Source organism: Homarus americanus, unplaced genomic scaffold (assembly GCF_018991925.1).
Source record: "Homarus americanus isolate GMGI-L3 unplaced genomic scaffold, GMGI_Hamer_2.0 scaffold30535, whole genome shotgun sequence".
Classification (NCBI taxonomy): domain Eukaryota; kingdom Metazoa; phylum Arthropoda; class Malacostraca; order Decapoda; family Nephropidae; genus Homarus; species Homarus americanus.
The window spans coordinates 4,935,245-5,079,423 of NW_024732440.1; the positions used below are offsets into that span (position 1 = coordinate 4,935,245).

At 39.5% G+C, this 144,179-nt stretch overlaps 3 protein-coding genes across 13 annotated transcripts in view; 1 reads left to right on the forward strand and 2 right to left on the reverse strand.

Moving 5' to 3' along the window:
* Positions 1–7,590: 7,590 nt before the first annotated feature.
* Positions 7,591–96,295, reverse strand: LOC121868777 (bis(5'-adenosyl)-triphosphatase ENPP4-like). 9 transcript variants are annotated; one of them, XM_042369677.1, is made up of 9 exons: positions 95,914–96,294; positions 93,132–93,331; positions 73,674–73,804; positions 68,658–68,918; positions 55,324–55,522; positions 51,310–51,519; positions 23,693–23,944; positions 13,311–13,410; positions 7,591–7,942 (listed from the first exon to the last, which is right to left on the reverse strand). In XM_042369677.1, exons 2-9 carry the CDS (start codon positions 93,175–93,177, stop codon positions 7,855–7,857), a joined length of 1,287 nt encoding a protein of 428 aa, XP_042225611.1. In that variant the 5' UTR covers positions 93,178–93,331; positions 95,914–96,294; the 3' UTR covers positions 7,591–7,854. The 9 variants fall into 9 exon arrangements, 8 of the variants coding, with proteins under 8 accessions (XP_042225611.1, XP_042225606.1, XP_042225612.1 ...); XR_006089447.1 differs by lacking the exon at positions 93,132–93,331 and adding an exon at positions 17,767–17,807 and having other exon boundaries at positions 7,896–7,942; positions 73,674–73,845; positions 95,914–96,293; XM_042369672.1 differs by lacking the exons at positions 13,311–13,410; positions 93,132–93,331 and adding an exon at positions 17,767–17,807 and having other exon boundaries at positions 73,674–73,845.
* Positions 96,296–105,811: 9,516 nt separating this feature from the next.
* Positions 105,812–122,985, forward strand: LOC121868778 (RWD domain-containing protein 2A-like). Its single transcript, XM_042369680.1, has 7 exons — positions 105,812–106,060; positions 110,648–110,770; positions 113,345–113,479; positions 115,570–115,691; positions 117,741–117,927; positions 120,194–120,319; positions 121,873–122,985. Exons 2-7 carry the CDS (start codon positions 110,663–110,665, stop codon positions 122,116–122,118), a joined length of 924 nt encoding a protein of 307 aa, XP_042225614.1. The 5' UTR covers positions 105,812–106,060; positions 110,648–110,662; the 3' UTR covers positions 122,119–122,985.
* An 11,165-nt stretch (positions 122,986–134,150) lies between these two features.
* Positions 134,151–144,179, reverse strand: part of LOC121868779 (chitinase domain-containing protein 1-like) — a 55,814-nt gene continuing 45,785 nt past the window's right edge. Inside the window, exon 9 of one of the 3 annotated variants that reach the window (XM_042369683.1) lies at positions 134,151–134,651. In XM_042369683.1, coding sequence (XP_042225617.1) covers positions 134,645–134,651 — 7 coding nt within the window. In that variant the 3' untranslated portion in view covers positions 134,151–134,644. Of the gene's footprint in view, positions 134,652–142,528; positions 143,032–143,146; positions 143,518–144,179 lie in introns of those variants that run through there. The other 2 variants (XM_042369681.1, XM_042369682.1) reach the window with 2 other exon arrangements.

The window sequence follows — 144,179 nt, forward strand, 5'->3', positions numbered from 1 at the left end:
CGATTTTAAAGATTTTCAATGGATTGGTAAGGAGTAGTGGGCGGGGGTTCCGGGGTGGGGGGGAGGAGGCAAGGTTAGGTTAGGTTAGGTTGGGTTAGGTTGGTTAGGTTAGGTTAGGTTGGGTTAGGTTTGGTTAGGTTGGGTTAGGTTAGGTTAGGTTAGGTTGGGTTGGGTTGGGTTAGGTTAGGTTAGGTTTGCTATTTTCAATTTTTTCCGTTTTTCAATTTTTCCGAATTTTGGCTTTGCCTAACAACTATACTAACCTAACTAACCTACTTCTTCTTTAACCTAACCTAACCTTGCCTCTCCCCACCCAGAACCCCTGCCCCTACTCCTAACAATCCATCGGAAAAATCTTTAAAAAATCGGTAAAATCGAAAAAACGGAAAAATTGAAAAATAGCAAACCTAACTAACCTAACCCAACCTAACCTAACCTCTCAACTAACCTAACAAAGCCTAACCTCCTTAAACTAACCTAACCTAACCCAACCTAGCCTAACCTAACCTAACCTAGCAACCTAACCCTAACCTAACCTAACCTAACCTTGCCTCCCCCTCCCCCCCACCCGGAACCTGCTTCTCCTTACCAATCCATTGGAAAAATCTTTAAATCGGAAAAATTCGAAAAAATTCGAAAAAAACGGAAAAATTGAAAAAATAGCAAAACTACAACCTGCAACCTAACCTAACCTAACCCAACCTCACAACCTAACCTAATGTCAACCTAAACCTAACCTAACTAACCTAACCTAACCTAACCTTGCCTCCCCTCCTCCCAGGAACCCCTGCCCCTACTCCTTACCAATCCATTGGAAAATCTTTAAAAATCGGAAAAAATCGAAAAAATCGAAAAAACGAAAAATTGAAAAAAATAGGAAAAGCAACCCAACCTAACCTAACCTAACCTAACCTAACTATTCTAACCTAACCCAACCTAACCCAACCTAACCTAACCTAACCTAACCTAACCTAACCTAACCTAAACCAACTAACCTAACCTAACCCTAACCTAGCCTAACCCAACCTAACCTAACCTAACCTTGCCTCCCCCTACCCCCCACCCCGAAACTCCCTTTTCTCCTACCAATCCATCGGAAAATCTATAAAAATCGGTAAAAAATCGAAAAAATCGAAAAAAACAGAAAAATTGAAAAAATAGCAAAACCTAACCTAACCTAACAACCTAACCTAACTAACCTAACCCTAACCCCAACCTCACCCAACCTAACCTAACCTAACCCAACCTAACTAACTTCCTAACCTAACTAGCAGCCAACCCAACTAACCCTAACCCTAACCTAACCTACAACCTAACCCTAACTAACCTAACCCAACCCTAACCTAACCTAACCCTAACCTAACCCAACCTAACTAACCTAACTAACCTAACCTTGCCTCCCCTCCCCCACGGAACCCTGCCCCCTACTCCTTACCAATCCATTGGAAAAATCTTTAAAAATCGGAAAAAATTCGAAAAAATTCGAAAAAAACGGAAAAAATTGAAAAAATAGCAAAACCTAACCTAACCCAACCTAACCTAACCTAACCTAACCTAACCCAACCTCACCCAACCTAACCTAATGTAACCCAACCTAACCTAACCTAACCTAACCTAACCTAACCTTGCCTCCCCCTCCTCCCAGGAACCCCCTGCCCCCTACTCCTTACCAATCCATTGGAAAAATCTTTAAAAAATCGGAAAAAAATCGAAAAAAATCGAAAAAAACGGAAAAAATTGAAAAAATAGGAAAACTTAACCCAACCTAACCTAACCTAACCTAACCTAACCTATTCTAACCTAACCCAACCTAACCCAACCTAACCTAACCTAACCTAACCTAACCTAACCTAACCTAACCCAACCTAACCTAACCTAACCCACCTAACCCAACCAATCCCAGCCTAACCCAACCTAACCTAACCTAACCTTGCTTCCCCTGCCCCCCACCCCTGAAACTCCCTGCCCCCTACCTGCCTAAATCCACTGAAAAATCTTAAAAAATCTTTAAAAAATCGAAAAATCGAAAAACGGAAAAATTTTAAAAAAATAGTAAAACCCAACCCAACCTAACCCAACCCAACCTAACCTAACCTAACCTAACCTAACCCAACCTCACCCAACCCAACCTAACCTAACCCAACCCAACTCAACTCTAACCCAACCTAACCTAACGAACTCAACCTAACCTAACCTAACCTAACCCAACCCAACCCAACCTAACCTAACCTAACCTAACCTAACCTAACCTAACCTAACCTAACCTAACCCAACCCAACCCCGTCGCCAGTGTAGTATCTTGCGTTATGTAATGGGAGAATGACAAGTCACATGGTCGGTCTAGCTGGGGTGTTTATTCTCTATTGTTCGTTACAACGTGCCTAACATGTTTCGTGTTTACACAAGCCTAACACTTTCTGACTTTGGTAAGAAGTAACATAATATATAATGTATATATAATCAATAAAGGCAGCATATAAACATACATATATATAACAGGCAGGAACACTTGGTTGTTTACATTTGGGGTAGGATCAAGATTGCATTATGAGGTACTATATGCACTCAAGTCATGTTTGCCACAAGTATTTTTGGCTTTGTAGTAGAATTGAAAGTGTTTAACTAGCCAAATGTGTGAAAAACATAGGATTATTAACAGTTGATAATTGTTTTTGTTTTAATAGCCTAATCAGAGTTTACAGTTCCCCACTCCAACAACAGTTGAATTTTCTCATCACTGATGTTATACTAGAACTAGAACAAATACAGTTAAAGACAATTAAGAAATAAAAACAGTGTTGAATTTTTTCAACATTTGATAATTATAAAATCACTTAAATTAGACAGTTTTGATTTAACCTTATTCATTATAACAACTAGGCCTAGAGTTACTGCTCTTAATTTAGTAACACAATATATTTATATAGTTAAAATATCTACTTCTTTATTTTGTAAATATAAAGTAATTTAATTAATGAGAAATTCAGTAACTTACTTGTTACTTCACACAATCCACATCAAACCACACGTTAAAATAGTCACATTTCGTTGATACTGCAAGAGCCTGAGTGAGGGCTGAGAGGCGAGGGAATGAACCTAGACAATTTCGGACGTTCAGGAACGTTCTTAAATGTGTATAAATAAAGCCGTTTTCCATTGGTTTTCTTGGCTTAAAACCCTTACAAAACATAGTTAACAAACAAAATGGGATAAATATTTCTAACCAAATTTATGCGGTGGTTTTACACTAGCCCATTAGGTCTTATCGCAAATATGATCTGGTCACTACAAGGCATAATACCTTCAGAAGAATAACCTGTGGTGCCCCCTTCTTTTGGTGCCCTAAGCACGTGCTTATTTTGCTTAATGGTTAATCCAGCCCTGAGTATAATGCTGTAAATTATAAGTACAATACAGTATATAATATGGTGCACCAGCTGTCATTTTTCCTTGCCAACCTTATCCTACTCTGGCCAATCAATCAAGAAGAATGGGCTTCATTTGGACCTACATGGTGAAATATTCCTTTCTTTATAAATAGAAAATGAATACAATCATATAGATATATGTATTAGGGTGTGTCATAGGAGGGAAGATCAGCTAAAACTAATGGCCCATCACTTTTTTGGTAGATTTTAGTGTATATAAACAGAAAATAATTTCAGTTTCAATATTTTGCAACCTTTTGCTAGGTAAATTTTAGCGTGAAATTTATCGAAAATCTAACGTACAGCTGCATTAGTGCATTACAATTAAATAGTGAACATTGCTTTCTGACTTCATCTTTTAACAACCTAACTAACAATATTTTTCTGTTTCAGGATTTTTGATACATTTATAAGTTGATAATATTTGCGATGGCTGCTTGTGTCAGGACGAGGAACCAAAAATCCAGCCATCTCAGTCACTATCTTGGGTCTGGGAGAGAGCTCCTGAAGTCGGAGTTGCCTACATTGAGAGATGCTTTGAGATACGGTGTTTTAATCAGGCAAATCAGTGAAAAGAACCAAAGAACTTACACAAACAGAGACATTGCCAGTGATATGACCAAAGCTGTCTTGGCACAGTACACTCGGCTAACGCTCAGTTCAAGCCTCCAGTCATAACAAGTCAGAAGAAGATTAGCAGAGACTGGGCTAGCCAGTTGGGAAAGGCAAGAGATATCTCTTGGGAGAGGAAAACTTGCAAAGTTATGACAGCTTGCTGCCAACTGACCCTGAAGCATTTGACATAATTACTTGCAAGTGCCCACAATTGTTCTGTCCTGAGCTCATTTTTTATCGCGACTGTAAATCCGAGGCCCACATCTCCTGTATTTGCAAGCGAACTGAAGATTCTTGGTGATCGAACTGCATTTGTCAAAGCACAGAGAGAAGACTGGCAGTATAGGGGCTCTCATGATTTCTAGCCAAGATATTCCGGAGTCCAAGAGACAGGAGGCTGCCACAGAGAGACAGAAGAGGAGAAGAGACTTGAGAAGGCCCAGGGTGAGGTAAAAAAGGCCGATGATTGGAGTCAAGCTGATTCAGAGTTTAATGATTTCCCCATGGCTGATCCGAGTGCTGACCAGGAGAATGGTAACTTTGTCCCTAACCCAGAAAATAATGATCCCAAACCTTCCAGGCATAAGATTCGAAATAGGAAAGATATCCCGAGCATAGCTCTGGCCAGCATGCGACACCACACTGGTCTCAGAGAAACTGCAGAGATAGCAACAGCTGCCTGGATTGACGGTGGTTTGATAACACCTGATGATGTCTACCTGGTGATAGATCATAACAAAGTAAGGAGAGCTCAGGAGAAACTTGTCAGTAACCTAGAAGAGTGAGTTTGATAAGGATAAGAGAAAAATGGAATCAATTGTTTGTTCTTGATGGGAGAAGGGATGACACCAGCGTTCATGAAAGTTGGAGATTCTGACAAGTTGTTCCCTGCCATGGTGAAGGAGGAACACTACTCCTGCTGCAGTGAACCAGGAGGGAAGTATTTGTGGCATTTCACTCCAGAGAAAGATGACATCAGGAAACCAGCTGAGATAGTGGCAGATAACATTGTGAACTGGCTCAGAGAGAGGACCGTAGACCAGACCCTGCAGGCCATTGGAGGGGACAGCACCAACACAAACACAGGGTGGCAAGGGGGGGTCATACAGTGGATAGAGCTGAAGATTGGGAGGAAGCTGGTCTGGATTGTTTGTGACCTCCACACCAATGAGTTGCCACTCAGACATCTGATCCAGGAGCTGGATAGCAAGACTCTTTCAAACAACAGATGGTCTGGTCCTCTTGGCAAGATGCTGGACTCTGCCACTGAGTTAGAAATAAATCCGAGCTTTGAAAAAATCACAGTTGGCCCTCCACTCGTTGAGCTTGCACATACTGTCATTGACGACCTGAGTACTGACCAGTACTATGGTTACATGATTTGCAGTGCCATCAAAACTGGGGTCATGCCTGATAGACTTGCTTACCTGCAGATAGGTCCAGTCTCACATTCTAGGTGGCTCACAACGCTCTCAGGTTCTGCAGAATTTGGGTCGCTCATCATAAACTGAAAGGAACCAGCTTCACATCCTGAGACTTATTGTCCAATTCATCGTGAGTGTCTACTTGCCAAATTGGTTCAACACCAAGGTCAAGTCATCGTTCTCCGAAGGTCCGAGGCATGTTCTCTTCTAGCTTGAGCTCCTGAGGAGTCAGCCAAGGAAGGTTGTTCAGATTGTGGAGCAGACTGTGAGGAGATCTTCCTGGTATGCTCATCCCGAGGCAGTTCTGCAGACAATGCTCTGCAGTAAGGATGAGGAGAGAAGAGTGGCAGTCAAAAAGATCTTGGATATGAGACTTATGAGAGGATCTGGGCATGACGAATCAGTTGGTGACGATTCCTTCAGGGTCAGGAAGACTCCTGAAGTCAATCTAGGTGCCAAGACCCTCACTGATCTCATAGATCTGGATAACATCCAGGCTGGCAGTGAGCCCCCCTCTTACCTGCAGCCTCACCAATGTTCAAGTCAGAGCTTTCCTGGACAACCCCATGCATGTCCCTGCCTGGCCCTCGCACACCCAGAGTATAGAGCGTTGTGTACAGCAAGTGAGCGAGGCCAGCAGTCACGTGTACAGCCAGGAGAGGAGGGAAGGCTACATCCGAGCTCAGGTGGTCAGCAGGGAGGTGATGAGTAGAAACAGAAGCAAGAAAGACATGTTCTCTATGGTGTGCAGCAACACCGGGTCGTAGTAGTAAAACCGGTTTTTGTATTTGATGATTTTGTTTTCTAAAGGAATATTAAATTTAATAAATGTGTCAAGATCATTCGTTTCACTATTCTGGATCATTTTCATCCTAATAAATTAACCTGATACATTTGCTTTACTTTAAATAAGCTAATTAGTGGTGTTGGTAAAAGGGTGGGAATACTGAATTTTCATAAGATTTCAAGTTAAAATTTACCTAGCAAAAAATGAAAACTTTTCAAATCTGAAGATATCACATGATTCTGCACATAGAACTACATCATTAATACCATGGGCTGATTTTTCAAAAAAAAAAAAAAAATTCGCCTCCGTATGACACACCCTAATATGTATACATACAGTATAAGGAGCCATAGCTATCAGAGGTCTCCACTGCATTTTTCCAGGTCTGTCGGCAAGTTTTATTCGTTGTCTGTACTAATATCCTCAAATTGCTTATGCAGTTTAAAAAAATTAATTCCTATACTGTACATGATGAAATCAGTGCACATCAAAGGATTACATAAAATTCTTGCATTTTCTCATTTTTGTTTGTATACTTCCATAGGAAACTTGAAAGTCAACAATTCTCTTCAAGCTTGATACAGCAAACAATGCTTGTTCTCAATAAATCAATAGTAACCTACTGAATCTATCTTACACTTCCATCAATCCATTAGTTCTGATGCTTTCTTGAATCAGATCTAATGAATACTTTTTTTTCATGTTCTAAGGCATAAAGATAAAGTTAATATATAATGTAATCTTGAAAGTTGTTGTCACAGTGATGGGTAAAATTTACACATACAGTATAAGTCCAAAAATCCGGACTGCTTGGGGATTGGGTCGGTCCGGATTTTCGGATTTTCCGGATTCTCAGGCAGTACTTTTAAAATTCAAATTTCAGGAGAAATAAAGAAGAGATGAACAGGTACATTTTGATAGTTTATTCATTAGCAAATATAGCATACTTCATTTATCAAAACGAGCAGTTTTAAAGAAAAAGCTGTGAATTCTAAAATTTTATTCTTTGCCTTTTTTATATCATAAATTGCAGACTTTCCAATGTTATATGTTTCCATTAGAACAGTATTGCTCACACCACGTTCTAGTTTCTTAATTATTTCAAGTTTGTCACCCAATTTCAATGTGTTCTTCTTTCTCTTCACACAACGAAGTTTATCTACTTTAGGAGCCATTATTATGGGCTTGTACAGTACTCTGTAAATGGAATGAGTAGGATTCAAAATTACATACGTTGTCACAGTTTGATTGCTCGTTTTAAAGTGGCGACCGCGTGGTCGCTGTGCAGCTGTGGCGCTCACGCATGCACACAAAAGCCAGCTAAAAAAAAAAAAAAAGTTAAGTTTGAGTTTTCGAAAAGTCCGGATTCTCAGGTGGTACAGATTTCTGGCATCCGGATTTTTGGACTTTTACTGTACATTACTCTTATATACACAATAACAATGAAATTTTTTTCTTAAGATTAGACACACAGTTATAAGGCATTACCTATACAGTACCTGCATGTGTCAATGACTAGAATATAATGATTGAATTTTAGTTCTTTTGGTTTCATTGAACATAAGTGCAAAAAGAGTTAAAATATCAGTCAAAATCAGTGTTATACTTCATCAACAACTTCAGCATCTAATAAACATTCTTCTTCACTTATGTCTTGTAATGGCTCCTTGCCTCCACGCTTTGCTTTCCTGAAAATACACAATTAATTAAAGTATACCTTTTCATTATAAGTTGTGCATGTAAAGTATACAGTTACTGGAATTGAGATAATCAACTTTATAGCATGATATTAAAATACTGTAGTTATAACTAAAATTAGTAGTATAATACAGGTATCCCTCGCTATCCAAATATTATATTACATGTACACCTTTTTTTTCACTATCTGAAAATTATTTTTGCTTATTCCAAAAAGTGGTCCAATCAAAAAATCAAATCATGTGTGCCTGGGTAGCAATCTTGACGAGTTATGCAGAAATGTATTTGTTCCTCACTGAGCACAACAATCCCTACCCCCTCCCCCAAAGTCAGTGTCTTCCCTCCTGCCATTTTCAGTGTGTGTTTGTGTATATATGTATGTGTGTTCCGTGCTTTCTCTTTATCCTTGTGTATTCATGTCGACCATCTTCATATCATGGCATCTAAGTGATCTGCTGATTCCTGATTCCTTGGCTATCCCCACCACCGCTAAGAGATTGCGTAAGACTGTAACACTTGAAACCAAGCTGAAGATAATCAAGCGTCATGTGTAGGGGTTCTGGGTACTCAGTTCTAACTACAGGAGCGAACACAAACACCTGTAGAGCTTTTGTAGGTTCTATTTGACGGAAGTACAGAGGTGCGCAATCCCAGCACCGGTAGTCCCTACACTCTCTATGGGTCAACTGACCTCTCAGGCGACATGTGGCAAGTAGTATATTAGCAGCTTCCATATGTCGCCAGGCACATTATCTAAGCGTGTGGTGACATGAAAAAGGGGCATTGCCACACGCTACTGACTAGATAAGTAATGTATTTAAATGGAGTACATACATAGTATACATACAACATACATAATATACATACATCATGCATGGGGCAAAAGCCCAACCAAGATCAGGCGAGTCCTAGGCCTGCCTGCTTCTACTGTGGGCATGATCTTCAAGCAAGCAGCTGAGAATGTCACACAGATGGATGCAAGCAGGCTAACACAATCCTGTGACTTTTTATAGACAACCTGGAGTGTCTTTTCCAGCTGTGGATAGAAGACCAGACCTCATGTGGCACCCCCGGTTCAATCTCATTATCAAGGGGAAGGCTTTGTCATTGCAGGAAGACTGCAAGAAGGACCCTGCTAGCAAACCTATGTGCGACTTTAAGGCAAGTTCAGGGTGGCTTTTAACAGATTAAGCATCATGCTAATTTTCACAACCTGAAGCTGACCAGGGAAGCTGCAAAGTGCCATAGCTAATGCTGCACAAGCCTTCCCAGAACTCCTGAAGAAGATTTGGGGAGGTGGTTATTTGACCAGACAAGTCATTAACATCGACAAGACTGGGCTTTTTTGGACAAGGACCTACATTGCCCAGGAGGAGAAAACAGTACCTAGTTTTAAAGCTGCCAAAGACAGGCTCACCCTTCTGCTTGGTGGTAATGCTGAAAATGACCTTGAGCTGAAGTCCATGCTCATCTACCATTCTCAAACCTCAGGGCTCTGAAGGGTTTCCTTATGGATCACCTTCCCATAATTTGGCAAACCAATCAGAAGATGTGGGTAATGACAATGTTGATCCAGAACTACATCATTCAGTACCTCTTCAACATGTGCAAAGAATGTCTTGGCTAATAAATTCCTCCTGATCCTTGACAAAGCTCCTGCACACCAACTCCCCATGGAAGAGTGGGCAGACATCAATGTGATGCTTCTTGCACTTAACATCTTCAAGGCCTACTACAGAGGTAGGCCTCACAAATTTGTGACAAATTTCCAAAAGGCACGGATTAGAGGAATAAGCATTAAAAACAGGATAATTTGCTAATCCTTTGCTAAAACCTCAATCTAATGTAATTGTACAACAAATCTAATATTTTTTCAAACTTACACAATGCCATATTTATTGAACAGTTCTTTAACACTTATTCCAATCTATAAAAACAATGTGGTTCAGAGTTAAATGATTTATTGAGCAAAGGGTTAGCCTAATTTGAACAATTTTCAAACTGCATACATCAAAAATGGAAAAAAAACTATCAAACAATGAAATACAATAGCACATATTTTATGTACAAAAATATCCTTCCCCACTCAAACCATCCTCTGGGCAATGTCACAGTTCAACCAGGTAGTCTTCCACCTGACTCGGAGACATGTGGCTCGCTGCCGCGCTGTATTGTGTACAGTATATCCCATGACATCACATTGGGGAGAGGGAGCACAGCTGGGCTCGTGATACAGTTATAGTCCACTGCCTCTACACGTACATTTACTTCCCACACATGGGTGTATACCCATGCTCTTCATTTTTCTTATTTTATAGTTTTATATTTTCTTTATTTCTAAGCAGGGCTGTGGAGTCGGAGTCGAGGAGTCGGAGGAAATTTCGGCTTGTGGAGTCGGAGTCGGTAAAATTGTCCAGACTCCGACTCCGACTGAAGCTATTCTGTTCCTAAGAACAAATATATGAACTCAGGCATATTCATTGCAGTGATTCCACTGATCCCACTAATTTTCTTAAATTATTAAAAGAATTTATTTCCATTTTATAAGCATTATTATGAATTTATTGTAGCAGGCACAGTATAGCACTATAATTTTGGACGATAGTCTCTTCTTTACCATTTGAAATTTTGAATTATATCAAATTTTGTTTCGTTGAAAACTGCACAGAGGCTCTCAGCTACAAAACAATTAGCTACAACCTGTTTTTGGTGAGATTAAGGCAAATTTAATTTAATAACTTAATCATGTAAGGTTTATCCATTTTCCTTAATAAGGTATTCATTTCTTTAATGTACATAAATATATAACTTTACTTTAAAAGGAATTGTAGGATCATCATTTAGATCCACATCAGATTATGAGCTTAAACAAAATTCATATGCTGAGATCGAACTTTTAGATATACATGTAAATGGTGTTTTCTAGTTAATATCTTGAATTCTTAATAAATTTATTTTTCTTTTGATTGAAACTTTGAAAGTCAAGCCTATCATCTTTTTGTAGTTCTTAAATATCGTCCAGATCATTAATAAAGCTGTAGCAGTATAGCCACGGTGTTTTACTTTTTACCTATGCAGGTTACAACATACAAATTACAATTAGGATGGTAGAAATAGTTGTTACAAATAGGCCAAGGAGTCGGAGTCGGAAGCATAAAAATTTGAGGAGTCGGAGTCGAAGGTTTTGTCTTCGACTCCACAGCCCTGTTTCTAAGTCACATCGTTTATATAGAATGGAATAAGTGTTAAAGAGGTCTGCTTTTCTGCAAATCCAGGATTTTGATGAGCATTTAAATTTCAAAACAATTTCTTTTCTTTTTTCAAATGAGCACAATAACTGGAGAATGCTCATACATATGCATGGATTTGCAGAAAAAGAAACTTCTGTGACACGAATTTGCTAGGTCAGTCTGTACCTCCAGAGAACAATGCAGGAACTTGCACACCAGATAGAAGACAACCGAACCAGTATCAAGGAGTTTGTCACTATGAATGGCGTGGTGCAAGATTTGGACTAAGTGCATGCACAAAAATTTTTGGATTTGCTGATGTGGCAAGAGTGCAGCAGGCCATTGTTAACCTTGCTCAGGAGGCTGGTTTTGAGGAACTGGACAGGAAATTGCTCCAGTCCCACAGCTAGGACCTCACCAATGAATAATTCAAGCAACTTCAGCAGGAGAGGGGAGGTGACAATGACAAACAGCAATAGGAAGAACCTGAGAGGTGGCTCAATCTCAGGGTTCTGACTAAGGGCATTGACCTCATTGAGAGGGGCTTGAGTTTTTCTGAGCCAAAGACCTTCCCATGGAAAGGAGTGGTGTAGTTGCCTCTTGTGTACAATATCATCTTTCTTCAATACTGACACTGTCTTCAGACCTGCATTTTCAACTCCCGCTCCCTCCACCAGCAGAATTTCTTTCACTCCTACTACTGCTGGCATGACTGTGTCCACAGTAAACAGCAGTGATGAGGTGGATACCCCTCCTCATCTCATCCCCTGTGGCAAGCCCTGAGCATTCTGTGATAAGGCAGTGTAAAAATTTGTACAGTACAAGCAGTCCCTGGGTTACGAACGAGTTATGTTCCTATGGACATTCTTAAATCAAAACACATACCCTAGGAGCATTCCGTACTTACAGAACAACATTTAAAATCCCACTATATCATAACCTAAGCCCTTATTTACATCAACATCACTGAATTTAAGAGAAAAGAAGAAATAGAACAACAAAATACAGTAAATGAAAGCAAATAATAAGTTATCAGGTAAATAAAATACTGAAAATTTAAAGTTTAACACTCTTTGAAACCTGGGGCTGGCTTGCATGTAGAGATGGGCATTTATAGGAGGGGTGAGAAAGGCTTAATTGGAATGAAACCGAAGATGATGGTGATGATGTACATCTGAGTTTCTCAACCCTTTTTGAGCCTCATTTACTGCTATGGCCCCCCTCATAGGTTAAATGGAAAAATATGGTACTTTTCTCTATGCAGCCCCCTAGGGGGTCAGTGGTCTACGGTAAGTTGAGAAACCCTGGTTGATGGGATTGGTTCTGGAGAATCTGCTGAGGTAGAGGGAACTGGTTCTGGAGTTGTTCTAGGAATGCTGCAGAGGTTGATGGGACTGGTTTTGGCTGCCTTTTGACCTAAAAATTTTTTTCAAGGAATGGTTGAATTGAAACTTTCTTCAAGACCGAATGAAGCCCAGCACTTTATCAATGACTAACAGTGTTTCACCTCTTTCAGAATATTTAATTACATAAACTTTCAGTTCCGTTGTAATTGTTTTCCTTTTCTTGGATGCACTACTATCACTTGCATCAGATTGCATCTAGGAGTCACAATGATAGCATAAAAAAGTTAATAAGCAATAAAACAACAGTTTGCACCTGATCACAAACATTGCTGGAGCAAGCGTGAAGTGTACTGACGCTACCGCAAACCGCGTGGTTCGGTGACGCTAGACTCCCCACCCGTTGTCCGGTACTCAAACTAGTTCTCGTGTGTTAGTACTACGAACCGGTTGTACCTATATCAGATTCCTAAAATAATAATTTTTGAGACCTCATTCGTATTGGCGGATGTTTGTAAGTTGGACATACATAACCCGGGGACCTCCTGTATATCTTTATTAACTTTAGCTTTTACAGTACCGTAGTTAGGTAGGTTTTTTGTTCCTGAATTATTTTTTTTTAAGGTATTATATTAGGGATTTCTTGTCGCTAGGAAATGAACCCCATTTTTCCCATTAAAATCGGATTCGCAAATCGAAAATTATATATCCAAATGATTTTCAAGGAACCTAACCCATTTGGATAGTGAAGAATACCTGTATGTCATATCTGACTTATAACTTACCTGTGCACATATCCACTGATGAGAGCCTCAGCTGAAACAGGTTTACGTTTGCTTCTGGTAATCAGAAAACCAATCAGTCCTACGAGTACAACTAAGCACCCTTGTAGAAGAAAAATTTATTCAATATTCATAATTCAGTGTAAAACTGACAATCTATATATAATGTAATACTCTTCATATATATATATATATATATATATATATATATATATATATATATATATATATATATATATATATATATATATATATATATATATATATATATATATACGTATATATATGTATACTATATATACATATACACTTTTACTCTTAAATCACTACTGTAATGTGATACAGGAGATTAATTTTTATCTCTTGTGCAAAATACATGGCATTTATATTAAAATTATTCACCGTTTTACAAGGATTCCAGCAACGCTGGGTAGATGGGGAGGGAGGGAGGGAGGGAGGGAGGGAGGGAGGGAGGGGTTTGACAGTTGGCACAGGCCCAGGTCTAACGCGTGTATATTTATCAGTTCTTAAGTGACTAAGCTTCTCTCTTATAAAAAGCCAGTGAAATGACCTGGGTGAATATAATTTACATTGCTGGGATTCTTGTAAGATACTAATTAATTTGAATATAAACATGCTGTAATTTGCACTAGACATAACAATTTTAGTACAATAATCAAATTAGTACATGTGCACTCCATCTTTGCACTAAGGTCATTTATTTCTTTTACTTTTCTTTTAGTATGGTGTGTGCATGTAAATGGATGAAAATAAATGAAGAAATTTATGTAAATCTACCCAAAAATACAGTTGAAAAACTTTATATTTTAAAATGTACTACAGTACTGTACACTAATGTACTACAATTTTTATCTCTTGAGCAAAATATATGATGTTTATATTCAAATTATAGGCTGTCTTGCAAGGATTCCAGCAATGCAAATTATAATCTCCTAACTGTTCACATTTTTACATATCTTCTGCTTTTCTTCCTTTGAAACTAATCCTTGCTGCAAATTCAGCAAATCAATATCTGTGGTAAAAATGCATCAATGTTTAAGAAAAGAAGAGAATTAGTTACACTATGTCAGTATACAAAATCATATAAATAATCATTTGAAGAATAGCAATGAAAACCACATAAATGTTGCTTAAAGCAACATAACAGCAGTGTCAATCATTTACTCATCAATTGCTTAAGTATTATTTAAACAAATTAAAACTTTAAAATCAAACAAAACCAAATTTCTAAAGTCTGTAGTCAGTTTGCATGTAAGATGTGAGCATACAAGCAATGACTTCATCAACATACTTCTTGAGTAATGGTTGAAATTAGTAAGCAAAATCAAGCTAGTGTACACTGTCTTCTTTTTTGTGGTGATAACATACCCATTTTATCTTTTCATGCATATACAGTGGAGTATGCTATAACGAACGGATTCTACTACGAATATTCCTATAACGAACGGTTTTACCTATAAAATTGAGAATGCTATAACGAACGCACGCAACTCCTACAACGAACGCGGATGAATATGGGACTATTTCGTCTGGCGCATGAATATTGTTGTACCGCGGTCCACAACAAGAGTGTCAGGTGCCATCTTTGACTCATTGTGTAGCCAGTGCACCACTGAACTTGTTGAAATTTCGTCTTTTGATGTGGAAATTCGTGTTATTTTTATAACTATTTTGTTATACAAGTGTACAATTACAATAATGAATCGTCAAAAGCGAGTGAGAAACCTAATAACCCTTGAAACTATGAAAGATTTATAAATAAACAGACACAGTGCCTGTAAGACAGTCACCAAAGAGGGCTAGGAAGGATGACTCCTCTCCTTCCACCTCTTCTCCATAATTCTCTCCTCCCCCCTCCTCCTCTGCCTCCTGTCCTGCATGCTAACAACACTAAGGTAAGATAACGTACCGTATTTTTTACAATTTCCACAGAAATTTTTCATTGTTAAGTGGTTGTATTTGGGGGCCTGGAACGGATTAATCCTATAACGAACGAGGTTCTAGAACCAATTACATTCGTTATAGCATACCCCACTGCATACAAATTTTCTTGCTATGATGCAGAATGTCTAAACAGGTGTTGCTCCCGTTTCAGTCACAATCATCAAGTGCATTTAATAGTGTACAGCATGTAATTTTTTGCCGCGGGAGCAAGGAAGAAACCTAATCCTCCACTCCTGCCAAAAATTGAACTTGGGGCTCTTTTAAGACAAATGCTCTAACACTAAATTACAAAGCCACACACAGTACTGTACAGAATTATACTATTCAAATTGTACCTACTGTATATATTTCCCATTTTTTACTACAAAAAGATATCCACAGCTGACCAATCTGTCATTTGGCCAACAATCCTATCTAAATGTATTGATAATCTTAGAGAATACAGCAAGAATGAGAATAAAAAAACAACATTATTGAGAATCACAAAATCAGTATTGAGTAAAAGATTCTCTTAATTTTGTTAATTTTAAATAGTTGGTGAAAATGATCAGTAACATTTCTCTACCACTCTTTGGTAGGTCATTTAATCAATCACTCTCTACTGACAACTTAAATTTCCTCAAGATATCTACCACTCCAAAGATAATCTCCCTGACCCAGTATCATGTGGTAGTGTTTAATTACTGAAAGCATTGGGCTGGGAGAATTTGTGGTTTTTACCAGTGAAGATAAATACAGTATGCTTTCTTCAGTAATTAGAACTGTATAAAGAATCAGGATAAAGCTGAGTCGTGCACAGATATACAACAGAGTGCAGCCACAGACAGTAATCCTGTTTTCATTCTACTTCTTAGGGAGCAGCTCGTCCAATAATGGCTTTCTTGTTGGAACAAAATGATGGCTTATAGTCAAAGCATTTATATTAAGGAAATATTATCATTCTTAAAATTATAAATGAATAAAAAGTCATTCCCTCAACTATATTTCTTAAAAATTATGTTGAATCTAGCTAGTTCACATAACTTCTTGCTGTAACTTCCTTTGATGGTTATGGAAAAAATTTTAAATCTAAATTTAATAAGAAACTCTGTGGAATTTATTTAAACTTTTGGAAAACTAACTACAGTATGAATATGAATGTAAATTCAATTCATATACTGAGTAAAACTTCCCACTTTCACTAAGAGACTAATTTGGAAGCTTTATAAAAATGCTCCATGCAAATAAATACCCGTACAGTGGGGTATGCTATAACGAATGGATTCTACTACGAATATTCCTATAACGAACGGTTTTACCTATAAAATTGAGAATGCTATAACGAACGAAACTCCTACAACGAACATTATTTTTTGTTTTTTTGTTTTTTGTTTTTTTTACTAATTTATTGTTTTTTATTACAAGTATTAATGATATTCTTTATTTCAGGGGTTTAGATGCATATTTATGCACTTTTTTACAATTTTTTACAATTCTATATTATATTTTTCAGTGTTAAGTGGTTGTATTTTTTTTTACGGGGATTAGCCCACCCGGGCACAGGTCACTGACCCACATCAGGGCCCGGGAGGCGAAAATTTAATAATAATAATAATAATAATTCATAGTAAATAAAATTTATAATAAAAAGCAAAACAAAATATTAATGGTAATAATAATAATAATAACAACACTGTGATGATAATACATACAAAGAAATGCAAGAATGAAAAAAAATCAACATTGAAAACCGCTATATATGTATGTTGTTTTGTCATGTAATAGAAACAATTGAGACCCTACAATTGTGTGTAAATGAGGCAGAAAGTCAGATCAGCAACCTGGGACTTGGTCATAATTTTAGTGATGCCATATGGCAGCAGGGTCTACCATTAGACAACACATTATGCTGCCAATATCTTCCCAGGCGGTAGTACCTCCCTGTTCGGTAGCTGCCTGGAACAGATTAATCCTATAACGAACGAATGCTATAACGAACAAGGTTCTACAACCAATTAGATTCGTTATAGCATACCCCACTGTACATCAAACCTGATCACACATAATTCATTACATGCAAGTAACTGTACATTTATTAAGATCAATAATTTGATCAGAAATGAATGGTTGTTAGTCTGCACATGCAAAAGAAATTTTACAAGTTTACATATCTAGGAATTAGTGAGGATAAGTAGGAAGACAACTGAGGCAATGACATTACTGCATAATTATCAACTATTTAGTTCATGCAAGGGCAGAATATAATGCATGTTCTTTCTACACTGTGTAGGTAATCCATTACTCTGTCAATTTTATCCCAGATGGATGTAACATACACAAAACAACCGGGTTCTAAGAAACCCACTTTATAGATCACAGCAGGCTGTATATGCTATGTTGATGTTTGTGTTTGAACTCAGGCTTTAACTTATGACAATGCGAGGTAACTAGCAGGTTAATTTTTACATAAGAAAACAAACAAAGAAGAACAAATCAGATGACAACTATAAAATACCTGGTTATAATGAAGCACCAAGAAGTATACCGAAGATAACCCTGATCACAAAAGAAAAAGGTTATTTTACAGTATATTGACACAGTTTACTCCTACATTCATGAATAAGGACTTAATTAACATTAATGAAACTGCAATCAGTGAAAGTTAAAAATTAATTACAGTGGACCCTCAATTAACGAGCACAATTGGTTCCACAGAGTCGATTGTTAACCAAAATTTTTTTTAATGAATCTGAATCTATTATTTCAGTTGGATATTGGGTAATTGGTTCCAACTCACAGAAAAAGTATACATACAAAGTACTGTACTGTATACTGGTAATAGAATTAACAAAACATTAAATATAAACTAAATACAGTACTGTATTTTAACTTACTTTGAGGTGTGTATGTTATATTCCTGGCAGCTTTGTTTACATATCAAACAGCTGATTGTAGAGGCAGTCGATGATGACATGCCATATTCTTTACAGAGTGCATTGGTTCTAATGCCTTCTTCGTGTTTCATAATAATTTCTGCACTGTATATTATCAATATGTTAACTAAATTTCAGAATGACCAATAATTTTAATATAAAAATGCAAAAATATTCAAGAGCACAACTTTCTCGATATTTACTCCACTAGAAACGAATGTAAACATAGAACCAATTACTGTATTGGCGGACTAGCCGATCAGCTGATGCGCACAACAAAGCGTGTTTCTCCTAAGGCTGTCATTAATCAAAGTTTTGTTCGTTAATGGAACTGAAAATCCTTTTGGGAGCTAATTCGTAAACGGAAATTTTGTTAATTGAACCGTTCGTTAATCAAGGGACTACTGTATATGTTAATATAAATAAACACAGCTATACAAATTCATTTAACATTTTTTCAAAAGTCATATGAGAGAATACTTATGGCTATTGCCAATTAATGTACTGTACAGACTACAGTACAAGTACAGTATGTTTATGAAAATATTATACTTTACATCGATGTTAACTTAATAAAAAGATAGAAACTAAAAACACTTGGAAATTTTTAGCATGACCTTGTAGTCTAGTGTGGTCCATAAAATATATACAGGTACTGTATACCTATACTGTATATTTTTTAATTTAATTGGGTCATCGACAGATATTGTGAACATAATAACACATGCAAATTTTGGACAAGATTGGATGATATGTAGAGATTGCTACCATAGTTTAAATTTTGGACATACAGTGGTCCCTCGGTTAACGAGCACAATCCGCTCCAGAAGGTTGCTCGTTAACCGAAAACTCGTTAACCGAAACCATTGTTTCAATGGGTTTTTGGGTAATTGGTTCCCGCTCACCGAAAATTGCCTAAATTCAACAAAAAAGGTAGAAAAGTACACTTACTTTGAGGTGTGTATGTAGAAGGCTCCTGGATGATGACGATGATTATGATGGGAATGAGAATAGGGGTGGAGGAGAAGGGAGAAGAGAAGGCATTGAGATGGAAGAGAAGTCACCACATGGTGCCATTTCACCCATAAAACTTTAGTTCTCTTGATGTAATTCAAGATTATTTTCTTTAAATCAACACTGCACTGTATTATATATTGTCAATATGTAAAATAAATTTCAAAATTACCAATAATTTGCTTGGAAACACAGAAAAAGCATTTAGTTGAAGAGAGTCTCAAGCAAGATGTTACCTCCACTGAAAAGACAGAGAGACTAATGCCTGTTTGGTGTGTTGACAGGCTGGATGGCACGCATAAAACTAGTTTCCTTACCTTCAATTATGTTCAATAACTGTTAAAATGACTAAAAAATTTAATATTAAACTTTTAAAACTATTGAATAATATAAACTTCTTGATATTTACTAAAATAGTAAGGAATTTAAGCCCTTGAACCGATTACTTTATTGGCGGTCTAATACTACAGCTGGTGGACCACCAAATGTAAGTGAAAACATGTTGAGGTTGGCTCGTAAGAAACTCGTTAATCGAGGGATTGCTCGTTAACCGAAGTTAAGAATCTTATGGAAGGTAACTCGTTAACCGAGGGACCACTGTACTGTACAATATTTTCATTTTCATGCTCATAAGTTTAGAAATATATTACGATTTAGATAATTTCCCTTAAAAAACAGAGTTTTGCCTCATTTTTATTGAAAGACAAGATTGTCCAAAAATTAGTTGGTAATATCCCTCAATTTTCAATCATAAAGCTTGCTCTTCTTACAATCAGGTTACAGTATTGCCGTAGATGATCTGACACTACAGTACTTACAATAGGTACTGTACTGTATTGCTTTTGGTCTTTATTGTAGGTATGTAGTTGTTTGTATTAATTTATCAGTGCTACTCCTCATTCTGCATTGTCACTGATGACTTTAAATTGCTTCACGGGGATATTTTGAGTCCCCTTCCAATTACAGTACAGTACAGTACAGCATTTGAATCTTTAGTGAGAAATTCAGTTGATATTCCAGTGATTTTGAAAAAAGTGGTTGGTGTTAGAAGACTCAAAATCTTTAATATTTTTGCTTTGGATTACAGCAGGATTCACATTTACTCTCTTATTGGGATCTTCTTCTGAGATCGGGGACCTGACCATCTTTCACTTTCAGGTCCATGGACAAAGTTTGATCAAAGAGTGCCAGAGCAATTAGCTCCTCGCCTACATACCAGAGATGTCCCAAGAATTTCTTCAGTGCAACTCTTGAGATTTCTTCATTATATTTCTAGTATGCATCTAACTGCTTCGAGAAATCCAAATCTTGTACTGGAGCAGTGGTGGCTGAAGAAGCTAGAAACCCAGTCTTTACATAATCCCAAACTACAAACTAACAGATTTTCCTTAATCCAACCTCTTCTTTGTATCTGATCTTAAATTGGTGTCAATACTTCCATACTTTCAGTGAGTAATATCCCTGTTAGCCAGAGCATTTGGTGTACAGTTCTTCTGGGGATAAGATATTTACGGGTAATGAGACGAATCTCTCAAACCCGGAAAAAATCCTGCATCCCCAGAATTTTTCTGGGTACTGTACAGTACTGGGAAAAGTTTCCTAGAGTCTAAACTATGCATCTCTCATGGATAATCACCATTGCACATCCCCGTAATGTTTCTGAGTGCTGGGGAAAGTTTTCCAAGAATCTAAACTACCGTACACAACTCTTCTCAACTCTAAACTATGTACCTCATCTCATCTCATCTCCCAGGGACAAACACTATCCCATTACAATTAGACCGTGGGCACCAGCGAAATTATCTACTGGTAGCAAAAAAGCGTAGAATCTTTTATTCACAGCATCTGTTCTAATACATAGTATTAGAGTGATGAATTTGATACAATAATGATCCTGGATAAATTCTTCACCAGACTGTTCAAATAAAAGCTCCTTAAACAAATACTTCAGTATGCTATAATGATGGGGGCCTCGATTGTTTTATGAAAAAACGTAAATGATGATACCAGAGTCCATAAAATCAGTTCTAATGAAATTAGAAACACCATTTTTTACCTAAATAAATCCTGACTAGTTTAACTAAAAGTCTGGTTAAATAAATCTCTTAAAAAAATTATTAAACAATCTATATACGGGCATGGGAGTTGTGACTGGAGCTGTGTCACAGCCAAGAGAGTGGAATTTTCCATCCTGCATTGGGGAAAGTTTTCCCCTAGTCTAAACAATGCACCACGCATGGACAGACACAAGAGCCATATTTATTTATGCAAACAACTCTGTGCACGTATAATATATTGTAAATAAACAGATTAATGTATACTAATACTGTCCACTCTGCTGAATGAAATATGTAACTGTAATAAATTTTTATGTCTTACCACTTGCAATGAAGGAGGAGTAGGGGAATAGTGGGTCTTATGTTATTAACCTGACCTGATGCAATGACAAGTCACCCATTGTACTGTATATAAACTCTTCTCTCATTTGCGGTGGAAGTGGGTTGGGGGTTTAGTGGTCTCATATTACTGACCTTCAGAGGCATTGTAAAAACACCCATTATCGGAGTGGGGAATTAGAGGGTCTCATAACCAGAAGAATGATGTCCTGAATAGAGACAAAAGCTAAGGTGCTCCAGTGTTTCACACTTAATGAATGTACAGTACAGTTTACATAACTGTAATCACTGTTTTAACACTGTATTCTTGGCTGACTGTGTCTTGGTACAGTAATGTACAACACAAATTATACACGAAAACAGCAGCTAGCAAGGGAACAACCTACTACAATAGCAGCAGAATATGAACGAAGCTATCCAAGCAGCTATATCACCCATGTGCATGGCACGTGGGGGTCCATTGGAGCATGATGCAATCATTCAGAACTCCAGGAAAAAAATTCAAGCCACAGAATGGAGAGGTTTGAAGAGATTTACTTGGAACCTTCTCAGAATTTTTCCAGAAAATGTATTTGATTTTCACCCTTGGAAATTTGTTGACACACCTGGAATGGAGAGAGTTTTCCTGGAAAATTTCCAAGCCGATTTCAGTTCCGGCTATTGGAGAGTTCTGGGGATCGGGGATTCTGGCTAACAGGGAGATTACTTATACACAAACAACACCAGCATCATGGATTCACTCACCAGTTGGATATGAGAAGGGTGCTATCCAATATTGTACTGATCCCATTACTACATATTATCCACATGATATGATGAATCATATTAGTGTACACTCAATAGTCCATAAAATATGTATGAATTTTTTCTTGAGTCACCCCTAAGAAAAAACACCTGTTCTCCCTTCCCCAATCAAGCAATGACTTGTATTTAATTTAAGATGAGAAGTATTAGCAGGAAGCAGAATGTTGCTCGAGCACTTCTCATAATTTTTGCTCTATTATCACATACTGTACCCACTGTAGACATAGCAAACCACATGTTTTTGTAATTTGGTAAAGTTTTACCCAAGCAACAAATCACTAGTATAACAATTCCAGTTTTACATCCAAGGTAAAGGCTGTTTGAGCTCTTTTGGGAATAATTCTACTACCACTTGCACTTAATGAATTGTTTCCAGACATCTTGATCAAGGATTGATTGATTGATTGATTGACTGTGGTAATTATATCCCTGGCGACGCAATAGCTTAGGTTCTATGTCGCTGAATTAAAATAAAGGCTTAAATGACTAAAATCAAATAGTGCAAGATAAAAAACATAAGTGATAAATAACGAAGAATTTTTGTAAAAACCATTTTAACATTAATAGACAAAACTCAAAGCTTGTGTAGAAGTCTGGCTTCCTCCAACAAGGAGAGAATGTCCCCTCCCATGCTAACCCCCCACCCCACCCCCAAGGCAACAAAGAGAGACGGCAAGACCTGTCTCTCCCCCGGCACCGGGATAGGTGCTTACAACGAAGATCTCTGAGACTGGGGCACTCCATCAGGAGATGTCGAACAGTCAAAGGGACCAAGCAGGTATCACAATGGGGAGGGGGTGCCCTCTCCATTAAAAAACCATGAGTCTGCCGTATGTGGCCAATGTGGAGACAGGCCAAAGCAGGCTTCCGGCAGCACGTCAGTCCTTGATATCCCAAGGCACCCAATGTAGGGTGGATGTCGATGACACTGCACAATTTGGAATAAAATAAGTTTGAAAACCTATTGAGCATACTGTACTCAAAACAAGCCAAGTCATCAGACAGGGTGATACTGGGATGCAATGCTCCAGCAAATCCAGAATCAAATGTGTATTAAGACAAATCCTATCATAGCTATATGATTTCCATAGGGTCAAATATCTTTGTTTTATCCCTAATTCAGTACTGTAGTTATAATTTACAAATTCTGTATGGGTAAAATTCTACAACCTGAATATTTTTAACAAGGATGATTGTAAACTACTTATCATTTTCAGTAAAAATGCTACACACACACAAGAGAGATTGTTAGTTGGTTAGTAAGTTTAAATATGTAGAATTTATTAAGCCTTACCTAAACTAATTGTCACAGGAAGAATGAGCATTGATGACACTGGCTCCATTAAAATAGAGTTGATGTGGTCAAAAGTCCCATTATGAGGTCCAGGAGGGAGATACAACATATGACACAACAGGAGGTACACATCTATGTTGCTGAACTCCAGAGCCTCAAATCCTTGCTTGAATGATGGTCCCACAGCTACAAATATTGGCTCCATGCTAGGCACATCAACAGGGTATCCATGGTCACCATGTGTGTCTGTCACTGTTGGATATTAACATATTAACAGCATTCAATGAAAGTTACGAACTTTCAAAGATACAAACAAATCTGTCCATATGTCCAATTGCCTGTTTAAAAACCGCGCCGGGTCGTAAGTTCAACCATCGCGCAATAGATGGCGTTGCCTGTTCAGCGTCACCCTGTATCCCCAGCGCCACTGTTGTTGTTGTATTCCTCTGCTGCCTTACGGTGTTATTTGTGGGTTTGACAAATATTATTGACCCCAACATGTTTCAGAAGAGTAAGAGTGATGCCAGTGGTGATGGTGGTAGAAAGAAGCGTCGCACTATTTCGTTGAAAACTAAGGTGAACATTTTAAAGCACTGTAAAAGGGGTGAGAAAATGATAAGCGTAGCAAATGCTCTTGGGATGAAACGTTCGACTGTTGGGACAATTTTGAAGGACAAAAAGTGCATTATGTAACATGTGAAAGGTTCTGTGCATTTCACGATCGTTAGTAAGAAAAGAGGCTCAGTGATCGCAGAGATGGAAAAACTTTTGAGTGTTTGACTGGAAGACCAGCATCAGCACCGCATGCCTATAAGCCGTAACTTATTTCAGCGGAAGGCCATAAGTCTCTTTGAAAACGTAAAGGCTAAACATGGTGCGAGTGTTCATTTATTTTTACTATACATACTATTCATACATTAAAATACCATTTAAGGCTGGAAAGAAATACTGTCGAGTATTATTGGGGAATAGCTGTCTTTACAACCTTTTTTTCACAATGAACCTTTTTTTTTACAATGATGTATACAGTATTCAGTATTGACAAGAGTAATGCTGGACTTACGAACAGACCTCAGGAACCTAACCAATATATATATATATATATATATATATATATATATATATATATATATATATATATATATATATATATATATATATATATATATATATATATATATATATATATATATATATATATATATATATATATATATATATATATATACACACACACACACACACACACACACACAGTCGGCCCTTAATAATGAGGGGTTACGAACGGAGATAGCCGTGGATGTTAAAATCCGCGATATGTGCTGCCCTCCCACCTCCGAAAAACCCTGGCCCCAATGTCCTTATTTACCGTATATACCTGTGTGTAGTTCGAGTTTTTAGGACCAAAATATTTGGCAAAAAATTGGGGGTCGACCTCTAAAAGGGTAATAGTTTCGTTAGGTTGAAAAATATTTACCAGTAACTACCAGTAAACAATGGAAACGATGCACCAACACACCACCAGCTGTGAGTGTCGGTACAGTTGCCAGGGCAGATCTCTTGCGTCATCATAGCAAGCCCAAAGTAGCCAAATCCATGGTATGGTAGCACAGGGCGATGTAAAACATAAAGTATTCATTTATTAAAGTTTATTTATAGATACTGGACATAAATTTTTGTTCATTACATTTGAAACATCAATCTTTGTTAATTAAATTTGAAACAAAAGAAAACTACGATACCGTATTTTCATTAAAATATTACATCACAAGTATATTTTACCTTAACTGTGACTGAATGAATATACGTATTCTCAGAAATAAATATGGAAATGTAATATTTTTGCTGGAATGACGAACATATTACAGTGGAAAGTGAGATAAAATCATGACGAAAACAATGACCTTCGCTTTCTTTCGTTATTCAAAAGATGTTACCGTAATCGCTTTTCGAATGGTTTTCAGTTAAAAAACTGTTGTACTCATACTGTATTACAATAATATTCTATCCTATCATTAGCCTTATAATCCCACAACTGAAAACCATTCGAAAAACAATTACGGTAACATCTTTTGAACGAAAGAAAGAGAAAGTCATTGCTTTCGTCACAATTTTATCCCACTTTCCACTGTAATACGTACATCATTTCAGCAAAAATATTACATTTCCATGTTCTCAGAATTAAATGGTAGTTTTGTTGAAACGTAATGTACAGCATTTAATATTAAAATGCAAAAATAGCTATAAAACAATTAATACACTCGTAATGTACTGGCTGGCATCTCCACTCGGCCCTGCTCCCGCGTCCAAGGTCACCACTTCTCCCAACTCGCTCCCTCCGCTCCCTCCTCTGCCTCCTCCACCTCCTCACCGTCACTACTGCCGACAACAAACACAAATGTTTTGTGAATAACTGCACCTCCACTTCCTATGTACAGTACTGAACTGTACTGTGCTGTGCATTTTTACAAACAATAAACATGGCAAGAAACGGTATTAAAAAAAAAAAGAGATAAAAATTTCACTTTACTGTACAGTTCCTATCCTCGGCGACAGGACGGGGGTCATCAGGCTCATCGTCACTCAATTCCATAACAGGTGGTGAAGTGGGGGCGACGGTGGATTCAGCTGCTTCCTTTCTGTCACCAGTGATTGATGATGTTAAATCTCTCCTTCGGTGATCAAAGAACATGGTGATGGGGAGTTGTAGTCTCTTTCATTCATTTCTTCCATGATGTTTTTGTATGGAGCGAAAACGTCATCCATCCCTCGCATGAATTTCAGGGCACGCACCATGGAGGGGTCCATACTATAGGCCAGGTTTTTCAGTGCCTCAATATTCCTGGTCATCTCCCCCAACTTCTCCAACGTTATTTCTTGGTGCTCTTCCTCATCCTCTTTCCCTTTCGCTTCCTCTTCCTCTTCCTTGCCTGAGTCTACTAACTCCTGTAGATCCTCCTCGGTCAGCTCAGTGTCGTGCTCTTCAATTAGCTCCCTAATCTCGTCATCTGCCATGTCCTGGAAGCCTTCAGCAGCCACTTTCCTTGACAGTGCCAGGGTCTTTCTGAATATTTTCATTAAAATCCATCAAAACAGGGAGGTACTACCGCCTGGGAAGATATTGGAAGCATAATGTGTTGTCTATGGTAGACCCTGCTGCTATATGGCATCACGAAAATTGTGACCAAGTCCCAGGTTGCTGATCTGACTTTTTGCCTCATTTACACACAATTTCAGGATCTCAATTGTTTCTCTTACTATTGACAACTCAACATATATACTGTATATTGTTTCTCACTAAATTTTTTTTCAATTTGTACATCATCATCATCACAAGCGAGACCTTAAAGCCGTGCCAACTGTCAAACGTACTACCTCCCCTCCCCCCACGCCCCCTCGCTCGCTCCCCTCTCTCTCCCCCATCTGCCCGGCGTTGCTGGAATCCTTGTAAAACAGTGAATAATTTTAATATAAACGTCATGTATTTTGCACAAGAGATAAAAATTAATCACCTGTATCACATTACAGTAGTGAGTGTTATACGTATATAGTATTCCACATACACGTAAGTATAAATACAAAGTTTATGTGATGATCGGACAACATCCATTTCGGTTAATGTCACGTTTCCAAGAACGTGTCTAGGACATTAACCGGCGCATGACTGTATGTACAGTCGGCCCTTAACATACGCGGGTTTATAATACATGGATTTGCAAATACGCGGATTGCCCCGCCGGAGGAATATTCTTTACATTGAAGTAATTGAAGTACATTCAAATCGAGCGCCATTCAACTCGCAAGCGGCACCGAACACGGGACACCGCCCGCTCCCGCAACCTCACACACACACGCATAGCTCTCCCTCACTCAGTCAGTCTCGCTGTAACCACGCTTGTGTTGACATCAGCATTGTAGTTGCAAAAATATTACATTTCCGTGAATGTATTATATCAAGCACAGTATGAATAGAATATCACTAATATAAGAGTATTTTAACCGAAAACTACTAAAAAAACGAGTAACATCTCTTGAACATCGGAAGGTTAGGTAAAGTCTTTTGTTTTCATGTAGTTTATCCTAATTTACATTGAAATGCATTACGTTTCAGCAAAACTACTATTTATTTCTGAGAATATGGAAATGTAATATTTTGCTGAAATGACGTACGTATTACAGTGGAAAGTGACGAAAGCAATGACTCGCTTTCTTTCATTCAAAAGATGTTACCGTAATTGCTTTTCGAATGGTTTTCAGTTAAAAAACTGTTGTATTACAATAATATTCTATCCTAATTCACTTGTGATGCAACAGTTTTTTTAACTGAAAACCATTCGAAAAGCGATTACGGTAACATCTTTTGAACGAAAGAAAGCGAAAGTCATTGTTTTCGTCACGATTTTATCCCACTTTCCACTAATACGTACGTCATTTCAGCAAAAATATTACATTTCCGTGAATGTAGTATATCAAGCACAGTATGAATATAATATCATTGTAATATAACAGTATTTTAACCGAAAACTATTAAAAAAACGAGTAACATCTCTTGAACATTGGAAGGTTAGGTAAAGTCTTTTGTTTTCGTCATGTATTTTATCCTATTTTACATTGAAATACATCACGTTTCAGCAAAACTACTATTTATTTCTGAGAATATATTCATTCAGGCACAGTTTAGGTAAAATATACATGTGCTGCAACTGGGAGGAGCTTGTTTTTTTTTTAGCGAGAATTAGCCACCGGGCACAGGTCAAACGACCCACAACGGAGCCTGGGGGGCAAAAAAAAAAAGAACGGAAAGAAATTGAAAATATAGGAAAAAAGGTTATACTGTATTAATCTACACCACGAAGATGCCGAAGAACCAGCTTTTTAAAGTGAGACAGATTGTAAGAGCATGGAAACACAGAAGGCAGAGCATTCCACAGTTTGGCTGTGTGAGGAAAGAAGGAGGTACTATAACGGGTTATTCTCGTTTGACCGACATCCACAGAGAAATGGTGGGCACCGCGCGCAAGACGTGTGTTACGAACCAACGGCCTTGCCGGCGGTACACAGGATGCCAAATCCACTGAACATTGCCCGTTAAAGTACCTGTAAAAGAGAGAGAGTGAAGCAACATTGCGGCGAAGAGAAACGGGAGAGAGATTATCGACTAAAGGAGGAAAGTTAATAAGACAAAATGCCTTTGGTCCACCCTATCTAATAGTTGGACAGAAGAAGAGCCACCCCAGATATGAGAGCAGTACTCCAAGTTAAGACGAATATACTTGGAGCAACTGCTCAGGAGTGAAGTAGCTGCGGCATCTGTACAGCATTCCCAACTTTCGGGAGGCAGCTTTAGTTATACTAAGGATGCGTGATTTCCAGGACATATTGGAGGAAATGGTGAGGCCTAACATATTTATTTCAGAATTTGGGAGGATGATAGCGTCCTGAAATGTAATTGGTGGGAGATCGTCTACTTTACAAAGTGTAATTGGTAAATATTGAGTTTTGTTACTATTGAACTTAACCAAGTTTGTATCTCCCCAATCAGAGATGATGCACAGATCTGCATTGATAGAAGTAATGATATCAGTTCTAGAAACAGATCTAGTTTGAGAGTTAGGAGGAAGGGGAAAATGTGAGGAAGAGTGAAGTGTAGAATCATCGGCGTAAGAATGGATAGAATTAGTTGTAGTGTGAAGTAAATCATTGATAAAAAGAAGAAAGAGAGTTGGTGAAATAACAGAACCCTGTGGGACGCCACTATAGGTAGAGAAAGAGCGAGAAATCGATCCCTCGACAACAACTGCCATGGATCGATTCTCAAGGAAACTAGAGATGAGAGAACAAAGTTGGGGAGAGAAACCAAAAGAGGGAAGTTTAGATAGCAAAGACTTGTGCCATACCCTGTCAAATGCTTTGGAGATGTCGAGGGCCACGACAAAAGTTTCCCCATAATCCCTAAGAGAGGATGACCAAAGATGTGTGCAATAGGAGAGTAGATCACCAGTAGATCTCGCCTGGCGAAAGCCATACTGGTGATCCAACAAAAGAGAAAGGCGTTCAAGGTGACGGAGAAAATGGGAGTTCAAGATAGTTTCGAAAATCTTAGAGAGGGATGAAGTTAGGGCAATGGGGCGATAGTTAGAGGGATTAGAATGGTCACCCTTCTTCGGGATGGGCTGAACCAGGGCATGCTTCCAAGAAGAAGGAAAAGGTTTGGTTTTGAGGCAAAGGCGAAAGAGGCGAGCAAGCACAGGGGCCAGGGCTTCAGCACACTCCCTCAGAACACGAGGGGGTGTTCCGTCCGGTCCATGCGCCTTACTCACATCCAACCTGGATAACACACTGGCAACCCTGCGAGTGGAGATTATAGGAAAGTGCATAGGTTCAGTAGGAGATGCAGGGGTAGGAGGGGTAGAGTGGGAATCGTCTAAGGTGGAATTAGAGGAGAATAAGGTGCCAAAGAGGTTGGCTTTCTCAGGGGGAGAGTTGGCTATAGAGTTATTGGGACGGAAGAAGGGAGGAAAAGAAGGCGTGCAGAAGTTGTTACAGATGTTTTTAGCTAAGGACCAGAAGGATTTACTAGAGGAAGAATTAGTCAGGACAGCAGTCTTTCTTTTAACAAAATTCCGCTTTGCCCTATGAAGAATAGCCTTACAACGATTCCTAGAAGTAATGAAAGAGGTGTGGGTAATAGGAGGAGATAGTTTCATAGCTCGATATGCCCTATCTCTCACCCTGCAAGCAAGAGAGCAGGAGCGATCAAACCATAATTGTAATGTGAAAGTTTTGGTAGAAGATGGGATAAATGCACTCATACCGCCCTGTATAACCCCAGCAATGCTGTCAGCACATACTGAGGCATCCCGAGTGGAAAAGCAACATTCATCCCAAGGAAAGTCGGTGAAGAATTCTCGCAAGGATTGCCAGCTTGCCCTCCGATAGTGCCATAGTTGACGTTTAGAGGGGGGTGGGGGAGGTGGTCGTGCCCAGTTTGATTTAATAGAAATAAGGTTGTGATCAGAAGACCCTAAGGGGGCAAAAATTGAGTATGAATAGTGTGAGGGGTTAGAGGTAAAACAAAGATCAAGAATGTTAGCAAGTTGATCGTGTCGATCAGGAACGCGTGTAGGGTGTTTGATTATTTGTTCCAAATCATTAAGTAAGGAAAAAGAGAGTGCCTCAGCTCCACCTGGGTCATCCCTTGCAGAGCCAAGCCACTCTCTGTGATGTACATTGAAATCCCCTAGGTAGAGGATCTCGGTGTTGGGGTGTGTGGATAGCAACGACTCATGACAAGAAGTGAGATAGTCAAAGAGTTCGAAATAGTTGGTAGAGTTGGGAGAACAGTATAGGAAACAGAGAAAGATAGTCACAGTAGGTAGAGATATTTTGAGCCAGATGACATCATAAAGGGGAGATTCAAGATCCGTGAGTCGGGCTATTGGTGTACGTGTATTGCAGTAGGCGCATACACCTCCCTTAGAATGGAAGTAGGCATAAAGGTTGTAGTTAGAGACTTGAAAAGGTTTGGGTGAAGCTGTTTTGGTCAGTTGAAGTTTGGAGAGTAGTAAGAGATCGGGGGAAGAGGTTAATAGATGGTGCTCCACAGAAGAAAAATTGGATCTCAGTCCGCGAATGTTGGAAAAATGAAGTGTGAAAAAAGCCGATCCTCCAGCAACCGTAGTGGCGTCAGTTGAGGCCCCAGTAGCTTGATGATGATCAGGTCGGCCCTGGGGTCCACAACCTTCCCGACCAGTAGGACCCATCCGAGAAGGCCCCGCTTCAGTATTAATATCAACTGACATAGGAGAATAAAATAAAATGAATAAAACAGATCAAGAATGAGTAAGGTTTTAGTTGTGGTGTTGTCAATAGTAAGAGAGACAGTTGAGACCCTGCAATTGTGTGTAAATGAGGCAGAAAGATAGATCAGCAACCTGGGACTTGGTCACAATTTTCGTGATGCCATATAGCAGCAGGGTCTACTATTAGACAACACATTATGCTTCCAATATCTTCCCAGGCGGTAGTACCTCCCTGTTTTGATGGATTTTAATGAAAATATTCAGAAAGACCCTGGCACTGTCAAGGAAAGTGGCTGCTGAAGGCTTCCAGGACATGGCAGAGGACGAGATTAGGGAGCTAATTGAAGAGCACAACACTGAGCTGACCGAGGAGGATCTACAGGAGTTAGTAGACTCAGGCAAGGAAGAGGAAGGGAAAGAGGATGAGGAAGAGGAAGAGCACCAAGAAATAACGTTGGAGAAGTTGGGGGAGATGACCAGGAATATTGAGGCACTGAAAAACCTGGCCTATAGTATGGACCCCTCCATGTTGCTGCCCTGAAATTCATGCGAGGGATGGATGACGTTTTTGCTCCTTACAAAAACATCATGGAAGAAATGAAAAGAAAGAGACGACAACTCCCCATCACCATGTTCTTTGATCACCAAAGGAGAGATTTAACACTATCAATCACTGGCAGCAGTGAGGAAGCAGCTGAATCCACCATCGCCCCCACTTCACCACACGTTATGGAATTGAGTGACGATGAGCCCGATGACCCCCGTCCTGTCGTCGAAGATAGGTACTGTACAGTACAGTGAAATTTTTATCTCTTTTTTTTAATACCTTTTCTTGCCATGTTTATTGTTTGTAAAAATGCACAGCACAGTACAGTTCAGTACTGTACATAGGAAGTGGAGGTGCAGTTATTCACAAAACATTTGTGTTTGTTGTCGGCAGTAGTGACGGTGAGGAGGTGGAGGAGGCAGAGGAGGGAGCGGAGGGAGCGAGTTGGGGGAAGTGGTGACCTTGGACGCGGGAGCAGGGACGAGTGGAGATGCCAGCCAGTACATTACGGGTGTATTAATTGTTTTATAGCTATTTTTGCATTTTAATATTAAATACTGTACATTACGTTTCAACAAAACTACCATTTAATTCTGAGGACATGGAAATGTAATATTTTTGCTGAAATGATGTACAGTACTCCCTCTTTATCGACGGGGGTTACGTTCTGTAGACGGCCGTCGCTAAAGAAACCGTCGATACCGTGATGGTTACGTAATTTTTCTAACTATTATTAGCATATGTTGAATAAATGTACCTTTAAGCATTAATGCGTTTCCTTTACACATAACCTTAAATAATAGTGTATAAATAATAATATAATAAGTGGACAAAAATACTAGCAAACTTACGATTTCATTTATTGAAGTGAACATCGGCCCTTACAGTAAACAATACAGTGTACAGTATATACAAGTGTGATGATTGAGGCTTATTAAAAGCCTGACCAGTCCGTCTAAATAATCCGTCGATAATCGAAACCGTCGATAAAAAATCCGTCGATAAAGAGGGAGTACTGTACGTATTACAGTGGAAAGTGGGATAAAATTGTGACGAAAGCAATGACTTTCTCTTTCTTTCGTTCAAAAGATGTTACCGTAATTGCTTTTCGAATGGTTTTCAGTTGTGGGATTATAAGGCTAAGGATAGGATAGAATATTATTGTAATACAGTACGAGTACAACAGTTTTTTAACTGAAAACCATTCGAAAAGCGATTACGGTAAAATCTTTTGAATAACAAAAGAAAGTGAGTCATTGTTTTCGTCATGATTTTATCCCACTTTCTACTGTAATATGTACGTCATTCCAGCAAAAATATTATATTTCCATATTTATTTCTGAGAATACGTATATTCATTCAGTCACAGTTAAGGTAAAATATACTTGTGATGTAATATTTTAATGAAAATACGGTATCGTAGTTTTCTTTTGTTTCAAATTTTTAGGTAGTAGGTAGTAGGCAGCTACCAAACAGGGAGGTACTAACGCCTGGGAAGATATTGGAAGCATAATGTGTTGTCTAATGGTAGACCCTGCTGCTATATGGCATCACGAAAATTGTGACCAAGTCCCAGGTTGCTGATCTACCTTTCTGCCTCATTTACACACAATTGCAGGGTCTCAACTGTCTCTCTTACTATTGACAACACCACAACTAAAACCATACTCATTCTTGATCTGTTTTATTCATTCTATTTTATTCTCCTATGTCAGTTGATATTAATACTGAGGTGGGGCCTTCTCGGATGGGTCCCACTGGTCGGGAAGGTTGTGGACCCCAGGGCCGACCTGATCATCATCAAGCTACTGGGGCCTCAACTGACGCCACCACAGTTGCTGGAGGATCGGCTTTTTTCACACTTCATTTTTCCAACATTTGCGGACTGAGATCCAATTTTTCTTCTGTGGAGCACCATCTATTAACCTCTTCCCCCGATCTCTTACTACTCTCCGAACTTCAACTGACCAAAACAGCTTCACCCAAACCTTTTCAAGTCTCTAACTACAACCTTTATGCCTACTTCTGTTCTAAGGGAGGTGTATGCGCCTACTGCAATACACGTACAGTGGGGTATGCTATAACGGACGGATCCTACTGCGAATATTCGTATAACTAACGGTTTTACCTATAAAATTGAGAATGCTATAACGAACGAAACTCCTACAACGAACATTATTTAATTTTTTTTTTTTTTTCTAATTTATTGTTTTTTTATTACAAATATTAATGATATTCTTTATTTCAGGGGTTTAGATGCATATTTATGCACTTTTTTACAATTTTTACAATTTTTACAATTTTATATTATATTTTTCAGTGTTAAGTGGTTGTATTTGGGGGCCTGGAATGGATTAATCCTATAACGAACGAATGCTATAACGAACAAGGTTCTAGAACCAATTAGATTCGTTATAGCATACCCCACTGTACACCTATAGCCCGACTCACGGATCTTGAATCTCCCCTTTATGATGTCATCTGGCTCAAAATATCTTTACCTACTGTGACTATTTTTCTTTGTTTCCTACTGTTCTCCCAACTCTACCACCTATTTCAAACTCTTTGACTATCTCACTTCTTGTCATGAGTCGTTGCTATCCACACACCCCAACACCGAGATCCTCTACCTAGGGGATTTCAATGTACATCACAGAGAGTGGCTTGGCTCTGCAAGGGATGACCCAGGTGGAGCTGAGGCACTCTCTTTTTCCTTACTTAATGATTTGGAACAAATAATCAAACACCCCACACGCGTTCCTGATCAACACGATCAACTTCCTAACATTCTTGATCTTTGTATTACCTCTAACCCCTCACACTATTCATACTCAATTTTTGCCCCCTTAGGGTCTTCTCATCAGAACCTTATTTCTATTAAATCAAACTGGGCACGACCACCTCCCCCACCCCCCTCTAAACGTCAACTATGGCACTATCGGAGGGCAAGCTGGCAATCCTTGCGAGAATTCTTCACCGACTTTCCTTGGGATGAATGTTGCTTTTCCACTCGGGATGCCTCAGTATGTGCTGACAGCATTGCTGGGGTTATACAGGGCAGTATGAGTGCATTTATCCCATCTTCTACCAAAACTTTCACAATACAATCATGGTTTGATCACTCCGGCTCTCTTGCTTGCAGGGTGAGAGATAGGGCATATCGAGCAATGAAACTATCTCCTCCTCCTATTACCCACCCTTCTTTCATTACATCTTGAAATCGTTGTAAGGCTATTCTTCGTAGGGCCAAGCGGAATTTTATAAAAAGGTGACAGCTGACCTGACTAACTCTTCTTCTAGTAAATCCTTCTGGTCCTGAACCAAAAACATCTGTAATAACTTCTGCACTCCTTCTTTTCCTCCTCTTTTCCAACCTGATAACTCTATAGCCAACTCTCCCCCTGATAAAGCCAATCTCTTTGGCACCTTATTCTCCTCTAATTCCACCTTAGACGATTCCAACTCTAACCCTCCGACCCCTCCTACTGAACCTATGCACTTTCCTATAATCTCCACTCGCAGGGTTGCCAGTGTGTTATCCAGGCTGGATGTGAGTAAGGCGCATGGACCGGACGGAATACCCCCTCGTGTTCTGAGGGAGTGTGCTGAAGCCCTGGCCCCTGTGCCTGCTCGCCTCTTTTGCCTTTGCCTCAAAACCAAAACTTTTCCTTCTTCTTGGAAGCATGCCTTGGTTCAGCCCATCCCAAAGAAGGGTGACCATTCTAATCCCTCTAACTATCGCCCCATTGCCCTAACTTCATCCCTCTCTAAGATTTTCGAAGCTATCTTGAACTCTCATTTTCTCCGCCACCTTGAACGCCTTTCTCTTTTGTCGGATCACCAGTATGGCTTTCGCCAGGCGAGATCTGCTGGTGATCTGCTCTCCTATTGCACCCATCTTTGGTCATCCTCTCTTAGGGATTATGGGGAAACTTTTGTCGTGGCCCTCGACATCTCCAAAGCATTTGACAGGGTATGGCACAAGTCTTTGCTATCTAAACTTCCCTCTTTTGGTTTCTCTCCCCCACTTTGTTCTCTCATCTCTAGCTTCCTTGAGAATCGATCCATGGCAGTTGTTGTCGAGGGATCGATTTCTCGCTCTTTCTCTACCTATAGTGGCGTCCCACAGGGTTCTGTTCTTTCACCAACTCTCTTTCTTCTTTTTATCAATGATTTATTTCACACTTCAACTAATTCTATACATTCTTACGCCGATGATTCTACTCTTCACTCTTCCTCACATTTTCCCCTTCCTCCTAACTTTCAAACTAGATCTGTTTCTAGAACTGATATCATTACTTCTATCAACGCAGATCTGTGCAGCATCTCTGAATGGGGAGATACAAACTTGGTTAAGTTCAATAGTAACAAAACTCAATATTTACCAATTACACTTTGTAAAGTAGACGATCCCCCACCAATTACATTTCAGGACGCTATCATCCTCCCAAATTCTGAAATAAATATGTTAGGCCTCACCATTTCCTCCAATATGTCCTGGAAATCACGCATCCTTAGTATAACTAAAGCTGCCTCCCGAAAGTTGGGAATGCTGTACAGATGGCGCAGCTACTTCACTCCTGAGCAGTTGCTCCAAGTATATAAGGGATTCATTCGTCCTAACTTGGAGTACTGCTCTCATATCTGGGGTGGCTCTTCTTCTGTCCAACTATTAAATAGGGTGGATTCAAAAGTATTTCGTCTTATTAACTCTCCTCCTTTAGTCGACAATCTATCTCCCCTTTCTCTTCGCCGCAATGTTGCCTCACTCTCTCTCTTTTACAGGTACTTTAACGGGCAATGTTCAGTGGATTTGGCATCCTGTGTACCGCCGGCAAGGCCGTGGGTTCGTAACACAAGTCTTTCCCGCGGTGCCCACCATTTCTCTGTGGATATCGGTCACCCGAGAATAACCCGTTATAGTACCTCCTTCTTTCCTCACACAGCCAAACTGTGGAATGCTCTGCCTTCTTCTGTGTTTCCATGCTCTTACAATCTGTCTCACTTTAAAAAGCTGGATTTCCGGCATCTTCGTGGTGTAGATTAATACAGTACAGTAGTAACCCGATTTACGCATTCAATTGAACCCACAGGGTACCGCGGAAAGTGAAAACCACATAAAGTGAACAACAGAACATATGGGATTAATTCCAATAGAGACTGGCCCGACCCCCAAACTCCACTTTTTGACGACACAAAACTACATTGTAGTAAAAATATTATCTTAACTTTATGATGGTATGCACACACACACATAATATAAAAGAGAAATATCAATAATAGAATAATATATTGTACCAGGTAAAAGAACAATCAAGGTTTAACACTTACGTCAGGATATGTTAGGTTAGAAAAAGTCAAAGTTTAACACTTAACAAAGGTTAGGTATAAGAAAAATCAAGGTTTAACATTTACGTAAGGTTAGGTTAGGAAAAATCAAGGTTTAACACTTACGTAAGGTTAGGTTAGGTTAAGAAAAATAAAATTTAGATGAGGAAAAATAAAGGTTAGGTTTAACACTTACGTTAGTAGAAGAGATGGGTCGGCATACGAGGATGGAGGCTGGTTCCAAAAAGTGGGCAGACTACTGGCCCTCAGGTGGATCACCATCACTATCCACCAGAGTTGTCAGGGCCTCCCTGACAAATCCCTCAGTTACTGTCACTATCACTGGCTCGGGCTGGCTGTGGAGGGTTGCGGGAGAACTCGGTAATGTCTTTTTGACGGCTAGTGTTGATGTTGTCTCGATACACCTTGATGTACGGCTCCATAGCCTGCACCAGCAGGGTATGGAAGACTTCATAGCGGTCATCGTCATGGTCGTTGGAGAGGAAGAGCTTCAGTTTCACTGCGTTAACTTGTGTTCTTCTGGGGTTGACGCACCACCTGCTTCTTGACTGACGTGATCATCTTCCAACATCTCGTCGGCAGTCATTTCAGAATCTCTGATCACCTCCAGGATGTCTTCGTTGGTGGTCTCGGAGAAGCCTTCAGCTGTAATACTGTGCGCAGCTTCTCTTGCAAGGTCCAATGCCACTGTAACAGACTGAACCTCACCAGTCACAGGTTGACTCCGCCTCCCACCTGGGATACCATGCAACACATGCCTCCATGCGTGACGAATCGTAGCGACAGACAGCTGATCCCATGCCTCCACCAAGAAGTCCACAGCTTGTTTGACGTTAAATTTTTTCCAAAACTGTTTGATGAGAACTTCTTGATTCACCACCTGTTGTTCCTCGTCCTCATCGATTTTGCTCTTGCTATCAGTGTCACCCAGCTTACGCAACTTATCCTTGGTGTTCGTACAGTCGTTCAGGAGCTTAAACTTCTTTGCAGAGTATACAGCTTTCACATTGCATATCAACTCCTGGTCCATGGGCTGGATTAATGACATAAGTGTTAGGAGGAAGGAAGACCACTTTTACGTTGGGGTGATGATCCATAACTAGTGGCGAGTGTTCTGGTGCGTTTTGATATCCTAGTTCTATACTGAAGTGACGTGTAGGTGCACCCAGTTGAAAGATATATGAGCATTGACTCTAGACGAGTCTCTGCAGATACACTCTCCCTCATATTGGTATCCTGTTTTTTATTTTTTTATATGGTTCCATTTTCCCTAGAAGTTGTCAAAGGTGTTGGGTCCATTCTCATGTAATTGGTGAAGTCTTGCTCATGTCCATCTTGTCCATCTTGCAGTTCACGTAAAATTGTGGCATTACTTCACAATACTTTTCTTCGATCTAACCACTCTTTGCACCATTCCCTTTTCTGCATTTGGTTCTTCTTTTTGCACATAGCAGCAAGTATTATAGTACACAACGCTATGCTCTTCACTTTAACTGTCCGGCGATTATTCCTGCGACACACCATGGTGATCGTACCGCACCAGCCACTGCCAACCACCTACTAGCGCCAGACTATGACTGCCGCCAACCACCACCATGTGTACACGATCGACGGGCACTGCTCGATCGTGTGGACGGGGCTTAAAGGTAGCAGAGTTCAAGAGTCTAGTGAGGAAGTTTGGAACTCCAAAGAGAGATCTCTTTGCCTCACAATAAAATCACAAGATGCCACTTTATGCATCTCTGGAATGATCGAATCTTTTAGGAAATGCTCTACAGTGGGGTATGCTATAACGAATCTAATTGGTTCTAGAACCTTGTTCGTTATAGCATTCGTTTGTTATAGGATTAATCCGTTCCAGGCCCCCAAATACAACCACTTAACACTGAAAAATATAATATAAAATTGTAAAAATTGTAAAAAAGTGCATAAATATGCATCTAAACCCCTGAAATAAAGAATATCATTAATACTTGTAATAAAAGACAATAAATTATTAAAAAAAAAAAAAATTTTAAATAATGTTCGTTGTAGGAGTTTCGTTCGTCATAGCATTCTCAATCTTATAGGTAAAACCGTTCGTTATAGGAATATTAGTAGTAGGATCCGTTTGTTATAGCATACCCCACTGTACTTATATACTGGAACTGTTGGAATTCAATCTGTTCCCACCTGTGAAAATGTTGCCCAAAGTGGTTCACAAACTCAGATCCTTCCAAGGCAAGGTCCACTTAATTGCACCATATTGGATCCTACAACCTTGGTGCCTGGATCTGTTGGACTGGTGCCCACATCCACTACAATTTATTTTATTTTATTATTTTTTTTTTTACGTGGCCTCCAGCCTCCCCCAATAGCCACACCTTCGCCGTTATTTTATTACCTAAATATTAAATATCCTAACACATAAGTAGCTATCCTATCTGTGTTGAATTAGTTGAGCCGCATGTCTATGCGGCATTCAGTGACTGTAGCCTCATAGTCAATATCTGCAGCTGTTGTAGGCTTTGGGGCAGAAGCCCTCGTTCCCGAGGCAGAGCAAAGCCGGCCGAAGGAGAGAGAAAGACAGTCGACATCTCATCCAGGCTGTAACATAGCTTCTGGGCTGCTGCTTCTGTTCGGAGATCACCTCCGCGAGTCTGGCCTAGAAACATCTTGCACTTGGTCCCATCCCCCCAGAGGTTGTGAACACTAGGGGAGTGAAGCTGCCTTGTTCAACGTTCTGAATTCTCTCCCCATATGCCCTTATCTTGTCGTTCTTGCTCCTCCAGTGTGCCACACCGAGAGCTAAGTTACGGTAACATGCGGCCATGGGATAAAAAATCCTGATGTCGAAGAAGGCTTGATGTCCCTGCGTCCAGAATCCTCGAGCACTGACATCCACACGGGCTTCGTTGGATGTGTTTGAAGTCCTATGATGGAAAATCTCACTGTCCAATGGAAGAAGGGTCGATTCTACCATAACATCACGGCATATTTCCTTCAACATATTTGCTGTGAGATCCCTTACTTCGTCATGCCTCATGCAGATGAAGCCACCTTTCTTGCACACCATGGCATGATCCACGTCAGAGGTAGAGCCACACACGCATTGGGAGGGCAAACCTTCTACTGGCCAACCATACTTTAGAGCAGTGGCATCTGTAAATTCTTGTTTATTGAGACTTAAACCATTTGCCCTTATCGGTAACGTAGTTAACCAGTTCGAAGCGCCCACCTCCCGAGCTGTAGCTACCTTTTTTTCAAGTTTTCTGGTACCTGCAGCAACAGTTGCTGCAGCTTATCATTTTGGCAGTGCTGTCGTTCTGTCGTAATGAACCTACGAATCTTGTTTACCTCACTGGTATCCACCTCCCTTGTTGCGTTCTGGGCTATTATGTGGTCCGTCAGGGCTGCCGTGAGCTTAACTGAATTTTGATGTTCGGTGGCAGCAATCTACTCTGGATTGGTTAGTCCCATACCTCCAAGTCTTGATGGAAGTCCAAGAAGTGATCTTTCTGCTGGGGTTAAGAGGGGGTGTTTCACTAATTTGGGAATGAAATTGACAGATAGCTTCTTCCAGAGGGTGGAGGAGGGGTCCGATATCAGGGATAGTACGATCAGGTAGTTCCAACGATGCTTGACTCTATAGGTGAATGCAGCAAAAGCCGCATGTGGCTCTGTGTTAGCAATCTCAGACGGAGATGTCTAGACCAGGTACTGCATTCTCAGTTCGAGATATTCTTGGCACTTCACGCTTGGAGTTTCTCAAAAGAAGTATAAATAGATTGTTGGGTAATTCCAATATAGTTAATCAAGTAATAGCAGGTCATAGACCCCAAACTTCTATGCAATATGAGAAAGTTGGAAACTTTTTCAACAATTTATCAAGTTAACGACTCCAGACACATTGTCGGAACAGTGGCGTTAGAATTTTTAGAATTTCTGTTCAGAGTTAAAGACCTTCAAGGATCGACAATTGCATCTTATAAATCGGCATTGGTTGACCCTTTGGCATGGGGTTTTAATATTACTTTGAACCCAAGGATTTATCAAATGCTCAGATCGTCCTTTTTAATTTAGAGACCCCCCTCGGCCTAAGAGAATCCCACCTTGATCTCTAGAAAAAGTTACTAAATTTCTTATGGGGCCTAATTACAATATAAATTTGAACCAGGACAGATTGCTCCAGAAGGCAGCCTTCCTTCTAGCAATAGCAACAGGTATGAGAATCAGTGAACTGATTTCAATTTCCAATAATACATCATTATTGGTATTTTCTGAGGAAGATGTCACCCTTTTTCTTACGGAGATCCTAAGAAAAAATGAGAGAGAGGATTTTCAAGCTCAACCTATTAGAATAAAATGACTAATGGATGAGACAAGGGTTCCTCATATATTGTGCCCAGTTAAAAATCTTCAGAAATGGTTAACCAGATCCCTAATTGAGGCCCCTATGTATTCTCATCACAGGATGGTAAGAAATTGTCTCCTAGTCAAATGACAAAATATTTATCTCAGTTAGTGAATCAAGCAAACCCTGGCAAGAAATTTTTGGCACATGACACCAGGAAATATGCAGGGTTTGTGCCTGTCTGCGGCATATGAGCCTCAGTCAGATCAAAGAAGTGGGCTTTTGGAGATCTTCAAAAATTTTTAAAAACAACTATCTTCATCTATCTCTGAAAGATGCTTCACATGTGGTGGTACTGAGGTCCCCTTCCCCACCTAGTCAATCTCCAGAACCAGGACCTTCTTCCTCATCAGAATAAAGTGAGTATCCTCATTGAGATATGTAAATTAAAATTTTACCTTCCAGTAAATGTTCCTAATATTTGAAAATATTCCAAACGGTTTATAATCATATTCTGGACCTAAGCTAGTGGAGCCTTGTATGCAACAACACCTCCCTCTCCACTTCCTGCTCGGGTATTCAAAGAGAGGCGTCGCATTCTGGATTGAAGAAAAATAATTTTTTTTTTCTAAAAAACAGTTTTTGTGATATACAGTGATCCCTCGGTTAACGAGCGCCTCGGTTAATGAAATTTCAGTTAACGAATTACCTTCCATAAGATTCTTTACTTCGGTTAACGAGCAATCCCTCGATTAACAAATTCCTTAGAGCGCCCCTCAACATGTTTTCGCTTGCTCACTAGCTGTTGTATTAGTCCGCCAATGCAGCAATCGGTTCTAGAGCTTAAATTCCTTACTATTTTAGTAAATATCAAGAAGTTTGTACTATTCAATAATTTTAAAAGTCTTATATTAAAAATTTTAGTCATTTTAACAATTATTTAACATAAGTGAAGTACAGGGAAACTAGTTTTTAGCACGCCAAACAGCCACTCAACACACCATACAGGCGTCAGTCTCTGTGTCTTTTCAGTGGAGGTAACATCTTGCTTCAGACTCTCCAACATAAACTATTTTTTCCATTTTTACAATGAAATTATTGGTCATTTTGAAATTTATTTTACATATTGATGATATATAATGCAGTGCAGTGTTGATTTAAAGAAAATATTCTTTATTTACAGCAATTAAACTCAAAATTTTAGTGTTGATATTGTTTTTGAATCCAACATGGGTCCCAAGAAATCAAGATAAGCGATTTCAATCCAGGTGAAACAGAAAATTATTAGGAAACATGAAGAAGGCATCAGAACAAATGTGTTTAGCAAAGAATATGGCATGTCGACATCAACTGTGTCGACAATTCTTTCACAGAAAGACAAATTCAAGGAAATGAAAGTGAGAGACAAATCTACCAGAGTGTTTAAAGGTAGATCCATAATATCAGAAACAGAGGTTACTTCTCATTTGGATTAGGGAAAAACAAATGAAAGGTGATTCAGTTTCGACCAAATTTATTTGTGAAAGAGCCAGGGAGATTTACGAACATTTAAAGGCAGATCAACCTGGTTCTTCAGGCACAGAGTTTGAAGAGTTTAGAGCCAGCAAGGGCTGATTCAAAAAATTTAAGAAAAGAAGTGACATTTTTAGTGTTATTAGGCATAGTGAGGCTGCCAGTGCTGATAAGGAAGGAGCAGCAAAATTTTTAGTGGACTTTAAAGAACTGGTGGATGAAGAAAATTATCTTCCACAGCAAGTGTTCAATGTGGACGAAACGGGGCTGTTCTGGAAAAAATGCCCAAAAGGACATTCATCACCAGAGATGAAGCCTCTTTGCCTGGGCATAAACCCACGAAAAACCGTCTCACTCTATTGCTTGGTGCCAATGCTTCAGGGGATTTCAGACTGAAGCCCATGCTTGTCTACCACTCAGAAAACCCCAGGGTGTTCAAGCAACAAAATGTGGTAAGAGGACGGCTTGGAGTTTATTGGAAGTCCAACCGTAAGGCATGGGTGACAAGACAGCTCTTTAATGAATGGGCAGTTGAGGTGTTTTGCCCTTCTGTGAAGAGCTTCCTAACCACCAATAAACTTCCTTTAAAGGCTCTTCTCCTTATGGATAATGCCCCTGGTCATGACCCTCAACTTGCCAACACTTTGACTTTGTCAAAGTGTTGTTTTGCCTCCCAACACTACATCAATCATACAGCCAATGGACCAGAATGTGATCAGCAAATTTAAGAAGCTGTACATGAAGAAAATGTTCAGGTGTCATCAGGCAACTTCCACTGATCCTGAACTAACACTGGCACAGTTCTGGAAGACAATTTAACATCATGGAGGCTGTAAAATTGATTGTGTCCTCATGGCAAGAAGTCTCCACTAGATCCCTCAATTCTGCATGGAAAGCACTGTGGCCATCAGTAGTGCATGATTTTGAGGGATTTGAGGAAGAAGTAGAGTTGGACAAGGAGATTGTGTCCATTGGTCAGTCACTGGGCCTTGAAGTGGAGGAAGATGATGTAGAAGAGCTTGTGATGTCTCATGAGCAGGAACTTACTCCTGAAGACTTGCAGCAACTGGACGAGATATTAGAGGCTGACAGTGGTGAGGAGGTAAAGGAAAGTGATGACCATATGTCTACTTCAGATTTGAAAGATGTTGTTCACTACTGGGAGAAGTTCAGGAAACTGGCTTCAAGGCACCCTAATATGGAAAAAGCAGAACTTGCTTTGTATAATGTTGAGGATACAATGGTCTCCTTCTTCAAACATCAGTTAATGATGAGGAGGAGAGATGCCCCACAAACAAATATTGACAGTTTCTTCAGTAAAAGGCAGTGGGAAAAAGATGCTAAACTCAGCCTTCCACTTCAAGAAGGAGAGAGGATGTTCCTGCTGGAAAATCTGTCAGTCCAGAGGTTCCTGACATTTTCATGGAAGGTGACTCACCTTCCAAGAAGCAGTAAAATGCTTCTCCTCCACCTCCACCTCCACTTCCTTCTTTTCTCCCTTCTCCTCCTCCACCTCCCACTTCAAATTCACATCAGCATCATCATCCAGGCGCCTTCTACATAACACCTCAAAGTAAGTGTACTTTATTTCCTTTTTTGTTGACTTTATGCAATTTTCGGTAAGCTGGAACCAATTACCCAAAAACCCATTGAAACAATGGTTTCGGTTAACGAATTTTTCGGTTAACGAGCAACCTTCTGGAACAAATTGGGCTTGTTAACCGAGGGACCACTATAGTCCAGAATGCGGCGCCGATAACCCACCCATCTCCACCCCTCAAGAGTTGACATTTGTTTACTGCTCGCTCTCGGGCAAGAGATGACGGTGGCAGTGTGTGTGGTGGAAGATGCGGGAGTGGGTTTTGAGAATTGCTATGAAATGCCAGGTAGTGACGTGTCCTCCTAATATTATGTTTTAAGTTATTATTAGATGTTTTAATTGCCAGTATGATGGCCTGGCGAATTATTGCTAGGCATAAACATACCTAGATATAAGCTAGGCATCGCATTCTGGACTACAGTAATACCCCGCTTTACGTGGTTCTCGTTTACGAGTTTCCACATTTACGCGGTACCCCGCCAGAACCGGAATTCCCACTTTACGCGATGCATCTACTCATATACGCGGAGAGCTGCTGGCGGTCCTGCTGTGCCGCCATTTTTGGATTCAAACCTCCAGCCATCTCCCGCCATCCCGCCATGTTGAGCACGCTGCGCGAGTAGGTTGCGCAGTGGATGCCTCTGTTGAGTTATTGCTGACGTCATATGACGTATCGGACTGTGATTGGGCCAAGCATCCTTACCTCCCTCCGCCGCTAGCTGTGATTGGTTTAATAATAATAATAATAATAATAAACGGTTTATTAATAGAGTTGCAGCCGGTGGATGAAAATATACACTTACATTTAATTTAGACATAATGATATAATATGCATTGAATACATTTACAGGGCTGTGCAGTACATAAATCAGGAGTTGTGTATTATTTTAACAATAGATGGGATGGTGCTGTTCTTATATTTATCGGTGCGTGTTCTTATGGGCTGAATTTTGTTGTAGTGGCGGACTGCGCGAGTTGGGTGGGGTGCTGCAGGTGGCAGGAGGTGGCGATGACGAGGGTGGTGCAGTAGTCCACTGCCAAACCTATCCAGTGCTTGGTGGTGGAGGTCACTGAGGGATGGCATTTCCAGGGTGGAGAGAGCGTTGATGTAGCCGGAGTATTGTGCATCGAGCATGATTCTGCATGCCTTTTTCTGTACCTTCTCTAGCTGACGTTGTTGGGTGGAGTTGAGAGAAGACGACCAGGCTGGTGACGCATACGTTAGTTTGGGGAGAATAAAGGTGTTGTAGATGGTCCTCAGCTCTGGCGTGGGTGTCCCAAGTGGCCTAAGTCTTCGTAGCATGTAGAGACGGTACGAGGCTGCCTTGACTGTGTTACTTACATGGGCCTTCCAGTCAAGTTTGTTGTCTATAGTTACACCCAGGAGTTTGGCAGACTGCACCAGCTGGAGAGGATGGGCACCCACTGTGACTGCTGGGGCTTGCACTGGGGTGGTGGCGGTATTGATGTGCATGACTACGGTTTTGGTGTGGTTGATGGTGACCTTGTTCTCCGTAGTCCATGCCTGTAGCCTGTCCAGGGTGCCTTGGAGCGATAAGTAGTCTGGTGCGGTGTTGTCCACTAAAACCCCCACAGTGCAGTCATCCACGTACTTCCACTTGTGAGGAGTGTCCGATAGAGCGTCTTTAATCAGGATGAGTAAGCACAGTGGTCCCATCTTGGTCCCCTGGGGAACACCGCAGGTGAGGTGTTGGAATGTAGAGACCAAGCCCTGATACGTCACTGCTTGGCGACGTCCACTCAAGAAATCAGTGAGCCATGAGACCAGGTTGGTGGGCAGCCCAAGTGCAATAGCCTTGTTGATAACAGTGCAGTGATCAACAAGGTCACTGGCAACGGCCAGTGTAATGTAATATGACGTGCCCTGCAGCGGAAGGGATGAAGCCGCTTGACCTAGCCGTGTCAGTTTCACCCCTCCCGGCCACACCATGTATACCGGTATCTATTGTTCCATATGAATGGCTGCCACCAGACCACCACCACCACAGAAAAACCTTGCATTACCTGGACCCAGCCGCCCTAAGCCAAAGAAAATACGACGTGCCCAAAGCTACGATGTGTACAAGATTATGCAAGAGTTGGAGAAAGGAACAAGACAAGTTGATTTGGCGCGCCAGCATGGGGTGTACGAATCTACGATCCAGACGATAAAGAAGGATGCAGCCAAGATAAAAGAACACATGAACATCACAAAGTCTTCAGGTGCTTCAATGATCAAGTATTGCCAGAACAAGGTGCTTCTCAAGGCGGAGAATTTACTTATGAGCTACTTAATTCGTCAGGCAAGACAGAACATGGCGGTCGACACGCGGTCAGTTCAGGAGTACGCACGTGAACTGTACGCAGCAGTGTCACCTAAGATGGGAATTGCAGAGCCCAAACCCTTCAATGCTTTCTCTGGGTGGCTGCACAGGTTTAAGAAGAGGAACAAGATCACCAACATTAACATTGGTGGTGAAGAAGCGAGTGCTGAAAGTGTTGCGGTTAGGGATTTTCCTCCGTACTTACGTGAGATTATGGAGGAAGGACAGTACACCAACGACCAGGTGTTCAACATGGACGAATCCGGTCTGTTTTGGAAAAAGCTACCTTCCAAGACCTTCGGTGTCCAGTCTGCCAGCAAGTGTCGGGGCCAGAAGTTACAGAAGGAGCGCATCACCGTCCTCTTTACCACCAATGCCTCCGGTTCCTGTAAACTCAAGTTATCGGTGATCCACACAGCCCGCAAGCCACACGCCTACAAGAACATGGACATGACCACGCTAAATGTCCACTGGCTGACCGCACATATGGCGTAGATGTTCTCTGCTCTGTCCCTCTCCTGGTTTGATGACTGTTTCGTTCCCGAGGTGAAGAAATTCTGTGATCAACAGAATGTTCCATTCAAGATTTTGTTGCTCCTTGACAACGCACCAGGACACTCAACCCTACTGTTGGATCGTCACCCCAACGTAAAAGTGGTCTTCCTTCCTCCCAACACTACGTCATTAATCCAGCCCATGGACCAGGAGTTGATATGCAACGTCAAGGCTGCATTCTCTGCAAAGAAGTTTAAGCTCCTGAACGACTGTACCAACACCAAGGATGAGTTGCGTAACCTGGGTGACACCGATAGCAAGAGCAACGAAGATGAGGAACAACAGTTGGCAGAGCAAGAAGTTCTCGTCAAACACTTTTGGAGGAAATTTAACGTCAAGAAAGCTGTGGATTTCTTGGTGGAGGCATGGGATCACCTATCTGTAGCAACGGTTCATCACGCACGGAGACATGTGTTGCAAGGTATCCCAGGTGGGAGGCAGAGTCAACCTGTGACTGGTGAGGTTCAGACTGTTGCAGTAGCAGTGGACCTGGCCAGAGAAGCTGCACAGAGTGTTCCAGCTGCAGGCTTCTCTGAGACCACCAACGAAGACATCCTGAAGGTGATCAGGGATCCTGAGGTGACTGCCGACGAGATGTTAGAAGACGATCACGTCAGTGAAGAGGCAGGTGGTGCGTCATCCCGAGAAGAACACAATTTAACGCATGGTAATGTAAGGGGTGCCATCGAGTGTGCAGAGAAACTGAAGCTCCTCCTTTCCAACGACCCTAACGATAGCTGGTATGAAGTCTTCACTACCCAGCTGTTGCAGACTATGGAGCCATACATCAAGGTGTATCACAACAACATCAACACTAGCCGTCAACAAAGCATTACCAAGCTCTTTGCCCGCAACCCACCACAGCCAGCCCAATCCAGTGATAGTGACAGAGAAAGAGACAGTGATGGTGACTTTGAAGGATTTGTCAGGGAGGCCCTGACAAATGTGGATGACAGTGATGGTGACTCGCCTGTGGGCCAGTAGTCTGCCCTCTGCCTCGGAACCAGCCGCCATTCCCATACGCCGACCCACCTCTTCTACTAACGTTAGTGTTAAACCTAACCTTGATTTTTCCTAACATAACCTAACCTTAAGTAAGTGTTAAACCTTGATTTTTCCTAACATAACCTAACCTTAGGTAAGTGTTAAACCTTGATTTTTCTTTTACCTGGTACAGTATATTATTCTCTTATTGATATTTCTCTTCTATATTATGTGTGTGTGCATACCATCATAAAGCCAAGATGTTATCTTTACTAAAACGTACGTATTGTGTCGGGAAAAAGTGCAGTTTGGGGGTCGGCCCAGTCTCTATATCAATTAATCCCATATGTTCTGTTGTTCCGTTTACGTGTTGCCCGTTTTAAGCGGGCCTCCACAGGTTCACTTGACCTCATAAAGCGGGGTATTACTGTACAGTAAAACCTCGATTAACCGACTTTCAGATTAACCGTCAATCCCGAACCCCTAAAAAAAAAAAATAATAATTTTTACGGGGATTAGCCCACCCGGGCACAGGTCACTGACCCACATCGGGGCCTGGGGGGCGATAATGTAATAATATTAATAATGATAATGCTAATAATAATAATAATAGTAATAAAGAACCATAAAGAAATGCAAAAATGAAAAAAAAAATCAAGAGTGAGAAACAATGTATCTGTATGTATGTTGTGTTGTCAATAGTAAGAGAAACATTTGAGACCCTGCAATTGTGTGTAAATGAGGCAGAAAGTCAGATTAGCAACCTGGGACTTGGTCACAATTTTCGTGATGACATATGTTCTTTGACTTTTTCATTTTTTATTCACGGTTTCTGTGCTGGTTCATATTTATTTACTAAAGTGGTTAATGTTTTAAAGCAAATTCTATTAAAATATGAATGGCAAATGAACAAAAATGAAGAGGGACTTAATTGAGGTAGGTTAGGGAAAGGTATTTTGAAAATGTATGTTTTATTTCCGTAGACTGTATGTACTATTAACCGACCTTTTCGATTATCCGTCAGCCCCTTCCCCCCCCATATGTGGTCGGTTAATCGAGGTTTTACTGTATATCACAAAAACTGGTTTTTAGAAAAGTTGATTTTCTTTTCACAATTTAACCCCGCACGCCGGGGGGGGGGGGGGTTTACTGCCAGCAGCGCCCTAACCCGGGGCTTAAGGGTTAACTAACGGTTCGGTTAACGAATTATCTTTCATAATAATCTTCAATTCGGTTACCCGGTAATGAACAAAAATTTGATTAACGAAATCCTTATGAACATCACGTCTTGTTGTGAGCATCAGCTGATCAGCTGATGGGCTAGTCTGCCAATTCAGTAATCTGTTCTATGTTTACATTCGTTTCCAGTGGAGTAAATATCAATAAAGTTGTGCTCTTTAATATTTTTGCATTTTTTATATTAAAATTATTAGTCATTTTAACATTTATTTAACATATTGATAATATATGCAATACAGGGAACTTGTTTTTTGTGTGCCCATCAGCAGCTTGAGTCAGCCACAAGGCATCAGTTGGGCTCTGTTGACAATAGAGTGAGCATCTATTTTATTGGTGTCTTGAAAATTTTTGCATTTTTCATTAAAATTATTGGTAATTCTGAAATTTAGTTTACATATTGATAATATATAGAGCAGTGGTGCAGTGTTGATTTAAATAAAATAATCTTGAATTACACCTAGTGAACTTAAAATTTTATTGGTGAAATGACGGCATCAAGCATGGGTCCCCTGAGAGGTGATTTCTCCTCCATCCCCACTTCCTTCTCTTCTCCCTTCTCCTCCACCCCCACTTCTAATTCCCATCATCATCATCAACCAGGAACCTTCTACATATACACCTCAAAGTAAGTGTACTTAACTGCATTTTTTTTTACTTTGTATGTACTTTTTGGTGAGCTGGAACCAATTACCCAATATCCCATTGAAACAATGGATTCGGTTAACGAAATTTTCGGTTAACGAACGACCCTCTGGAACGAATTGTGTTCGTTAACCAAGGGACCACTGTATAGGACTCCCCTACTTACAAAATAGTTAGGTTCCTGAGGTCTGCTTGTAAGTCCATTTGTTCGTAAGTCCAACATTACTCTTGTCAATACTGAATACTGTATACAGCATTGTAAAAAATGGTTGTTGAGACAGCTATACCCCAATAATACTCGACAGTATTTCTTACCAGCCTTAAACGGTATTTTGATGCCTTCACTAAGAAGGCTTTGTATATAAATCTGAACTAAAAGCTACGGTAAGACATTGTTTTCATTAGTAAAGCTAGTTGTATGGTGATAATTATTGTAAAATTGTGAGTCTGTGGGTCCACATTGGTTCATGTTCAGCATGTCACTTGAATCTGCTAACCTTTGGCTGCCTTTGTACATTCTAATGTATTCCCACACTAGTGTTTTTTACAGTAAAGAAAGTGTCAAGATCTTATTCAGAAGGTCTGCTTCAGAATGCCATAAGAGGTTTCTTTAAATTCCCATTGATCACCTGGAAAGACCAAAAAGTGAAGAAATTGACTTGTTGAGAGTGAATCCCCCAGCATATTTGCATCTCAAGAAAACAGACTGAGAGATGGAAACAGTACTTACAATCTGAGAGTCCACTGTTCTTAATTCCTTCAATATACTTCTTAAAATCTTGAAAGACATAGCCCTCTTCAGCAAGTAGAGTAATTTCACTGATGCGTGTGTTGTTTGTGAAATGCCAAGACTTTAGCTTATCATCACTGTTTAAGTATACCATGTACTTCTCTGTTTTTATTCTCTTCATCAAATGTGAATATACCACCTTGAAATTTTCTGTAAAAATAAGAAATATTCTTGAGTCATAAAATACTGCTGATAAAGCAGAAAATTTACACGCACATCAGATATGTAGTGACTTTGTAATGAGAAATCATGATCAGCAATTGAGAAGTACTTATTTACCATACTGTATTTCTTTATTTTCTGTATGAACAAAATTTATTATGGAAACAGCCTTATTCTATTCACTTACGGGATTAGCTCCGAGTGTAGATTGAGCGAGAACATTACTTATTCACTCAAACATATTGTTGTATTTCCACTGTTTATACAATTTACAACATACCACAGAATAATCAGTATTTCTTTAGGGTGTGGTAATCTATATAACTGGGCGAGGACAAACATCTTGACTCCATCGTGACCAAGATATGACTGTGTTATCAGCGGCATGAGTGGGAGGGTCACCCAGTGTAAACATCCCAAACTTGACCTTGCAACATGTGACATTTTTTGTGCACTGCATTCCAAATGCTCTGAATTCCAGAATGTATGTCACACTCCTCCACTTATCATTCAAGAATGTATGTTGCAGTTATCAAGTTAACATGTTGAACTCATGATTAAAGTTGTGGTCTACCTCTCACCCTCATGTTCACTACTATAAACATTCATCACCAAACTATCATTCACTATACATTCCACATGTCTAGACCAACTCAATATAAATGCATCTATGAATCTCTAGTGATATCCCCGTTAGCCGGAACAATTGGTTCAGAGCACTTCCGGGGATGAGAGATTTCTGACTTACCAGACGACTTTCTCAAATCCAGAAAAATTCCTTATCCCCGGAATCTTTTCCGGTTACTGTGAAAAGTTTCCGAGTGTCTAAACTAGACATCTTTCACAGACGGACACTTGCCCACTTCTCCAGAACGTTTCTGGGAGCTGTGGATGTTTTCCTCGAGTCTAAACTACCAGAATCCGTGAATGCAGTTCTAATTTAAATTAGAAAATCCATTTCTTTACTATAATAATCCAGAATAGTTTATCTAAAAGTATGGTTACAACAAAGACTGGTACTTTCCACTCCCATGGAGCTGTGGGGGATTAGTGGTCTCATATTGCTGACCTTCTGATGGAATGTCAGGTCACCCTTTCTTGGGTGGGGGATTAGTGGGTTCATGACCTGAAGATGTCTTGAATAAACATGAAACCTAAAATATTTTTAGGGAGATTGTGATAAGTTTAAGTATAAATGAGCAAAGTTGTATCCCTTCAACATTACATTACATAACAATTTAAAATATGGAGTGAGAAAGCAGAAAGTTATGGCCCAGTCATGTTAATATTGTTATTATTATCCACTTTGTATCTGTGTTCTTCTGGCTAAATAAACTGTTTCAATATCAAAGTAAGTGGTGGTGGTGGTATGAGGAGGGGGTGACCTGGGGAAGAGACCTTGGGGAGGGAAGAGACCTTGGGGGGACCTGGAGAAGAGACCTTGGGGAGGGAAGAGACCTTGGGGGGACTGACTGACTGAACACCCCCCAAAAAGGTTCATCTCTAACACGCCCACTCTCCCACCCCTGCCATTCCTACTGTAACTCAAATTTTACTCTCTTGTTTTTAATAGCTTATAAAGATATGTTACTGTAATAATCTGTGCTTATTAATACCTGTATCCTTCATATACAGTACCATACTTATTTTTACAATGTACCAGTACTGTAATGATTAAATAAAAAAGTGAGGATTTTGGAAATGGCTAAGCCTATCCGCCACCCACTCTCCTTCCTGTGGAGGGGTCTGGGTGAAACAATTGCCGTATTATTCAGCTTGTCATGTAATTTTGATGTCATTGGTGAAAAGGGCAGTCTGCCATCCAGCCTCCCTCTTTCCCTGCCTGCCTCCCCCCTCCCTGCCTGCCCCCTGGCTCCCTCCAACTCACAGCGTCTCACACAAAAGACTTTAACTCTAGATACAGTGAGTTCTGCTATAACGCGTGTTTTGATAACGCGAATTTGCTCTAACGCGATTTATGAATTCGGAACAATATTTGTATAACGCGAACGCTTGTTTGCTATAACGCGATTTTTGCTTACTATTTCTCCAATTTTGTGGTATTAACTGTGATTATGGTAAAGAAGAATATCTCCAAAAAGCGTTCTGATGATAGAATTCCCGGTGATTATCGTAAAAGAAAGGATATAACACTTGAAGAGAAGCTCGATGTTATCAACCTCAAAATCACCCTTCTCCCCCATCAAGTTACATTCATATTTTTTCAAGGTAAAGTGTTACATTTACTGTATGATTTCATTATTAGATATGAATGTAACATTTATTTAGACTGTGCTATCCTTTGTGTTAGGCTAACTACTAAATTTTTTCGATTTCGAGTAATCTGCACCTAACCCTATTTTCTCCATAAGCCCTGTTATTTCTATTACGCGATTTTCTATAACACGATATTTTACAAGAACACAATTATCGCGTTATAGCAGAACTACCTGTACATATATATTTATGTGTGTGTGTTATGTTGTGGTGTTTGGGTATTAATTAATGAATAACAACTCTGCTTTGAAAGCATTTGAGGTGGATGTGGGATAGATCATTAGTGGGTCTCATGTTTTTGACCTGACCTGTGGTTATGTCACCCATTTTTTTTATAAGCTCTTCTTTTGTTTGCGGTAGAGGTGGTGTGTGGATTAGTGAATCCACACTCATTGTATATAAGCCTCTCTCAGTCCTTGTAAATTCAGTTGCCTCTGAAGATGTCTTGAATAAAGACAAAAGCTAAGGTGCTCCAGTATAGTTAGTTGACCAATAGGTAGTAATGAACAACATACACAGTGGCGGCAGGACACAGACTGTGCGGATGTAAACAAACCCGATGTGCCAATTGACGCTTGGCTCAGAATCTAAAGGAATCATACTCGATTTAGTGAAATAGTTTGATAAATCGAGCGACCATAACAGAAAGCTCGATTTAACAGAAATTTTTATTTAACGAACAGGAGTGTCTCGAATTAGTTCGTTAAATCGAGAAAATACAGTATATTACCCTATTTATTATCAAAATACATACGTACTGTATTGTTTTTAATGGGGATACTGTACAGTGATCTAATCAGATTTGATATAGGCCTAACGAGAGCTAATAGGTATGAGAGATGAGACTTGATAAGGGGATTGGCCATTGCATGATCACAAGTTTTTATTTATTCATTATATAGTACAGTATTTTCGTATGATCAGCCTATTATGGTGTATGTCTCATCATAAATAATATAACACAGTACACTATTAAATAATAGAGAAAATACAATATATAATTTGTATAATGATAAGAACATCTGTTGAAAAATGAACCAAATTGAACATCTGGTGGTAGCAGTTTCCTCACAAATTACCAATGAATGATTTACAGGAATAGAATAAGAACTACATTAAGATACAGTACAAAACAATGTTTGGGTACATAGCAGTGGAGAGGAGGTGGTGGCAAGTGGTGGTGGTGAAGGAGAGAACAACTCGCCACCTCCCGCTCGGCAGCCCACGATCCCTTTAAGAAGTCTACTTAAACAGCAGGATGTGTGACTGAAAACTGAAGGATGGTTGAGACTGGATCCCTATGGTCTAGTTAGATTACACAGAGCATGTAAAGAAGCATGGCAGCAATAGACTCTTGGGTATCACCTTCGACAATTGACTCACCAGTGCTCACCCCATTTTTAGTGGGTATGTGGGTCCTGGTAACCCTGAGACATCAACCTGCAAGCCTGATGACAAAACACATGAATAACCTGAGCTACTATGTTAACAACAATAAGTACATTAGCTTCTTACCAGGTGTTGTCCAGACTTGTAACATAGGAGAGTTTCCAGATGTGTTGTACAGGTCATGATCTACTATGGCATTCAGGTCAATTATGTTCTCTTCTTTAACAGCACTCATGCCATGGTCACTTAGAATAATCACATCTACAGTGTCCTTCAGTCCATGCAACTGAAGCATATGGTACAGATATCCGATATCTTCATCAATCTGTAACAGGCAGGTAATACACCTTTTCACAGATCCGTTGAGACATTGTTACATAACTATTTGACAAATTTCATAACCGAATGACAGAACACATATCGAATGACAATCTAAAATAACTGTTCGTTCATGCTAACGGAAGTGATTGACATAAGTTATGAAGTTGACAGACGTGAACAATAAACCGACAGTCTACATATAGTTTGAGAATGTAACAATTGGAGAATGACATACCACCAACAATTATTTTAGATTGTCATTCGATATGTGTTCTGTCATTCGGTTATGAAATTTGTCAAATAGTTATGAAACAATGTCTCAACGAATATGTGAAAAGGTGTACTGAAAAACACAATAATAATAATAATATAGCATGCCTGGACAATTCGCGGATTTTTAATTTGCAGATGACATCCTGGATGTACCCAAGAATGTCTAAGGGTACTTTTAAAGTTACTGGCTGTAATAAGTTATGCTACACTTGTACACTTGAACCCGTGACTTCTATCTCGTTATGTGTGTATGTACATATGTTATGTTTCTTATCATTTTGTTTTGTTTTGGGTTATATTGTATTAGTAATTTTCATTGTTCCCTTCACTTACTAGAATATTCTTTTGTTCTCTTCCAGATGCCATACTACTCTTGGTCAGTTATATTAACAATAAAGCCTAGAAAAAGGTCGACTCTAGTCTTCTTTCACCACAATTTATTGTTCACATAACTGAAACCGAGTCATAATAGGAGAAGTTCCTGGGGCCGGAAGGTCTGGATGCTATGCCAAACTCTCCCACCGCTTCAAAGGAGTGGTGCCACTGGTTTCGGACCTTCAACACGTTTCTCACCTCCATTTATGCTCTCGAGCCCTACAAGCTAGCCACTCTGCAATTTCGTCTCCCTATCTGTGTACGAATACATAGCCAACTGTGTCTCGTACGACGCCGCCATCCTGGTTCTGCAAGACTTGTACATAAAGCTGAAGAACGAAGTGTTCGCCCGTCATCTACTAGCTACCAGGAGGCAACACTCGGGCGAGAGTTTGGACAAATATTTACAGGAACTTTGTCAGCTCAGCAAAGACTGCAACTTCAAAGTTGTCACAGCAGAGGCGAACAGAGACGAGTATATCCGTGACGCTTTTATCAACGGTCTACTATCTCCTATGATCAGACAGCGTCTCTTAGAAAACAAGACTCTCGATTTGGCTACTGCATTCGACCAGGCTTGCGCGCTCGATCTAGCTCAAAGAAACTCCGAGTCCTATCTTCAGTCTGAGGCTCCTATGAACGCTGCCGCTGTTACTTCACCTGAGAAAATCGACAGCGATGACTCTCCCCTCTCAGCTGCCACTCAACAACCAAACTGTTATTTCTGTGGTGGAGCACGGCATAACCGACTTCAGTGTCCCGCGCGTGATTCAACTTGCCACAAATACAACAAGAAAGGCCATTTTGCGAAAGTATGCAGATCATCTCGTTACTCACCTGCTACTTCATCTTCCACTTGTGCGGTCTTATACTCTCCTACTTTGGCTGCAATATCTGCGACTTCCCCTGGCTGTCTCGCTCGATCTACCATATATGTGCTTGTTAATGACGATACAGCTACAGCCCTTGTTGATACCTGGAGCTCAAAATCGTTTGTATCAAACCGCTATATCCAGCAGAAGTCTCTGAAGTGTCATCCAGGGTCAGGTTACGTGTCTATGGCCTCATCTTCACTATCATCGCCAGAACTAGGTCACTGTACTGTAAACATTACCCTTAAGGGGAAACTCTATCCAGATACTCAACTAACTGTTCTTCCCGACCTATGCAGTGACGTTATTTTTGGTCAAGATTTCATGCGCCTACATAGTGGTGTTACTATTGATTTCGGTGGGCCTAAAGAGCACCTCATCATCGGAGATAATACAGTTGCTTGTAGCCTGACATCTGGTTTGGCCGATCCACCATCTCTCTTCTCTAATCTGACCTCCCCCTGTAAACCTGTTGCGACGAAGTCAAGATGATTTAGTCAAGCGGACAGGGCTTTCATCCAAGGTGAAGTCAATAAGATGTTGTGGGAAGGAATAATCAAACTCAGCACTTCACCGTGGAGGGCGCAAGTCCTCATCACCACTAATGAGCAGTACAAAAAGCGGCTTGTTGTCCACTACAGTCAAACCATCAACAGGTATACCCAGCTGGATGCTTATCCCTTGTCCAGGATAGACAACTTGGTCACTAACCTATCTCGTTACAAGATATTCAGCACTCTCGACCTTAAGAGTGAGTACAGTACAATCAGATCCCTATACGGGATATGGATAAGCCATTCACTGCCTTTGAGGCAAACGGTAAATTGTACCAGTTCCGTAGGGTCCCATTCGGAGTGACGAATGGCGTGGCTTGTTTCCAACGAACCATCCATGAATTCATACATAGAAACGAACTGCTGGGTACTTTCTCGTACATTGACAACAATACCATCGCCGGTTCGTCTCAACAGGAGCATGATGAAAATCTGTCCAGATTCCTTGAGGCAGCAAAGAAGTCAAAATTCACCTTCAATGAAGACAAATCTGTCTTCTCAGCAACGTCGATTGATTTGTTGGGCTTCACCATATCTCACGGTACTCTCAAACCAGACACCAATCGCTTGCGTCCTCTGAAGGAATTGCCACTTACGAAAGACTTACCTGCTCTACGACGCGTGATAGGACTCTTTTCATACTACTCTCAGTGGATCTCACACTTTTCCGACAAGGTCAGACCTTTGGTCAAGGCTCAGACATTCCCTCTCCAAGGGGAAGCAGTCTCCGCCTTCGAAAATCTTAAAGAGGAAATAGCAAGTGCGGTAGTCAGCTATATTGACGAGACGATTCCATTCGTAGTAGAAACTGACGCTTCCGACTCTTCCATCGCTGCCTCCCTGAATCAAGGCGGTAGACCAGTTGCATTCTTCTCGAGAACACTCTCAGACAGTGAGGGCAGACACTCTTCTGTTGAAAAAGAGACCTATGCTATCATTGAAGCAGTAAGGAAATGGAAACATTTCCTATCTGGCAGACACTTTACTCTCATCATTGATCAGTGATCTGTGTCCTTCATGTTCCACTCCAAGAAGATGGGAAAAATCAAGAACGACATGATCCAAAGATGGCAGGTCGAACTAGCCTGCTTCGACTGCCACATTGTCTATTGGCCAGGGACTGAAAACTCAACTGCTGATGCTTTATCGAGAGCCTTCCGTTCGGCTCCCAACCACAACAATCTGTCAGATCTCCATCAGCAGTTATATCATCCAGGAGTCACAAGGATGGCTCACTTCATCCGCATTCACAACTTACCATATTGTGTAGATGACGTCAAGAAGGTATGTGCTGAGTGCTCTACCTGTGCCAGGCTTAAACCTCAGTTCTACAAACGCAACACAACCGCCCTCATCAAAGCTACTCAGCCTTTTGAGTAGTTAAACATCGATTTCAAGGGTCCCTTGCCGTCGACTTCCCAAAATCGATACCTCCTAACTGTGGTTGACAAACATTCATGATTCCTCTTCACGTTTGCATGCGAAGACATGACTGCCGCAACACTCATCAAGTGTCTGCGTCAGTTATTCGCTATATTCGGCATGCCTGCTTATGTCCACTCAGATCAAGGCTCCTCCTTCATGAGCCGAGAGCTGAGAGATTTCCTCACTAGTTATGGTGTGTTTACCAGCCGGACCACCCCATACAACCCTATAGGAAATGGTCAGTGAGAGCGCTACAGCGGAATAATATGGAAAACCATTACACTCGCTCTTAGGTCTAAGAACATTGCAGAAACTAATTGGGAATCTGTGTTACCTGACACACTTCATTCTATTCGGTCTCTGTTATGTACTGCCATCAACAAAACGCCTCATGAAAAACTGTTCAACTGCCAACGCCGATCAGCCCGTGGTAGTTCGATGCCAACCTGGCTCTCCTCTCATGGACCACTTATACTACGAAGACGTGTCAGGAACAGTAAGTACGACCCTCTGGTTGATGAGGTTGAGCTTCTAGAAGCCTATCCACAGTACGTCCACGTTCGGTTCCCTGATGGACGACGGTCTACCATGTCACTCCGAAATTTGGCCCCTGCTGGACAAGCTGTTACAGATACTGTCGATCCCAAACCTGAACCGACTGAGTTACCTAAGGCATCTACCTCAGTGCCTCTTGAGCCTACACCTGGCACTCAAGTGGCTGAATCTCCTGTCAGGGATGACCCTTCAAGTGATGCTCATCTGCATGAAGCTGTTTTGACAGATTCACCCTTGCTTCCTCGTCGATCGGGTCATGTACGTCGTAAGCCGGATTATTACGGTTGTCTCGATGTCTAATTCAGCCCCATGACTTCTATCTTATTATGTGTGTATGTACATATGTTATGTTTCTTATCATTTTGTTTTGGGTTATATTATATAGTAATTTTCATTGTTCCCTTCACTTACTAGAATATTCTTTTGTTCTCTTCCAGATGCCATACTACTCTTGGTCAGTTATATTAACAATAAAGCCTAGAAAAAGGCCGACTCTAGTCTTCTTTCAACACACTGGCATTTTTGCAACCGGGACAGGGAGCCATTCTTTCTAGAGACAGTAATTTCTTTTACTTGTATTGTATGTGTGCATGTGAGAAAATTTTCCCATTATTATTTATTTGCGTGTGTGTATCTACACACACACACACACACATTTATACAATACAGGTAAAAGAAATAATTATCCTAAGGGAAAACACACATAAAGGGATCATAAATTTCTTCACACACGAGTGCACTGCACTCTAAGATTAAGAGAAAACGGACTCAGGCGTCCTGAAGTGAGAGAAAACGGACTCCTATGATGGGGGACACAAGCACTCACACGTGCCACTCATACTGACAGACTTGACAAGTTTTACCAACCATTATTTGTGTACATTATCTAGTGAATTTAATCAATATTGTACAGTACAAGTACACTGCAATACAGTGCTCCCTCGGTTAACAATGGACCTAAGTGCAAACCTGTACTGCACATGTACTACATGATTACGGTACTAAAATTGTTATGTCTATTGCAAATATAGATTGTTTATACAGGTAGTCAAATAAATCACTATCTTACAAGAATCCCAGAAATGTAAGTTATATTCACCCAGGTCATTTGGGTGGCAAATTATGAGAAGAGCTTAGTCACTCTTCAGTAATGATAAATAAACACGCAGGCCTTCAGCGCCAACTGTCAAATCTTATCTCAAATAAATAAACAAACACCAGACACTCGGTCACCTCACCTCCCGCACCACCCTGCTCCCCCCCCTCTTCCCACGCTCCCTGGCTACCTCCCTCCTTGCCTCCCTCCTTGTGTTCCCAGACAAAAGATTGGTGATTTCTTTCTGTTTATTTTAAATAATATCTCAGACTAAAGTTAAGATAATATAATTCGCATTACTGAAATCCTTGCAAGACACAGATTAATTGAAATTTAAATGTCATATATTTTGCTCAAGATATAAAAAATGTAGTACATTAGTATACAATACTGAAGTACATTTTATAATATAAAGTTTTTCAACTGTATTTTTGGGTAGATTTACATAAATTTCTTCATTTATTTTCATCCATTCACATGCACACACCATACTAAAAGAAACGTAAAATAAATAAATGACGTTAGTGCAAAGATGGAGTGCACATGTACTAATTTGATTAAGTTACTAAAATTGTTATGTCTAGTGCGAATTATAGCATGTTTATATTAAAATTACAGTAGAAGTCCAAAAATCTGGACTGCTTGGGGATTGGGTCGGTCCGGATTTTCGGATATTCCGGATTCTCAGGCAGTACTTTTAAAATTAAAATTTAAGGAGGAATAAAGAAGAGATGAACAGGTACATTTTGATAGTTTATTCATTAGCAAATAAAGCATGCTTCATTTTTCAAAACGAGCAGTTTTAAAGAAAAATAAAGTCAACACTAGACAAAAATGTAAACAAAGTGTCTAATACCATGACGAGTCTTGAAATTCCTAAGCCATCCATCACTAAATGTGCACTCTGATTCAATGTTCATTTGCTCCTTAAAAGACTTTGCTTTGGCAATAAGCATCGGCCCAGAAATTGCCATACCTTCTGATCGTTTTAACAAAAACCATTCGTGCAACACTTTATCAAGATTTTTTAATTTGGGCCAATGTAAACTTTTTCTTTCAGCAATTTTAATGTAAGGCTCAGAAGAAGCTGTGAATTCTAGAATTTTATTCTTTGCCTCTTTTATATCATAAATTGTAGACTTTCCAATGTATGTTTCCATTAGAACAGCATTGCTCACATTACATTCTAGTTTCTTAATTATTTCAAGTTTGTCACTCAATTTCAATGTGTTCTTCTTTCTCTTCACACAACGAAGTTTATCTACTTTAGGGGCCATTATTATGGGCTTGTACTCTGTACATGGAAAGAGTAGGACTCAAAATTACATACGTTGTCACAGTTTGATTGCTTGTTTTAAAGTGGCGATCGTGTGGTCGTTTGTTGTCGCTGTGCAGCTGTGGCATTCACGCATGCACACATACACACAAAAGATTTATAGTGCCTCAAATTTTACATTTCAGTTAAAGCTAATTACAAAACTAACAAAATTAGCTACCTATAATTTACAATTACTTTTATTATTAGAATTATGTAAATTAATTTTTTAAAGCAACTCCATTCATTCACATAACTCACAAAAGCCCGCTAAATTTAAAAAGTTTGAGTTTTCGAAAAGTCCGGATTCTCGGGGGGTCTGGATTCCTGGCATCCGGATTTTTGGACTTTTACTGTAATCAGTATCTTACAAGAATCCCAGCAATGTTAATTATATTCTCCCAGGTCATTTCACTGGCATTTTAAAATGAGAGAAGCTTAGTAGGACTGTTAAATAAACACAAAGAGACCTTCGGCTCAAACTGTCAAACATATCACCTCAACCCCCCCCACCCACCCCTCGCTGGCTGGTTGGCTCCGTCAGTCCCTTTCGTTCCCTCAGCCAGGGTTTTAAGCTTACAGTTTTTATCTTAAATAATATCTCAGACTAAAGTTGGGAGATTATAATTTGCATTGCTGGAATCCTTGCAAGAAAGCCAATAATTTGAATTTAAATGTCATATATTTTGCTCAAGAGATAAAAATTTTCATACATTAGTGTACAGTACTGTGGTACATTTTAAAATATAAAGTTTTTCAACTGTATTTTTGGGTAGATTTACATAAATTTCTTCATTTATTTTCATCCATTTACGTGCACACACCATACTAAAAGAAACATAATAGAAATAAATGACCTTAGTGCAAAGCTGGAGTGCACATGTACTAATTCGATTATTGTACTAAAATTTTTATGTCTAGTGCAAATTACAGCATGTTTATATTAAAATTAATCAGTATCTTACAAGAATCCCAGCAATGTTAATTATATTCACCCAGGTCATTTCACTGGCTTTTTAAAAGAGAGAAGCTTAGTTCACTTAAGAACTGATAAATATACACGCGTTAGACCTGGGCCTGTGCCAACTGTCAAACGTACTACCTCCCCTACCCCCACGCCCCCTTGCTCGCTCCCTCCCTCTTCCCCATCTGCCCAGCGTTGCTGGAATCCTTGTATAACAGTGAATAATTTTAATATAAACGTCATGTATTTTGCACAAGAGATAAAAATTAATCACCTGAATCACATTACAGTAGTGATTTAAGAGTAAAAGTGTATATGTACGTATATAGTATTCCACATTCACGTAAGTATAAATACAAAGTTTATGTGATGCCACTCCCCTCTTTCCTTCCCACTCCCCCCTATCCAGTGGGCTAATTGCCAAGCACATAAGAAATGTTTATTACCTTTATGCTACTGACCTTATGATGATATCATTTTATTTTTATTTTGTACATTCTGTATGAACAATTGAGTGTGCACGTAACAGAAAAAGAAACGAAGAAAATTATGAATACTGTACTGTATTTACCAAAATTATGAGATAAACTATAACATAGCTCACACCTCAGCCTCATCCACTCTGAGTGTTGAGTTGGCAACTGGGCTACACAATTACATGCCATCTTCACAGATATCATTCCTCATTATCCCTCATTTAGGCTATTAGTTCTTCTTATCCCTTGTTTAGCAGTCATTTTGCTTAACAATCGGTCTTCCAGGAACACATCCCAATCATTAAATGGGGGATACCTGTATCATGGTTGTGTTTCATAGTGAAATACTGAAGGTTCTGTAAAATATATCTATATCTTTTTCAAACTTTTAAATATACTGTACATGGGGTCCCCGACTCACAAACGCCCACCGATACGAACGAGGTCCCATGAGGTCAATTACTTAAAAAATCCGAAATAAGTAACAATGGTTCGTAGCAGTTAAGCATGAGAACTAGTCTGCCCAGCGTAGAGAGGAGGCAGAGCGGTGTGTGGGGAGTGATGCGTCGCACCCAGACACCCGCCTTCAGGCAGCGGAAGCATCAGTACTTTTTACCCTCATCGCCTAAACATGCATGATCAAGTGCAAACTGTTTTTTTCTTCTTATTAACTCTCTTTTTTGGCCCTCATCATGGCTCCCAAATGCAAACCTGATGCAAGTGATAGCAGTGCATCCAAGAAAAGGAAAAAAATTACAGTGGAAGTGAAATTTGATGTAATTAAAAGTTCTGAAAAAGGCAAAACACCCTCAGTGATCGGTAAGGCGTTGGGTTTCAGTAGTTCAATGGTTGGAACAAATATGAAAGACAAGAGAAAATTCTTTAATTTGTAAAAGGATCTACACCAATGCACTCAACTGTGATAACTAAACAAAATTAGTGGATTGTTAATTGAAATGGAAAGATGGTTAGTGATATGGGTGGAAGATTATAATCAACAGGATTTGCTTCTAAGTCTAACCTTGATTCAGGAAAAAGCGAGAAGCTTGCACGCTGACTTGAAGGCTAAATGTGATGGTGAAAGTGATGGGGAGGATTTTGTTGCAAGTAGGGGCTGGTTTAACCGGTTCAAGGTTAGGGCAAATGGTGTTTGGAAAAAACCAAAATTTCAGGGGCTCTGAAAATGATGTTGGGGAAGTGACACGGGCACAGGATATCATCACACAGTTGTTTGAGTCTCATGCCGAAGAATTAAGCAATGAGGACCTGATTAAACTGGAGAAGCAAATTTTATCAGAGGATGTAGAGTAAGCTTATATAAGCTGTGGGTAGAGCTCCCTTTTAACTTGGCATATACAGTGGTCCCTCGGTTAACGAGCGCCTCAGTTAACGAAATTTCGGTTAACGAACTGCCTCCCATAAGATTCTTAAATTCGGTTAACGAATTTCTTACGAGCCGACCTCAACATGTTTTCGCTTGCACTGGCCGGTCAACCAGCTGTAGTATTAGTCCGCCAATACATAAATTGGCTCTAGGGTTTAAATTCCTTACTATTTTAGTATATATCAAGAAGTTTATACTACGTATTCAATAATTTTAAAAGTTTAATATTCAATTTTTTTGTAATTTTAACAATTATTGAACATAATTGAAGGTAAAGTGACTAGTTTAATGCGCGGCATCCAGCCTCTTAACACAGCAAACAGGCGTTAGTCTCTCTCTGTTTTCACTGGAGGTAACATCTTGCTTGAGACTCTTCAACTAAACGCTTTTTTTCTGTGTTTCCAAGCAAATTATTGGTCATTTTGAAATATATTTTACATATTGACAATATATAATGGAGTGCAGTGTTGATTTAAAGAAAATAATCTTGAAATACACCAAGAGAACTAAAATTTTATGGGTGAAATGGTGCCATGGGGTGACTTCTCTTCCACCCCAATGCCTTCTCTTCTTCCTTCTCCTCCACCCCCATTCTAATTCCCATCATCATCATCATCATCATCCAGGAGCCTTCTACATACACACCTCAAAGTAAGCGTACTTTTCTACCATTTTTTTTTAATTTAGGCAATTTTCGGTGAGCTGGAACCAATTACCCAAAAACCCAATGAAACAATGGTTTCGGTTAACGAATTTTTCGGTTAACGAACAACCTGCTGGAACGGATTGTGTTCGTTAACCGAGGGACCACTGTATATAAATAAGTTAAGGGGTTAAGTTACAAACCCAAAATGGTCTTTTCTCCATTTATTGACAAACTGAAAATGTCACAGGCAATTAGTATAAGCACCGTAATTAACACTGTAGGCTGCGAGTGTTACTTGAGGACAGGGCTCAGCTGGGCTGAGTTAAGTCACCCGTCCAATTCTCGTGAAAGTCAAGTGTGAACTGAGGTCATGAGGACTGGTGCCTGTGATGGGAGGTGTCTCTGAGAAGATGCCTGGTTAACCCTACAATCTCAAGGTCAGCCTAGGAATTTCCCCTCACGTGAACAGCACAAGGCACCTCACAGCTTATGGAAGATTACAGAAGGGTGATTGTATTGTATAAACTAAATGTATTAACCCAAATTTATATGATTGTTATTGCCATGAGACAAGGGCTAATACAAGCTGAAACTCCAGAACCAAAGGGATTCATTACAAGAGAAATGGCAGATGTTTCAGGCTTATTGATGAAGGATTGTTTAAATTTAAACAGCAAGATACCAACACAGCCAGATTCACCAAGATTCATAGAGGTATTACTGAATATCTACAATGCTACAGAGAGATTTATGATAAAAAGAAGAAAGTTTCAGTTCAACCATCCCAATAATGCCTCTGTCACTCCTACAAATGCCCATCTCTACATGCAAGGCAGTCCCAGGTTTCAATGTACACCTGTACAGTAAGTGTTAAACTTTAAATTTTATTCTTATTTCCTGTATTTTGTCATTCAATTTCTTTTCTCTTAAATTAAGTGATTCGAGATGTATAAAAGGACTTGGGCTATGATATAGTGCACATAGGGTATGTGTTCCGACTACGTACATTTCTAACTTAAGAATGGCTTCAGGAACTGAACCCATTCATAACCTGGGGATCCCGTGTATAAAGAAAAATTATAATCGCATGAGCTCAACTAGAACCTTCTAAATGCATAGAGATGCTTATAGCGAGTTGTTTATATATGCATGTACGGTAATTATTTTAGACATCAACCCAAATTGTGCATAATGGGCGCAAGAGACCTACCAGCACTATGCCAAGGACACTTTGAATCAAGAAACAGCAAATGAGTGCAATTTTTATAGGTGAAATTACACATTTTTAAACAATATGAGCATGGTGAAGGAACAACAGTTGACATACAGAAGAGAGAGTGAGGACATACACATATACTCAATAAATCACCACAATCTATACAATTCTTTTATCATTCCTATACTTTTTATCGGACATCATAATAATAAAAATGAGAATAGATAAAAGTGGTTCCTAAGTGATGTGAAGTGGGTGGTCAGTTGAGGAATGGCTTATAAGTGTTTTTATTATAAGTGTGCAACAAAAGACTGAGCATGGCTTAGGATGTTGCCGAATGTGTGTGAGGCTTCAAGAACTTTTGAGAAATTTCAAACAAATTTCAGGTGAAGCAATGCTCAGTTTTAAAGTAAAATACCTACTTATCTACTTATACAGTTCCAGATGCCACTTGTGAATACAAAACTGCCAATACTAGATACATGAATAACAGGGCATAAGAAGGACCATACTTTACCTTTTAGCTGTATATGCATTCATTGCATTTTCCATTAGTCTGCACATATTACTATACAGTATTACCCCGCTTTACACGGTTTCACTTTCCGCGATTTCTCATTTACGCAGTACCTTGCCAGAACCGGACTTTCACTTTCCGCGGTGCATCTACTCATATACGCGGTGAAGTATAATTTTTTTTTTATTTAGCTCATAAAATTCATACAAATTACCCGGCCAGAATATAATTTACATTGCTGGAATTCTTACAATATGATGATCATTTTGAATATAAACATCATGGATTTTGCATTAGACACGCAAATTTTAGATCTTGTGTAATAATTTGGTTCACACAAGGTAAATATTTTATCTTTTGAGCAAAATATATGAAGTTTACATTCAAAATATTCCCTGACCTGCAAGGAATCCAGAAATGTCAATTATATTATCCTAACTTTAGTCTGAGGTATTATTTATTACTAAAAGTTAAGATCTAGTTTTTTCACCAACATTTCTCTGGTAGGGAGGGAAGGTGAGGGGGTGGGGGGGGGGGGTGGGGGGGGGGTGGGTTGGGACCCACAGACCCAGCTGGCGGAGTGTGAGGAGAGGGGGAGGCAAGGTGGGGTACTTTGATTGACAGATAGTGTCATGAAGAATATTTTTTTTTTATTAACTGAAGATATTTGTTTTAGCTCATAAAATTCATACAAATTACTCGACCAGAATATAATTTACATTGCTGGGATTCTTACAATATGATGATCATTTTGAATATAAACATCATGGATTTTGCATTAGACATACAAATTTTAGATCTAATGTAATAATTTGGCTTACACAAAGCAAGTATCTTATCTTTTGTGCAAAATATATGAAGTTTTCATTCAAAATATTCCCTGACCTGCAAGGAATCCAGAAATGTCAATTATATTATTCTAACTTTAGTCTGAGGTATTATTTATTACTAAACGTTAAAATCTAGTGCTTTCACCCAATCGTTTCTCAGAGAGGTAAGAGCTAGTGAGCTGGGAAGAGGGGGGGGGGGGATTTGAGTCCATTATTTGAATGGACATAAACCTGGCGACTGTATTTCTCTTAAATATTAATTGCGTGAGCATACCATCATAAAATTTAGATGTTATTTTTACTACAACATAGGTATTGTGTATAGGTATTGTGTGGGAAAAAGTGGAGGGAAAAAGTGGAGTTTTGGGGTCGGGCCAGTCTCTATTGGAATTAATCCCATATGTTCTGTTGTTCACTTTACGCGGTTTTCACTTTCCGCGGTACCCTGTGGGTTCAATTGACCGCGTAAATCGGGGTACTACTGTAATTTACAATTAATTCCTGATGCTAGAAATTTATTTAATATGATGGTTCATTCTTATGAAGAATTTTTCTTAAATATTCTGATTATTGTGGTCTGAATTAAATGGCAAAAATGTAATATACAAAACTGTACTGTATAATACTTAAACTGTACTTACTTTTTTCAATTCTTTTAAAACTTGAGATGAATTAGGCCCATAAATATGACCCAAATGATCAGGTTCTTCATGGTAAAGAAAGATAAGGTTGGCAGGAGTCTGTTCATTTGTAAACCACTGGATGCTTGTATCTATGCTTTCTTTTAATGCAGCTCGTTCATGATATGGAGACCAGAATGTCACATTTTTTCCACGGTATGCAAAATCGCAGCCTGGCCACATGATGCACCCACTATGTCCTCCATGCTCCTCATTTAATGTCTGCAAATAAGAGACAACAGATTATGTTTTTATCTTCACACTCATCTTACTGTACATAAAGTACAATACAGTACTGGTATGGGACTATTTATCCGGCATATAGTAATACCTCGCTTTACGCGATTCTACATTTACGCAGTACCTTGCCAGAACCGGAATTTCATTTTACGCAGTGCATCTACTCATATAAGCGGGTGAAGTATAATTTTTGTATTTACCTCATAAAATTCATACAAATTACCCGGCCAGAATATAATTTACATTGCTAGAATTCTTACAATATGATGATCATTTTGAATATAAACATCATGAATTTGCATTCGACATACAAATTTTAGATCTAATGTAATAATTTGGCTTACACAAAGCAAATATTTTATCTTTTGTGCAAAATATATGAAGTTTACATTCAAAATATTCCCTGACCTGCAAGGAATCCAGAAATGTCAATTATATTATCCTAACTTTAGTCTGATGTATTATTTATTACTAAAAATGTAAATATACTGTTTTCTCCCAAAGATTTCTCTGGTAGGGAGGGAAGGTGGGGGTGGGGGGTAGGAAGGGACCCAGCGAGCTGGGAAGAGGGGGGGAAATAAAATAAACTAACAATTAAATACAGTGGTCCCTCGGTTAACGAGCGCCTCGGTTAACGAGATTTCGGTTTACGATTTACCTTCCATAAGATTCTTAACTTCGGTTAACGAGCAATCCCTCGATTAACGAGTATTTTACGAGCTGACTTCAACATGTTTTCGGTTGCATTTGGCGGTCCACCAGCTGTAGTATTAGTCCGTCAATACAGTAATCGGTTTTAGGGCTTAAATTCCTTACTATTTTAGTAAATATCAAGAAGTTTATACTATTCAATAATTTTAAAAGTTTAATATTAACTTTTTTAGTCATTTTAACAATTATTGAACATAATTGAAGGTAAAGAAACTAGTTTCTGGCGTGCCATCCAGCCTGTTAACACACCAGACAGGCGTTAGTCTCTCTCTGTTTTCAGTGGAGGTAACATCTTGCTTGAGACTCTCTTCAACTACGGTAAACGCTTTTTTCTGTTTCCAAGCAAATTATTGGTAATTTTGAAATATATTTTACATATTGACAATATATAATGCAGTGCAGTGTTGATTTAAAGAAAATAATCTTGAAATACATCAAGAGAACTAAAATTTTATGGGTGAAATGGTGCCATGGGGTGACTTCTCTTCCACCCCAATGCCTTCTCTTCTTCCTTCTCCTCCACCCCCATTCTAATTCCCATTAACATCATCATCATCCAGGAGCCTTCTACATACACACCTCAAAGTAAGTGTACTTTTCTACCTTTTTCGTTGAATTTAGGCAATTTTCGGTGAGCTGGAACCAATTACCCAAAAACCCATTGAAACAATGGTTTCGGTTAACGAGCAACCTGCTGGAACGGATTGTGCTCGTTAACCGAGGGACCACTGTACTGGGATGCTGGATGAACGGTCCCATACCTATACAGTACAGTACTGTATTACAAAATAATGTTTATGACTCTTCCCAGCAGATTTAACCTAAATTTTTATTATCAGCTGTTCTGAAGCAATAGACTCTTAACAAACCTGTAAACCCAGAAACAGTCTAACTTCAAAAGTATCTGATTGAGTTATGGATGTATAAATCTGAAATGGAAAATTACTATTAAGCATTGACTTTATCCTGACTTGTTTTGGGATTAAAGAGAAAATTTATAACTATTATACATCACTGTATTCACAAACATATTAATTTAGTCATTACGGCATGAGTAGAGAAAGTGAATCTAAGTGGATGAAAGGCAGAGGAACAACAAAGTCAACAAAATCAATTATCCATCGAGAAAAAGAAATGAATTCATTCGTGCCTAATAGAGTATAGCCAACTATACTACGGTACTATAGGATAACACAAACCAACTTTTATATTAATTTCACTCACATTTTCCCAAACACATAACTAAACATGCACTTGCCTATAAATAAGTAAATGAGTACACAAGAGAAGGCCACTTGCCCTTCAAAATATGTCACTCTTAAATACCAGCTAATAAATTGATTTTCTGAACCCTGCTGCAAACCTTTACCCAAAATTTTTATCTAAAACTGGAATGAAACGAGTGAAACAATGACTTATATTTCTAGTGTTTTCTGTTTGAAGTAACATAGTGTACATTAATCTATTCACTTACACATGCCAATACCTGCACATACCATGAGGTGATGGCAGAATAGAAATTAAAAAACAATTGCAAATCCATGTACAGTGAGAGAATTAAGTATCTTCCCGGGCTTTTGACGAGTACTGTACTATATCACAGAACAGTTGAGCCATTCAACACACACATGTGTGAAGCCCATATATAGTTGGCAGGCCGAAGGGACCTTGGAAAGGGATCACTATTGACACCATTCACTGTGTTGGGTAGTCAGGTTTCATTACGCTTCAACGCTTCAGCCAAAGATGGGAAGATACTTCATTCTCTCACTGTAGGAACCAGGGAGGAGGGGTGGAGGGCACCAGCGGGTGGGTAGAGGGCACCAGCGGGTGGGTGGAGGGCACCAGCGGGTGGGTGGAGGGTACCAGGGATGGGTGGAGGGTACCAGGGGTGGGTGGAGGGCACCAGGGATGGGTAGAGGGCACCTAGGGTGGGTAGAGGGCACCAAGGATGGGTGGAGGGCATCAGAGGTGGGTGGAAGGCACCAGGGGTGGGTGAAGAACACCAGGGGTGGGTGAAGAAACACCAGGGTGGGTGAAGAACTCCAGGGGTTGGTGGAAGGCACCAGGGGGATGGAAGGCCCAGGGAGGGTAGAGGGTACCAGGGGTGGGTGGAGGGCACCAGGATGGGTAGAGGCACCTGGGTGGGTGAGGGCACCAAGGGTGGGTGGAGGGCATCAGAGGTGGGTGGAAGAGGGGTGGGGTGGAAGAACACCAGGTGGGTGAAGAACTTCAGGGGTTGGTGGAAGGCACCAGGGGGTTGGTGGAAGGCACCAGGGTGGATGGAAGGCACCAGGGGAGGGTAGAGGTACCAGGGTGGGTGGAGGGCACCAGTGGGTGGGTGGAGAGCACCAGTGGGTGGGTGGAGGCACCAGGAGTGGGGGGCACCAAGGGTGGGGCATAGAGGGTACCAGGGGTGGAGAGTGAAGTGAAAGGCATCAGGGGTGGGAGGAAGGCATCAGGGGTGGGGTGAAAGGCACCAGGTTGGTTGGCTGGCAGTGGAAGGAAGGCGAGGGGTGGAAGGGATAGGGGGAGGTGGGGAGGAGGGGTGGAAGGTGAGGGAAGAGGTGGAAGAGAGAGCAAGGGGTGGGTGAGGGGAAGAGGTGGAAGGAAGGGAGAGAGAGGTGGAAGGAGAGAAGGTGCAAGGGTGGGAAGGTGAGAAAGGGGTGAAGGTGAGGGGGAAGAGGTGGAAGGAGAGAGTGAGGGGTGAAAGGAGAGGGGGAAGAGGTGGAAAGAGAGAGCGGGGGTGGAAGGAGAGGGAAGAGGTGGAAGGAGAGTCAGGGGTGGAAGGAGAGGGGGAAAGTGGAAGGCGAGAGAGGGGTGGAAGAGGAAAGGGAGGTGGAAGGTAAGGGGGATAGGGAAGATTGGAAGGAGAGAGCAAGGGTGGAAGAGAGGGGAAAAGGTGGAAGGAGACCAAGGTGTGGAAGGGGATAGGGAGGGGTAGAAGGTGAGGGGGAAGAGGTGGAAGAGGAGAAGCGAGGGGTGGAAGGTGAGGGGAAGAGGTGGAAGGAGAGCGAGGGGTGGAAGGTGGGGATGAGGTGGAAGGTGATGGGGATGAGGTGGAAGGTGATGGGGATGAGGTGGAAGGCGATGGGGATATGGGGAAGGGATGGGGATGGAAGGCGGAGGGTGGAAGGGGATGGGAGGGAGGGGGGGAGGAGGAGAGGGGGGGAAGGATAGGGGGACTGGGTGGAAGGAGAGGGGCAGGAGGTGAAAGGAGGAGGTGAGAGGAGAGGGAGGGGTAAGGAGAGGGGAAGGGGGGAGAGAGGGAAGAATGGAAGGAGGAGAGAGGGGTGGGAGGGAGGAGAGAGGGAGGAGAGGGAGAAGGAGAGGGGGAGAGGAGAGTGGAAGGAGAGGGAGAGAAGGTGGAAGGAGAGGAGAAGGGGAGGAGGAAGAGAGGGGGGAGGGGAAGGGAGAGGAGGGGGAAGGAGAGGGAGAGGAGGGGGAAGGAGAGGGAGAGGAGGGGGAAGGAGAGGGGGAGGAGGTGAGAGGAGAGGGGAAGGGTGAGAGGAGAGGGGAAGGGGTGAAAGGAGTGGGAGAGGGTGAAAGAGGAGGAGGAGAGGTGGAAGGAGAGGGGGGTCAAAGGAGAGGGAAGGGGTGGAAGGAGAGAGACTGGCACTAGGATGTCAATTAGTGATAAGTATACATAGACCGTCATATAGGCATCAATTACATAAGATATTGTGTGGGCATCAATTAAGTTACACAAAAGCCATCATGTGGGTGTATCAGTTCATCACAAGAGGATCATATACAGTATGCCGTCATGTTCAGTGTACAAGTAGTACTTGTTATGTCTTATCAATAAGTATACCAAGGCCTTGGTATACCCTTTCTAAATCTTTTTGTTATGGAAAAAATAAGTGAAGTGTTTAACATCCATTTTATTAAAAACTGACTGACAAAACAGACTTCAGTACACATGACACACAACATGGTGACATCATATTAATTTTCGTCATGTAAATACTGATCTTATCCTTTGGTTTAACATATATAAACAGTAAAGAACAGTATTATTATTACCCAAATTGGAGAGACATGAGGATTCTGAGTAAATAATTCTGCATCGCTCACTTCAAATGTTTGCTTCAACTGAGGCTCATACACATTGTTGCCAACCACACCATGTGCCTCTTCATACATACCTGTGGCAACTGAGAAATGGTTGGGGAAAGTCTTGGTTACAAACTGATTTCTGGAACAAACATCAGAAGTACAGAATCAATGACATGGTCGGAAATCATAAAACTAAAAAAAAAAAAAAAAATGCAAACAAAATGAATATATGATTAAGTTGATTTAATCAATATATATTAATCAAAAGCAATACACAATTGGGTAAGCAGAACAAAATTAACCTCAACACAAAATTATACAGTCTAGAAATAAAATTAATTATGAGTTTAAAGTTCCGTTTGCTGTACACTGAAAAATTGCGCCGTCAACGACAGACCACATTAAACAGGTTCTTTGCCTCAGGACCACAGCCAGCAGTAAAAGAAGATGATGAACTATAGGGAGAGGCAGTGATCCTCCATCTTCCTCCCAGTAACTCCAACTGCACCATCTTACCTAAATCAGCTCTCAACATCATTTCTGGTAAGTAAAATTTGAGTGTCTTGTTCACTTATTATCATGTTACATCATGAATGACTCATTGTACATGGTTAAAACCATCTAATTTTATACATACAGGTATATGTGCTCGTGTTACATTTTTGGGCCTCAAAAATTTTAAATAGAAACACATCTAAACTTAAATACATTGTAATCGCTCATAGGAGCGATGTTACCGCCACAGAGATATAAGCTAGAAGAGAGAGAGAAAGAGAGGGATAACCATAATAAGATAAACTAGGCGAGAGAGAGAGAGAGGGGGTGAGATAAGAGATATAGTGTTGACAACGAATTTGCTGACCAATCTGCTGAGGTGTTTCAATACGAAAACATATGGCCCTCGCCTCCGGGCTGAGATTGCCCTCAAGGGTAGTCTACTGATTTCTACAGGACAGACAACACGTTGGTTCAGACCACTAGACCCTAAAACGTGAGTGATCGTGAAGTATTAGAATCTGCTAAGAAACTCTAAATAACTTTAATAAGTATATTTGTGTACTGTAATTTGATCATATTATACCAATTGTCTCCTGTATCAATAGTTATAACATGTGAGTTATATTTAAGATGTTAACAGGCTATGTACTGTATATTATTGTATTATTCATACTATGTGTCCTGAGATAACAGCATTTGTTATATGAGAAATGTTCTTTAACAGGTTTTGTCCGAATTATATGGTACGCGTCAACGTTGAGGGTTTATTTCTCCAGCAACAAACCAATAACGCTCCTATGAGCGTTAACAAGCGATTTTGGTTTGTGCAGGACAATAAGACCCTTGTCGTTGATGCGATGAGTATAATTCGGTCAAAACCTGTTGAATACGTACAATTCACATATAACAACTGCCGGTACATCAGGACACAGTTTGAATAATACGATCAATATATAGTACAGTTGGTCCTCATATTACGCGGTCCCGCATTCCGCGTTTCACCGTTAACGCGGTGCCTTGCCAGAACCTAACATTTTCACATTCCGCGGTCGTGAACCCCATTACGCGGAGAGCGGCTGGCAAGCCGCGCCATTTTTGGATCCAAACCTCCCGCCATCCGCCATGTTGTGTAAGAGGCGCGAAAATGGTGCGCACAAGGTCGCCCAGTCATCAAAACATTACCGAGTTCTTCACCCGCCACCCACTACAGCCGGCCCAAGTCAGTGATAGTGATAATTATAGTGAGGATATGGACTTATATGAACTTTGGGGGGTTTGACAAAGAGGCCCTGCAAGCCTCTGTGGTGGATAGTGATACAATTGATACAAGTGATACAGGTGAGGGCCAATAATCTGCCCTCTGCCTCGGAACCAACCGCCCATCCCCGTGTGCCCAGCCATCTTTTCTACTAATGTAAGTGTTAAAAAACCTAATATTATTGATATTTCTCTTAATTATTAATTGTGTGTGCATGCCATCATAAAGTTAAGATAATATTTTTACTACAACATAGTTGTGTGTCGTCAAAAAGTGGAGTTTGGGGATCGGCCCGGACTCCATTTCAATTAATCCCATATGTTATGTTATTCACTTTACGCGTTTCTCACTTTCCGCGGTACCCTCCGGGTTACATTAACCGCGTAATATGAGGACCAACTGTACACTTATTAGACTGATTTAGAGTTCTCAGAGGATTCAACAGTTCACAATCACAATCACGTTTTAAGGTCTAGGGTTAGACCAACGAGAACTAATATAATGTCCTGCAGGAAAAATGTTGGCAGACGAGAATCAAGATGTTGCCTTTACAGTAGAGGGCAATAGACTGTCCCTCAGACAGTCACACAACTGCTACCAGCTCCATCTCGCTTAGTAAGCTATTCTGAGTTGTAAACAGTTTCTTCACTTAACATGTGGCCGGCGTGCACAATTATGTGTGGTGATAACACTCCCTCTGTCGGGCTTCGCACGAAATTACGGCCTACCATTAGATTCACTCTCCGATCCCTTCCAACAAGCAGAGTCTCGTCGCTGGGCGTATTAACACCGAGTCCTTTGTCTTCACTTTAACACTTCACACCAGGCCATCTGTGCTCGGTAGTGCCTCCAGTACTCTCTCTAGCATCCACTGACTCCTGGGGAAGGGTTGTCCAGATATGCTCACGATATCCCCAGCATGGAGATTACGGCGAGTTTTGAAGAATCTTTGTCACTGACGTAGTGTCGGGAGATAATTCTTTACCTACCTCTTCCAAAATTGGCCCGCGATGAATTGGGCATGCTTCCATTTTCTGGCAGGTCGGCTTGGCATTGGTGGGTAGGCCTCCCGTTGTTTCTCCGACAACTCACACAAGTCCATATTGTGCAGTCGAATAATTTGCAGAACTTAGGTATCCAGTACCGTATATCTCGGCCTATAAGACGGAATTTGAACCATAAAAAAATAAGCCCAAAGTTAGGGGGTTGTCTTAAGCACCAGATATAAAATTCTTACCTCTTAAATATTGCGGTTTAGCGTGTCAAGAGTGGTGATGGAAACATCGTAAACCACTCACAAGGTCCTACCACTAATTATTTTATACTGAAACTTACGTTTGGGAAGCTGGATTAAAATTAAGATTACCGGTACAGCTAGACCCCGACTTACGACGGGGTTAGGGACCCAAATCCAGGTCGTAAGTCCGAATGGTCGTAAGTCCGACATAGATAAAAAAAAAAAATTAATACAAAATCTACAATGAAATACAGTACAGTAAAAGTAATAAATAATGAGGAATGGATACAGCGTGACTGAGCACTTACCTTTAATATAGTCAGCTGAATGCGCATGGGGCCCCCATAATTTTCTAATTATACATGGAGACTACATTAACTGGAAACGTTTTGGTATAGAAAATGTGTGTGTCATTTTGGGGGGAAAAAAAAAAAAAATGGTCACAACTGCAGCGGTCGTAAGTTCCGACCGTCGTAAGTCGGGGTCTAGCTGTATATTCCTCCGGCAGCAATCCGCGTATGTTAAACCTGCGTATGTTAAGGGCCGACTGTACAGTCGGCCCTTAACATTCGCGGGGGTTAGGTAACAGAGATACCCGTGAATGTTAAAAATCCGTGTACTATTGCTGCCCCCCCCTAAAAAATCCCTGGCCCCCCATGTCCTTATTTACCGTATATACCTGTGTGTAGTTCGAGTTTTTAAGACCAAATTATTTGGCAAAAATTGGGGGTCGACCTCTAAATGGGTAATAGTTTCGTTAGGCTGAAAAATATTTACCAGTAATTACCAGTAAACAATGGAAACGATGCACCAACACACCACCAGCTGTGAGTGTCGGTACAGTTGCCAGGGCAGATCTCTTGCGTCATCATAGCAAGCCCAAAGTAGCCAAATCCATGGTATGGTAGCACAGGACGATGTAAAACAAAGTATTCATTTATTAAAGTTAATTTATAGATACTGGACATAAATTTTTGTTCATTACATTTGAAACATCAATCTTTGTTAATTAAATTTGAAACAAGAGAAAACTACGATACTGGATTTTCATTAAAATATTACATCACAAGTATATTTTACCTTAACTGTGACTGAATGAATATATTCTCGGAAATAAATATGGAAATGTAATATTTTTGCTGGAATGACGTACATATTATAGTGGGAAGTGGGATAAAATCATGACGAAAGACTTTCGCTTTCTTTCGTTGTTCAAAATATTTTACCGTAATCGCTTTTCGAATGGTTTTCAGTTAAAAAACTGTTGTACTCGTACTGTATTACAATAATATTCTATCCTATCATTAGCCTTATAATCCACAACTGAAAACCATTCGAAAAGCGATTACGGTAACATCTTTTGAACGAAAGAAAGCGAAAGTCATTGCTTTCGTCACTTTCCACTGTAATACGTACATCATTTCAGCAAAAATATTACATTTCCATGTTCTCAGAAATAAATGGTAGTTTTGTTGAAACGTAATGTACAGTATTTAACATTAAAATGCAAAAATAGCTATAAAAACAATTAATACACCCGTAATGTACTGGCTGGCATCTCCACTCCTCCCCGCTCTATCCCTCCGCCTCCTCCACATCGTCACTACTGTTGTATTACAATAATATTCTATCCTAATTGACTTGAATAAATACTACGATACCATATTTCTGAATATTTTCATTAAAATCCATCCAAATCATTTTCCTTGCCATCGTCTGCAGCACCAAACAGCTTCTCCCAGTCCTCTCCTTGAACACTGCTAGAGGGTACGTGTTTTTCGAATCGTTTTCAATTAAAAAAATGTTACATCACACGTATATTTTACCTAAACTGCGCCTGAATGAATATATTCTTGGAAATAAATAGTAATTTTGCTGAAACGTGATGTATTTCAATATAAAATAGGATAAAATACATGACGAAAACAAAAGACTTCACCTAACCTTCCAATGTTCAAGAGATGTTACTCGTTTTTTTAATAGTTTTCCTAGGTTAAAAAATACATTTATATTACAATGATATTATATTCATACTGTGCTTGATATACTACATTCACAGAAATGAAATATTTTTTTCTTTGAAATAGCGTAAATTATTACAAGTGGAATGTGGTGACAAATAAGTAGCCGAAAATAATGACTTTATTTCTTTCGTTCAAAGATGTTACATGTCGCTTTTGAATGGTTTTCAGTTAAAAAAAACTGTTGCATCACAAGTGAATTAGGATAGAATATTATTGTAATACAACAGTTTTTAACTGAAAATATTCAGCGATGCAATATTTATCTTGAGCAAAAAGCCAGTCATTACTTCGTCACTTTCCACTGTATCGTGTATCATTTCAACAAATATTATTTCCATATTCTCAAAATAAACTAGTACTTTTTGCTGAAGCGTGATGTATTTCAATGTAAATTAGGATAAAATACATGGCAAAACAAGAGACTTTACTAACCTTCCGATGTTCAAAGATGTTACTCGTTTTTAGTTGTTTTCGGTTAAAATACTCTTATATTAGTGATATTCTATTCATACTGTGTGATATAATACATTCACGGAAATGTAATATTTTGCAACTACAATACTGATGTCAACACAAGTGTGGTTACAGCGAGACCGACTAGTGAGAGAGCTATGCGTGTGTGTGTGTGAGGTTCTTGAGGTAAAGGCGGTGCCGTGTTCAGTGCCTTGTGAGTTGAACACGTATGTAGGCCGATTGTATATATATATTTTTTTTTATTTTTTTTTATATATATATATATATATATATATATATATATATATATATATATAATATATATATTTTTTATATATATATATATATATATATATATATATATATATATATATATATATATATATATATATATATATATATATATATATATATATATATATATATATATATATATATATATATATATATATATATATATATATATATATATATATATATATATATATATATATATATATATATATATATATATATATATATATATATATACACACACAGGATCTGCTAATCTAACTCAATCGGTTCCAGAAGGTCGCTCGTTAACCTAAAAGTTCGTTAACCTAAACCATTGTTTCAATGGGTTTGGGTAATTGGTTCCGCTCACCGAAATTTCCTAAATTCAACAAAAATGGTAGAAAAGTTCACTTACTTTGAGGTGTGTATGTAGAAGGCTCCTGGATGATGATGGGATTTAGAATGGGGTGGAGGAGAAGGAAGAAGAGAAGGCATTGGGGTGGAAGAGAAGTCACCCCATGGCGCCTATTTCACCAATAAAATTTTAGCTCTTTGGTGTAATTCAAGATTATTTTTAAATCAACACTGCACTGCATTATATATTGTTAATATGTAAAAATATATTTCAAATGACCAATAATTTGCTTGGAAACACAGAAAAAGGGTTTAGTTGAAGAGAGTCTCAAGCAAGATGTTACCTCCAGTGAAAACTGAGAGAGACTAACTCCTGTTTGCTGTGTTAAGAGGCTGGATGCCGCACATTAAACTAGTCACTTTACTTTGATTATGTTCAATAATTGTTAAAATGACTAAAAAATTGAATATTAACTTTAAAATTATTGAATAGTATAAACTTCTTGATATTTACTAAAATAGTAAGGAATTTAAGCCCTAGAACCGATTAATGTATTGGCGACTAATACTGAAGCTGGTTGCCTGGTCAGTGCAAGCAAAAAACATGTTGAGGTTGATTAAGAACTTCAAGTAACCAATTTTTTTCCTTAACTGAATTGAAGATCCTATGGAAGGCAGTTCGTTAATCAAATTACGTTAACCGAGGTGTTCGTTAAACAGTCACTGTATACAGTATATATATATATATATATATATATATATATATATATATGTGTATATATATATATATATATATATATATATATATATATATATATATATATATATATATATATATATATATATATATATATATATATATATATATATATATATATATATATATATATATATATATATATATATATATATATATATATATATATATATATATATATATATATATAAATCACTGTAGGTGCGAGTGATCCAGGTATATGCTGATAACCACAAGGAAAAACAAAACACGAAGTTCCCTAGCGCTTTCGTGTAATTCACATCTTCAGGGATGAGTACAGACTAAGGAGAAGTACAAAACAAGGTGTGTGTATATATAGAGAGAAAGGTGAGATCAGGTCCACAATGGTCAGGTATTAGGTAATGACCCTACTAATCTTTAAAAAGCACAGCAACGGTCGGTAGTCAGGTCAGAGGGTAAGGTGACCCAACCTTCTCACCTGGTTCCAAATCTTCTTAATTACAAAATTGTCCAGTTTGTACATGCCATTACTCAAATTCATGTTGACTGCTTTGGTATGTTTAATGAGGCTAGATTCTATAATGTTCCTACTGTCAATTGAATTACAAGATAATATTGAGGAGGCATTATCCCAGTCAATGCAATGCTTGTTATCCCTCAAATGAACAAACAGAGCATTGGATTCCTGGCCTATCCGAACACTATATTTACGTTGTTTAAGTCTAGTTACAAGATCTTTACCTGTCTGGCCAAAGTAAAACATATTACATTCCTTGCAAGGAATGTAATATGTTTTACATATATTTATTATGGGTGGGGTTTAAAAAATCTTGGCAAGGCAGTGCATGCAGTTTAAGAGTATTTGTACAGAAGTTCTGAAGATGCCATCAACCCCAAGGGATGTGAGGAGGTTGGGACAAAAGCAGGGAGATAAGCCTCGCCCCCTCAGGATTACACTAATGAGTGAGGAGAAATGGGAGGTTATTCGGCAGGCAAAAAACTTAGCAAGGAGCGAGGCATCTCAGAATGTATTCATTCACCCAGATCGCACGGTAATGCAGAGGGAACAGCACAAGAAGCTCCTGCAGGGCTCGAAGCAGAAGAGGGAGGAGTCAAGGAGGAACGGGGACGGGTGTAAATGGGTTATATTCAGGGGGAGGGTAGTGGAAGCAAGTGTGCCGACACAGAGCCAGGGGGCAGTAGCGCACCCTCCACCCGCTCTACCCCCCACCCGGAAGGTGGCACCAGCTCCGCCTACCAGCCGGGAGGAGCAAGCACAGTGTAAATAATGACATTTCTAACCTCACCCTTCAAAATACAGCATACTTAGCAAATGTTGTAGCTTCTGAGAATGGAAGGGGGGCCGGAGTTACTACTACGAGCAGAGACGTTACCGAGCACAAATTCTTGCTTGAATGTCATGTACACTAATAGCGACACTTTCCTTGATAAGAGAGAGGAGTTTGAAACACTACTGAAGGTACACCAACCCGATAGCATTGTAGGAGTTGTAGAACTGCTGTACAAGAACAGAAGAATTGACCCAGAGGAATGCAAGTTCAGTATTGCTGGATATGATTCATTTATGGACCTTTCTCAAGAAACTTGCAAGAGAGAGGTTGTTATCTATGCTAGGCAAACCCTTAGAGCCAGCCAGGTGAGGGTACAGGGAGAGGATGCTTTTGAAGAGTCCAAGTGGTGTAAAAATAAATTAAAGGGAGAGGACTTACTTATCGTTGGGTGTATCTACAGATCCCCAAACTGTGGCCCACTAAATCAAAGGAACTTAAGAGCCTTAATAAACAATGCAGCGATGCTCAACCCTAGCCACCTCTTATCATGGGGGACTTTAACTATTGTGACATCGACTGGAGAAACGAGTTCACCCCAAATGACTTGAATAACCCTGCTACTCTTTTTGTAGAAACTCCAAGGGATAATTTTCTTTTCCAAAATGTTAGAGACCTGACACATTACAGAGGGGGAGCAAAAGCCCAAGCCACTAGACCTCATCATACCAAACGAGGAGGGTAATCGTGGCCAAACTGGAACACCTTGTCCCAGTTGGCACCAGTCACCATATAGTGTTGTCATTCAGATTTAACTGTTTTGAGTTCAAAATAAGGCCAGGCCAAAGTGCAAATATTACAAGGGAAATTACAACGGGATGAGGGAAGAGATGAGGGGTATCCACTGGCCTGACTCATTAAGGCAAAAGAACGTAGACACTACGCTGAATATCATAACTAATTAAGTGACCCATCTGATCGATAAATACATACTCAAGACCAAACCCAGTGCCTCAAGGAATACTAGGGCATCACTACACATGAACCATGCGGCGGTCAACAAAGTTAAGAAGAAAACCCAGAAATTCAAGACGTGAGTTGGGTCAAACAATGAGCAGGACAGGAGGATGTATGCAAGAGCTAGAAACCAAGTAAAGGCAGAGTGTAGAAGTGCTGAAAAGGAGTTCCAGAGGCTGGTTGCAAGCGAGGTCAAGTCAAACCTAAAGTAGGAGTATCAGACCTGAAGCTTGAAGATGGTAGTTACACAGATTCTGACCAGGATAAAGCTCAGGCATTGAACAGCTTCTTTTCCTCAGTGTTCACAAGAGAGGATGCAATTAACCTTCCTGCGTTTAAGGACAGACAGTCCGACACAGCACTGACCCACATTGTCTTCACAGAAGAGGGTACTGTATTAGAAATAAACTGTCAAAGCTAAAAGTCCATAAGAGTCCCGGCCCTGACATGGTGCATCCCAGAGTGCTAAGAGAGTTGTGCAACGGGCTTGCCGAGCCCCCAAAGATCCTGTTTTGTAAATGCCTTGATGAAAAAAAGGTCCACAGTGATTGGAAGTGGCTTATGTGAGTCATATCTTCAAGAAAGGCGATTGTCATTCCACAAACAACTATAAGCCAGTGAGCCTGACCAGCATAATATATAAAGTACTTGAGAGTATTTCAGAGATGCCACGATGGATCATCTAATACGAAACAACCTTGTAAAGGACTGCCAACACGGTTTTATGCCGGGGAGCTCCTGCTTAACACAATTGCTCAAGGTATTGGATATTTGGAACCATATTCTGAAATTGGGTGGTAATATTGACAATATATACCTAAATTTTACCAACACTTTCAACAGTGTACCCCACGAAAGGCTGAAAATCAAACTGGAAGGGTACGAAATTCGGGGAAATGTCCTAGTGTGGATAGAAGACATTCTACATGACCGCAAGCAGTGTGTGGTAAATAATGGCATAAAATCATCATCCGTACCTGTCACAAGCGGGGTACCACAGGGCAGTGTTTAGGGCCCGCTGTTGTTCGTTTGTTTCATAAATGACATGCCTGACGTTGTACACGCCTCCATACAAATGTTTGCCGATGACGCCAAGTTATTTCTGGAAATCAAGAACCAAGTGGACTGTGAAAAGCTGCTGAAGGACCTCTGTGGGCTCCAAGAATGGTCGAAGAAATGGCTGCTGAGATTCAATGTCATGAAGTGTAAGAGGATGCACCTGGGGCGTACCAACGGAAAGGAGGCGTATCATATGTCCCAACGGGATGAAGAAAATGCACTAGTTGAGACTGTGTGTGAGAAGGACCTAGGTGTGTATATTGACAATGAGCTGAAGTTCTCGGGCCATTGTGAGAAGAAGGTAAATCAGGCAAATAAATTATTGGGTCTTATAAGAAGGTCATTCAGATATCTAGACGGTTCGTCCCTCGTAACGCTCTTCAAGAGTGACGAGCTTCCCTATCTGTAGTACTATCACCCTGTCTGATCTCCAAGATATGCTAAGGACTATCAGTTAGTTGAAAATGTTCATAGGAGGGCCACCAGACTGGTGCCTGCACTTCGGCACCTCAACTACCCTGAGAGATTGGAGAGCCTGAACTTGCCTAGCTCATCCTACAGACAGGCAAGGGGCGACCTAATTGAGGTGTATAAGCAGCTCAAGGGGCACTACTCAGTCGAGTGTCCTTACTTGGAACTGGCGGACGCTCACCCCACAAGAGGTCACAGGTCAAAATTGTAGATGCCGCAGGTACAGAAAACTGTGAGGGAAAAATTTTTCAGAGTGAGAGTTGTGAAGTCTTGGAACAATCTGCCAGAAAGTGTTATGACGGCACCGAGTGTGAGCTCTTTCAAGACCAGACTTGACCAACACTGGAGCAGGTTCAGGTATATTCAGGAGCCGGTGCATGCCCAGTACTTGCCAACAGTGCGTAACAGAGACGTGGTGAAGAGGATAAAAGAAAGGTAAAAAGCTTGGTTCAGACATAACAGTATTCAAGTGAACAGAGCCTATTTACTTAAACCATGGCAAATCCCAAGAATAAATCTTGTCACGTTGCATCTTGTGATGACCAAGAAACTTGATCATCAAGTTCTCTCTCATTCAAAATTAGTTTTAGTTTCTCTAGATTTCATTAAGTTCTTGGCCTTCATGAGAAAGAACATGACAAGGTTTGTCAAATGAATCTTTACCAAGTTATCTCCTTTTGAAATATTTTCTGAAGATGCTGGTTAACCTGGACCCCTGTTTCATAGTACGGTATACAGAATTTAATACAAAGTTTCTGAAAGAGGCTATTGAGCCTGTGACTCGAGCTCTAAACTTTCACTTATACAGTGACCCCTCCGTTAACGAACTCAATCCATTCCAGAAGGTCGTTCATTAACCGAAAAGTTCGTTAACCGAAACCATTGTTTCAATGGGTTTTTGGGTAATTGGTTCTAGCTCACCAAAAATTTCCTAAATTCAACAAAAATGGTAGAAAAGTTCACTTACTTTGAGGTGTGTATGTAGAAGGCTCCTGGATGATGATGATGATGGGATTTAGAATGGGGGTGGAGGAGAAGGAAGAAGAGAAGGCATTAGGGTGGAAGAGAAGTCACCCCATGGCGCCATTTCACCCATAAAATTTTAGCTCTCTGGTGTAATTCAAGATTATTTTCTTTAAATCAATAACTGCACTGCATTATATATTGTCAATATGTAAAATATATTTCAAAATGACCAATAATTTGCTTGGAAACACAGAAAAAAGCTTTTAGTTGAAGAGAGTCTCAAGCAAGATGTTACCTCCAGTGAAAACAGAGAGAGACTAACTCCTGTTTGCTGTGTTAAGAGGCTGGATGCCGCGCATTAAACTAGTCACTTTACCTTCAATTATGTTCAATAATTGTTAAAATGACTAAAAAATTGAATATTAAACTTTTAAAATTATTGAATAGTATAAACTTCTTGATATTTACTAAAATAGTAAGGAATTTAAGCCCTAGAACTGATTAATGTATTGGCGGACTGATACTAAAGCTGGTTGCCCGGTCAGTGCAAGCGAAAACATGTTGAGGTCGGTTCGTAAGAGCTTCGTTAACCGAATTTTTTTTCGTTAACCGAATTGAAGATCCTTATGAAAGGCAGTTCGTTAATCAAAATTACATTAACCGAGGTGTTCGTTAAACGAGGGGTCACTGTACTGTATTTGTGTGGCCGGTTTGGTGGCGTTCTAGGCTATTATATTTGATTTGTGCTTTCTGAACAAACTTTTGTGCCAGGGGGGCAGGCCCCTTGGCATATATACTGTACGTCATTTGCAAGGGAAACTTCATAGAAGAAAAGTGGGTAATCCTGCAGTAGATGGCTAACACCAGAACGCATTGTTCAATTTTGTAATTTTTTTCCAACGATGTTCTCTGGACGACGGTAAGTAATAAAAACGATATGACAATGCAAAGAACATAATAGAACCTGACCTAACAAACCAAAGAGTCAAAACTCACCTTACCTAACTTCTTAGCTGGAGGCTTCACCTCCCAGACCCCTGCCATAATAAACAGAAAGTACTTATTTAGATATCTGGTACTATCAATGAAAGAAACTTTTTAAGTGTCATGATGTAATTTAATATTTTTTTAGGAATATTTATGATAATTAATTAATTTCTTCGCATAAAAGGCACATAGACATATCATTTTAATGTCAGATGATCAGTTTTTCACTGTGTTTTGTCCCGCAATTACCCTCATCCTTCATACCATACTCACTACAGGTGATTTATGATCACCCATCACTAATTTTTTATAGAGAATTTATTTAAAAACACGGCAATTTCACTGTGTTTTGCAGCGGTCACTGTCATATTTTGGACAAATGTGTTAAAAAGGGGATATTTCTAAAGTAAACCTAACCAAACCTTAGTTGATAAGAAACACAAGGGGCCAAAGCGTTGTCAGAAGACCGCACCAACCTTACCAAAGAAATTTAATTAACCTTACCTAACTTCCTAACCAGGGGGCAGAGCCCCAGAATATTAAAAAGAAAGAAAGAACTTTGATGTGGTGTAATTTCACGTTTTTGGTGGATGTGAGAGAAGCTGCTCAGACCAAGTAGCTCGTAAACAAAGAGTTGAGGATAACATCCCGCGTGGATCGGGCTGCCATACTGTTTTATCACCGCAAAAGATGAAGTAGTGCCACTAGCGCATGCCTAGGGGCCTATAATTATCTACCAGACGAAGCATTTTCCGAATGCAACAATTTAAATATACCTGCAGTATTTAAAGATCCAATAATTACTGACGACTGACCCACTGGCGATTTAGCATAGTAAACGGTTATAAGACCGCTGCAATTTCACTATGTTCTGTAGAGGACACTTGCAGTTTATGCAAATTATTTATTTTTTACCCAACCTAACCTAACCCAACCCCTAACCTAACTTTAACATTACCCTAACCTAACTTTAACATTACCCTAACCTAACTTTAACATTAACCTAACCTAACTTTAACATAAAACCGTTTTACTGAGGATACTGTCATGGTTTGGGCTTTTTTTTTTTTAAACCCAACCCAACCTTAACATAAAACTGCCGAATTACCACCAAGAAGACAAAGTACAGTAGTGAGCACCTTAGGTGCCTAAATATCTACCAAACGAAGCATTTGTACAAGAAATTATTATCATACCAGAACTCACTGATGAAAATAGAGTAAGAAAATAGACACCAAAATAAATAACTAGTCGACATGTCAGTCGTAAATATTAACCAAAGATCCATTGAAATGTTAAAATTTTAGTTTCGGTTATCCCTGTTTTTCCAATGGTTTTTGACATGTTTTGAATGATTTTGATCTAACCTAACTTAACTTAGCCACAGAACCCAAGAACTATATCTAACCTAACCTATGTTCCTAAGATTCCCCAAACGACCAAAACTAAAATAATACCCACCGGTAAATAAATTACGCTGCGACGGATATGTCATCAATATTAATCCCTCAAAAATATAGTTAAAATAAAAAGTTGTCATATCGTTTTAATTACTAACTATCATCCAAAGAACATCAGTGGAAAAAATGAACGAAATCAAACAACTCTTGGTGTTAGTAATCTGTTCCTATATTACCAAAAAGTGTCTTAGAATTGTCTAAACTATTGGTTGCAATCATAAAATTCCCCAAATTTGTTGGATGGCAAAAGTGGGGGTGTGCCCACTTCGTCACCAACCCGTTTCGTCACTACTGCCTTTACCCCTTTTTGTCACCGCGTTCATTCTCATCACCATTTCAAGGGCCATACATTCCAGAAAATTCTTACATTATTAATACATCAATATACTGCATACACGAAAATAACTGTTGCTTGGGATAAAAATTAATCAAAACACCTAGTTTACAAAATTGTACAGGTATTACGAAATTATGCCTCAGCATAACAATACATTGAAGCATGCAAGCATCTCACGAAGACAATTTATTAAAGATGAAAATAAAAAATATAAATGTTATTACTCATGCAAACATCTCTTAAATAATTTATTAAAGACTAAAACGAAACAAAAATAAAAACATTGTTAATACACCTGCAATCATCTCACTTAAACAATATGTGAAAGAATAAAATTTAAAAAAAAATAAAACATTGTTAATACTCATGCAAGCTTGGAAAAAGAGACTGACAAATTTTTAGGAAATTATAAGTGGTGATATTTTTTTCTTCATACTCATCCCACAGCTTCCAGAGATGGACTTGTTTGTCATGATTTGCTTTTCTTGTGCATTAATTTAGCTTGTGCTCATCAACTATTTGTAATTGCAAATCAACCATTGAGACCTCTGTGAAGAAGAGGGACAAGGAGGTATAGAGCGAGATTGTTCTTTGATGCTCAGTGGATTATGCGCTGGTGTCATCCCTAAATGTTATTTGTTCTAACGAGACGTCGGAAACCACACCTATTACCGGCTGACCAGACATTGTTGTTAAGCCATGACTGGCTCATATAATCAGTGAGTTTCTTAACGAGTTCTGACTGTTGTGCTTTTTCTTGCAGTTCTTCAAATGCTGGTCTGATGTGGCATTTAGGCAAGTAGGGGAGAGCTAGGAGTTCACGTACAAGATCATATACTGTACTGTGCCACGTTCCATATATGCAGTTGCTAGGCCAATTTGTTGTGCTTTGCGCCAGGCAGCTTAAGCCCAGTGAAAAGTGCAGCCATGCAAATGAATAGATGGTAAAACTTCTCTGACTGCATTCCACATAGCCAATTCGAAATCCATTAGTACTTCTTCAACTTCTGGGTCTAACACTAACAACTGCTTGATGGCTTGGAACACTTTTGCATAGTCTTCCTGATATTTCCCCTCATTAAAACAAAGACCAGAGGCACTTGTTTTGCATGGTCTTGTGATTTAAGGAAGACATGTATGGTCAGTAACTGATAAAATGGTTTTCGAATTATTTTAAATGTTCCATCTACATACCACTGTCTTGCAATCTTAAAAGGTGAAGCTGATTATCGGTGGCCATAACTATGTGGCATGCAGTAGTAGGGTGTGTCATAGGAGGGAAGATCAGCTAAAACTAATGGCCCATCACTTTTTTGGTAGATTTTAGTGTATATAAACAGAAAATAATTTCAGTTTCAATATTTTGCAACCTTTTGCTAGGTAAATTTTAGCGTGAAATTTATCGAAAATCTAACGTACAGCTGCATTAGTGCATTACAATTAAATAGTGAACATTGCTTTCTGACTTCATTCTTTAACAACCCAACTAACAATATTTTTTCTGTTTCAGATTCTGATGCATTTATAAGTTGATAATATTTGCGATGGCTGCTTGTGTCAGGACGAGGAACCAAAAATCCAGCCATCTCAGTCACTATCTTGGGTCTGGGAGAGAGCTCCTGAAGTCGGAGTTGCCTACATTGAGAGATGCTTTGAGATACGGTGTTTTAATCAGGCAAATCAGTGAAAGAAACCAAAGAACTTACACAAACAAAGACATTGCCAGTGATATGACCTCAAAGCTGTCTTGGCACAGTACACTCTGGCTAACGCCAGTTCAAGCCTCCAGTCATAACAAGTCAGAAGAAGATTAGTGAGAGACTACAGCTGTTGGGAAAAGGCAAGAGATATTCTCTTTGGGAGAGGAAAACTTTGCAGTTAAGTGACAGTTTAAGCAAGCAACTGGACCAGTTGTTTGACATAATTACTTGCAAGTGCCCAATTGTTCTCTGTCCTGAGTTTGATGCGATCGTGACTGTAAACTGGAGGCCCACATCTCCTGTATTTGCAAGCGTGAACTGGAAGATTCCTGGGATCGAACTGGCATTTGTCAAAGCACAGAGAGAGAAGACTGGCAGTATAGGGCTCTGCCAGATTTCTAGCCAAGATATTCCGGAGTCCAAGAGACAGGAGGCTGCCACAGAGAGACAGAAGAGGAGAACAGTTGCCGAGGAAAAGAGGCTTGAGAAGGCCCAGGGTGAGGTAAAAAAGGCCGATGATTGGAGTCAAGCTGATTCAGAGTTTAATGACTTCCCCATGGCTGATCCGAGTGCTGACCAGGAGAATGGTGACTTTGTCCCTAACCCAAAAAATAATGATCCCAAACCTTCCAGGCATAACATTCGAAATAGGAAAGATATCCCGAGCATAGCTCTGGCCAGCATGCGACACCACACTGGTCTCAGAGAAACTGCAGAGATAGCAACAGCTGCCTGGGTTGACGGTGGTTTGATAACACCTGATGATGTTCACCTGGTGGTAGATCATAACAAAGTAAGGAGAGCTCAGGAGAAACTTGTCAGTAACCTAGAAGAGGAGTTTGATAAGGGGATAAGAGAAAATGGAATCAATTGTTTGTTCTTTGATGGGAGAAGGGATGACACTAAAGTGTTCATGAAAGTTGGAGATCCTGACAAGTTGTTCCCTGCCATGGTGAAGGAGGAACACTACTCCTGCTGCAGTGAACCAGGAGGGAAGTATTTGTGGCATTTCACTCCAGAGAAAGATGACATCAGAAACCAGCTGAGATAGTGGCAGATAACATTGTGAATTGGCTCAGAGAGAGGAACGTAGACCAGACCCTGCAGGCCATTGGAGGGGACAGCACCAACACGAACACAGGGTGGCAAGGGGGGGTCATACAGTGGATAGAGCGGAAGATTGGGAGGAAGCTGGTCTGGATTGTTTGTGACCTCCACACCAACGAGTTGCCACTCAGACATCTGATCCAGGAGCTGAATGGCAAGACTCTTTCAAACAACAGATGGTCTGGTCCTCTTGGCAAGATGCTGGACTCTCGCCACTGAGTTAGAAATAAATCCGAGCTTTGAAAAAATCACAGTTGGCCCTCCACTCGTTGAGCTTGCACATACTGTCATTGACGACCTGAGTACTGACCAGTACTATGGTTACATGATTTGCAGTGCCATCAAAACTGGGGTCATGCCTGATAGACTTGCTTACCTGCAGATAGGTCCAGTCTCACATTCTAGGTGGCTCACAACGGCTCTCAGGTTCTGCAGAATTTGGGTCGCTCATCATAAACTGAAAGGGAACCAGCTTCACAACCTGAGACTTATTGTCCAATTCATCGTGAGTGTCTACTTGCCAAATTGGTTCAACACCAAGGTCAAGTCATCGTTCTCCGAAGGTCCGAGGCATGTTCTCTTCCAGCTTGAGCTCCTGAGGAGTCAGCCAAGGAAGGTTGTTCAGATTGTGGAGCAGACTGTGAGGAGATCTTCCTGGTATGCTCATCTCGAGGCAGTTCTGCAGACAATGCTCTGCAGTAAGGATGAGGAGGAGAGAAGAGTGGCAGTCAAAAAGATCTTGGATATGAGACTTATGAGAGGATCTGGGCATGACGAATCAGTTGGTGACGATTCCTTCAGGGTCAGGAAGACTCCTGAAGTCAATCTAGGTGCCAAGACCCTCACTGATCTCATAGATCTGGAAAACATCCAGGCTGGCAGTGAGCCCCCTCTTACCTGCAGCCTCACAAATGTTCAAGTCAGAGCTTTCCTGGACAACCCCATGCATGTCCCTGCCTGGCCCTCGCACACCCAGAGTATAGAGCGTTGTGTACAGCAAGTGAGCGAGGCCAGCAGTCACGTGTACAGCCAGGAGAGGAGGGAAGGCTACATCCGAGCTCAGGTGGTCAGCAGGGAGGTGATGAGTAGAAACAGAAGCAAGAAAGACATGTTCTCTATGGTGTGCAGCAACACCGGGTCGTAGTAGTAAAACCGGTTTTTGTATTTGATGATTTTGTTTTCTAAAGGAATATTAAATTTAATAAATGTGTCAAGATCATTCAAGATCATTCACTATTCTGGATCATTTTCATCCTAATAAATTAACCTGATACATTTACTTTACTTTAAATAAGCTATTTAGTGGTGTTGGTAAAAGGGTGGGAATACTGAATTTTCATAAGATTTCAAGTTAAAATTTACCTAGCAAAAAATGAAAACTTTTCAAATCTGAAGATATCACATGATTCTGCACATAGAACTACATCATTAATACCATGGGCCGATTTTTCAAACTAAAAAAAAAAATTCGCCTCCGTATGACACACCCTAATGCAGTAGTCTGGTTATCATCACTGCATATCTGTATATCTGTTCTAATGAAATCAGGTGGCAGGCTGTCAGACATGAGTTCAAAGTTGAGCTGAGTTGGGTAGTGTGGTCTTTGAGCTTGGCAATGTCTGTTACCTTGTTTGACAATGCTGCTTGGTTTAGGCAATTGGTGGGCATTAAGGTGGCTCTGTTTGTAGCTAGTCGATTCTTCTTCAACAATTTGAGCAGCATAGGTAAAGTTGTCAAGTGAACATAGCTCTTTGACAGCTACAGATACTTTTGTTGTAGCAAGAAGGCCTGGTGTTCCAGGGTGGTTGTGAGCATGTAGACCTGTCTTCAATGTTGTCCCTCGCTGAATTACACTTGCTGGGGACACTTGTTATTCTTCTGGCGGATGCTGCAAGTCCAGTATGTTACTGTGTATGTGTAACCATCAGAGCTGTGCAACAGTAGCTTCCCAAGGTTTGTACCAGTGGGAACAACTTCCCAAGTAACTGGATGATCCTCTGGAAGGTTTTCTGGGATCGGTTCATCTTGAAGAGATGTTTCTTGTACTGGGGTGACTGGCTCAATAGGAAAATTAACTGTGAAGGAATTGTCAGCACTAGTAGAAGACTCATCCAAGGGGAGGTCAACAGTAGCAGGGCATTCTGGACAGTGCCAGGCAAGTGATCCACTTCCTTTAAATGTTTGCCTATTTACCTGTACATATCCTGAGTGATGGTTGTGCCACTCTTCCTGTCTCCATTGATGGCAATAATCACAGGAGAGAGCCTGCTGCCGTGATCGTACTTCCTTGCCACATCTGGAACAAAACTGAATACAACTTGTAGAAGCCATGCTGAGTTGAAGGGCAAGCTTGGTGTTGTTGGTGGCAGTCCTCAGCAGCTGGTGACCATAGCCTACAGCCCAGAGAAGAACATATATATCAGTAATCGGAAGCGCAGGTGTACTGTACACCCTCGCAAGTTGACCCACCCTTCGTTATTAAAGTGAGATTAAGACCTGACCCAGCAGGAGTCACGCTCACAATGAAACAGTTCTCACCACCGCGTGATTAGTCAAACCGGCGTCATGACTGAGTTAACTAAAGAAACTACACAACAGCCTGCACCACACAACTGATCAAACAGCTGTCTCAACACACCCAGATTAGTGTTAATTAGTGACGAAATCTTCTGGCCTGATTCCTCCAATAGCTCCTTCCCAGCCATCAACGTCCCCACTTTACAATCCTACAACTATAAATTCTTACTTTACTTTATCTTCCTACCCTGAGTTACCCTCATTACACAGTGCTCAGCAGCTAGTGTGCTTCTTACCAGTGTTAAGATAGCTCATATCTTCGATAAGGTTGGCCAGATAGTCATGTGGCAATTTCAAACAGTCTTATCACCAATGTAAAATGCAATTAAAATGCACATTACTCATCTATTTGCTAGTAGTAGTCACCAATAACTGTTTTTGTTAACATGCAACAGGCTATGTGGCCCAGTAATATTTACCAATGTTTTAATCATTTTGGTCAATTTATAGCCTTGCACCAGTCTTTCTTTCACTGTTATTAATATGTATTTCGTAATGTTTAGACAATTCTAAGACATTTTTCTTTTATGATATTCCACCGGAAATGAAAGATAACAGAGATATTAATTTTTCAATATTATTACATTCGCTCAGTCACAAGCTTCGCCATATCTTGTTTACTTTTAGCGGAGTAGGTAGTATTGCGCTGGTCTTTATTTTGATATTAAAAATGGGTTTTTTCCTCTGGTATTTCATGAGTTTCAAACAAATTTGATACAGGTATTCAATTCCACCGGAAATCACTATTTTTTTTTTTTTAATTACCCCCCTCCTCCCTTCACACCCAACAATCATAACGGAAAAAGATGGATTTTTTTTTAATAAATCACAAATAAAATACCAACAGTAACAGCTCATGGCCTGAATGGGGTGAGGTTGGGTTTTGAATGTGATTTGTCCAGTATAACACAACAATGTTTATTCGGTCATATCTGGAAGTACATGTCCCAGTATCAGTTGTAAATGCCAAACACACGAACAGTATCCATCATACCTCGTATTCAACTCATATTAATAAAAATAATAATCAAGTGGTTAACTTCCCAAATTGGTTTGGTTCTGAATACAATAATACAACTGCTCAAACTCACTTGTGACGGATCTGTTGTTATGACACGCATAAGAACAGTAGCAGACGATTATGGGTGAGTTATCACCGAACACTACACTTCTGTAATTTCCACCATCACCAACTGTAGCTGGGTTACTGACGCACAGTTGCGTCCTCACACACTGCCATCCTATAGTTCAAACCCAAATGTGGCTGCCACCTTATTGGCCTGGTTCTTGTTCGTCGTTGGATTCTGAGATTCTTTGCAATATTAACATTGTCTTGCTCTTAGTACACTCTACTGAGGTTGGAAGAACACCATGTGATCGAAAAAATGGGGAGCCACGAATTACCCAAATGTACCCAAAAGTATAGCAAATAAGGGCAAAATCTTAATGAATATCTGTTATACATACACAAAACATGTTTAATAATATTTTTAGTGTAATTTTGTAAAAATAATTTGTAAAATGAAATAATAAACCGCGAAAATATTTCAGTATTGGCGAAAGCTAAATTCCAAAAAGTTCGTGAACAAGGGAGATAACTCAGATCCATGGTGATGCACTTTGCTAACCTAACCTAACCTAACGAAAAGTAAATCCTACAGCTATGTTAAACATCCCAAAGTAACAGAAACATCGGTAATTATATCTCCATTTTGGATAGGTGACTCTTTGGAATTAAGCGTTTTTCGCTGTTTTTTATTTCATTATTTTGACTACTGTACATTTCAATGAAAACATTATTAATCAGGTTTTATTGATGTAAAACATATATTCGTTAAGATTTTACCCTGATTTAATATGCTTTTGGGTACTTTTGGGTACATTTGGGTACTTTTGGGTAATTCGTTGGACCGAAAAAATACTATAGTTTCTTCGTTTTCTTCGCCAAAACTCGCAATCAGCTCCATATAATTTAAGTGACACCCATCACAGACTTCCATAGTCGGAACTGAACTTGAATTTTGAAATATGAGACCCAAAATAAAACTCGAATTTGATTGGGCCAATTATACCGCAAATTAAACCCAAAATCATCTAAATTGGTTGCAAAAAAAACGGTTTGATTGGTCGCGTTACGTGTACGGGAACGCATGCGCGTGATGATTTATGAAGGAGACACGTGTGAGAGGTGAGGCAGGCGATAAATGGCGGAAGATTAATGGAAGAAAATCGAGAAAATTTTGGATTTGCTATATCCGTTATTATACATTTGCGACGGTTGTGTAATAGATGAAAATGATCTTATAATTAGACGTCTTATTAGAATGATAATAGATTAGTGGTAGGAATGTGGAATGCTTAAACGCAATACCAATTTACCGAAAATTGACCAAGTTACCTGAACCTATAGGGATAACTGCCATGAGCGTAAAGATTACTCAGGTGCTGCCACTGGTACTTGGTCAGGTAGTCGTGTCCGAAGCCGTCCAGGGAAACCACCAAAATTTTGCGACGGAGTAACAGCTGTGCGGGCGTCACCTCCATCCCTGCTGTCCTTCCAAGCCATACGTTATTCAACAGCTGGATAACTATAAGAAGAAACTCTCCCACGTGCATTATATCACTGGTGGTACACGGTTAATCCACACATCAACAACACCAACCACTGCAGTAGTAACACCTGGGTTCTGCTAATGTCACTAGGTGGCTAACACTACCCAGCGCCTAACGATATGCCAGAGTTAAACAAATCCAACGGTAGCAGCTTGAGCGGTTGGATGTCAATGGATACATTCGATTGAATTGAATTGTAACAGTTTATTTAGCCAGAGTTACACAGATACAGAGTGAATAATAATAACAATATTAACACGGCTGAGCCAGTTGAGAACCTGAGCTCTCTTTTAGGCACCTGATATATACTATACATTTATCTCAAGGAAGTATTATGTAACATTTAGTATCATCTGGAATAGTACAATAGCATGGTGGTAATAAGAACATCTCATAATGTTACCACGGTTATCACTTCAATATTTATTAATTTTATTTTTTATTATTAAATACATAAATTACAGTGGAATTGAAAAACGTAAGTATCTTGGGGGAGCAGTACTGTGGAGTTTCGAGATGTTGTCTCACACTCAGGATGGGTTGGAGAAAGGAAATTCACAATGCGCTCTCTGTATATATATTGTATTGGATTTTTGGATGTACAGTGCAGCTTGGTGCTGGGAAGAGGCAGCGTGGTTACAAGCGTGGAGGAGAGAGCTGGTTCGGGAGCGTGCTCAGAGGTGTTGCTTGCTGCGTGGCTGTACTGTAGGTAGAAGAAGGGGCAGGTCACGGCGAGGTGAGGTCTTATATAGCGGAGGTAGGCGTGGCTTGATAGTTGACCTCCGCTTGGTTAGGCGGCGCTAGAAGCCGACCTTAGACCATGAGGAGTTGGCTGGGAAATTCGAAAAGGGGTCGGCTAGTCAGCGACAAACGGCAGTTGTAGTTGTAGGGGAAATATCCACTACAGTACAACATGGGTTGTACAGTAATAAGGTAGAGCAAGAGGACAAAGCTGTCAAGATTATGACTTTACTGTGTGCACCGTCGGTCAGTAATATACTGTTTGATTTTGTTGCTGTTTATTGTCTCAATACAGAAGGCACCAATACCTGAAATGTACAGAACAGGAATTAACACACATAGGCTACACCATCTCACACATATACTAGTACACACACTCCAATGACTATACGCTTGGAAGAGTACATCTTCCCCTCCCTTTTATTCATGATGACAGTTCTGTGTTGCCGTTCTCTTTAGTTCCATGAATGGCCGGGTTTAAACTTGCCGCTTGTCTCTCCATCCGTTTTGTGGCTTCCGTCTGTGTCACTGTCTCCCCTGCGGTCATTTCCTCCTTGGCATCTCCCTGGAACTCTTCTCATCTGGGATGTGCTGCGTAATATCTTCTTTTACTTCACTTTTATCCTCTTCGCCACTGATCGGCTTGTTAGCCGCTTGGGCGATCGGTCACGTCTCTTTTCATTTATATTCTTCACCAAAAGATCGGCTCGCTAGCCGCCCGGGCGATCGGTCACGTCTCTGTCACGCACTGTTGGCAAATACTGGGCATGCACCGGCTCCTGAATGTACCTGAACCCGCTCCAGTGTTGGTCAAGTCTTCTCTTGAAAGAGCTCACACTCGGTGCCGTCACAACACTCTCTGGTAGATTGTTCCAAGAGTTTACAACCCTCACTCCGAAAAAGTTTGCCCTCACGGTTTTCTGGACTTGCGGCTTCTTCAATCTTGAGCTGTGACCCCTTGTGGGGCGAGCGTCCGCCAGCTCCAAGTAAGGACACTCAACTGAGTAGTGCCCCCTGAGATGCTTATACACCTCAACTAGGTCCCCCCTTGCCCGTCTGTAGTATAAGCTAGGCAAGTTCAGGCGCTCCAATCTCTCAGGGTAGCTGAGGTGCCGAAGTGCAGGCACCAGTTTGGTGGCCCTCCTTTGAACATTTTCAACCAACTGACAGTCCCTAGCATATCTCGGGGACCAGATGGGGTGACAGTACTCCAGATGGGGAAACACTTCACTCCTGAAGATCGTCACGAGGGACGGACCGTCTAGATATCTGAACGACCTTCTTATAAGACCCAATAATTTATTTGCCTGATTTACCTTCTTCTCACAATGGCCCGAGAACTTCTGCTCATTGTCAACATACACACCTAGGTCCTTCCACACATTCATTCTCAAATAGTGCAATTTCTTCATCCCGTTGGGACATGATACGCCTCCTTACCGTTGGTACGCCCCAGGTGCATCCTCTTACACTTCGTGACATTGAATCTCAGCAGCCATTTCTTCGACCATTCTTGGAGCCCACAGAGGTCCTTCTGCAGCTCTTCACAGTCTGCTTGGTTCTTGATTTCCCGAAATAACTTGGCGTCATCGGCAAACATTTGTATGGAGGAGTGTACAACGTCAGGCATGTCATTTATGAAACAAACAAACAACAGCGGGCCCAATACACTGCCCTTTGCTACAACGGCACCGAGTGTGAGCTCATTCGATGCCAGAGTTGACCAACGCTGGCTCCTGAATATATCGGAACCTGCTGCAGGTTCCGATATATTCAGGAGCCAGTGCATGCCCAATATCTGTCAACAGTGCGTATCAGAGACGTAACTGACCGAACAAGCGGCTAACGAGCCGATCAGTGGCGAAGAGGATAAAAGATAAAAGACCACGCGACTTTCTGATTAACGCATTTGACTGATATTAGGAGTCCATTTGATACTGATTATCTGTAGTGAAGATAGCACAGTGTGGTCAAGTGAAATAACAGTAAATATTATCAGGTTGTAAACTTGTAAAGTTGTAATACCAATGCAAGCTGTGTATTTTTCACTCTCTACTTAACCATTAAACTGAAGGAGCCTCTTGTATTCACCAACCCAATAAAAGAACAAAAGCTTTACAATTTTTCTCTTGATAAGTTGTAATAAAAAAAATATAATAATTTCTCATTTTGAACACAACTTTGGACAACGTATCTTTTGCATTCTTCCATGAATTTCCTCAAGAAAAGTTCTCACAAGTCATCAGGTTTCTCTTTGTGCTATTTCCGTCATTTTTGTTTCACCTACTTCTTGTATATAACACTGTCTCTGCTGAGTGAAATGTGCTCCTGGATCGTCACTCATCAGTGACAATCCTATTCTCAGAAGACCCCTAAGATGACAATTGATTCAGTGAAACAATGTGAAAATAGTATGTTTTTCTAAGGCTATATCATTTAATTTCAAGTAGTGTTGTTATACTGCCAGACTGGGGTCACTAATTCTAAGGGGGAATACTCAACTCTAATCTTAATTTCTAAGGGTCGCTGCCACCAGACCCCCTCTGGACAGCATGTAGCTCGTTAGGTAGCGTGCAGAGTGGACTAGGCATTGGGTTAGGTTTTCCATTGACCAGATCGATAAGGGGAAAGAAGGGTGAAACCATAACATGTCTTAATTAATTTATTCCTTATAAAGCATACTGGTAAAAAACATACAAATGAGTTGGCCTTCCTCAGAAGAACAACGAAAATGTTGGTTACCCAGATGGGCACCAGACGTCTTACATTAATGGCGTGTCATCCACATACTTATTGCAGAACACAATCTGTGACCACCTTACCTCGGTCATTCCTTCTTACACGAGCTCTTAACACATCAGGCTGCTCCACCTGTATGGAATATAGGCTCGTCGGTTACCATACATAGTAGCACCACCTCAACACACATGTTACACTCCACCCCTGCAGGTATGGGACTCCTTGTAACTTTTAGGTATACACAACAGGCACCTCGTTCGCACACCGCCCTCAGTGGGTAAATACAGCTTACCAAATTAAGAAGATTCGGCAAAATGGAAGAGAAAATACAACTGCACCTATTTAAAGCACTTGTCCACCCCCATCTTGAATACCCGCCAATACCATTAAACACGATCAGCCTTACCAACCAATTAAAACTCCAGGCAACACAAAACAAAGCCATCCGCAGAGCCTCCAAACAACGTCCGCCATACACAAACAAAATTAAAGAGCTTCACGAAAAATACAACATTTTAACACTGAACATAAGAACATACAGCCAAGCACAGGCAGTATGGCACAAACTAGAAGTAACGGAAGACGAAATATATAATCGGCTAAAAACAGAGGACACCAGAAGATCACACAGCTGGTGGCCAAAAAGCCTTCTCCATAACCCTCAAGAGCCAGAACTTTTGTACACTAAATAGTAAACAAAAGATGAGAGTATTCTTCTAGTTACACAAGGACCTAGTAGACCTCTCCAACTAACACAATAACAAACAACCTCTTGCTAGCTAGCTTAGCCTCCTCCCCCCTGTTCCCTCTAGCTCGGGCGAGCCTCTTAGTGCGGCCTTCACCACAGCCAATCAAATCGTCTCTGCTAGGTGGATAGCCCACCTGCTCTTATTCTCTACTACTTTACTTCCCGTTTCATAACTTTCCTTCTACCTTACCTCTTCTCTCCCTTCCCATGGCAAGCCATTGCCATTTTATCTCCATTATCATCATCATCACCCCTCTCTTTCTAGCTACAGCCGCAGCAAGCAACACCATCTCCTCCGCCGCTGCCTGGCGACCCACAAGCTTGTCCTCCTCTGAGCACCCTCACCAACCATGCTGCCTTCCCAGCACCAAGCTGCATTGTACATCCAATACAACATGTATACAGAGAGCACATTGTGAGTTTCCTTTCTCCATCCCATCCTGAGTGTGAACCCAAACAACTCGTACCCCACACACTCACTCAGAAAATCATTGCCCGACACACACGTGCTATGGAATGAAAGCAAACAAGAATGTGGGCCTAAAAATATGTGGACCATGTGCGCGTGACGTGCCTCCTGGGGTCCTCAGTGACCCTCAGCCATGGCTCGAGGAATTAATTTTTTTTAGGACGGCCACAACGCTCTGATGACCTTGTGGGGATGACTGACAACGTAGGAAACTCTCTCTCGCTTTCTCTATTACTTTATTTCTGTTACTGACATTCTGTGAGTATCTCTCGTTTTCTTATTTTTAATACTTTTATAGGTCTGTTTCTCTAATATCTTTGATTTCTTCTAGTTCTCTCTCAGCCTAACCTACCCTAACTTAATCTGATCTATTCTAACTTAACCGTACAGCTCCTCACCTACGTGACCTACCCTAACTTAATTTAACCTAACTCATTTTAACTTAATCTTATTTAATCTAACTAAATCTAGCCTAACCAACAATAAGTTAACCGAACGAACTCAAAAGACACGAACTGATGGCCATTTCTCCATTTTAGTGACGTGATTCTCTCTTGTGAGGAAATAGTTGGTGCGATTTTGCCCATTAAAACACCATTTATTGGGGTTCTGCGACACGGGGGCAGAAAGACGTTTAGCGCGGTTCCTGGGGTTACCCGAGTACGCTGTCTGGGACTACGCCGGCCGTGGAGGGGACCTTCAAACTGTCTTACGTTACATCGGATGGCAACACCATCTTGTGGATGTGTTTTTCAGCTTTGCCTTCCCTAATTCTTCTGATTGTCTTTTTTCTCACCATGACCAGCACCCCCACCCCCCTCACCATGACCAGCCCCCCCCCCTCACCCTCCTCCCACAATAGCGTCTTGTGGGTGTGTCTTAGGTTCGTCTTTCCCAATTCTCCTGGCTGTCTTTTTTCACCTTGACTAGTACCCCTCTCAGCCCCCTTCACTATTCTGGACTTGTAACAAGCATACCAAAAACCTTCGTGAACACCACACCCCATGTAACCATTCCCAACACCAGCACACAATCAAAATATGTATACTTACCATTCATACTTACAGATTATTCACTCCCCATTCAGTACCAGTACCAGAACCTACTATTGTATTATCATCCCTCCCCCTATTCTCCAACATCGTCCCCTTCTCCACGCCCCACTCTACAGTCCCCAGACTCCCCACTATCTTCCAGTGTAACTACTACCTCTACCCCCACTGCAACATCCACTCCTCCCACGTTTCCATAACCTACATTATTTTCTCCCAACCCTGTACTCCTTCATACACTCCTCCTAGCCACCACCCCTTCCCCCTCTCCTCCAACTTCACACTTAAAACGCTTATCTAATTTCCGCACCATTATACCTAAGCTATCTCCTACACCTTACTTTATTTCAAATTTGCAACCTGGGTATCATTATAGGGAGTGAGACATGGATACTATATTATATAAACTTTAATGAGATCTCTCTCTCTCTCACATATGATGAAAGTAGAACCAAAACACAGAGACGTAGACGTAGATAATAGTGGTGTTCTCATCGCCACAAGCCAGGACTCGCAGCTACACACAAATCTAAACACGGATTGTAAAATCATTGGATCCAACTTTTCATCTCCAACTATAAAGCCCTCTAATTACGTACACAACATGGCAGAAGACACAGGTTGTACAAACGAACACAGACTTACGACACCTGAAAACTGGTTCATATATAAAGCATATCATAACATCTGACAAGGTCATGACAAACCAAAGTCAAGTTTTCAGAATATTCAACCATGGTGCTGGTTATATACATTTATCACCACTCAAGAATAACGACTTATTGCTAACCGAACCATGAGATAAAACTCAAATACCAAACACAGAGTTTCAGTCGTGGTGTTACAGAAGAAAACAACCAGATGCCATACAAGCCACCTTCACCCTACCCCCTAATATCTTCACTGGACTTTTCTATTATCGTTATAAAAAGGCTTCAAGGGGCACTGAACAAAACCCTCTGGACCAGACAACATACCAAAATAATATCCTTAAACATTGAGAACACATTCTTATTCCCACACCACAAAACGTTTTCACACAGTCTAACATTACCCACTCCCTACTTCCTAACAGATTTTGTGCAAGTATCAATTCCCATTTCAAAGCAGGAAATAGGTTTTGACCCATCATTTTGCCACAAAAATACGATGAAGTCCTTGGAAATACGCAATACACCTGCCGATTCTGAACATAATTAAAAAAAGACATGAACCGTAACTCATCACCACCCACCACAACCTCTCATTATGAGTCTCAATTTCTTGACATGGGACACTAGTCAAGTAAACTCTATCATCCTAGACTACCAAATTCTTCAACAAAGAACCGCATACGAGGCTGACGACCCTTAATTAAACACAAATATTTCGACATCACTGGGCTAATTTCCCTAACTAGATCATAATACTCTTTACGAGTTAAACAAACTGATACTGTACTGTATACAAAACACTAGAAAATAAGAATACAAAGCAACCAGGTTCACAGTCATGCAGAACATCGGATACCACTAAAAATATTAAAAGACAAACTTCCTACTACTACACAGACAAGCTTCAAATTACTCCACAAAGCTGTATTCCACAAGCACTAGTGGTTCATGTGTAGTGGATACTGTCCCCTACAATTGCTAATTGGTCACTTGACGTCCGCTTACCAGCCAACCAGCGGCGAGTTCCACAAATCAGCCCTCGCGTTCGAACTGCGCGGTGATTGGTCAGTTGCCGCCTTCATCTTAGCCAATCAGCAGCATTTCTCTTCTTTGCCTTTCGAATCTTGATCCGGCAGGATGATATAAATAACCCCTGCCTCTCCGCAAGGGCCCAGGAAATCAACCCAATTTATGCCACGCTTCACGGCAACAGCAATAAAAAACATAAATGACTGAGAAAAAACGGAAAATCAGGACAAAAAAGAACAAATTCAAGATAAAACCAATAGCCAAGATCAAAACAAGTCCAGTAATAGTCGACCAGGAACTATACCAATACGCCACTGAAGGTAGGATGCTTGGACTAAAACTAACAACAAGAGGATATATAACATACATAAAAGATAAAGAACGCCAGGCAAGAAAAGATTATAAAAAATAAAACGCTCTAAGAACCTTAGCATAAATAACAAAGAAAGATTTACATAGTCCTTGTCAAATCAATTATGGACTATCCACCCATCCCATTGAACACCCTTAGTAAAACGAGCATTAAAAGGTTACAGACAGTACAAAATATAGCCCTCAGATTTATAACATAAAATATACACACCACAGCAATAATGAACAGCTACACAAGAGAATAAACATCTTAGCAATCAATGTAGAAATACATAACAAAGCCGCAAATATTTGGAACAAAGTGACCGAACTTGTAGTTGATACTCTCCCCTAACTGACACTGCCGTTAGTCCCTGATAGCCGATCCCGCAACGAGTTTCTCTGACAAGCCTAGCCGTCTGGAATGCACTGGTGGTCGGCCAACAGCGATGCTTACTTTCGATGGACGTGTATATAAGCTCACAGCCGCGCTGTGAAAGGATGGAGGAGAAACCGATCACTCTCCCAGTCTTCAAGCAACATGGAAGACTGGCTTATCCACGCAGAGGCAGCTCTCATCGGCTCTACAGCTACTGTCTCTACACCGCAGGTTAGACACCCTAGAGCAGCACTGCTTCTCTAAGCAGACACTAGCTCCTCTTCCTGCCCCAAGCACCACGTCCTACCAACCCTATCTCACCCGTCCTGCCTCAGACGCCGCCTTGGCCCAGAAGTACCCACTGCCGCTCCTGATGCAGCCCCTGCTCCCGACGCGGCCCATGCGCCTGAGTGCGGACCCACACACCCCTCTTTTCTCCCTCAGGTACTCCCTGCTACTGTCCTGCACCCTGCTGCTGTCATGAGCCCTCATCCGCTTTTGCTGAGGCAGCCCCTGCTCCTGACCCAGGCCCACACTCCCCAGCAGGAGCATCTGACGACTCTGTACCTGCCTTGAGGGAAGCACAACATTCATCCCCTCCACACACCCTCTTTCTCCCACAAATATTGTGTATCTAGACAGTTGTCTCTTCTAGCGGCCGGCTCATCCACGCCCTGCCGTTATGTCCCACATGAGGCATGCACCGCCCGTTCTGCCTCACATGTGCCATGCAACCCTGCAGACAACAAGTCTCCTACACCGCCTGGGGGGAAGGAGGGAGTATTGTAGTGGATTTCTCCCCAACAAACGCTGTTTGTCGCTGCGTAGCCGACCCCACGAATTCCCCAGTGTATGCCTCGTGGTCTGGGTCAACCAGCGCCGCCATACAACATGGAGGTCAACTACTAAGCCACGCCTACCCCCGCTATTTAAGACCTGACCTCGTGGTGTTCTCTCTCTTTCTACCTACACCAACCAGCCAGCAACACCACCTCCTCCTCCTCCGCCTGCCTGGCGGTCCTCGCTCCCGCCGGCGAGCATGGCGACCCACAAGCTGGTCCTCCTCTGAGCATCCTCACCAACCAGCTCGCTCTACATCACGCTTGTAACCATGCTGCCTTCCCAGCACCAAGCTGCATTGTACATCCAATACAACATGTATAAAGAGAGCACTTTGTGAGTTTCCTTTCTTCATCCCATCCTGAGTGTGAACCAAACATCTCATTCCCCACAGGGTCATCGGTAGTTTGTAGGGAAGACAGTCAGGACTTACCCCGGGGGTTTGGGTGGGGCCCCTGGAAGCAGAGACGGGTGCAAGGCATTGAGGTCCTCCACAAGGAGGGAGGGGGTGGAGGTATTATATATAATATATTTAAAATAAATTTAGCACAAATAACCCTCCCACGATGACCCCACAAGATATCCCCCCCCCCCCCTCCCTTTCCCTCTTTCTTTGTTCCGTCCATTCTACTGCGTCATCCGATATATACCATCCTATTATATTATTTAATTTTTAATATTAATTAATGCCTTAATTTACAAAATGAAATATATAAATTAAGTTTCTAGAGAAATATTTCTCGTTCAAAACAGTCACTTTCGAATGGTCGTTTGTTTTGATAGGTTCACGTGGACTTGTGTACGGTCGAGGTGGCACCATCTGCTTCACACATTCACCTATATTTTCCCTAAAATAGGCGAGAACTCATAATATATACAAATTTATTAGGTTAAGAGAACTCGTGTGCGTTTTCTAGTTTAGTACCAGCAGGTAATTATCTACAGGAAATTGTGTTTATATAATTATTGTTAGTTCCGACTGCTGTTTCTAAGGGGTGGTGGGGGCGGGGCTTGGAGCCTTCAACCCCATTACTGGACCCCTTTATCGTGTGATGAGTAATACACTTCTCCTGTAGAGTTCACTAAAGAATAATTTAATAATTTAACAATAAGATTACTTCTAAACAAATTTTTGAGGAATTAGTGTCGTAAAAAACTATTCTTTGTATTTTAAAGCGTTTTGTAGGAGGGTTTGTGAGTAATGAACGTAGGTGAAGGTCAGAGCTGACAAGTTCAAGGTGTTTCCAAGGTAAAACTGGTCCCTCTAAACGGTACTTTGGAATCTGGGTATCACTCCATATTGTTGAATGTGGGTGGTAAACATCGTCCCTGCAAATTTGTCCATCAGTAAATAATGTTAAATTGACAATGTTACAAGATTGTGAGGAAAATATGATATTGTAATTCATGAATTAAAATGAAATCAAATCATTATCACCATCCCTTATTATATGCATATAGTTGTATTAATTTTCTGCACATGTTACAGTGTTGAGAATACACACACAAAGTTTTTCTAGTATACCTGTACATTATACTGTACATACTCGAACATACATAATTACACCTACATTACAGTATATGCATTACACATGTTGACCCATAAAATAGCCTATATGTATCTATTATGCATACAGTATATGTGTCTCTGTATGTTTGATTTCCTACATGGTGATCATGCATTGGAACACACAGTCATTCATATCTAACTATGTAATTTGAGATAAAAATGGTAATCAATAAATATAAACTGCAGCTCATATGTGAGGCCCTTGTTAATTTAGTTTATCTTTGCATTTACGGAAGACTGATTATAAGTTAGTTACACAAGACTAGTTTATAGTTTAGGGAAAAATACTGAAGATAAAGAGAATAAATACAGACAGGTTAGTGTATGGCATGGGAAAGATTATGGGTAGAGCCTCTGCTAGCTAATGCCAAAATGGTCAGTGTGTGTTGGTTATTCTTGAACTGCACAGGAAAATGTTATAAAGATGGATATATGAAGACAAGTGTCATGGGTAATTTGGATGCACTAAAAATTTTATCAAAATTACAATTCAGTGGGAGTAGAGTTGAGATTTTTTAATTATGTTATGGTTGTTAGTGACCAGTTGTCAGGTATTTGGTTGTTTCATGCATTGTACTGTACTGTATATATACATGTTTGCAGTACAGTACTGGTATCATTACTTAATTACAATTTTTAATTAGTTTGTTTACAAATCATGTTCTACATGGGAGCAGTTAAGTTCATGACTGTCACACTACAGCTAAGACTAATAGGCACCAGGTGTTGTGCAATCCTTTACAAACCCCCTCTTTTTATCACATGGTCCATTGTGAAAAGGATGGGGTTTCCAGAGAAAAAAATATGTACGTCCTGTTATATATTCTTAAGTTTCATAACTGTGGTATAACATTACTTACAGCTTTGTTTAATGCTAGTAGATAATATCAAGGGTTTATTGTTCCTCTTTTTGAACCTACCATCAGTTATGTTTAAAAGAATTTATGCATGACAGTGAAGAGTGTGCATGAATGGGGCTACAGAACAAAAGAGAACTCGGGAATGAATTTCTTTTTGTACTCCCATGATGTAAATAACAAGTCTCTGCATGATTAATGCATGTCTGACATAAAAGTATAGTATTTCGTCACTACTAAAGGGTTAGAGCATATCCAGTGATCTTGTTTTTCATGAAGCATATGTTGCCAGTGTTTTATATCATAATTTTCAATAAAATAAAGATAAATTTGTGTACTGTATTTAGCTCATATCCTAATATCTACTCACTTGTCAGTGATTTTATGTAAATTATTGGACAGTGTACATGCTTACATTTCTTTCTTGATTTGAAAGTGACAAAATGTGATTTCTTTATCTTCAAAGTTTTCTAAACAAAACCATATGGATTTGTTAACTCCGAAAGGCATTTGTTAATATTCATGTGAACTGGATCTCAAAACAATAATTCTAGGTGACTAAGTATGAATTAGACTTGGAAAAATGACGATTTTTATATGATTAGTGGTACCGCAGTAGCTTTGTCTCTAATTTTGATTAGTCATGCCAAATGAAGTTTATTAATGAAAGTAAAGGGAAAGTTCACAGTGGGATGCAAGAATCTCCTATGGACTGGCATTAAATTAGGGTCTTGTTAAGGAAACAACCGCACGGGGGTAAGGGGGGTAGGAGAGGGTTAGGGAGGGGCTAGGGGTGGCTATAAAAGCAGGCAGTTGCCGTGTTGTAAGTCAGTGTGGTGTTGCTCCTTGCTGAGGCTGGAGCTGCTCAAGTTTTCTTTTTCTCTTGTTACCAAAGATGTCAGTGAGGTACAAGGTAAATGGTTTTATGACTTGTTTTTTAGTGTACATTATACAATACATATATATGGATGTAACAAGCTGTAAGATACAGTACTGTATTTTAAAGTTATGAAATATGAAGTAGTGATTTTAACTGTGATGATACCATAATTGAAATATTTTAATATTAATATTGATCAGTATGATAATAATGTTTATAGTAGTATTGATGGTAGTAATTAGTAATCTATTAAAGGAAAACAGTAATAACAATAATATGATACTTATAGTACTAGTAATAATAATAATAAGATACATACAGGATACTGTAATAGTGATACAGTAATATTTGGGTAATACCTGTACTGTACAGTATTATAACAGTTAATGTACTAAAATAATAGCAATAATGATTATAATAAATAACATTACTAGCTATGATAATAGTACCTGTACCTGTAATTCGTGAAAATGAGTAGAAAAATTAGAGGGCTTTTTTTTTTTGCCATCAATATGTGCACAAACATTTATCATAACAGATACAGTACATATACTCTATGTACTGTAATAAAAATAGAAAACTCAAATCAAGATTGGGAAAAGAGCACTGTAATCACCTTATGAGTACTGTACAGTACTTGATAGAGCATATTTTCTTTCCCAACAAACACCACTTACCCTAGTCATTTTTTGGGGTCCAAGTCGGGGAAATTGCCCGCTGCAGTCACAATCACTTAAGCCCCGTCCACACGACCGAGCAGTGCCCGGCGGGCTTTGCCCGTTTACCGGGCAAAGCCTGTGTGTTGTTGTACACACGGGGGTGGTTGGCGGCAGTCATAGTCAGGTGCCGGTAGGTGGTCGGCAGTGGCGGGTGCGGTACGATCACCATGGTGTGTCACAGGAATAATTGCCGGACAGTTAAAGCGAATAGCGTTGTGTACTATAATAATTGCTGCTATGTGCAAAGAGAAGAACCATATGCAGAAAAGGGAATGGTGCAAAGAGTGGTTAGATCGAAGAAAAGTATTAGGAAGTCATGCCACGATTTTACGTGAACTGCAAGATGGACATGAGAAAGACTTCACCAATTACATGAGAATGGACCCCAACACCTTTTACAAACTCCTAGCGAAAGTGGAACCATATATAAAAAAAACAGGATACCAATATGAGGGAAAGTATATCTGCAGAGACTCGTCTAGAGGCAACGCTCATATATCTTTCAACTGGGTGCACCTACACGTCACTTCAGTATAGAACGAGGATATCAAAACAAAGTTTGTCTCGCATAATATCTGCAGCTTGTCAAGCCATGTATGAAATACTCAAGGAAGATTACTTGCAGGTGAGATTTGTAGTACATAAAAATTCATTGAATAATGTTAGAATTATGATATGCATAGAAAGGAAGCTATGGAACTAGAGTGAGGAGAGCGGCAGGAACGAAGAACACACACGAATGTCCTCATTACATAATGCATAAACAATCTCCCGTTTATTGTCACGCCAATAATGTACATTGCATAAGCTTATTTGGTTATACACTGGACATCTGGACCGAGCGGGGAACATATACGTATCAGGTTTTACAAAGTACTAGCTTATGTTCGGTCAGTATCTCTGTTCATACCTCACCGACTTGAGGACCCCGAGGTCAGCGGTGGCGTAGTGATCAGCTGTTTTTTACAGTCATGTGAGGTTCCAATAATAACACGTGTCTTGTATTGCAGGCTTGTGTAATGTTGAATATTAATGAAAATATTATAGGAATGTCGGTTTTCCGGTTTTATCGTTTGTCTGGCAGAGTCGTCGCTCCATATCTGGCAGCAAACCACCAGGCAGGTGGACCATGATTTCGCTCAACGACGGGCACGGGCAATCCGCTGGTTTGCCCGCCAATTTTGCCCGATAATGGGCATTTAGCGCATGCCAGCCAGGCACTGCTCGATCGTGTGGACGGGCCTTTAGTCTGGTTATTTAGGTCTATTCTGGATAGAAGGAAAAGTCCTGTATACTATATCCAGATCTTCATCCAATTAAGGAACAGTAAGCACTATTAATCTGGCAGGCTCATTATTGCTGATTGAAAATACTTGTTGTATACAGTATTCATACTTTCTGAAATAACCTGAAAATTGCCAATGAAGTTTTGTAGATTACAGCAATAAACCTCATGTCATTAATTCTAAACAAAAAAATTTCTCAATTCTAGAGTACTTGTAGAAATATGAGCAAGGAGACTGAAGGTCAGTCAGATGTGACATGCGAGTCACTTGACCAGTCAGAACTGGTGGCCATGATTGAGCTTCAGTTGTCTGAGATGGACATGTTACAGGTAGGTAAAGTTATGTTGATATAGTATTTAACTTGTAAGACATGTATGAATCTAGATATTTAATGAGTTTATTTAATTAAATAACCAGTACCTATTCCTGGATATTACAATTGTTAATACTGTACAGTACATTATATGTTATCATTACAAAATATGAGTGGTTTTAAGCTTCCATTGTAGTGTGATAAAGGAGGTGACTTTAGCAATTAGGAAATGATGTAATTGATTGAGTAAAACAGGCAGTACAGGTGCTCCCCGTCTTGCGACGGGGTTAGGGACCCAAATCCAGGTCGTAAGTCCGATTGGTCGTTAGTCCGACATAGATAAAAAAAAAAAAAAATACAATGAAATACAATATTACAGTAAAAGTAGTAAATAATGAGGGATGGATACAGTACAGTAAAAGTAATAAATAATGAGGAATGGATACAGTGTGACTGAGCACTTACCTTTAATGTAGTCAGCTGAATGCACACGGGTCCCCCATAATTTTCTATTTACAGGATACATGGAGACTATATTAATTGGATGAGGCAGAGGAGGAGGCAGGGCTGGGTGGGTCATCAATGTCGCTTTCTTCAGACAGGTTTATGTGCTGTGGAAACTTGCTGGTTGAAGGTATTGGATCATCTTGAGGGAGTGAAGAGGCAGCACTGGTGGGGCATGAGGAGACAGCACTGGGGGACTTCTTAAAATAGATGTCCAATTTAGACTGCACAGTTTGTTTTTTCTTTTCATTATAAATTTCTCTGTAGCAAGTAAGTGCATCTTGGATCATTCTGTCAACTTTGGCATAACGCTCATAATTTTGATCCATGTCATCAAACATTTACATTCCTTTATTAATTGTAACAAATGCCTCTGCCATTTGTTTCACTGAAAACTTTTTGGGGGGGTGCGGGTTCTTCTTCTAAATTTTGTCTCTCTTCTTTCTCTGCATTTTTCTGTGCATCTAGTTCAATAAGATCCTCGTTACTGAGCTCTTCTGCTACACTTTCAACCAACTGTTCAACATCTTCATTATCAATTTCTAACTCCAGCTGTTTACTTAACTCCACTATCTTGTTACTAATATCGGAAATAACTACATTTTCATTAACTCCTTTGAAACTGTATGTCCGCTCAGGCATGCGCTTCCACAATAATCCAGTCACATCCACATTGAATATTTGCTCAGGCAAATAATTCCCTTCCACAATCACTTCACCTAACTCCTCCTTAAAAGCTTCGGCAGCACCAACATCGGCACTAGCTGCCTCTCCACTCACCTTAACATTGTGTAGACTGTAGCGTTTTTTAAATCTATCAAACCACCCATGACTTCCTGTAAAGGTTTGATCACATTCATCTCCTGCCTGCTCCTTCAGACTTTGGAACAGGCTTCTTGCTTTAGCCTGTATGGTTAGAAGGCTTAAGGGTACACACTTCTGTATCTGGTCTTCTATCCATATCACCAATAATTTTTCCATATCGTGAATAGGACCTTGTCTTTTCTTTGAAATTATAGTTCCCTTTATAGGTGTTGTTCCTTTCACTACATCACGAATACATTCCTTGTCCTTCAGAATAGTGGATATGGTCGAGTGTGAGAAACCTAGGTCGCGTGAGATTGTAGCTACAGTTTTTCCATTGTCATGCTGAGTTATTATCTTCATTTTCATCTCAAAAGTAATTGCCTGTCTCCTTTTCTTTGGAGCACCACCAGCACTCTCACTTTTACGCTTTCCAGTCATTATAAAGTCAATTTAGCACGATAATAACGAAAGTTCACAGCGCGATCAGTATAGGCTACAATAGCCAAACATGAACTAAGCGCTCCACTGAGTGAGTGTACCCACGCAGCGAACAGAGCCCGCCACACTCTCGCCCGGGATAGAAACATTTCGGTATAGAAAATGCGCGCGTCATTTGAAAATATTTTTGGTCACGACTGCTGCGGTCGTATGTCCTGACGGTCGTAAGGTCAGAGCAAGTTGTAAAAGTACAGATGGACGTAAGTCCAAGCAGTCGTAAGTCGGGGAACACCTGTATTGCCTATAGGACCCACTTTCACATACTGTACAGTATATACTGTACTATAGAGGTAAGTAGTAATATTCATATAGTCTTTACATTAGGGTACAGTACTACATTTATGTTTAAGAAATATACCCTTCAAAGTACTTGACAGTCAAATTACAGAACAGATTATGGTTCTGTACTATATTATGGTACTGTTACCTTGTGGGAGTACTGTAGGTGTTTTGAGTAAATTTTTGCTTACAATTATAATAATACAAGTACAGTACCCTGTACATTACTGTATCAATGGAAGTTCAGGGTGTACTGTATAATATTTGATTTTTCTGTGAATGTATATACAGTACCTGTATCACTCTTTTGTCAATCCATTGGTATTATATCCTGTACACACCATTTATTTAATTTTCTCTAATTAGATTAAGTTATGAATTGCCAGAGATAACATCTATAAATTGATCATAGAGAAAATGCTAATACAGTACATACTTTATAATATATACTGCATTATAAACTTTAATATGTGGATCATATGGCATGTATTTCTTGTTCTAGTCCATGTTCCCTGACCCAAGAGAGTTAGAGGTGGATGACCCATCAGTGTTGTGTGACCTGAGGGACTTTGCTGAGGGTCGCACATTGCTTCTGCCTCCTCGTCTTGACCTCGTCATCAATCTGGATGTTGAAAAGGTACAGTATACTTTGATGTTTAAAATATACAGTATTACTATACTGTACAGTACAGTGAGTTAATAATAATAATAATAATAATTAATGGTTTATTGAAAGAGCTTGGCAGCCAGAAGGCTGAAAATATACGGTTACATATTTGGGGAATGGGTTTCGAATTACAAATAATATACAAGTGACATAAGTGATACAAATAAGATATATAATAACTAGATGGGGAAAAGCTCAAACTACAGTGCATTTCAACATAGTGACAGTGCAAGAAGTAGTGTTTACTGGGAGTAAATACACTGGTTTATTACGTTATTGATAATTTTTACAATGGTTGGGACTGGGCTGTTCTTATAGCGATCAGTTCGTGCACGTATGGGCTGGATGCGGTTGTGGTGTCGAACAGCAATTCTCGGGCTAGGGATCTCGGGCGGTAGTAGGAGCCGGTGTCGAGGATGGTGTAGAAGCTTCTTACCAAACTTGCAGATGAGGTCGTGGTGATGGTCAGTGAGAGTCGAAAGGGTCAGTGTGTTGAGCGCTTCTTGATATGTGGAGTAGGAAGGGGAGAGAATAATCTTGCATGCCCTCTTTTGCACTTTTTCTAGGTGTTTACGTTGTGTGGCATTTAGGGAGGAAGACCAGGTGGGGGAGGCTTAGGTGAGCTTGGGAAGTATGAATGTTGTGTAAACACTGAGGAGCTCTGGTGCAGGAACTCCGAGGGACTTGAGTCGGCGGAGGAGGTGGAGACGGAAACTGGAGGATTTGACAACTTCACTGACGTGTGGTTTCCAATTTAGTTTGTTGTCTATGGTGACGCCGAGGAGCTTTGTGGAATCTACAACCTGGAGTGTGTTCGGACCTAAAGTAATGGAAGGGGGTGGGACAATGTCGGAGGAGAGGTTGATGTGCATAACCATGGTCTTGGTATGGTTGATGGTGACATGGTTGTTGGTGGCCCAGTTTTGGAGACTGTTCAATAAATCCTGAAGGGCGGTATAGTTGGGAGCAGAATTGTTGACGCTGATCCCAATGGTGGAGTCGTCAACATATTTCCAGCGAGCAGGGGTTTCTCTTAGGGCATCATTGATGAGCATAAGTTCTGCTATAACGCGTGTTTTGATAACGCGAATTTGCTCTAACGCGATTTATGAATAGAGGAACGATATTTGTATGATCCGAACGCTTGTTTGCTGTAACGCGATTTTTGCTTACTATTTCTCCAATTTTGTGGTATTAACTGTGAATATGGTAAAGAAGAATATCTCCAAGAAGCGTTCTGGTGATCGAATTCCCGGTGATGATCGTAAACGAAAGGATATAACACTTGAAGAGAAGCTCGATGTTATCAACCTCAAAATCACCCTTCTCCCCCATCAAGTTATATTCATATTTTTTCAAGGTAAAGTGTTACATTTACTGTATGATTTCATTATTAGATATGAATGTAATATTTATTTAGACTGTGCTATCCTTTGTGTTAGGCTAACTACTAATTTTTTTCGATTTCGAGTAATAATCTGCACCTAACCCTATTTTCTCCATAAGCCCTGTTATTTCTATGACGCGATTTTCTATAACACGATATTTTACAAGAACACAACTATCGCGTTATAGCTGAACTGACTGTAAATTGATTTAGGATATGAGATGAAGCAGCTATTTAACTTAGCTAATTAAATAGTAGTGACAGATTACACTTTCTGAGTAATTGATAGTCCTCTTTGTCATTACAGAACAGTACCATACATGTAATTCATATATTATTACATTATTATTATTATTATTATTATTATTATTATTATTATTATTATTAATGGCCTCCTCATACAATTCTTATGAAAATTTCCTCCATTCTTTATATGATGAAGTTTTGGTCAGGAATGTAACTAAATGCTCTGATGTTAACACTATTACCGTAATTATTTTGAAGCCTAAACAAAACACTAATCAGTAAACCCATTTGATCTGGTAAGAACTTTGCCTCATTTAAGTTAATATGTCTAATAATAAGGCAACTTTTCAAATATTTCTTTTCCATTTTAATTTAAGTCTTTATCTAGCAAGCTAATAATGGTTTATTTTGTTTTCTTGTAAATCAGGGCCGTCTCAGCATGAGTGTCAACCTCCCTCACCACTATCCAGCCGTACAGCCAAGTGTATTTGTGCGTTCACAGACACTGAATCGTGATGCCCAACATCGCCTCAACCAGGAGCTCTTAGGGTTTGTTTACCTATTATGATTGTAATGCAAATTTATATTGCACATGATATGCAATTGGTCCCTTTTTATCTTTCTCTTTATGGTGATAGACCAAGGCGACATCCAAGAGGCCCTTTGTACTGGACTACCAATGCTCACCAAGTAAAATTTTCATGTTTTACACAGATTTATGACAATTCCGAGGTAATTTTGGCAAGAAAAAAAAATTGGCCAATGCTGGTGTGTCATTCAATTGTAATATACTGCACTGTAGTATACTGTACTGCATTATGCCAATGTAAGGGTTAATGCATATAAGATCCCTTTAGTTAAACCTCATCATTATTCTCACAATTCTTAAGTATGGAACTCTCTTCCTTCTCACATGTGTTCATCAACCTACAACCTTTAATACTTAAAATTTCCTATCCATGTTGAACACTATGTTGGTTTGTTAGAATTTCTTTTCACATTTTGAATATTTTACCACTGTTTTTAGAGATACAAATTGCTGTGACCTTGGGTGTAAATTTAATGTTTAAAGCTTGTATACTGTACAGTATACATATTATCTAACAAACCAAATCTTTTATTAACAGAGACAATTAAAACAATATTAAAAGTAGCATTTGAATACCAGCCATCAGCCACCCACCAACTGTTTGGGACATCACTAATAGCAAAGGGACTAAGTACTGTATGTGTTCATTGACCCAGAGAAATTTTTATATTTTTAGGCATAGAAAACATTCTATTTGAGGTAGGATGACCATTTTTTTACCCAAATAATATGAATACATTTATCTAAATATTGTTTCCAGTGAATATACAGAGTATATGAAAACTCGGTGTTCCTTTATGAAATCATGAATTCAAGACAAAATGTAGATTTAATTTTGATATATGGTCATTCAGCTAATACTAGTAGTAATAGGAGGCTACATTACTTATTTATTGACAACTGGATATTAAAAAAAGGAAATGCTGTTCAGAAAAAAATTATATGAAAGAAGACAAAATAAGGTACAGTAAGTCCTTGCTTAACGTCTTGGTTCCGTTCCTGAAAACCGCGACGTTATTGGAAACGGCGTTAGCAGAATCAATTTTCCCCATAAATAGATAAAATACAGGAGTTACGTTCCCCAGCCTCCCTTTGCCCCATAAAATACAGAAATTCAATGGCATTTTTATTGAAAATAGGATATACGTATATAAATAAACTTAATAATTTTGTATTGTACTCACTGATGGATGGAGGTGGTGAAGCGAGCTTGTGGTGGGTAGTGGAGCGGAGGAAGAGGGTGTCGAGTCACTGAGACTCGGCGGGTGGCTCCCCTCCTGGTTTAAAACCTTCATTTTCGTAGCAAGGCTAATGGTCTTACGTTGTTTCTTCACAACACTAGCATCTGTAGCACTTAACGGGCACTTGGAAGCCATTTCGAATGGTTAGAGTACAGTATTAAGAGCAAAAACGCTTAAATACCCACAAATGCTGTGGTAGCTTAACAAAGACTGGCGACGCGTGGGTACGCCGTGATGCTCTGAGAGCGTAGCGCACCAAGATAAGAGAGGGTGATGCGCCGTAAAAGTAGTCCGTAATGATGTTATATTGAATCGGCGGGACGTCATCCAAATCATGGGTATCTAAAGAATAGCGACGTTATTGGGGGCAACGTTAAACGAGGACTTACTGTACAAGATAATGATTAAAACCCACAGAAGAATACAAACATATGACTGCTAGAAGAGATAAAAAAAAATTTGTACTGTACTGTACTCTCTTCCATCCACCGAGCACTTTGTGTGGTAACAGCTAGAGGGGACACAAAAAGAATAAATTTCAATGAAATAGCTTAATTTTTGCAGAATTTTCTTGATGCATTTTGTGAAATAAGTGGCTCAAGTGGCTGAGTATTTTTTTATGCAAAATGCATAAGTACAATAGTTCAAAGAATTAAATACCATTTTAGACCTATCAAGCCAGGAACATAATATTATGTACGTATGCACTAGTGATAAGGTTCATACATTTAAAATTTTGTGGGTATTAATGTGTTTCAATAATTTTAGGTATCTGAAGACCCTGCAACAAGGTGATCTGTGTGTAGGTCCTGCTGTTACATGGTTACAAGAAAAAGGTGAGACATTCTTTGATGATTGTCCTGAGGAGGTGTCTAAGTCTGATGATAATTTAGTGGAAATCAAGGACACTAAATTTGCCCGACTCTGGATTTACTCACATCATATATACAGTAAGGTAAGTTAACAATATAATCTATGTATTTCTGGTCTTATGACTCAGTATCCAGTGAGAATTAACAATACTCTACAGTGTCTCAGGTGACCTAATTCCTTAGCCAATAAGTACAGTAACTGTAAATATTATTGGTCATGGTACCCAGTACAGTATTCACTAAGAAGTAACCGTGAAAGAATTTACAGCTGTATTACCTAAATCTGTCAGATTGATTCATGAATATCCCTGCTGAAGGCTTGAGTCTTAGGACCCTCCACAACATGTGTCTCTATGATAGGGAATTAGCATAGCAACTGCGGCTTCTTCATGCAGGTTTATAAGGGCTAGGGCTGTTCTCGGATAGAAGGCTAATCTCTGGGTCCCAAGGAACCAAGCCTTCATTAGACCCTTGATAACTTGGAATATATGGGGCTCTAAACATTCCAAATTAAAGGCAATTTCCTCCTTTTCTTTCATTCCACCCTTATACCCAACTTTTAGGCCAAAATAACCTACCATAATCAGAAAACTTGCACAAAATTAACACTTACCAGCACTGCAGGCAAATGACAATGATAATTCAAGCTTGTACTGCCACGTGGTAGGGGTCAGAGGTGATGGGGGCTCACTGCACTACAGTACAGTACAGTGGTCCCTCGGTTAATGAACACAATTCGTTCCAGAAGGTCATTCGTTAACCGAAAATTTCGTTAACTGAATCCATTGTTTCAATGGGATATTGGGTAATTGGTTCCAGCTCACAGAAAAGTACATACAAAGTAAAAAAAAAAAAAATGCAGTAAAGTACACTTACTTTGAGGTGTGTATGTAGAAGGTTCCTGGTTGATGATGATGATGATGATGGGAATTAGAAGTGGGGGGTGGAGGAGAAGGGAGAAGAGAAGGAAGTGGGGATGGAGGAGAAATCACGTTTCAGTGGACCCATGCTTGATGCCATCATTTCACCAATAAAATTTTAAGTTCACTAGGTGTAATTCAAGATTATTTTCTTTAAATCAACACTGCACTTTGCTATATATTATCAATATGTTAACTAAATTTCATAATGACCAATAATTTCAATGAAAAATGCAAAAATATTCAAGACCAACAAAATAGATGTTCACTTCACTGTCAACAAAGCCCAACTGACGCCTTGTGGCCAAGTCAAGCTGCTGATGGGCGCACAAAAAATTAGTTCCCTGTACTGCATATATTATCAATATGTTAAATAAATGTTAAAATGACTAATAATTTTAATTTAAAAAAATGCAAAAATATTAAAGAGCACAACTTTATTGATATTTACTCCATTGGAAACAAATGTAAGAATAGAACAGATTACTGAATTGGCAGACTAGCCCATCAGCTGATGCTCACAGCAAAACGTGATGTTCGTAAGGATTTCATTAATCAAATTTTTGTTCGTTAACCGAATTGAAGATTCTTATGAAAGGTAATTCGTTAACCGAAATTTAATTAACCGAACCGTTCGTTAACCGAGGGACCACTGTATATACAGTGCAAAATACGTGAAAGTAAGTGGTGACTGTGGATGAGTATCCTCTCACTAGGCCTACTAACGCATATTTGAGTGGCTGACCGGGCAAATTCTCTCGTGTAGGTCGCATGTGTTATGCTATTCTGAGATTGCACCTTGAAATCTCGGAATATTGTGAGTTAATGTAAAACAAAATATATAGTATACTATAGTATATACAGTATTTTTTATGTAAAAAATAAACAAAATATTTAGTTGAATTACAGGATAAATGCCGGATATCTGGGGGTTATGCTGTAATGTTAGAATTAGGTCTCATCAACTGGATAATCACCAGGTGGTTGAACATGCCATTCAATGGGATGTTTGAGGCTTTTTGTACATGTACTGTATAAGTGTCATTAATTATGAGTTACCGGTCGATGAAATACTGGATAAGAGAAGATCAACCTGTATATTTAACCAGGCTTATGAACAAGTTGTTAGGTAGATTAGGATTTGCATTTGGCAGATTCGTTATATTTTTAGTGCCCCATATTTAAGATTTTTTTGGTTTTCATAATTTCTGAAAACCAACAAACCATCGCAGTGATTGGACATATTACAGTGAAATAAAATATGTGTTCTCTTTAGAGATATGAAACTCTTTTGAGGATGTCTATCTATTCTCCATGTCTTAGTTTTTTTTACCTTGAGTTGGGCTTTACTTGATTATCATGTTTTAATCATATTTCTTTTCTCTTGGAATATTTTATTTGATGAAGCTTATGCCACAAACAATTCCAGGTGAAACGGAAAGACATCTTGGATTTGTCTAAAGAGTTTGATTTAACTGGATTCTGTTTACCTGGAAAACCTGGAATAATCTGTGTTGAAGGTTTGTCACGGAACACAGAAGACTGGTGGCATAAGGTAAGATGCTAAACACTTGATCAAGATTATGAATGCTGTTGGTACAAAAGGTTGATATGATACTAACTCAAGAATGTGCTGCTAATAGCTTTTCAATGTTTCACGTGCATTGTGTAGAGGAAGATTGTCTACAGCATGGGGGGGAAGGGTGGAACAGTATGTTAAGGAGAGAATAGGAGGGGGACACGGGAACTAGAGAGGGCAGGGGTGGAATGTGAGTGAGAGGGTAACCTGAATATTTTTCTGTTGTGTGAACCCTCTTAGGGGGGGGGGGGTTGCTCTCACTGGAGAAGTAAGACATTGTAAATAAAATATAAGAATGTGTTTGTAATACATTTGTATGTTTTGGATTAGATAAATTGTATTTTCCAAACTTTCATGTATTGTTAGGTACAACAGCTTTGTTTTCAAAAACAGAGAGTGCTTCCTTCTGGTTCTCCTCTTCATCCACCCAGTATTATTTTCCAATATTTTTCCAAACATGTACAGCCAATCCAAAAAGTATCAAGACCCCAGGGTCCAATGGAACAGAAACGAGTGATAACCTCAGACATATTAATGTATTGGTCGAGTTGATCTTCATCTGATGTTTCATATTCTTTCGGATGCCTGGGGTCTCAATATTTTTGGGGATTTGCTAAACATAACCACTTTTCCAAATACTAGCCCCAAAGTGCAATGGAATTTTTGGATCATACTACAGTAAGTACAGTATTAGGATTTCAAGTTCTCCTAGTTTGTTTTGGGCAATTTTTAGATATCACATTACTGTATTTTATATGAATGAAATTTCTCTTTTTTAAATAACTGCAGTTTGCAATGTGACACTGAAAGAAAGGAGGTACTGTTCTGAGCTAAGAGAGTGGCTGGGTATTGAGAGTGCTGTATTGGTGAAGTTTTGCATAGAGGCAAGTTGAGATGATTTGGGAATGTGAAGAGAATGGATGAGACAAATTAGATCAAAAGGTGCATGAGTCTAAATGTGGAGGGCAAGAGAGCCAGGGACAGGCCTAGAATGGCAGGGGGAGAGGTTGTAAGAAACGACATTAAAGTTAGAAACCTGACAAGATAAACTGAAAAAAACAGTGCAGCATGGAGAGCTGCCAGCAGGTAATCACAGCTAACCCATGCAAGTGTGGAAAATAGCTGTAAAATATTGATGATGATGATGAAACAGATGTTAGATAGTATTTCTGAAGTTAAATTAACTATTTTTGCAATGAAGGGGTGATGTAATGACTTTAATCCTTAAAATATGCTTATGCATCTGTAACATTCCCATTTGCAAAATTCATCACTACATTTTAGAAGCAAGAATATAACCTTGATTTTTGATAGGAAGTCTTTGTGAATTGAACTATATATTATAACCTAAGAGGAACTGCATGTTTCACTGTCACTTTGTATCATGCTGGAGTACATGTGTTTATAGCCACTGGAGGACAATATTTTGTTGGCTTACTTCAAATAACAGAAACATGAACTTTCTCATGTTACTTATGGAGACTGACTTACAGAATACAGTAGAATCTTTAATATTTTGACCATTCCAGGTTAGATCATGGAACTGGCAGAAGATTCTTTGTAAAAAACATGAAGATATGGAAATTACTGCAGAACAAGATTTATCCAAATTACGTCGATTTTCTACATTTGAAGAGCTCGGCTCAGAAAACAACATTCGCGTAAAGAGCAGTGGATTTCACGTGGACATGGGGGATGTCTTTAGATATTTAGAGAATCACGAGTCAGGTTATGTTTTTAAGGAATACTTTGGCATAAATGGCCGGCCTACGTGACATGCCATGTTCATGAGTAACCCCCAAAAAGTTAATTATATTCGTTCTTATTACCATAGGGTCAGTGTTAATCAAATGCTTTACAGTATTCTGTACTTCCATTTCCAGTGATATGAGGTGGATCAGTTGATTAAGGTTTTATGGTTTTGGAGAGATTAGTATTTAGATTTTATTACACTGAAATAGTGTATAACAAAACACAGATGTGAATATGTAAAATGTAACCTAATCACACATATCATCAACTTAAACTTAACCCTCTTGTGGTCTTTTGATGCAGATTGAGTCACTAAGAGCTCCCGTACTGGCCTGACCCCTCCCGCTCAACTGTATCTCACACTAAGAGCACCCCTCCCATAAGCAGAAATGCTGGAACAGTGGACTGGCCCTATCAGCCTCTTAAGTTCCTCCCACTAGCCTCATGGGCTGGCAAATGCATCTCTATGGGTGCAATTTGGGTCTGGATCACTACCCAATGTTTACTAAAATGGAAAAACCATTTGTAACTGACGCAACCTGTGTCGAAAAATCGCGAGGGGTTGAGATCTATCATGGCCAGGAGTACCAGAGGGATAAATTGAGTTTTACTAGTTGAACAGTTGCATAAGCTTTACTTAAAACACTCCTTATCTTTCAACTCAAAGACACTAAATTAAGATATCTTCAAATGTGCTCTTGCTTTACTCATATCTTTTTTAATATAGGTAGTCCCCGACTTACAACTGCTTGGACTTACGTCCATCAGTACTTAAGACCTGCTCTGACTTTACGACCGTCTGGACATACGACCGCCACAGTTGTGACCAATTTTTTTTTTTTTTAAATGACGAGCGCATTTTCTATACCGAAACTTTTCCAGTTAATGTAGTCTCCATGTATAATTAGAAAATTATGGGGGCCCTGTGTGCATTCAGCTGACTACATTAAAGGTAAGTGCTCAGTCACTATGTATCCATTCCTCATTATTTATCACTTTTACTGTACTGTATTTCATTGTAGATTTTTTAATATTGTTTTTTTTTTAATTTTGAAAATTTTTTATAATTATTTTTTTTTGTCGGCCTTACGACCTGGATTTGGTTTCCTAACCCCGCCGTAAGTTGGGGAGCACCTGTATTCTCCAGTTAGTAGCTTAGTTGTATCTTTTGAAACACTTCTAGACCAGAACACCTTACTCACCCACAGTATTCCCTTTATGTTTGTTCCACCTCTTACAAACATACCATCTATTAGATGTTGTTTTACAGTGACATCTACAGCATACTGGCAACCTTTTAGACATTATATGCTTAACCATTTACAGACTTTCACTTATGCAACATATTAACTACATATACAATTCTCAGTTCTCCATCCTTACTGTATATATTCTTATATGATGACAACAGTATTGCACAAGTTACCCACCTCTGGTGATCTTTTCCATTTTGTCTTAAAGATGAAGTATTTTATATTTTTAAGAAAAAAATATAAATTAGGCTCTTGAGACAGTCCACATATACTGTAGAGTAAACCCTTGATAACTCGTAATTCGACATAAACAACTCAGAATGGCAGCAAGTACAATATAATATTCAACTAATTTATTTTTTACATAAATATTTTTTTAATAACCCAATATTCCGAAATATGATGACGCAATCTCGCAATAGCACAACACGTGCGACCTTACATTTGGGTCTCGCTCTTACATGATCCAACCCACCCAGCATTTCTCTCTAGCTCAATGTGTTTATCACTTATCTGTGCTTGTTTGAAAAAAAAAAATCATTACAATACAGGTTGACAATCCCTTATTCGAAATCCTTGGGGCCAGACGTATTTCGGTTTTCGGAATTTTTCGGATTGGTTAGGTTATGTTAGTTTTGGTTCAGTTCAGTTAGATTTGGCATAAATGAAATTGTGGGATAAATATAATCCATAAATACTCTAGTACAATTTATTTGTAAGGAAAACTTCAAACAGATACAGTAAAGGTACATTACACCTGGCTTGCTTATCATGAAGAGGACACATCAGTGTTGTCATCGTCATCATCAAGTAGGAGTTGGACATCTGAAGATGGGCTAGGAACAGGACTCTCAAGTGATGACTCGACTCTAGGACAGATGGCCTTTTTAAAGGCTTCTTCCAGTGTCATCTGTCTCATTAACAGTGGTTTCTGCCTAAGCAGTATCTCTTGAATTGAATAAACTGCCATAATCTCGTGCTCTGATAAATGCACGTTGTTCAAGGGCAGTAATTAACTGATAACATGTTTTCACCACATCGTATATGGAGACTTTTTCACCTGTGTTCACAATTTCATCATCATCATCACTACTATCCTCATGCTTATCTTTATTTAGCACCATTTCAGCTATTTCCCTATCACTCAACGAATGCACAACAGGTGTATCATTGTCAATGTTCAGCACTTCTTCAATGTCGGCTTCCTCCAACTTATTTACACTTTCGGATGATAAACCTTTGGCGTAAGTAAGGAGGTTTGATATCATCATCTTTTCCTTAGTGACACGAAATCCTTCAATGTCTTCATCTGCATCTTCATTTACATCAAACATCGTTGTAGGCCAAAGTATGTGCCAAGCATTTGTTAATGTTGGTTTATCAACAGCATTCCAAGCATTAGAAACTGAATAAATGGCATCCTTAACATTGAACTCTTTCGTGAAGCTTTGGATTCCTACGCCTCTGTTGACTGCATCAAGTATGCAGTTAAAAAAAAATCTTTATATTTGCTCTTCATGGAGTGTAAAATTCCTTGGTCACAAGGCCGTATCAAAGACGTCACATTGGGGGGAAAGTAAATGCCAAAAAATTACTTTTCACAAGAGGTTCAGCAGGAGGATGTGCAGAGCAGTTGTCAAGTAACAATAGAATTTTACAGTTTGCTTCCAATCCAGCTTCCCTGCAATGAGCTCGTGCTGCTGGTACAAAGTGGTCATTGAACCAGTCAGAAAATAGTTCTCTGGTTGCCCATGCTTTCTTGTTGGCATAATAATGCACAGGTAAATTGTGTACACCATTCAGACATCTTGGTCGTTGTCTTTTCCCAATCACTGCCAACTTGTGTGCGCCTGCAGCATTGGCACACCCAAGAAAAGTCAACCTGTCCTTAGCATCCTTAACACCTGTTGGTGCTCTCTCATCAGCCGTTGTTAACGTTTTTCTAGGGATGTAGCACCAATACAGAGCTGTTTCATCAGCATTGTAAATTTGTTCAGAGCTAAGATTTTCATCAGATATAATTTTAGCAAATTCATCAATGTAATTTTCAGCTGCTTCATGATCAGCAGAAGCCTTTTCACCACAGATTTTCAGATAATTTATACCATGACGCTTCTTAAATTTCTGCAGTCAACCTTGTGAATATTCACACTCACCATCAATGTTCATTTCTTCTTGGTATATTCTAGCTTGTTTCATGACCATCAAACCAGTCAGTGGCATAACGTTCACTTCTTCGTTGTCGAATCCACTCAATCAGCATGCGGTCAAGATCTTAATTTTTTGCCCTATGCAATGTTTTTCTGTTTTTCATTATTTTTGGGTCATCAATGTCAGTGTAAAACTTCAACAACTTGTCTTTCCGTTTCTTTAGTCATATAGGGTGGTAGTTCCCACACCATATTTTTCAGTAAGATGCCGCACAGGTACACCACGATCAAGCTTCTGTAACAACTTCACTTTCTGTGCTATCGATAATGAGAGACACTTCCTTTTCTTCTCACTGTTATCCATTGGGGTATCTGAAGCTCTTTTTGTCATTTTCAGTGAAATTAAACAAAATTACATAAAATATAAGAACAGCAGACACAAATGTGTGACTAGTAGCAACACCGAGACACAAGTGAAGCCTCACTCACACCCACTGCCCGGCGTGGGTCAAGCGCCCGGTAGCGTCAGGTCCAAGTCATGTTCGATATCACACGAGTGATGCACCGCAAAAAAACTTAAGGTTTTCAGAATTCCGGATAAAGGATTGTCAACCGGTAGTACCTCTCTAGTCCGGCAACCTCGGGACCTGACCGGTGCCGGACCATGGAAATTGCCGGACCATGGAAATTTACCCTTTTCGTGGATAGATAGTGACTTGTGCTTATGCTTGGAAGCGCTAGCACCACTTTCTCTGCATCATGGTCTCTTTGAAGACATATTGAAGGGTTAAATGTCGTATAGTAGCTTCTCAAATTTCGCGAGTTTTTAATTCTTAACGTATTTTATTGGAACACACAAAAAAATAAATAAATAAAAATTTTGACGGCGGAAACTTGAATTTCGACGGGTTTGAACAGCCCGCCAACGTGCAGACGACGTGCATAATCGTGTAAACAGCGTCATTTCTCTTATGTACAAAAGATTCATTATTGTTTATTACTGAATGTCTTTTTTATTGAATTAATGTTTATGTGTGCAAAATGAGCAATACAATTCATTAATAATACGTAGAATATTAAAACACACGAGGAAATTACACAGCATTGTTTTCATTGATTACAAAGCCAGTGACTGACTGGTTCTACATAAAACTGAAGAAAATAAGACCTTGGTTGTAGCTGTAGTAAAATTAATATGATTGTTTTAAGTAATGTTATTTAATGTTAATAAATGGAACAATAGAAGTAACTAACGATAATGGTAAAGAAAAAAGAGAGATCGCGTATGTAAGTGCGCATGCACACACGTGAAAACATATCGTCATTACTTTACATAAGAATATGAAAGCAACACTTATTTACTGTTCATATATATTTTAATTAATGTTTCTGAATTTGTTTTTATTGAATATATGTATGTGTGTGCAAAATTAACAATACAATTTATTAATAATACATGGAATATTAGAGGAGACGAGACGGCTGCCGGCATTGTTTATGTTAAAGTTTACGAAACCAGTGACTGATTGGTTCTACATATTAAACTGAAGAAAATAAGACCCTGATTTTAGCTGTAGTAAAATTAATGTAAAAAAAATAATATGGTTGTTTGAAGTACCAGTAATGTTATTTAATGTTAATAAATGGAACAATATAAGTAGCTAACCATTAATGGTAAAAGAAAAGTGAGACTGCGCGTATGTAAGTGCGCACGTGATAACATATCGTCATTACTCTACATAAGAATATGAAAGCAACACTTATTTACTGCTCATATATATTGAAGGGTTAAATGTTGTACTCTGTATAGACAAGCAGAGAGAGAGAGAGAGAGCAGCCGAACTGCTGGATGTAAACAAACCTTAATTTCCCGCGGCTTTTTTATTTTTTTTTTAAGGGGATTAGCCCACCCGGGCATAGGTCACTGACCTACATTGGGGCCCGAGGGGCAAAAATTTAATACTCCTGTAATAATAATTCAAAAAAAAAAAAAAAAGCTGCCTATCTACCTCTTGGACAAACTAAAATCGTTCCGGACCACAGAATGCCGGACTAGAGAGGTACAACCTGTACTCTAATGTGGTTTAGAAGTAAAGAAAATATAACATTAAACTATAAAATAAGAAAAGTTAAGATCATGGGTATGTATGTGTGGGAAGTGAACATTTGTGTGTGGAGGCAGTGAGCTGTAAATGTAACTGCAGTGCTCCCACCCTCCCTTCCCCGATGTGAGTCAGCTGCATGGCTGAACTATATCACATCACCCAGAGGAACTATTCTTTGTATAGTCTCGCCCAAAAGTTCGTTAACTCTTCCAGCCAACTATTGCCGCACTGCCTGCTTCAGATGTATGAATTTGAGTCTGTTACTTTGTGCCTTTAGATTCATTCGTATCGGTTTCATGTTCTGGTTGGTACTGAGACAATTTCATACATCTGAAGCAGGCAGTGCAGCAATAGTTGGCTGGGAGATTTAACGAACTTTTGGGTGAGACTGTACATAAAATAATTTATACTGTACCAGTAAATGTGAGGAATAAATAAATAAAAAAAAAATTAAAAAAAAAATATTGCACTGCCATTTGGCAATACAGTAGTTTCACTACACACAGGGCACGAAACCACGAACAGCTGAGATAACCCCTCCCACTCTTTCAAACACAATAACCTTGATCCCACCTGATCTTTCTTTTCCACTACAGAGTATATGTCTCACACAGTTTTTTGTTCTGTATACAGTACATCTTCTCTGTCTCAGCCAGCAGAATACTGTATTACTATCCATGTACAGTTACTGACAGCTCTATTGCTCTGGCCCTGTACACCATATTCACCCAGGGTCATACAGTACATCTAATGCACTATTAACTATCAAAATGTTAAACAAGTGTTGAATCTACAATGTTGATGTATTTTTTAATTCACAGTTCTGTAAGAACGTTTGCTCACTCACATGCAGCATCACTACATTAACCCTTAAATGACAGCAAACATCAGTTAATGTTAACTGTAGGGGTGAGGGTCAACACCAGTGGATGTTTCATGTACATTGCATTCCAATTTTTGCATATACAGGTACCCCGTATTGGGGTGGATTAGGGAATCCTTACCTTTCATGCACATTATAAGAACCCAAAGACTTAACAGAGTTCTTCCTTATTTATTTCATCATAATCTTTATTCATATCTACAAATACAGCTTCCTATCTAAGATTTCCTTTGTTGTCATCTGCTGGTTAAGATCTTAGCTTATATTATCATGGGAAAGAATGAAGATGTGAGATATAAATGTTTATTGGGTAAAGAAGCTCTTGGAAAAATAGCATGGATGAAAGTAGTATATTGATTGTTGAACAGTGGGGAGTGGGAGGGTGAAATATAGGTTGGGTCAATACTGTAATTGAGTTAAAGTCTAGGAACATTTATGTGGAAGTGCCAGAGGAATGACTGAAGACCCCAGGCACCTAAGAAGGACTGCACATGAAAGAGTGAATGAGAGAGAACAATAATTAACATGGTAGAAAATAAGTGAATTATGTGTAAAACATTTAAGTATTGCATAAGATGACTTTTCCAGGAGATCCCAGTTCTTATAGTCTCAAGTTAACACAGTGACCCCATTATTGAGATTTAGGCCGAGTGATCTTAAGCTCCAATCATAATTGTTAGTTTAGGTTGGGTCTTATAAGGAAATGTGTATAAAACCAGATATAGGTTGTCTTTAAATAAGAGTAAATTATTATATAGATATATATGTGTTTACTTTCAATTCTTTTTTCTAACCTAACCCATTATCTTATGAAGCTTGGTGCAGCTGTTCCACTCCATAGTTATTATAAGGTTGCTAGATTAATAGGCCCTCTTCCTACGTTCCTCTTAATTATACTGTATAGGATTCTGTAATACAGCTAGACCCCGACTTACGACTGCTTGGACTTACGACCGCCGCAGTTGTGACCATTTTTTTTTTCTCCAAATGACACACGCATTTTCTATACTGAAACGTTTCCAGTTAATGTAGTCTCCATGTATAATAAGAAAATTATGGGGGCCCCATGTGCATTCAGCTGACTACATTAAAGGTAAGTGCTCAGTCACACTGTATCTATTCCTCATTATTTATTACTTTCACTGTACTGTATCCATTCCTCATTATTTATTACTTTTACTGTGCTGTATTTCATTGTACAGTGAGTTCTGCTATAACGCGTGTTTTGACAACGCGAATTGGCTCTTACGCGATTTATGAATAGAGGAACGATATTTGTATAACGCGAATACTTGTTTGCTGTAACGCGATTTTTGCTTACTATTTCTCCAATTTTGTGGTATTAACTGTGAATATGGTAAAGAAGAATATCTCCAAGAAGCGTTCTGGTGATAGAATTCCCGGTGATGATCGTAAAAGAAAGGATATAACACTTGAAGAGAAGCTCGATTTTATCAACCTCAAAATCACCCTTCTCCCCCATCAAGTTACATTCATATTTTTTCAAGGTAAAGTGTTACATTTACTGTATGATTTCATTATTAGATATGAATGTAACATTTATTTAGACTGTGCTATCCTTTGTGTTAGGCTAACTACTAAATTTTTTCGATTTCGAGTAATCTGCACCTAACCCTATTTTCTCCATAAGCCCTGTTATTTCTATTACGCGATTTTCTATTACGCGATATTTTACAAGAACACAATTATCGCGTAATAGCAGAACTACCTGTAGATTTTTTATTTAATTTATTTATTTTTTGTATCGGACTTACGACCTGGATTTGGGTCCCTAACCCCGTCGTAAGTCGGGATCTAGCTGTATGGTTTACATTATTAACAATATATTGTACATGTACAGTGATGTTTGCGGAAATAAATACAACTGTGTGTGAGATGTGACACTTAAGACTCAGGAAAATTTTCCCAATGACAGTGGAAAATTCCACTGTCTTGGCTGTGATACAAAGCTCCATTCATACTCCATATCATAGATTTTTTTGTTTTTTAAAATACTGTACAGTGGGGAATGCTATAACGAACGGATCCTACTACGAATATTCCTATAACGAACGGTTTTACCTCTAAAATTGAGAATGTTATAACGAACGCAACTCCTACAACGAACGTGGATGAATACGGGACTATTTCGTCTGGCGCATGAATATTGTTGTACCACGACCCACAACAAGAGCGTCAGGTGCCATCTTTGTCTTATTGTGTAGCCAGTGCACCACTGTTATTGTTGAAATTTCGTCTTTTGATGTGGAAATTCGTGTTATTTGTAGAACTATTTTGTTATACAAGTACAGTGGTCCCTCGGTTAATGAGCACAATCCGTTCCAGCAGGTTGCGCGTTAACTGAAAAACTCTTTAATCGAAACCATTGTTTCAATGGGTTTTTGGGTAATTGGTTCCAGCTCGCCGAAAATTGCCTAAATTCAACAAGGCTCCTGGATGATGATGATGATGATGATGATGATGGGAATTAGAATGGGGGTGGAGGAGAAGGAAGAAGAGAAGGCACCCCATGGCACCATTTCACCCATAAAATTTTAGTTCTCTTGGTGTATTTCAAGATTATTTTCTTTAAATCAACCCTGCTCTGCATTATATATTGTCAATATGTAAAATATATTTCAAAATGACCAATAATTTGCTTGGAAACAGAAAAAAAGCGTTTAGTTGAAGAGAGTCTCAAGCAAGATGTTACCTCCACTGAAAACAGAGAGAGACTAATGCCTGTTTGCTGTGTTAAGAGGCTGGATGCCGCGCATTAAACTAGTCACTTTACCTTCAATTATGTTCAATAATTGTTAAAATGACTAAAAAATTGAATATTAAACTTTTAAAATTATTGAATAGTATAAACTTCTTGATATTTACTAAAATAGTAAGGAATTTAAGCCCTAGAACCGATTAATGTATTGGCGGACTGATACTAAAGCTGGTTGCCCGGTCAGTGCAAGCGAAAACATGTTGAGGTCGGTTCGTAAGAAATTCGTTAACCGAATTGAAGATCCTTATGGAAGGCAGTTCGCCAACCGAAATTTCGTTAACCGAGGCGTTCGTTAAACAAGTGGTCACTGTATATGTATGATTTTGAAGAATAAAGAGGAGTTAAAAACTGTGCAAGTGGCTAAGGGAATCTTTAGACTTAGCAAGGTGTAATGTGATTGAAGAGATGGAAAATTTACTCTTAGTGTGGATAAAGGAGAAAGAAATGGCAGGTGATAGCATTAGTGAAGCTATAATTTGTAAGAAGGCCAAACAATTGTTTGAGGACCTTAAAGCCAAGAATCCCAGTGGAAGTGATAGTGCTGTGCCAGTGTTTATGGGTACGTGCATGCTGAACAACACTAACGTAAGATAAAGTACCGTATTTTTTACATTTTCCACAGAAAATTTTCAGTGATAAGTGGTTGTATTTGGGGGCCTGGGACGGATTAATCCTATAACGAACGAGGTTCTAGAACCAATTAGATTCGTTATAGCATATCCCACTGTATAGTGATCCCTCGGTTAACGAACGCCTCGATTACCGTATATCGCGGCCTACAAGGCGACGGGGCGTATAAGACGGCCACCAAAATTTCCATTTAAAAAGTAGCTTTTGAGCCCTATTCGCTGTATAAGACCGGTACCCCAAATGTGTCACTTACCATTGAGCGCTTACTGACCTAGTAGTCCTTTACCTACCATCCCATTGACCAGTGCTGTTTATACATCCTTGGTTTTTTAAAATAAGGCCAATTCACTTCAAGTAATGGCATCAAATTTTACAGGTTGGTGAAGTGTAAACACTAGTGACTCACTTAAAAGTCTGTTATTTAACTTGAACTAATGTCGGTGTCGAATACAATTGTTTCATTTACTTGAAATGGATTTACCGATTTATTTGTTTAATTATTTATTTATAACGTACTGTAATATATTAAACACACTGCAAGTATTTTCTTTAATTTATAAGCTTGCTTCAACCAGCTACAGTATTCTAATTCAATAGTGTTTCATTAGGATTTGAGTGAAAAAGATTATTGGACATTATATATATATATATATATATATATATATATATATATATATATATATATATATATATATATATATATATATATATATATATATATATATATATATATATATATATATATATATATATATTTTCTTCACACGGTAACAGATGGTCGGTCGCCGGTCCCTCCCTCCCTCCCTCCCCCCCACCCCCCACCAACCGTCCCTACTAGATAAATGTGTGGGAATACCAGACTGTTTACCTTTTTAGTAATAAATAAGAAATCAGACTAAAGTTAGGATAATATAATTGACATTGCTGGATTCCTTGTAAGACCAGGAATATTTTGAATATAAATATCATATATTTTGCACAAAAGATAACATATTTACTCAAGAGTAAACATTATATCTAAAATTTGTATGTCTAATGCAAAATCTATGATGTTTATATTCAAAATGATCATCAAATTGTAAGAATTCCAGCAATGTAAATTATATTCTGGCCGGATAATTTGTATGAATTTTATGAGCTAAATTAAAAAAAAGTTATACTTCACCGTGTAAAGGGGTACATCCACCGCAGAATGTGAGCATCCTGGGTTCTGGCAGGGCACCGCGTAAACGTGGAAACGCGGAATGTGGGACCGCGTAAAGTGAGGGTTGACTGTAATCTGTTTTAGGGCTTAAATTCGTTACCATTTGAGTAAATATCAAGAAGGTTATACTATTCAATAATTTTCCAAGTCTTATATTATAGTTTTTAGCCATTTTAACAATTATTTAACATAATTGAAGTACAGGGAACTAGTTTTTAGTGCTCCAAACAGCCGCTTGACTCCCCCAGAATGGCGTCACTTTGTGTCTGCTCAGTGGAGGAAGCATCTTGCTTGACTCTCTCTTGAACATAAAGTATTTTTACGTTTTTACAGTACTATTATTCGTCATTTTGAAGTTTATTTTACATATTGACAATATATAATGCAGTGCAGTGTTGATTTAAAGAAAATAATCTTGAATTACACCAAGTGAACTAAAATTTTATGGGTGAAATGGGGTGACTTCTCTTCCACCCCAATGCCTTCTTTTCTCCCTTCACCTCAACCCCCATTCTAATTCCCATCATCATCAACTAGGAGCCTTCTACATGCACACCTCAAAGTAAGTGTACTTTACTGCATTTATTTTTAGTTTGTACGTAATTTTCGGTGAGCTGGAACCAATTACCCAAAACCCCATTGAAACAATGGTTTCAGTTAACAAAATTTTCGGTGAACGAGCGACCTGGAACGAATTGTATTCGTTAACCGAGGGACCACTGTACTGCATATTTATTTATCCAAAGTTTTTGATAAACTATTCAGAATTATGTGGGTAAAAAAATTGTGTCTTAACTTAACTAGAACTAATTTTATGGACTTCAGTATCAACATACAGGTATCTTACAATTTTGGGAAAAGAATGGCATCCCCATCACTTAATCATGTCAAAATATTTAGTTTAGGGATCTCTTACTGGAAACATTTCAGAGAGAATAAAAGTTTATACAGTCAACCTTTTCACTAGGGCATAGGAGGTGGAGTTGGTAAGAGAGGCGACCTTTCCCCTTTTTGGGGGGTTTGAAATTGATCACACCGTCAATGTCCCCGCCCGCCCAAAGGTCGCCTCCCACCAATTGTCTCTCACCGCCTCTCACTCATTCTACTATGACAATTATGACGTAATATTGTACAGTACATAGGTAAAATATAACATCATCAGGAATGCATCTCCATATACTGTATGCAATGGTATCAAATTCATTTATCTAACACAATTAGAGCAGATGCTGTGAATAAAAATTCATACAGTTTTTTCACTAGTCATAAATATTTTCATATGTGCCTGCAGTCTAGATGTAATGGCAACCAGAAACATTCTGGGGATGTAGGCCAGTGTCTGTTTGTGCAAAATATGTAGTTTAGACTTGGAAACTTTACCCAATACCTTAAAAATTCTGGAGATGTGGGATTTTTCCATGTTTGAGAAAGTCATCTCATTACCCAGAAATCTCTCATCTCCCAGGAGAGCTCTTAAGCAATTGTTGCAGCTAACGGATAGTTCACTGTTTCTTTGCTTACTTTTCGGAGTATAATTTTCCATCATCAGAGCCTAGAAAATAGACAAGAAGTTGACAAAAAAAATTATAGGTATAATATGGGAAAAACTTAATCTTCCATAAAACTTTTCAAACATAGCATTACAATTAAAATTGATGGGAGACCTAAATACAAAACCAAAAACTGAACAAACTAAAACATACAGGAGGTATTACCTTAAATGCGATGAGCCTTAGTGAGAAAAACAACAAATCACAGTAAGCCATGTCACAAATGGATGACTTTATTTCGTATTAATACAATGCCTCCATTATAAGGAGATCCATCTTACAGTTCCTCCCTCTAGGAACTGAGAAATCAGACTGAGAACGGGTGGTCATGAGTGTGGATAGCTGAATGAAGTGGTTATGTGATTACCTGGTCTGTTCAAATGGAATGGCCCTAGTGCTCATGGATGCAATTTTTCAAGTGTCATTTTGGTTTACCTACAGTACTGTATATGCTGCCCTACAACTAGCACACATAAATTGATAAACAACCGAGGACTGAAGCGTGTGGGTATTGTGTCTTTAGTTTTAAAGAATTTTTTAATCGAGCTCTGGGCTTGTAATCTTCAGTTGTTTATCAATTTATGTGTGCTAGCTGTAGGGCAGCATATACAGTACAGTACTGTATGTGGGGTATGCTATAATGAATCTAATTGGTTTTAGAACCTCGTTCGTTATAGAATTAATCCGTCCCAGGCCCCCAAATACAACCACTTAACACTGAAAAATTTCTGTGGAAAACGTAAAAAATACGGTACTTTATCTTAGCTTAGTGTTATTCAGCATGCAGGGCAGGAGGCAGAGGAGGAGGGGGGAGGAGAGGAGTCATCCTTCCTAGCCCTCTTTGGTGACTGCCTTACAGGCACTTTGTCGGTAGGGTTTTTTGCTACTTTTTTAAAAAAGGAATCCAGGGTTGGCTGCTTCAACCTTGATTTCTGGACCTTCCAAAAGTGGTTCATCATGGTGTCATTAAAAATACTGATGCCCTTTTCCACAGCACCAACATCAAGATGATAATCCTCCACAAGCTTAGACAGTTTGCTCCAGCACCAGAACACATCCTTGAGATCTTTGGCTGGAATGATGCAGCTTTCCTCTTTGTCCTCATCCTCCCGACTCCTCAGAAGTTTAGCTCCGCTTCAGTGTCTCGTTCTCTTCTTTGTGAAGCTCAAGCAGCTCCTCAGTGGACAGCTCCTTACTGTGCTCATCCACCAACTCCTCAACATCATCATCCACTTCCAGGCCCATGGAATTGCCCAGACACACAATTTCATGTACAACAGCCTCTTCCTCTAACTCTTCAAAGCCTTCAAAGTCTCTTTGAAGCACACATTCAGGCCACAATGGCCTTCAAGCAGCACAAAGACACCTCATAGAAACCTCTTTCCAGGCTGACATAATTAAAAATACAGCGTCTGCTATATTGAAGTGACTTCCAAAATTCCTTCAAACTAACATCACTGGAAGAAGTGGACGCAAAACATTTTCTAAACAGTGCCTTTGTGTACAGCTTCTTAAAGTTTGAAATTACCTGTTGATCCATGGGCTGGATGAGAGGTGTTGTGTTGGGTGGCAAGAAGTGCACAGTGATGAAGTTTAACTCCTCTGGCAATTCAGTCATCAAATTAGGAGGGTGGGCTGGTGCATTGTCCATCACCAATAAAGCTTTCAATGGAAGAGTATTCTCCCTGAGGTATTCCCAAACACCTCAGCCACCCACTCAGAGAAAAGACTCCTGGTCACCCAAGCCTTTGGGTTTGACCGCCACATAACACCAAGGCGGTTCTTCCTAATGCTTTTGAAAGCTCTGGGGTTTTCTGCATGGTACACAAGGAGTGGTTTTATCTTGCAGTCACCAGAAGCATTAGCACAAAGAAGGAGGGTAAGCCTGTCTTTCATCAGCTTATGGCCAAGGACAGAAGTTTCCCCCCTTGTAATGTATGTACGGCGAGGCATTTTTTTTCCAAAAAAAGTCGTTTCGTCACAGTTAAATACCTACTGAGAAACAAAGCCTACCTCTTTAATCACTTTTAAAAAAATGTCATGGTGTTCCCTAGCTGCTTCCTTATCTGCACTAGCAGCTTCACCATGTCTCCCAACACTGTGTAACTTATTTCTTCTTCTGAAACCAGTAAACCACCCCTTGGTACCCCTAAACAATGGCACAGCACTATCACTTCCACTGGGAGTCTTGACTCTAAGGTCTTCAAACAATTGTTTGGCCTTCTCACAAATTATAGCTTCATTAATGCTATTTCTTTCTCCTTTATCCACACTAAGAGTAAATTTTCCATCTCTTCAATTACATTTCACCTTGCTTTGCTAAGTCTAGAGATTCCCTTAGCCACTTGCACAGTTTTCAACTCCTCTTTATTTTTCAAAATCATACGTACACTGTATAGTCGATTTAGCCATCCCATATTCATCACTAAGTTTCGCAATGCTTGTTCCATTCTCACGTTTCTTTATGATTTCTTTCCTAGTTTCAAGGGTTATTAGCTTTCTCACTCGCTTTGGACGATTCATTGTTACAATTGTACACTTGTATAACAAAATAATTATACAAATAACACGAATTTCCACATCAAAAGACGAAATTTCAACAAGTTCAGTGGTGCACTGGCTACACAATGAGTCAAAGATGGCGCCTGACACTCTTGTTGTGGACCGCGGTACAACAATATTCATGCGCCAGACGAAATAGTCCCGTATTCATCCGCGTTCGTTGTAGCATTCTCAATTTTATAGGTTTAGTCTGAACAGGCCAGGTAATCACACAACCATCTCATTCAGCTATCCGCAACCATGACCACCCGTTTTTGCAGTCTGATATCTCGGTTCTTGGCAGGATCACCTGTGAGACAGACCTCCTCATAATGGAGACATTTTATCAATACTGTACAAAGTAAAGTCATCCATTTGTGACATAGCTTACTGTGAATTGTTGTTTTTCTCACTAAGGCTCATCTCAGTTAAGGTAATACATCCTGTATGTTTTAGTTTGTTCTGATTTTAGTTTTGTATTTAGGTTTCCCGTCATTATTAGTGGTTGAAATTTGCAATGTTATGTTACTTAGAAAATTATGAAAGGTAAAGTTTAGAATAATGTTTCATTTTTCTTGTATCTTACCTGTAATTTTAAAACCTTTTTTGTGTGTTTTCTAGGCTCTGATGGAAAATTATTTTACAAAATGTTAGTGAATAAAGAAACCCAACATAGTCAAGATGTTCGGTTTTCCCTAGTTATATAATAACTAAAGAGCCATTTACAGTATGAAAACATTCAACTGCTTACCTCTCTGGAGCAAATAAAATCCTCAATCTACGTAATTTAGTAAAACAAAAAATTCACATTCAAAGGATTGTCATGCTAAATCTTTTCTTATCAATAATCAATATCATAATTAATTAACTTCAGTCCTCCACAACCTTCAAGTGTTTATAAGGCCCAACAAAAACAACCAATACCTTCATTAGGGTATTAATAACATGAAATAAAAATGAACAAGTTACCTCTGTAAGGATATGAATGGTGGAAAAATAACTAAAAGTATTTACACAATATCACTAACAATATCCAACATTATTTGTAACACCATTGCTATTATCAGTTGGTTGCCAGCAAAAATTTTCTAACTACAATTCACCTGCAGAAAAAAAAATCTTAAATTTTATGAGGCCAGAAATATACATTTACTGGTAAATTTGCCTCGACCTATTGGGGCTAGCCTAGAGCCCCAGATTGCAGACCTCTCAAAATCCCTTACATTATTTTGTAGCCTAATACTAATCACAATTTGCTTCCTACAGCAAATTCCACCGGTATCTATGATATTGTCTTTCTGATATAATAAAATTATCAAAGACCTCAAGAGAGTATTTCTTTTTCACCACCATTTTCCATACTTATACGGGTTTGCTGTGATTACTTGATGGTAGCTCTCCATGCTGCATGATCTCTTGCAGCCTCTCTCATCAGGTTCTATCTCTTAAGTAATTTCTTACAACCTTTCCCAAAGTCATTCTTCGCCTACCCTTAGCTCTCTTCCCATCCACATTCAAACTCATTCATTTCTTTGCCTAGTTGGTCTCATCCATACTCTCCAAATGCCAAAACCATCTCATCCTACCTCTAAATAAAACCTTGCCAATGCTCTCAATACCCAGCTGCTGTCCTACTTTCAAACAGGGTTTTCTATCTTGTAATGCCACATGACATCCATCTACATACAATGTATCATCCCCTTTAAATGCCATATGAAATCACATTACTCATGGCAGGTGGGTATGTAAATCTTTCCCTTCACATAAAGAAAAGGTCCTTTTGCAGCCAATGATTGAAAAGATCCATTGGCATATATACTGTACAGTAAAACCTTGATTTATGAGACTAATAAGGGGGAAAGGGTGTCTCTTGTTGCCAAACGTCCATTAAATTAAAGTAATATTTTTGACAACATATAACAAGCTATCAGACATTCTTAATTCATGGCCAAATTTCATTACCAAATTCAATGAAATTTGGTAAAGAAAAATTTGGTTTGGTAATGATGATGTGCTTTAAGGACCTGGATATCACAGACAAAATGTTTGATAAATTCTCTACTGAACTGTATGATCATGCATCAGTGGGAGAGGAGGAAAAGCCAGAGGGGAAGCCGTTGCTGCCCTATACTACTAAATTCTCAGTGGTTCTGTATCAACAAATTCATTAAATGTCAGTCATATTACATAAGTTGAACCAGCATTAAATTTGTCCTTAATTGTATTCATTTGAAAAAAAAGAAAAAAGTAATGAAACACTTGGTTTTATAATGATAAAGAAGAATTTGGTATTGGCGGCACAAAAGATAACATATTTACTCAGAGTAAACATTATATCTAAAATTTGTATGTCTAATGCAAAATCTATGATGTTTATATTCAAAATGATCATCAAACTGTAAGAACTCCAGCAATGTAAATTATATTCTGGCCGGATAATTTGTATGAATTTTATGAGCTAAATAAAAAAATTATACTTCATCCTCGTAAAGGGGTACACACACCGCGGAATGTGAGCATCCTGGGTTCTGGCAGGGCACCGCGTAAACGTGGAAACGCAGAATGTGGGACCGCGTAAAGTGAGGGTTGACTGTAATTGAAGTACATTCAAATTGCGCGCCATTCAACTCGCGCGCGGCACCGAACACGGGACACCGCCCGCTCCCGCAACCTCACACACACACGCATAGCTCTCCCTCACTCAGTCAGTCTCGCTGTAACCACGCTTGTGTTGACATCAGCATTGTAGTTGCAAAAATATTACATTTCCGTGAATGTATTATATCAAGCACAGTATGAATAGAATATCACTAATATAAGAGTATTTTAACCGAAAACTACTAAAAAAACGAGTAACATATCTTGAACATCGGAAGGTTAGGTAAAGTCTTTTGTTTTCATGTAGTTTATCGTAATTTACATTGAAATGCATTACGTTTCAGCAAAACTACTATTTATTTCTGAGAATATGGAAATGTAATATTTTGCTGAAATAACGTATGTATTACAGTTGAAAGTGACGAAAGCAATGACTCGCTTTCTTTCATTCAAAAGATGTTACCGTAATCGCTTTTCAAATGGTTTTCAGTTAAAAAACTGTTGTATTCCAATAATATTTTATCCTAATTTACTTGTGATGCAACAGTTTTTTAACTGATAACCATTCGAAAAGCGATTACGGTAACATCTTTTGAACGAAAGAAAGCGAAAGTCATTGTTTTCGACACGATTTTATCCCACTTTCCACTAATACGTACGTCATTTCAGCAAAAATATTACATTTCCGTGAATGTAGTATATCAAGCACAGTATGAATATAATATCATTGTAATATAACAGTATTTTAACCGAAAACTATTAAAAAAACGAGTAACATCTCTTGAACATTGGAAGGTTAGGTAAAGTCTTTTGTTTTCGTCATGTATTTTATCCTATTTTACATTGAAATACATCACGTTTCAGCAAAACTACTATTTATTTCTGAGAATATATTCATTCAGGCACAGTTTAGGTAAAATATACGTGTGATGTAACATTTTTTTAATTGAAAACGATTCGAAAAACACGTACCCTCTAGCCCTGTTCAAGGAGAAGACTGGGAGGAGCTGTTTGGTGCTTAAGACGATGACAAGGAAAATGATTTTGATGGATTTTAATGAAAATATTCAGAAAGACCCTGGCACTGTCAAGGAAAGTGGCTGCTGAAGGCTTCCAGGACATGGCAGAGGACGAGATTAGGGAGCTAATTGAAGAGCACGACACTGAGCTGACCGAGGAGGATCTACAGGAGTTAGTAGACTCAGGCAAGGAAGAGGAAGCGAAAGGGAAAGAGGATGAGGAAGAGCACCAAGAAATAACGTTGGAGAAGTTGGGGGAGATGACCAGGAATATTGAGGCACTGAAAAACCTGGCCTATAGTATGGACCCCTCCATGGTGCGTGCCCTGAAATTCATGCGAGGGATGGATGACGTTTTCGCTCCATACAAAAACATCATGGAAGAAATGAAAGAAAGAGACGACAACTCCCAATCACCATGTTCTTTGATCACCGAAGGAGAGATTTAACACCATCAATCACTGGTGACAGTGAGGAAGCAGCTGAATCCACCGTCGCCCCCACTTCACCACCCGTTATGGAATTGAGTGACGATGAGCCCGATGACCCCCGTCCTGTCGCCGAGGATAGGTATTGTCAGTAAAGTGAAATTTTTATCTCTTTTTTTTTAATAGCTTTTCTTGCCATGTTTATTGTTTGTAAAAATGCACAGCACAGTACAGTTCAGTACTGTACATAGGAAGAGGAGGTGCAGTTATTCACTAAACATTTGTGTTCGTTGTCGGCAGTAGTGACGGTGAGGAGGCAGAGGGGGTGGAGGAGGCAGAGGAGGTAGAGGAGGGAGCGGAGGGAGCGAGTTGGGAGGAGTGGTGACCTTGGACGCGGGAGCAGGGATGAGTGGAGATGCCAGCCAGTACATTACGAGTGTATTAATTGTTTTTATAGCTATTTTTGCATTTTAATATTAAATATTGTACATTACGTTTCAACAAAACTACCATTTATTTCTGAGAACATGGGAATGTAATATTTTTGCTGAAATGATGTACGTATTACAGTGGAAAGTGGGATAAAATTGTGACGAAAGCAATGACTTTCTCTTTCTTTCTTTCGTTCAAAAGGTGTTACCGTAATCGCTTTTCGAATGGTTTTCAGTTGTGGGATTATAAGGCTAATGATAGGATAGAATATTATTGTAATACAGTACGAGTACAATAGTTTTTTAACTGAAAACCATTCGAAAAGCGATTACGGTAAAATCTTTTGAATAACGAAAGAAAGCAAAAGTCATTGTTTTCGTCTTTCCACTGTAATATGTACGTCATTCCAGCAAAAATATTATATTTCCATATTTATTTCTGAGAATACCTATATTCATTCAGTCACAGTTAAGGTAAAATATACTTGTGATGTAATATTTTAATGAAAATACGGTATCGTAGTTTTCTTTTGTTTCAAATTTAATTAACAAAAATTGATGTTTCAAATGTAAAGAACAAAAATTTATGTACAGTATCTATAAATAAACTTTAAAAAATGAATACTTTGTTTTACATCGTCCTGTGTTACCATACGCAAGAGATCTGCCCTGGCAACTGTACCGACACTCACAGCTGGTGGTGCGTTGGTGCATCGTTTCCATTGTTTACTGGCAGTTACTGGTAAATATTTTTCAACCTAACGAAACTATTACCTGCTTAGAGGTCGACCCCCAATTTTTTGCCAAATAATTTGGTCTTAAAAACTTGAACTACACACAGGTATATACGGTAAATAAGGACATGGGGGGGACAAGTTTTTTTTGGGGGGGGGGCGCAGCAGCAGCACATATATGCGGATTTTTAACATCCACGGGTATCTCTGTTACGTAACCCCCGCGTATGTTCAGGGCCGACTGTACTTTACTCACCATTTGTCAATGATAGAAGAGATTAATTTGCCGTGATTGTTAGTGGTGATTCAGAATACTTTTATTCTGAGTCAGAGCTAACAGCAAATGTGCCCAAACAAAATTTGGTCCATTAAATCGAGGTTTAACTGTAGTCCTTTGAATAAGTACCAAAAATTTTGAGAAAGATTAAACAACTTGGGCACAATTAGGTTTTAGCACCAGTAGAATAAAGGACATGCAAGATCACTTTATCATAACAGATCATAAAAGTAATCAAGGCCTTGTCCAATTTCCCACAGAGATATCCCAGTGCCTAAATCATATGCCAGTTGCACTCTAGTACTAATGGAATATAATGTTGGATAAAAGACCATGTGTCGACCTGTCTTCGTTCTGAAAAATAAAAAATAAATTATGTAGAATATATTTTTTAACCACATGCGGTTTTTTTTTATTTATAAAATGATGAATTATTTCAGTAAATCCAATTTTTGAACAAAGTTGTGACAATATTCCTTTATAATTACCATTAAAATATTATGTTAGAAACCGGGCTTACCATTGACAGTAATGGCTGGTACTATTTAAACAATTAGTAAATCATGCCTGTCACAACTGTATCCCTTAAAAGGGGATTTTAGAGCTGACAGGTCAAGAGGTGATAAGTCTTGGTACAATATTACCTTCCATTGTTAATCCTCAGTCACACTGGATTTCCAGAGCCAAGAATCAGTCAGCCAAACTTCAAGCTAGACCCATTGGAGGGAGGGAATCTGAATCTCTTTGTCCTTACTAAGTTATAAATGAGTACTGTATTTCTCATATTCCATCATTTATTTCCTTATGCTGATCCAAGGAGACTCGTTTATTTGATGCCAGCTAGGTGAGAGAAAGCAAGCAAGAAAAATAAAGCTCTAAGTCTTGCTACAACATACACCCAACAAGGGTGGTAACTCAATAACTAGAGTAAGGTGGTAAGTACAGTACTGACACTCACACCTATATCTTAAAACAGAAAACACTAATTAAAGTTAATTCTAATGAAAAGGTACAGTCTCGTTCAAGATTCTTTAAACACTGCTGGAGACAGCTCGCAACTCAAGGCCGTTTGTTTACTATAGTACGTAGTATAATATAATACGAAACAACAAAGCGCTATCATTAAATTAAGCAACAGGGAACTAAGTAACCAATCACCGATCACTTTTACATTTATTCATAATTTTTACTACATATTATAGTAAACAAACGGCCTTGAGTTGCCAGCTGTCACCAACAGTGTTCGAAGAATCTTGAAAGAGACTGTACATCTCAATAAGAATGAACAACAGGGACACTTTTCTTGTGGAGATTATCACCATGTGACACCTATGAGAAAGTTTACCCATTGAACGAAACTCAGGTGGTTTAAGTCAGCCACCTTACTAAGGAAAATACTTGTACTTTGAAATCATCATGATCATATCCATGATCTAACATTTAAAAATGCTATACAAGAAGGGAGGAAACCAGTTTCTTAACTGACAGACTGCTACCTATCT

Excerpts from the sequence above, each read along its gene's own strand:
- LOC121868777 (XM_042369671.1), bottom strand. The coding sequence starts at position 96,131 with ATGCACGTGGGAGAGTTTCTTCTTATAGTTATCCAGCTGTTGAATAAC. Across the intron at positions 68,919-73,673 it reads CTCATGTCTCTCCAATTTGG|ACATTAAATGAGGAGCATGG; the intron begins GTAATAATAATA and ends TCTTATTTGCAG. Across the intron at positions 51,520-55,323 it reads ACAAGTCTGGACAACACCTG|AAAATTTCAAGGTGGTATAT; the intron begins GTAAGAAGCTAA and ends TTATTTTTACAG.
- LOC121868778 (XM_042369680.1), top strand. The coding sequence starts at position 110,663 with ATGAGCAAGGAGACTGAAGGTCAGTCAGATGTGACATGCGAGTCACTT. Across the intron at positions 113,480-115,569 it reads TCAATCTGGATGTTGAAAAG|GGCCGTCTCAGCATGAGTGT; the intron begins GTACAGTATACT and ends CTTGTAAATCAG. Across the intron at positions 120,320-121,872 it reads CAGAAGACTGGTGGCATAAG|GTTAGATCATGGAACTGGCA; the intron begins GTAAGATGCTAA and ends TGACCATTCCAG.